Below are 102,891 nucleotides of genomic sequence, written 5' to 3'. Positions count from 1 at the left end.
TGGGAATCTCCAGTTGACTTTCTGTCTCCTCATTCCCTTCCTCCTTTGTTTCTCTAGTAGATTTAGAGGGAGATGCACATGACCAACTTGAAACAGATGACATGGATGAAGTGATCATGAAGCAGGACAAACAGGTTTGCCATCCAGCCTTAACTTCCTATCCTGATTCAGATCCTTCCTATGTTTCTCTTCCTTCTGACAGTCAGTCTTGACACTGAGCTATGATCTGATTTTGCTAGAGCAATATATGTTGTCCTTTGGTATGATGAAAGGTTATGATACTGCTGTTGTCACTGCTTTCTAAAGATACTTCGACAAGAACAAAACATGTCAATCCTACAGAAACATGGATTATACTGAGAACTCTGTGTATTGTCAGTGTTTATTATGTAAAATTATAATACTATATTATTTTGTCTGATTTTACTCCACTTTTTTTTTTTAATGTTTATGCACCTGCATGTGCATAGTTCACTGTGGGAAACAGCTTTTCTTGTCATCCTAAGCACCAATGTGTTCTGCAAGCTTGAAATAATTTGATTACTTTCTCATTTTGATAAGGCTTGTTATGGTTTATGTAAAGTAGGACTTGGACTACAGAAATCTCAGCAATGGATATGGCTGTATGGTTCTGTATAATAGTTAATTGTTGCGTTTGCTTTGCTTAATACAAAATGTGTATCAGCAAAATAAGGGATATTTGTGACTAAATGTGCTAGCACAATTAATGAAGAAGTGTTTTAAATACTTGTTGTATAATATTGAACATTCGTTGTGCCTCCAAATAAATTTTAACCAGTTATATGTATCAACAGGGATCAATCTGAACTAGACATCAACTCTTCTTAAAACAACATCTTTTCCTTTACCCTTTTGTAGCTTTTGGATGGTTTTATCGGTATGAAGGAAAATTTCCCACAATCCGCAAGGTACAAAGTGTGATAAGTGAGCTTGTTTGCTGTGCATTTGAATTTTAATTCCTCTTTTTTCTTCTCTTCCACTTTAACACATAGAAATTTAGATGCTTTTCAGATATATCTGCCTATGAATGCACTCTTTTGAACACTTAGAACTTCTGAAAACCTGCCAGCTGCAGTGAGAATTGAGTGTATACTTTGCAGAAGCTGTTCAGCACAGATCAAAAAGTCCTCAAAATAATAAATAAATCCATAAATAATAAAAGTTTTTGAAGATGCAAAAATTCAATGGAAGTCATGTGTGCCATTTCCAGTTAAACTTGTGCAGATCTCCCATTGAGAGTGCTGAAGGCAAAAGGCTTGTGTAAATCACAGAGAGAGGAGAAATACCGGAAAATCTTTAAGTATGATGGAATACTTCTTAAATCTGTAGAGTCACATCTAAGACATTACTGCAATTCCAAGTAGTACTTTATTCCTGCTATTGCTTTGTTCTCTTTATTTCTTTCAATATATCTTAGTTATATCATAGGTTTCTGTGTTGTTTGTTTCTTATGATGGCTGATAGCAATTTACTGGGGTAGGACAAACTGTCGAAGAGGGCTCATAGATCTCTCTCCAAAGAACTCAGAATTTCTGAGAAGGACAGAGGAAGTATTTGAATCATCATTTATGACTGTTTTTTTAACCTTCTAGGAGGGTAAGAAAGGTTTTGATCTTAATAAAGAATAAGAAAATGTCAGTGTATTCTGATGCCATTGCTGGTGACTGTAAATCATCTTCGATCTGAAACACATAAAATCCAGTATGGTTAGGATCATCTGACAAAGATAAATACATTATGAAAATTCAGCCTCTTCACACAAATAGAGGATTTTTGCTATGGCTGCTGACCGAGATAATTTACAGAGTCTCCAAATACCTTCTCATATATTAATAAAGATTCAGCTCAGTTCTTGTTGAACTCTGCTACACAATGTGGACTAAAACTTGAAAGTACCTTAACCTTTTACTTTTAGAAATACTTCTAAATATTCAAACGGTAAATTTTCTTCCTACTGAAAATTGCAAATGGATTTCCTGCGTGTGCACTAAAAACAAAATTTCACTCTGTACTTAAAATATCTTTAATAGGAAATTAACTGAATCCATGGGGAAAAAGGACAGAAGAGATGACTCGTCTTGTTGTATCTGAAAGCAATAAATGCAGCTAAGATTGTCTCTGATGTTGATATTTTGAAACTCTTTGGCATGCATACTGCTTAGCGTGCCTTTAGGTTTAGTAATTTTTCAAATGTTGATAGCTGGTGGGTTGACTACCACCTTCCAGATACATTAAGTGCTATCTATGAAATGTAGTATCTTCTAATTTATTAGAGGATAAAATTTTATCAAAAATTGTAACTAAACTAACTAGCCCTGCATAATACATGCCAACAGAATGTTATTAAAACATGAGAAGCTAGATGTTTGACTTAAGGTTGTTTTGTGGTTTTCTTTTTTATCTCTAAAAATGGTTGGGTTTCCAACAGTAGCTACACTTAACTGCAGAGCAGTAGTCAGCTTACCACTGAACTCATCCAACAGGATCGTGGGCTAAAAGACTATGAAGAAATCTTGCCCTTTGGTTGCATTGTGCATTCAACATTTTAGAATTATTATGTACAGTATTATTTCACACAAAAGCTGATTTTTGCTGCTGGTGGTAGGGACTGGTCTTCACAATCTGGAATTCTTTCCCGAGAGCAGTTTAGTTCCTCTGTTGATCTAAACCTCTCCTTTAAAGATGCTCATTTGTATTAAGGCATGCAATGGTGTGTTTACGATGTATGAAGTATGAAGCATTTCTTTTTGTTTTTTTAAGCAGAATGTTCGCATCTATGTGTACACGAGTGTCTGAAAGCAGTCAGTCTCCTACTGATGTAAAAAAAAAATTGAGATAATAACTAACCAAACTAACTAAAGAGAACTAATCAAAACTGTTTGACTATTTGAAGTTTTGTAATGGACCTATCGGCTCTACAGTTGTAGCTTTGCAGAGAAGTAAGCTGAACTCTCAAATCTTCTATACGCTGAACTCTCAAATCTTCTCTAAGCTAAATGGCTGTGTACAGGCAGTCCAAAAGAGGTTGAATTTCTAGCAAATTGCTGAGGAAATGCAGTTAAAAATTATGCCTGAAAGACTGATTCCACACTTGCACTACACTTCAGTTTTCAAGGCAGGCACTCATGTACTGAGCTTGAAGTTTGCCATATTTTTAGTTTATGTAAAAATCTAGCTTGAATATAATAATAATTCCCAGAAAGGAAAGGAGAGAAAGAAGTCAAAAAGTGACAGTTTTTGTGAACAGAAGAAGAATAAAAAGGAAATGGAATTTGAGCAAAGACTTGCCAAAGAGAAAGAAGGAATGCTGGAGAAAGAAAAACAACTGAAAATAAATCGTCTTGTGCAGGAGGTATGTTGCATTCTTCTATCAGGTGAAAAATTACATTGGAGAAAAATGAGGTGAATTTTCAGTGGAATTATCTGAATTGGGCACTTATTTAATTGTCAAAGATAACGAAGTTTAAAAATGAATTACATTTCACTACAAACCTCTGTTTCCAAATTCGATTGTTGCTACCGTCAATTTTTGTTCAAATGAGGCAAAAACTGCATTTCTAGCGTCCACATTTAGTGGTGAGTTTAATGGAAGACAGCAGAATAGGAAGTCATTCTCAAAAGCACAGCAAGTTGTAAAACTAATCTAAATGGCATATCCTAAGTTTGAAGCCTTTGTACTGTAACTATATCTCCAATCTTTTTTTTAATACACTGGTGATATGCTTAAGGTATCTGAAACAGAACGTGAAGATCTGGAAGAATCAGAAAAAGTGCAGCACTGGGTGGAAAGACTTTGTCAGACACGGTTAGAACAGATTTCCTCTGTGGAAAATGAATCTCCTGAGGTAAAATGCTAGTTTTTCTATATGCTGCACGATCTCAAAATTACTCACCGGTTTTCTCCTAACAACAGCAGCTTTTACCAGTTGTAATAGAGGAAAAAAAACTGTCTTGTTCTTTCCTTCTCAGCCTTCATCCTAATAAAGGAAAAAGGAAAGAAGAGGAAAACTGTCAGCAGTTGGTGAATGGCAATGTAAATCTGATGGTTAGACTAGATGATCTTAGAGGTCTTTTCCAACTTTAATGACTCTATGATTCTATAGCATTTGATGTTTCCATAGTTCATAGAGATGATGTCATCTGTTACAGGTCAGTGCTAATGTTTCTGGTTTGTACATTTCAGTATGCTACTGCTACAAAATAACTTAATTGGTTCATGAGCACCCTTTGGGATAGGTAGAACATGCTGCCAATAAAATTTACTAAGTGAGAGTAGAATATCCAGCTGTATTTTTTTTTTTAATATTCTACACAAATAATAACATCACTAATCATTTCTTTAATGCCTGCTTGAATCGTAATCACAATTCAAGTACTAATTGCAACTAAGTGACATTAAGAGACTGACAAAAGAAAAAACCTCCCAAATAATCAGATCCTTTATTTTAAGTAGTCCTCTCAGATGAAGAAAAGTTGCAGAGAGTGATTGTGCCTTAGCTACGTGCCTCTCTGTGTGGAGAGAGGCTTTCCCACCATCCTGCTGTGTGGCTTTCTTCCAAGCACAGCTGCTTTCAGGAGGAACACTGCAATCTACTGAATTCCCCTGGGACTCCAAGCAATTGTAACCACACAACCACAAAGGGACCCTTGGGGAACCCTCTGAGTCAAATTTTCTACGGGTCAATATGCAGCACCTCTGAAAAAAACAGCTGGTCTTCTATTCTTCCTACTCATAGGTTTGGATCCACTTTGTTCTTTAGTGTAGGTCTCCAGAATGGTGGAATGATTACGCTAAGTTTTTCTTCGGCTTTCTACCGGATTTTTGTCCCTCTTTTTGGAAAGTAAAGTTGGCACATTATGGGCTAAAGTCACCGTTGCAGAGCTCTACTCTCATTTGAGACAAATATTCTGTATTTGCGCTACCAATTCTTCTACATTACATATAATTAGCCTATTGTAGAACTTCTACAGAACTACTCAAGCAGTTACACTCATATAATATGTAAAGATAGAATGCTTCTGAGGAATAGATGCAGCTGAACTGTATTCAGGTACTACAGGCCTGAACTCCTGCTTGGGTACAAGAGCAACCAACATCTATTTTACTTGGGAAGAAATGTGTGTGTTTTTTTAGTACCAAAAAGTGATTATGCCACATGAGATCTCAACGTCAACAGAAATCCATTTGGGGAAAATGGTGTCAGATTAGGCTAAGATGCATGCGTCTGTAGAACAGCTTATCTCTCTTTAATATTTCCTAAGTTGCATCTATCAACTGGAGTTTCTTACCTACTTAAATCATACCACTGATCAATGTCTAAACGAAACGTTAGTAACTGTAACAGTACATATGCAGTCTTTCTTTATACTTGTAAATGCTTTCTCTTAAGTTTCTGGGAGGTGAGTGGCTTATTCTGTTCAAATTGTGGAATTTGCAAGTCATGTGTTGATCAATAGAAATTATAAAGTCCAGAGCTTCCTGAAGACTTGGATTTCATGGAACCCAAAGCTGTTTTGTTTTGATAGCTGTTTGCTTTTACTTCCCCCTTCATCAATCATTATGATCTGCTGCAAATTGTTTTCTCCTCCTTTTTTTTTTTTTTTTTTTTTTTTTTAAATGTCGAAACTTCAGGGATGCCTTAAGTTGCTTTTCTTTGATATGTAAAAAAGCTTCCATAGAAACACTTCATGGATATTCTGTGTGCAAGAATCCAGGAGTTTTCAGAGCAGGAGCAGTTTGATTGGGTGGTGGTGCAGGATTTGCCGTTGATTTCATTAGAGCTGTTGCGGATATTAACTAGTAAGGCAGATTTTTGTTTTCTCATGCATAGTTGGCAAGTGGACGTCCTGCCGCTTCTTCCTCTGCCACATCAGTGAGGCGGTTTGCTGGTGGCTTACAGCTTCATACCACAGATCTTGATGATATAAACTTAGATGAAGTTGAGAAACATGTGGCACCACTTCCACCACCACCACCACCTCTCACTGTTACTCCGGTATCATCAGCTCATCCACTTCCTGTATTGAATGTTCCACTATCCAAAGGTCCAGTCCTAACAGTATCACCAGCTTCCCAGGTGACCTCATTATCTGTTTGGATGCACGTGCCTCTACCATTCCCCTGCTTAGCCTCCCTCCCTGGTTCCATTACCCACTTCATCTATTGGATCAGCCAGTCTACTATTATTTGTAACATTAAAATAAATGAAGTGTTTCTGTCGTTTGATAGTCCGTGAATGCAGTCCAGAGGTTGTTTCATTATTTATTCTTGAAATTTAAGCCTAGAGGGCTTTGCTCTCTCCTTCCTGCATGTGTTGCAGACCCATCACGTGCAAATATGTTGGGCAGAATGTAATAGTTAAAAAGATATTTGGATGTGTTTAAAAAAGAAAATGTCAGGCAGCAGATTTAATTCAAGTTTGAGAAAAAATATCTGTGTAGTGAAAATCACTGCTCTGAAAGTCTTTAAAATTTTATCAGGTTTGTTTGTTAGCTGCAAAGATTGGAAGAAGAGAATTAGCTTGAAATCAGAAGACCCAACTTTTAAAACCTCAACACAGCATAAATTATCAGTAAAGCAATTTTAAATGAACAAGAGTTGGTGATCTTTCTGTAAATCAGGTTTGCTGACTTTTTACTGACACAAAAGAGCTAGAGATTTCTTCTTCAGAATATTCCAACTTTATTACAATCTCAGTCTAAAAGAGGATCACGTATGTAAGAAATCTTGTGCCAGATCTCATTCTAGGAGAGAAATGGCAGCTGCTGCATTGCACTTTTCTCTTGCACTGTGATGGGATTTGTGTACTCCAATTTGTGTACCAAAATATTATTGTTTCTTTCAAAGCAAAAGAGGGTCCTGTATTATCACGTCTTTCCTACGTGTTGTTTTTCCTGCATGGATTTATCGATTGCACTATTGTGTGTGTTGTTTGCTTGGTTTTTTTTTCTTGCATTTTTACTTGGAAATACTAGATTTCTGCTTTTGCGTGATTTTGGTTAAAGTGAGAAAGGATATGCAAGTTTATCACTTCTTGGGGGAAACCGGCAGATTATGTGAATAATTGCCTTAATGCAAACTACATATATTTCATCATTATCTTCTTACAGTGCTTCCTCTTACGTGGGTTACAAGTTTGAAGTGCCAAGAATATGCTAGATCCATTGAAATGGAGATGTCGCACGTTCTTATGGATAACAAAGATCCCTTGTTGTCCACAAATAAGTGCGTGTGCATCTAATGCTAAGGGTCTGATTTTTAAAGGTAACACAGGAGCTTCTAAACTGGATCTAACCTCAAACTCACATATTCCAATATGTGTTTCTGGTAATTATTCACTGCCAGATGTCTTTGAGCAAAAGGTCAGTAATTAAAGAAAAACACGGCTGGCAAGAACAACAAAAATTACCTAGCCTTCAGTAATGGTAGGCTAGTTCTCACTGAATATAATTAGCTGTGTATACAAGGAAACAACTAAGCTCTTAATAAACTACTAATACTGAACTAGAGCTGCTTTGTTTATAAGCAGTATTATCAGTAACCTAGTATTGCTAATGGGGCATCAGACATGATAGTAAAATCAGAAGGTGGACAGCTTCTCCTTGCCTCTTCTTAAAAAATGCTGCAAGTAAAACAAAAACATTTTGTTTGATTTCAATAATGAAACATCTTGCATTTATGCCAACCAAAGCAAAAATTAAGGAAGACTTCGTGTTGTCCACCAAGAATATTTTTCTCATTTTATTCAAAACTGTAAATCTTTTCTTTGGTGCTATTTTTCCCCCAAGATCATTGTATTTCAAATTCAGCTCTTAACAAATACCTGACAAAAAGAACGAAGTTTCCTGTCAAGTATGTTCTTGGCAACTAGCTGTTAAAACACCTCATATAAAAGGATCTCTTTTATAAGATTATTAGCAACTGTATATTTTTACCTGAACCCAGTACTAAGTCTGCTACTGTTTAGGTTGTAAGAAACACCTCCCACGTTGGCAAAGTGTCTGCCGTGTCAAGCAGTCCGCTGGTATGTCATGTGTTGTTAATAATGAATGTAGTTTTATGAGTTTCCCATGTAATGGTAACGTAAAGGAAAGGTTAAGGGTCTCACTCTGCATGGCTGATTTATTTTAAATTTGGCACTTGCAGTCATATGTCTGTATCCTGTTACAAGATACCTAATGCCAGGTAGTGACTTGTAATGATCTGAAGACTTCATATTTCAAACCTTCAACCATATACAGTCAAAGTTTGTGTGTTCCATGCAAAGTCTCTACACTGCTGACCACGTGAGAGTGCTTTTCTGCTAAGACAAAGAGCTGGGACTGAGCTGTATGTTAAACATCATGACTACATGCTACAAAGTGAGCTCTTTTTTTCTTTTTCATGAGAACAACTGCATTTATTTCATCAGTGTTTGCATTGATTTTAATTTAGGATGACCGGATGTCAGGTTTCCCCATTCTGAGGCACTCTCCATGTTGCGCAACTCCAGGAGAAATTATTCAGTTCCAGTGTGACTTTAACAAAGTTAATCTGTAAACTTTCTCTCTCTTCTGAAACCAGAAAGTAATAATATATTTTATGGAGTGGAAGCAACATTAATTGAGGGATGTCTACATGAATTGAGGGACTTTCAAAGAACTGGTTCCAAAAATTCTTAAATAAATAAATAAAACAATTTACTGGAAGCAATTCAAATAATTTTAGAAGATACAGCATGTACCATGTGAATAATATCTGGAATAGGCCATGTTTCTGATGAGAAACATTGACAAGACTGTCCTGAGAGATGCTGGGGTTAAGTCAAACTAAACCCACAGGGCTCAGTTTTGAACTTTTTACTTGAGCACAGCTACACTTGACGTCAGTAGGAGTTTTGACTGAGTAAAAAGTGTGGAATCAGTCACATAGCTAGTACATGCTGCATGATTAAATTTCAAATGCTTCTAGACATCTGTACTTTGTAGAGTAGTTAGCATAGCTAATCTTTGTTCTTGACTCTGAGTTATCTTGAAGTTATTTATGTGGAAAGGTAATCACTACAGTCCTATTGAATTTCATCTTGTGTAAATCCATTTAGCCACCAGTTGGTTAAAATTTCATTTTAAGTTCTCTATCTTCTTGCATTCGATTTTAGCATTTTTTCTGTGGTTTCTCATTCAGTTCATTGCTTTAATGGGATGAATGCCAAAAGCAGAGATGAGATTATTTTCCATAATCTTGCTGGTGAAGCCAAAAGTTAAGGGAAAAAGTTGTAGTTGGTATTTAAAAGAAATTGTGCTTTCATTTGTTAACTTTGACAGTATCTCATTTAAAATATTTGTGTAAGACTTTTGCTCTATTAGTATCATTAAATTCATTGCCATAAACTATGTTGGAGTATTTGGTGAAATTATGGTTTATAATAAATTATGCTGTAAATTGTAATTATCTTAAATTAACCCCATAGCAATTTGCTCCAAGTCCACCTACCCAACGACATCCAGGGGTACCAATAATCTCTAAACCAGTCATGCTTCATCCTGACCCAAACCTTATGGTCAGGCCAACTATCAAATCAGAGGCCCTGGTAAGCCTTTTAATGCTTTTATTCTCTTGTGAATGTTACAGTACTGTGGGATTTGTTGTTGATTTCTTCTCAAAGAAGCAGTGCTTGTCTCATTTTCTGCTAAGTAAAAGTCATATAGACTTTCAAGTAATCGCTAATGGTAAGTACAAAAGGATATTTTTCCAGTTGTTCATAATCTAAGAGTCACATTAATGGCAGTTTTTGCACTAGTGTGTAGAATTACAGAGCAATATAGACCTTAATCTCTAGGAGAGTGTGCAGATGTTATTGTTTCACTTGTTCGTGCATTGATTTGCATTTTCATAATTCATGGGTCCTTTTAATAGAAATGAAATAGTAAAAAGCTTATTATACTGCTTTTTTTTTCTTCTGTAAATAGTCATAAATATACTTGAAATGTATCTCTGCATCTCATTCTTTTGTTGGCAGAGAGAAAACAATGTTGGTATCTTAGATATCAATAAATGGATGGTGCAAAGTCTATTCACAGTTAGGTACTTTTTTATTTTACCAATATCTGTTTCAAATATAAATGAAGAAGAAAACCTGAAGATAAATATTATTGACCAAACATATAGCATCTTCAAGAACTGTTTTATGAGGGAAGATGAGCTATGGCTTTCTGAAAAGAAGGAAATACTGTTATGGCAAGTGGTAACTCCCACACATCAGCCCAGAAATTTCATCTAAGATAACTGATGGAGAAATCAGTAGTTACAACGTTATTATTGAGGATAATTTTGGCTTGTTTTGTTACCATTGGTGTTATGTGTCAATTATATGTATGTGTGTAGATGTGTGCATATATATGTACACAGTTACAAGAGGAGGGCTGTATATTGTAGTGTGAGCTTTTCATGTAGCGCAAAACATCACATTTGCATTCCATTCATTTAATTAAAAGCTTATGCTATATCTGACAATAAATGATATGCACAGCATTCGTAGCTGTATTTTGTGACAATGGGATGGATTTTTCTGTTACTTTCTTCCACAATTGTTCCTCTATTTCCCCAATTAAGTTTGAAAAGATTCAAATGCTATCAAATCAGCTCTTCTATAGACATATTTGCTGTGAAACTTCTCTATTATAAATAGATTGAAATGAAAAATTAAAGCAGGTTTTGTAAGTTCCTCAAGATGAGGCAGATGGATGAGCTTGAAAAAAAGATAAAAATCATTCTAGCATAGTTATTTCCTTCAGTTGTATGCAAGGAACTTCCATTTTAGTTATGTTTAGAAATTTATAACATTTATGTGCATTTTGACATTCTGTAGAGGAGGATTAAAAAGCGTAAAAGGCATAATCTACAGTTAATACAATCAAAAGTTGAAAAATAAATATCTGATATAGAAATATTAAGTAGTATGAAAATTTGGTAATACCCTTGTGTGTGATGAGAAGGTCTTGATACAAAATGGAAATATTGCTTTGTTTATTGTCACTGTGTACAGTTAGTGTGACAAACTGGCAATAAGATTCATTCTCATAGGGAAATTTCTTACCATTTGTTATGCATCTATGCACACTGTCCAGACCACAAGAGTACTAAAATGTTTTAGATATCAATAATCCTGATTCCTCAACTGCCTTACATGAGTTGGAAGATCACAGTTTCATTGAGAGTAATATTCTAATAGGACTTTGAGAAAAACATCTGTCTGTGAATTGTTTTTGCAGACCAGTTACCTCTTTGCTCTATTTATATCTTAATGCTATAAGAGTTATTCATCCTGGCTGCATTTGAAGCCACAGTAGTAGTATGTAGAATAAGACTTGCACGGACTCTGTCTTATATGTTGTGAATAGAATGCATGCATATATATTTTATATATTTTATGTATTTTTTAATATATGTAATGTTTGCATATATAGTGTGTGTGTGTGTATGTATCTATACATATATGTGTTTGCAAGAATGGGTAAAACTTTCCAAATCTCCTGTTATCCAGGAGCTTTGATGACTGTTGTTACTTAAATCTTTATAGTAACTGAATTCAGGCTAGGATTTCCAGGTTTCTTAATATTTCATGAAAATGAAATTATTTTCACTTATAAAGTGACGGATGGAAATTAAATGTTGAATGTGGCCTTGAATGCATAGAGCTCTCTGGATCAAAATCAGTTTCAAATGTGTGGCTCCATAGTGCTGGAGTGAATTAAAATACACTCACGGCAAGGCTAGTTAAGTTTTGGTTCAGAGAACAGGGGAGGATGGCTATGATTCAGTGGTAAGGTTTTCAGAGGGGCAAAACCAACATGGATACTAGTCTTCTCTCCCAGCTATCACAAACATCTGTTTGTGTGTTAGAAGGCCTTGATGCAATTGTGAATGTTTTCTCTCCTGAGCTCCACTGTGGTTTGATATGGAGTTTCGGAAAGGAACGGTTAATATTTAAGCTTTTCTTGCAAGATGTGAAGCTTGATTCTGCAGGACTGCAGCTAAAGTGTATCAGATGTAGCAGCAATAAGACATAGTCAGAAATTTCAGTTGTTAACCATAGTTACAACGAGATCATCTGAACAGAAAAAATTATTCCTTGTTGTTAAGTGGCTGGGAAGGGGCTCGACAGTTTTGGGATATGGAAACGTGCACTACCTACATAGTTCCTTTATGATTTGATATCATTTTGCTATGTGTATTCTCTCACTTGCAGTTGTGTAGGGAACATGTACTAAAAAATGCAAGTATGATTCAGTCCCAAGAAGAGCAAAAAAACATTGAGTTCATGTTATCAGGTGATATTTGTCTACAGCAAGGAGTTAATACTTGGTTTGGCCGTGTTCTTTCTTTTGCAGCCACAAGAGATGTTTAAAAGGATGGTGGTTTACAATTCATCATTTAGATCTAACAAAAAACAAGTAAAATAACATTTTCCATGTTTTGTGTGGTACTTCTTTTGACTGGTTGCAGATTTTAAGCCCTCTTTTCTAATCCTGTTGCTCAGTTTCTAAAACAGAGGACTTAAGGCAGCACTAGTGCATGAAAAGTGCTAGCCTTGGTAAGATTGCAGAGTGTGCATGTGGCTCCTGTAGCCTAGACAGGAGCTTCAGGTTGAACCATCTTCTAGCTACTTACATAACACAATATTTAAGACTGTTGAACACTGATAAATGTCCTGAGATTGGGTGGTTTTTTAAAAATATATTCCTACAGCTGTTTGGTTTTTTTTCCTCTTTCAGCTTCCAGTTACAATGCTTTCAGTAATAAAATATTTTCTTAGTTAAACAAATGAATCTATTATCATGACGTAGTTGTTGGTAGGAAATCAGAGGCACTGATGGTGGAAAGCACCTATTCATATAGCATTATATATATAATATATATGTAATGTATACATATTTTGTAGGACTTTCTACCATATTAATGTATTTATTGCCTTCCTCTGTGCAGCTTTAAATAACCATAGTGCTAAAACTTCCATCTCCCCCTCTTTGGTTGACTGCTCTGTTTTAATAGATTGTGCTGTCAAGTGAACTTTGTGCTTAAGTTCTCTGTTGCTGCTAAAGGTGCCATTTTCTATCCAAAACAGCTTTACTAGTGCAAGCTAAGTTATGTGCATTATCACATTATATGGAAGTGTTAAGGCAAAGTTGTAAGCTCACAGGGTGAACCTTTGGTAAACCATGAAGATCAATCATGACTTTTTCCTTCTTTTGTTTAGTTTTAGTCTTTCTTGATATTCAACATGGGTCAATTAATACGTAGAATCATTACATGGGCACCTTTTCCAGATAAGTGAAATTGTAATGCAGAAGAAGGAAAATAAAAATGATCTTTTTTGAGAACTTCAAGGTTAACCATTATGTATCCTTATGAAAATGATGAATTAGAGCTGTCTCATAGGTGCAGTCAAGTTAATATGTGAAATGCTAGCAAAATGTCAAATATTTAAGATTTTAATTACTCCACTGAAAAACTCCCCCCAGACAAGATATGTCCACCATACATATGCTAACTTAATAAGATCTTTCAAGTGTCCATTTGAGAAGATGAATTTCGATGAACAGACCCACTGAGGATTCAGGTGACTTCAGATGGCATGAGCTGAAGGCTTAGTCAGAATGGAAAACTGGATTCAACTGAGATAGCAAATCAAACTTGAAGACTATTATTAGTATGTTTTAATTCTTCTCTTCTCCTTATGTCAATCAGAGCATACCATTGGCTTATGTGCTTTTAGAAAAAAATTATTTTTCCATTCAAAGCAGCAGCATCAACTTTCATCTAGAAGTCCAGACAGTTGTTTCAGTGTAGACAAACATTTTAATCTTCTGTATTCTACAGATATTTATTCCTTTGAATGTTCTTGTAATTGACAATATTGTCAGGGATGTTCATAACTTTCCCCTGTAATGTGTGGGAGGTAGAAACAGCCCAGTGGTTTCCAGTTAGTATTGCTTGGTGCATTAGCCCTTGCTTGCATACTGTGTGCACTGCCTACACTGTAAATTTATGACACTTGTTCAGAGGATGTGTTCATTTTATCATGGCTGTATTTGTACATTTGTTGAATCCAGATCACGTAATTTCTTCATTTGTAGGTTTTTTTGTTGTGAAGTTTTAGTTTTTGTCCTGCTTAAAAGTGGCTTTCCCAGGAAAATTTTCTTCAAGGGCAGCATATGTTTTCTGTGAGGATGACTTGGGACAAAGAGTTCAATGACTTGCTTTACATTACCTAATGAATTAGTGACCTGGCTGAGTTTGGAGTCCTTTCCTCTAAGTTGTTTGCTCCAAGACCATAGATGTCTACTTCAACAATTGTACCAGAGATCTCTACAAATTCAGCTATTCAATCTATTAGTTGTTTAGCTAACTATCATTGTAAAACGTCTCTCCCAGTTTAGAAAAAGTGTTTGTAATACTAATATGCTTTCTAAAATCATGAACGATTGTGGTTTTTTTTTTCCCCACAAGATGAAATTCTGTCCTCATTGAAGCCTGTGATCAAACTGCAAATATTTAGTTTATCAAAAGTAGCAGTTCATAAGTGCAGCGCAACCAATTCTTACTTAAATACTAAGATGTGGACTCTCAATTCTCTGCAAAACTGCATACAAACAAATTTGGTTTTTGTCCTTTGTTTGCTGATGGTGTGCAACCAACTCCCTGAAATGCTGTGAAGAGGAGGAACAAAGGAGTTTGAGTCTGGTCTTACAACTTAGAGTTCATGGAGCAGAGCTGGTGATGTGCAAATCACAATGTCACTTCTGTCAGTGTAAAACAGTGCCCAACGTGATGACAGTCCCAAGAAAGGTTACTTAGAAGAACATGGCAGAACATATTCTCCTGTGATAAATATGTTCAGCTCCATCAGGTGTAGAAAGGAACCAGTAAGAGTAGTAAACAGGTCCTCAAAATTGTTCCATAGTGTGGCCAGTTCTAACTGCTGACTTACTGTAAGGTTTTAAAATCTCTTCTGTCAGGACAGACTATTTGCTACCTTTCTGTGCTTTTCTCCATTTACAGTCTTTTTTCTTATCTTACAGAATTATGTTTTCTCATTAATAGCTAAAATGGAGTTTGTGTGCTTAATGTGAGGCTCATGCACATGTTTCTGTAACTGTCTTATTTTATTCACAGGGCTTCCAGAAATATGTGGAAGACTTTGATCCACATTCAATGGTAAGGAGAGAATTCATACATCTTTTTTTAATATAATATACACTGGAAAAATACAAACATCCTTGTTTATGAGGCCTAGGAGGGGTAATGGCTGGCTTGCTGGACCTTGTCTGTTTCTTCTAGACCTTATGAAAGGAAGATTTCTTACTGGAAAAAAACACTAGCGAGTGTTCTGCTCTTCCTTTAAGACTATTCTAGAGGAGGCAAAAGACCCTTTTCACCAGTCAACTACATAGATCAGCTTGTTTTATGTTGCTGAGATGGAAATAACTAACCATGTATTTTTACAGTTTACTCCAGAGCAGATTGTGGGAAAAGACGTACGCCTCTTACGCATTAGAAAGGTAAATACTACCTCACTGATTGATACTTAAAGAGTTCATATAAGCGAGGTATGTTTACAGGAAAGAATGAAAGATTAAGCAAAAATTCACAGCTTCTTCTGTACTAAAACTCTTGTTTAATAGGAAGGATCATTAGACCTTGCAGTTGAGGGAGGAATTGATTCTCCTGTTGGAAAGATAGTTGTATCTGCAATCTATGAGGGTGGTGCTGCAGACAAACATGGTGAGTAACAATGGGGAATTTGAGCATTGCTTCAAAGTGGTTTCTTGCACTGGCTGATTTCTTAGCTGACTTCAGAGCTATAGCTGTTACTGAGAAGCTCACTTAGACTGTCCAAGGCAACCTATTCTGTCTCTGCTCTAAGTGCAGCACAAAGAGAGGTTCATGGTTTGAGAAGTGTTGATAAGCTGATAAATGCATAAATTTTAAAAACTGTCTTTAAGAAATGGTCACTCTTGCTGTGTTTTTATCATGGTAAAAACTGTAATAACATGGACCAAAAATGTAGATCTGTTCTCTTCAAGGATTCCCCTTTTTCTAGTTGTATATCAAAAATCACTTATTCTGTTCATTAAAGAAAGTCAAATTTGGTCTTCATTATTTCACACTTCTCAAACAAGTACATTTGTAATTACATTAATGTGCAAAGCAGATACTAGCTAATAGCTGTAGTACATTGTTTAGCTTTGTTCTTAACGTTACTTCCAATGGTAATTTGTTTTGTAAAATGTGTCTTTACTCCCAAAATCCATCTAAAGGCCTTCTGACAGCTTAGCTCTGAAAGCCATGAGAACATGCATACCTGGAAGGTATGCTCCTGTGGGTTGGTCTCTCGCATCCTAACCTTGAGAACCATGTTGATGAACAGGTAGATAGACAGGAGATCTCCTTAGATTGCTTACTATGACTTTGTCCCAGCCATAAACATGTTCAAATCACTTTTTCTCTGAAAAGCTCTCAGCCCCTTAAGTCTCTTTTTCAGGTGCTCTGTTTTTCTTTGACTCGTCACTGTTGTTGACCTCTTTATAGCTGAGGCTGACCCCTTACTATATATTTTTCCCCTCCTCAAACCCAGTCCCAACTAGCTGACTAGATCAGCAAACCAAAATAAGTTCAAAGAACTAGAGATGACACACACTTTTGGAAAGGAATGGGAGTCCTGTAAAACCTTGACAAACACCACTTAAACATCCAGGTTTTTAAGTAATGCTGCTCTTAATAATGGTAGCAGACTACAATCAACCACAATTTACAAGGAGTATGGATATATTGCCCAGATAGGCAAACTGTTACTACAAAAAATCGTCCTAAACTTGTTGACTAATTCCTTTTGTTTTTGCCTGTAGATAATGCACGTGTGTTCAATCAATGAATATACAAATGATACAGTACATCTGAGAGCTTGGCTTATGTAGCTATTACACTAGAGCAGAAAAGAGGACCACTCACCCTATCCTGAGCTCACACAAGAAACTCCACTGGAGCAGATCTCCAGAAAAGATACTTCCCTACTGGTAGTCAGTTCTTAAAGGGGTCAAGGAGAGGTGCAGCCAGGCTCCACCTTCCAGCAGCACAGGTGAATTGCCTTCACTTGTGCTCCTGTGGCTGACTCATTGCTTGCCTCAGGTGATCAATTGGAGGTTCAGGCTGTGATTCAGCAGTCCCCATACAGTGTGTCAACTTTCAGTGTTGGCTCTCACATCTAGTTAATAATAATCATCATACTCAGTACTGCATAAATACCCAACATCTGTCACAGATGTTATTTTGATAACGTGTATGTATGCTGTGTTCGTCTGTCACCAGGAGGCATAGTGAAAGGGGATGAAATACTGGCTGTAAATGGCAAGATAGTAATTGACTGCAGGCTGGCAGAAGCACAAGCAACTCTGGCAAATGCTTGGAATATGGGTGGGGTAAGTATGTGGGAATACTTTTCCGTTCTACCTGTAACTCTGTGTATTGTGTATTTTTCTTTCACAATGTTGTCACAGCAGTAGAAGTAAAGTTGAAAATGTCAAAAGTACCAGTATGCCATATCACCAGAGTGAGTTGAAATCTGTGGATGATATTGGTATACAACAACTCTGAAAGTCTTGCCTGTAATTTACTCCAAAAATTTATGACAGCCACACATCAAATTTGTGCTTAAACACATTACATTCTGAGTGACTGTAATACTTTTATCTGTGGAATCTCTCTTTAATATTGAAAATTGTTTGGAAGCTGATCTGAACTTTGATAATAGCTTATCTAATCTTTGATTTCTAAATGTGCAAATAGCTACAGGGCACTTTGGCTACAGTACTGAACTGTATTAATTGGTAAAATGACCAAACATAGTATGATACTTAGAATGATTTTTTTTCTTTTTGAAAGCTTATTGCAAGACCAGTAAATTTTTTCTTTAATTTTAGGATAAAAATCAAACAGCTCTATCTTGAAACTGTATTTTAGAGGACCAGGCATCTCCTTAGGTTCCCTTTTCCCTGTGGCTTTCCAGGAATAGATTGTCTTTCTGATCATCTGTCTGATATTTCATGGTTGCCCATTAACCACCTCTAAGATGAATGTTTAGCAGCACACATTTCCTGTTCATTTCTGTTGCAGGATTGGATTGACTTAGTCATTGCAGTGTCACCTCCAAAGGAATATGATGATGAAATGTAAGTGCATAAGCTTTCTTTTTGTGGGGATTAAAAGACTAGTAACAACAGTATGCTTTTTATGGGACAGATAGTGCTTAATGTATTCATTTACTGTGAACTATATAACCTTTTGCATCACATGGTTGCTAATTTGTTAGTTACAAGTAGCTATCAGCAGTGGTTCTCAGAGTTCTCAAAATGTTGAATCTCAAATTTGGGTGTACATGACTACACTCTTATGCTTTTGGTTTAGAGTTGAAGGAATTTGGGGTGAGAAATTGCTGATCTCAAATCTGGATCACTTACTATAATGCAATGGATCATAGTTTGGAATCTGGATAAACAAATGTCCATAAGCATTCCTCATTGCAGTGAGATGTTTGATTCTGTGGTGTGGGCTTTTGTTTTTTTTCCTTTGGTGTTTTTTTCAGCCTTCATTTTATATTAGATCACAGTTACTATCTCTAACGGTGGGGTTGGTTTCAAAAACGGTTGGTTTTTTTCATTGTTTTTGTCATTGCTTTGCTTTGGTTTGATGATTTTTTGTTTGTTTGTTTTGATAGTCAGTGCAGGTATGAAACAAGAATCCACGACGTAGTGTGACGCAGTTATCAAATCGATATAACTTGTTTTATATTGGACAAAGTTTAAAAAGCAAAACTAAGGTTTTGTTGCTTGATTAAAGCAACGATTAAAACAATTCCAAGATATCATTGCCACTAAATAAAATGGTGGAGGAAAGATTTATGGGCACTGTTAGCCCCAAATCTTGTTCTGTGTAGAATACCAGTTATTGCTTTCTGTAAATCAGTGTAGTTTTACTGACTAACACCAACTGAAAACTGCTGTAAAATTGTTTGATGTTTAATAACTGTCATTATTTTTCTGTTGTTTTCATATTTTGTATATTTAGCCCTACTATCCCCACCTCAGCAGTCAGTCCCAACACACACAGAAAGGTTTTTGAAGGCAGTGCACCTGTGTACAGACAAGGGTATCTCCTGCAGCTGTAGCCACTGCAGTGTTCCCTCATGGTGAATAGCCAGACCCGGGTTAACATGACTGTCCATTTTGGGGCCGCGTTATATTTCAAGCATGTGCCTGCTTGCGCATTGCATGCTACGCTCCATTTTGTTTCTGCCACGCTGGAGTGTTCTTTGGGCTTTTGCCATGCCTATCCTACTAAAGAAAAAGAGTATTTGTAATGTCCTCTGGAGATCCTCCACAGAATTGGTTCATCATCTGCCAGACTATAAAATAAATAGGCTCTGCCTAAATGATTAGTATTAATCTAATGTTTTTTTCCTCATCTGTGGACCACTGCTGTGGCTTTGTGAATTCATAACTATATAAGTATTTCTTTGTTAAGGCTTGTCCAAAGAACAAGTTTTCTTTTGTATTTTTCAGCAGTGTGCTTCTGAACAACTGGTCAGAACTGTGTGGTTTTCACTGAATCTTACCTTTGTTGATTTGTCCCAAAATTACCCATGCTTTACAGGCTCAGTATACTATGAATGTTTTCTCTCTACTGTAATAGTTGTAAGTAGAGTCATAGATGTCTGGAAAACCAGAGTAAGGTTTCTTGTTGCATGTGGTATTTGTTTTATCAATTGCTACAATGCAAATAAAAGTTGGCCAACTGAAATCTAGTTACACAATTTTGTTCTTACTGCACTTCAGCTAACAGTATCTGTTTCTTTTTTTTTTTTTTCTGAAGGACCTTTTTTTAAAGAAGACTACCCAAGAGAAATTTGGTCTTTTCCCTGAATAAACCTGCTGCTTTGGAATTTCATAGAAAATCAAAAGTCACATGAAATATGTTTTGATTTTAAAGAAACATGAACAATTGGAATCTGCAGATTGAACTTCATATTCCTTGGGTTATATGATTAATTTCAAGTAATTCTTCAGACATACAGCAAAAAAATTGTTTAAGTTGCACGTAGAAGGGCTGCCAGTGAACACAGCTTTATCTGTGAGAACTCAAAATACATATTTTTCTTTATTTTTAGAAGACAAATATCAAAAATTATTTTGCAGTTTTCTTGGAAATAGACACTAAAATGACAGATGAAGATAGATCACAGATGTCTTTTCCCACATGAAACGTTTGTGGTTACACATCCACAGGGTAGTTTGGGTGCAAGAAGGACTATATTTTTACTCTCTATATAGTGATTTTCCACAGGGGTTTGGGATGTATATGGGTAATTTCTGTTCTCAGTGATATCCTTGCAGTGTACATTTCTGTAGCTTGGTTGTGAGTTGTTTTGATTGTGAAAATCCTGCCTGTGGAAGAGTCTCTATACTAGCTATACCAGCAGTGCTAGTGTTATTTGGAATAATTTTGGTGATGCTTGTATGATATAAAGAATACTCTACCAGCAAAATAAATATCAAGCAGGTAGTCCAGCAACATCACTGTGTGCAGTCAGTTATGCTAATGTATATTTCTATTGGTCCATAACAGAATTAGGAACATTTGGGTCTGAATCACAGTCTTGTTGTGTACTTTGTGCTCAGTAAATCTACACACAACTAACTTGTGTAGTCAGAAAGCATACAAGTTCATTGTTGGTGATGGTCTTCTGCTTAAGAAATTGTCTCCAGACCTCAGAATCTATATTTGCCTGACTATAAGGAAGTCTGATTACAGTTGTAGACTTAGTCATTTCTTTATATTGTCAGTGTGTCCCCTTGGAAATGCAGTTGTCTTTCTTCTTTCCTTGTATTTGCCAGTTTGTATATGGTTGCTCATATTGTGTGTAGATTTTTCTTACCTGGACTAGTAAGATCTGAAGTTCATAGTTCTTTGGCTTATCACTCTGAAGTCTTGCTTCTTCAGCATTTGAAAGCCCTCCTTTCTGTAACACATGAAAGTAACAATTACATTTCTGAGAACTCTGTGCTTATATAGAGATAAATAATTTTGTTGGCTTCATTTTATTTGCAGTATTGTTCCAGTATGCCAATTAGTTTGTCAGGCAGGGTACACATGTTAAACTTTTAAAAGTTTTAATTCTGTAATTCTCATAACTAATCCAGAAATAAAATTGCATATGCCAAATGGAAAAGAAGTGTTGCTTCCTCTTTGTGAATTTGTACATTGTATTAATAGCTAATCTGCTGAAGTGTATAGATTTCAGTTGTTGTTTAATAACAAATGTATTTGCATCAAAATGCCAGCCTCGTAAATTTCAAAAGAGAACTCACTCTGCACAGGAATGAATTGTCATTAGTCTGAGCTGCAGTAACATTTTATAGATTTTTTTTTTTTTATGGGCAGATCTGCTCACTTGGTAGTTGGCATGCTGCTAAATGCAGCTGCTCCCTTATATTTCCCTTGCTACATCTTTGGATGTGTCCACCCAGAGCTGTAGACTTCAGAAACAAAAAACTAACCCAAATGCATTACAATTAGCACTAGAGGAGAAATTCAAGCAGGATGTATTCCTCCTGCTCTGGTTCCTGCCTGCCTATGTTCTGTGACCATCTGCACACTATGACAATGCAAATGAGTGATGCTATAAGATGTTCTCTTAGGAGATGCTCTAATGTTATTAGCAGCAAATAGAACCACAGTAAGGCACCAGTAGTGAACTTCAGCTTGCAACCAATGTTTGGTTGTACTAATCATTGTCTTGGAACATAAGAAATATAACACAGAAACCTTAGAGACCAGAAGTGTTTTCACTGATGCTTTTCCAGAGAGTAAAGGAGCACAGAAAACTGAGCTGAGAAATCTGAAATCTGTGGGAGGACCAACAGTTGAGTTGTAGCACAAAACTGTCTTACTTTTCCCAGTCTACCCATTGACTTTCTTGCTTGGATACAGCTTAAAATGCATGAGAGGCAGCTAAGGAAACAATTACTGCTCATTACTTCATATATACCTAAGTAAATGTTACTGTGTGCATTCACTCTCTGTTGAGATGACAATGTAAGGAGTTTTTTGTGTTGTTGTTTGTTTTTTTGGTTTTTTGATTTTTAATGAAAAAGGCTATTATTTCTGAAATCTTACTTAAGCCTTCAGTCAGGTAGATTTTTGCTTTATTAATGGCTTTCATTGCTTTGGGACTAGATCACATCTTTCATTTGCCAGCAAGCTCAAAGAGTTGGACAAAGCAATACAGTTTTTAAAACAACTTCCCTTTTTGGTTCCTTTGATGGGTATTACCAGCATGTCCCAGACAGAACAGCTGCCCATTTGAGTGGCCACTGCACTGTTTCTTGGTGGCTGTAACAGTGCCCATGCCTCACTCCTGTTTGATCAAACCAGCTGTGAAAAGGTAACAGTAGAGTAAAATGGGGCTTTCTCTTTTATTCAGCCAATGCTTTGTTTCCTTTGGGAGTATGGAAACTCTGATCTGATGCACAAAGCAGGAAGAGCTCCAAGTGTTTCACTGATGGAAGCACATATGCTTCAAACTGCTTTTAACACAACGTGGTTTGTTTTTTTTTTTCATTCACTGTAATCTTGGAGAGAACATGTTTAGTTTCTCAGAACTGTTTGTTTGGTTAAGATGGCTAAGACCCACTGTCTCTATGGGATAATTACTCAGAGGAAGAGGTTTCTCAGAGCTGTTAATAGTCTTTCTTATTCTCTCAGGAATTTTTTGGCCGTATCAGTCACAGCGTCGACTTCAGAGTACCCTGACAGTTGCTGAACTGGAGGAAGAATTGCATTAGTCTTCTCTTTCACATCTGCTCTGTGAGCCTGTGCGTGCCTGTATGCAGGAAACAGAAAATGAATCCTTATGGATTCATGACCAGAATCATGACACTCACTACAGAGTAGGAAATGTCACTGCTTAATATTCATGGACGCTAGCATAGGAAATCTTTGATCTGTTTATTGCTGGCATTCTGCCACTCTAAGAAATTCCAATTAGCTATTATTTATCATATAACCATAAAACATCCAAGTACATTTTAAAGATTTTAAAAAAAAACAACCTATATGCATATACAAATTTATATGCTTGAGGGTGCATACCAACAGTATACTTTCTAACCAATTTCAATAGCACACGTAACAAATAATCTCAGCACTTTGCAGATGTGATCTTTAATCTCTGAATATAAATAATCTAAACAGTCTTTTGCACTAAAAACAGATCTGACAACCATAGTTCAATGTCAAAGTGTGTATATGTGGTTGAAAAGAGCTTTGTATGCAGTAGCTGTTACATGCTTGCTGTATTTTGACCTTGAATTGATAAAACAGGCTCAGAGTCAGAGTAGCTGTTGTGGAACTCTTAGTCATCTTTCAACCCCAGGAACTGTATTGATGTGAGCAACCACTAGAATGAAGTTTTAAGGAATTAATTTCTATCAGGTACATTGCAGCCTGGCAGCTCTGAGTCTCAGTGGCTGGAGTATTCAACTCCAACTGCGTGTCTATATGAAAAAAAATGTGGCATCTGATGTATACATGATGTATTTCTGACCCTTTTCATTTTCTCAGATAATCTTTAGAAGTTATTCCTTCCCCTGACCACAACTGCCCACTTTCCTGGCTTAACCTCCTTTTATCTTTTCTCACCATTTCACTTCTAGATGACAGTAGATCTCATTATACTTCAATAGTGATAGCCGTTTTGTTTATGTGGTGCTTGAAAGAAAGTTTGAGAGACTGAGATATTCCCAACAAATCGAGTACAGATAGAAATCAGAAAACTTCTTTTGAGGTCTGGGAATATTCTAAACAATAGGGAAGGGAGAGGAAAAGATTGTTTAGGGAAAGCTTCCTCCTATCCTTTCAGAAGTTGCTATTTTCTGACATGATTCTGTCCCCTTTCCCCTAAGCAGTCCTGGATGCTTTAGCAAGAGGGGGACTGGTATTATGTATTGATGCTGGCAAACAGCTTGAGGTTTTTAACCATTACTGCCACCCAGCAGAGAAAACGTAAATAAGAACAGATAGAAAATGTTCTTTAGTAACACTGGGCACAAAATTAAGCTTTGATCCAACTCTCCTGCTGAGTATTTTCTTGACAGTATGAAATAACTTCTGAGGGTTATCCTTTCAAACTGAATTTTCAAGTAGCAGTCTCTTTTTGTTACCTTTATTTCCTAGTATAAACATCAAAATTTTCAGAGGAGAGTGAACAAGGAATATTGTCTAATCAGCAACAATTCCATCAGCAAGGGAGATCAGAGAAAGAAAGAGGAAGAAAGATGTGGGTTTCCATTTTCATTGTTCACAAAGAATTGTGTTTAAGTGGATTCCTAAGTGTGAACCGTCATGCAGGTAAGACAGAAGGAGCTGCGTGCTGTTTCTACTGAAAATCAGACAGCACTAGGATTGATAATAGGAATATTAGGATTCGCATAATAGGAGTTGAGAACTGAAGAGCTCCTCAAGGTGGGTGAGATTGTTCCAGTTCAGAGCAATCACTTATAATTGACATCAAACTGTTCATACAGATGTTGTAGTTGGTTAAAAGAAACTGAAGTAATTGAGGTGTTCTGTTTATTGTTTTCACGAGTCCAAGTAGTTTTTTCCTTCACGTAGGTTGTAGTGGAAATGCTGTCATGGCCTGAAGCAGTAATTGATCACCTGGTAGGAAGGCAGGGCCAACCAGGGAGCTCAGGTGTATGCAAAGTACTTCAGGGACCAGAAGAGGTGAAGCCAGGATCTGCCCTTTCCCAGACCTCACATAAGGATTGGCAGTGGAGGTGAGGGCATCTCTTGCTAGTGATCACTCTGTACCTGAGGCCTTCCAAAGGTCAGTAGCTCTTTTCCTTCATTTCTGCTCCGCAGCTGCTGCACTTGGGCTCGTTCTCATTTGCTGCAGCCAAAGACTTTGCCACTGTGCTATTACTGCGGTACTTTCTGTCTCATTATAGCATTACACAGGGGAAGGCAGCTTCCCCATCACACAGCTCATACCTTGGGTATGTGTACATTTTCTATTTTCAAAGAAATTGTAAGTAAGTCAGCGTGCTTTAGACTGATCCTAACTGAAAATTATTAAGGTATAAATGAAGTCCAGAATGAGAGAAGGGCTGTTGCAACAAACGTATTTGTCATCCAAAGTATGTTTCAGCAGTGATTTCAGGATTAACAGGTGGGTACAGATAATCTGTAATATTTGTCTTATTCAAGGATTTGATTGCAAGATTAAAATGGGTTGAGCATATTTTGTGGTTGGACTGTTGGCAGTGCAAAGCTGTCTCAGTGTATTAAGTTGCTTAATGTACTTGTAACTATTAAACCTGTATTACTGCACTGTTGCAGTAAAGCTTTAATTTTTTTTCTAATTAACAATCCTGTACCTCTCACCAAACAAAAAAAAGTGATATACTTTCTAAATCACAGAATTAACTGTGCTGCCTTTACTAATGGTGTATCTAAACCCAGGTGCAAGTGAGCAGATATGTCTGAAGTATACCTAACTCATTATTGATGTATTCTCTTAATCACAGAGCAATGACTCAGTGTAGTGAGCTGTGTTGTCAACGTAGCAGATGAAGGCAAAGTTTATATCTAATTCTAGCACGATCCATTTCTCATCTTCTCGTATCTGTAGTCTTCATGGCTCCAAAATAGAGGCAAATAGGGAAATGGCCAGTGCTCTTTGTGACATGCTGATATCCCATCTGATAGAATAGGAAGTTTTGCATCTGTTAAAGAATCCCTGGCCAGTTTGAGGATTGGGAACTTCCTGTTCTGGCCAGTTACATTGAGTTTGTACTGAGGATTCATCCCTGCCACGTGTGAGAACTGGTTGAATATGGTTGTTCTCATTTTCCTCACTGCACTGCTGTTATCCTGTATGTGAAAACATAGACTGCAGATGATTGCACATGAAAACTTTGGTGGCTGAACACCAGTGCATGACATCAACTTTCGCATTTGGACTGACAAAAAGAAGACATGCTGAAATTTTCCATTAACTTTTACACTGCCCTTCTTATCATGGAAAACAAATATAACTAACAGAAAACATTCTGAGACAGGCTATTTATAATCATGAGAAAAATAAATAATTGGAAATAGTAAGAATAGAGTCTGAGAATCATGCCCTATATAGGTGATATAAAACCCAAAACAACATTCGTTCATGTTACTTGTGAATTCCAGTTATGGCCTCAGTATGATTTTAGCTTTATCAATCACAATTGTGTGCAATTTTGAAGCTCTTTTACTGTTTTAGCACACTGTAAATTAACCTTGGTTACAGTGAGAGCCAGGGCTGTTTTCTTCACTAAAGCTATAGAGTGAAACAGTGGAACGTATAATTGCTGTGGAAAGAAAACATTTATCAACATCGAGGGAGTATATTCTCTTAAGAGATACATAATACAGAACGTAAGCATTGTGTCAGCAAAAATTTAATACGTGTGCTGAAGGAGATAATTACTTTTGAAGGAACAGTGATTGTTATTTTCACAGCTAGAGTCAGAAAAAACAGATTTTCCAACTTGTTTTTTAAAGCTAACAATAGCTCATACTTTCCTGAGAGCAGTTCTTCTAGAGAAATCGGCAGTCGCTTTACGTCCTGTAGTGCACTGAATACCTAGAGTTGTTTACAACTCTATTTGTATGATAATGGTGCACATTTATTGCATCTTAAACAGCCTCCCATCTTTGTATCTTTTTTTTTTTTTCCCTCAAGAGATTTCACAGAGGAAACAATTGTGCATAAGAATAGGATTAGCTGTAGTATTTTATTTTAAATGCTGCTGGAAATGAATCTTTCTCTTTCAGCACTTTCTATGCCAGGGTACATTTTAGAGGGATGCTGTAGCTGTACAAAGCCCTTCTCTTATTCATTCGAAAAAAACAAACAAACAAAAACTTGCAGCTTTTAAATGCAGTGCATAATACATTAATGCTAACCTGTGGCCACAAAAATGATCCAAGGGATGGAACATTTCCCGTATGAGGACATGCTGAGAGCTGGGTCTGTTCAGCCTGAAGAAGAAAAGGCTCTGGGGAGATCTGACAGTGGCCTTTCAGTATCTAAAGGGGGTCTATAGGAAAGAAGGGGACAAACTCTTTAGGAGGATCTGTTGTGATGAGACAAGGGGAAATGGTTTCAAGCTGAAAGAGGGGAGATTTATACTGGATATAAAGAAAACGTTGTTAACAATTAGGGTAATGAAGTACTGGAATCAGGTTGCCCAGACAGGTGGCGGATGCCCTGCTCCTAGAGACACTGAAGATCAGGCTGGACAGTGTTCTGAGCACCTGATGTAGCTGTTGGTTCCCTGTTCTTTGCAGGAGAGTTGGACTAGATGGCCTTCAAGGGTCCCTTCCAACTCAGTTCTGTGAATATCCACAACTTGTGCCCACCCCTTGATTCAGTCACTTAAGGAATTCTGAATTGTAAGAGTGCATTAAGAATTGAAAGTATCCTAACAGGATCATTCCATAAGTCTTTTCTTACTCCTAGCATGTTACTACGACATTAGCCTAAACAGCTGAGGTTTCTGATGCTGCCGAGGAACTGTACCCCCTGACTCCCAAGGACAAGCTGTTGATGGATCATGAACAAATAGCCTCACCCCTCTGATGGAAGCCAGTTTTCAGTCTACAAAAATAACTGTCATTGGCTGGTCTTAATGTGGGCCGAACCGGCCCGTAAATCGTTGACATACATGTTGGGTTGTTGCTTTTCCTCATCTCACTTTTGAGCTAAGAGTAGCTGTCATTTATAAATCACAGGCATGAGCTTTGTGTTGCCATGAGATTGCTAGATTGGTAAATGTTCCCTGGTCTTGTTCAGCTGTAGCATCAGGAAGAGGCCCAATTTTCCTGTGGCACTGATCCTGCATGTGAGCCTGCTGCACAGTTCCTCACGTCCCAGCTGGACCTAACAGCAGTACGACTGCACTTCTGACTCCTTGTTTGCTTTGTAGAGCTGTCTACATTGTTGCTTTAACTTATTGGTGACTCCTATTAGTGGAAGATTCCTGCCATTATTCTTTGCCCTGGTCCTCAAGTGGTTCCACCCTCCTTTTTTTTTTAATATGTTGAGCTGGTTTTAGCAGCAGTTGAAATGGAAGTCTGCAACAAAGCTGCTGTTTGATCCTCTGATGAACTGATCTTCATCTCTCAGGAACTTTAGGGGCCACAGCGCATATCTGTCAGATGGCACGTTGGTTTCTTGTCAAACAAGGACAAATTCTTGGTGCTGACTAATTTTTTTTCCAGTTCAGTGGCTGACTGCTTCACAGAATTGGTGGGAGTTAAATTAAAAAAAAAAAAAAAAAAAAGTTATTTTTTTTCATAGAAAAACATCAAATCCCAGGTGGGGAGGGGAAATTGTTATTGAATGAAAACTGCCACTTATTTCATTCCCTCAAAGTAAATAAATAAATTAAAAATCACCCAACACGTATTTAGAATTTTTCCTCTTTTTTTTTTTTTTTTTTAAAAAAAAAAAGTGATGGAATGTGACTCAAATTTGCAAACAGTTTTAGCTCTCTTGATGCTGCATTTTTTGCCCTATTTTAGTTTTGTCAGTGCTCACTGATTTGTGAGTTTGATATTCAGCTTCTCACCATTTTTGTGGACAACACTAACATTAAATGTTATTTTCCTGTTACTGAGAGCAAAGAGTAGTGCCAACTTGCATTAGCTGGGGGAAGTGTTGAAGCAATCTTAATTTCTTCTTTGACAGAAACCACTTGATTCCACAACAGACTGAGAACACAAATATTCCCTGCCCAGAGTGGTGAACCTCTGGCTGATGTGAAGGCTGAGGCTGTGCACTATTTGGTGTGAGGACACAAGACTTCTTACCACCAGACAGCAGAGTTGCACACTACATGCCAAGCTTCCAAAACAATGGATACCAACACTGTGCTTTCTAAGAGATAATAAGCTTCTGCTTAAAATTTTCATGGAAAAAAAACCAGGTCTCATTAGCTTAGGAATTAAATTATAAACTAGTAAGTAAATTAATTTTCATTACTTTTTGTATTGTTTAATTCCCTTGAGCTTCTGAAAATCCCAAACGTAGCCTGCATGTGGGCTGAACTCAAGAGGAAAGCTTTCTGAAATAGGACTTGTAGGCCTTTGACAATTAGTTGGTGATAGGATGACTCACAGCAGAGAATAAACAGCCTTGGCTATGGAGGATCAAGCTTTTCTATGCATACTTATGATTTTTTTTTTTTTTTAAAGCAAATCCAAAATGTGGTGTGTTGCTGTTCTTTTAAGCGCTTAAATAAATACCATATTGAGGTCTACTCAGGGTGAATGGAAGAAGTGATTGTAGGGCAAAAAAAATCATTACATTGCAACAGCAGCTTTTCCAGTTTTTTATACATATGTCAAATAGTGCCACAGGACTTACATACTCTAAATCCAAGTCTGAATTGATAGCTCAAAACTAACTGCGTAAGTTTTACTTGCTGGTTAAATCTAAAATAACCTGGGCCAATTCCCAGGTGGTGGATAAACATAACAACTAATGGTAACTGTACTGTGCTTAATCAGAAAACAGTGTTCTATTCTGAAAAGTAAAGATGATAAAATGAAGCTGTCTCTAAAAGTTTTTAACATAAGCAATTCAAACTTCAGTTTTCAACCCAGTTCCTGTTTTTTGAGGACTTCCTAAAGAGACGGATGACTTCTAGCCCTGCTGTCTTTCAGAAATTAACACTGATTATATGTTTATTTGTTTGTGCACCTGATTCTTGTAGTATAAACAGGCCAAAAAGATCTTTTAGATATGAGTCTATATATAACCCGAGAATCACAAAGGCACTTTGAGTAACTAAATAACTAACATGACATTTTACAACAAGTAACTAAAATAACATTTACTAAAGAATACCACACTAGAGCCAGCAGGTGAGCTGTTATTGGCATGTGTTACTTCACAGCACTGTTCTCCCAAGGATAAACACAACGCTTGTACTTCAAGTACTGCACAAGGAGTACTCCAGACATTAACCATCTAAGTGCTGGAAAATAAGGTACAGTGTGGAAATTCTAAGCTTACATTTGTTTACTAAGATGGTTAGGAGTGAATAGGAAGTTGCCTGAGTCCTGATTTTTCAAAAATGACAGCTGATTTAAGGCACCTCATGCTTTTATCAACTCAAGTATTTTCAAGTAGTTTCAAGCTAACTGAAATGGAGGTAACTGATTACTTTAAAAAAAAACAAAAAACAAAAAAACCTTACAGGAAGAATCAGAGCGGTAGGTGGAATAAAGAAGGAGGCAGGTAAGAAGCAAACCTTTAAGAGAAAATGCTGGCTGCTCTTCTGGGATGAGAAGTGGATGCCTTAAGAGAGAAAATGATGAGCATGACAGTAACTTCTCTGCCCAGAGGGAGCAAAATGCAAAATACTGTCACCTAGGGAAAGCACTGCACCATTAGAGAATTCTTTTAATTGCTGTGAAGAACTCTCATGCAGAAGGGCAGTGGAGCATCAGGTGTAGGCTTTGGTCATGCTAGTAAGGGAATTATCCTGCAACCCTTCTGCTGGCTCACTGTTTTGTCAGGTCTCACCAAATGCTTAAGTATTTCCTTGACACTTCAAAGCACAGTGAGTGAAGAGGAGAATAAGCCTTTTCCCAGATTTTAAGTGTGGTACTGCCAAGTCAGCTCCACTCTGACTAGATTACACTAGGAAGCTGATTTTCAGTTGAGGAGTTTGTTTGAAGCAATTACAGCTGCTTAAATGTTCTGCTGGCAAACATGCTTCATAAAACAACTTAACGATACAGGTCATGTTTTATTAAGTAGCTAAAGCCACAAGAGGTCAGAAGAGTATATAAGAGCTTGCGTGCATCATCCTACAATAACGTGGCATGGCTTCCTTGGCAGCAGGTAAAGGAGAATGCCACTCTGTGCAGATCAGGTGGGCAAAATATGCAGTTTTAACATTCTTGCCATGGTAAAAAAAAAAAAAAAAAAAAAAAAAAAAAAAACATACATGTATATCTATGTTTTTTTTCTAGTGTGGTTTTAGTGATATTACAAGTGAGTGCAGAAGAGTGCCCGTTCATTAATTAAATTAGAATGTTGTCACATGCTTAAACATATGCTGTTCTAAAACACTCATGAGTGTTTGCCTACTGTTTGACAGTCATTGGCCAACAAAGCTTGGGCTTTGTTTCCATTCTAAGATGGATCTACTTACTCGGAAGTTCTTTCTTCATTTTTCATGAGGACTGGCAATTAAAAATTAATAAGTTCTATTTAGAGAAAACAGCCATTTCTGTGATTGTCTGCACAGTACTGTTGTGCTGCTTACGCTATTTTTAATAGTTGTACCGTAGGCTATTTTTACAACGATATTTAATTTGCTATGTAAGATCAATGAATCTATGTAAGATCTTCAATTCAATTTGCTGTGTAAGATCTTCAATGAATAACAGAATGGAGTTATTTATTCCACAAGAATAAAATATCAGTTTTCTCTTGTTATGATTTTCTGCATTTTCCCCTCTCAACTTTTTACATGTGTTTGTGAAAGACATAAGACATCATCCTATTCATGTAAATTTCTTTTCCTCTCTATTTCTAAGAGCAGAATTTAATAGCAAGCAAAAGGGATAGATCAGTACATCTTGTATAGCAAATTCTGAATCACAGTAAGGATTAGGGTGCTGTATTAGATTCTTCTGATCAAGATTTCTTCTTGATTCTTGGTCCTATTAAGGCCTTCAAAATACACAGGAAAGTAAAACTTGCCTGTCCCATGCCTCAGCTTCTGTGCCTAATTTTTAATACAGGTTCAGAACTTACAAAACAAAACAAGCTTTTTGATCTGTGTTTCCAGGTGCATAAGAAAATTAAAGCCTGTGCAGTGATCTGAAATTGCAAAGCACGGTTTTTAATGAGACCACAAAGAAGCTGTCATTTGAGCAAAAAGCCCAAATTCGGCACTCTTCTTTGTCTTCATTGTTGTTACAGTGAAGACAACATTATGGTACTGCTATTGGACGTTGAAGTTCTTTAGTTTGTGTGCACATGTGAGTTTGTTGCTAAGAATCTTCAGTTTACCAATTTCAGTTTACTGGAAGATTTTCAGTTTGGGTTGTTGTTGTTGCTTTTCCCCAGTGTTTCCTAAGTAGTCAGCTGTAAGCCAATACCCCTCCTCATTTCATCCACCACCTTTCCACTCAGACTGCTAGCACAGCGCTGACTCACCTATAGCTCTTTGATTAGTGCCTATCTGTTCAAGGACCTGAATTTGAGATACACTGGATATATACCGGCATGTACCTGTTGCATTAATTACATATCTGTCACATCTGAAAATCATTGAAAAGATACATTTCAAATTCCAATCTGTAGTGTCTCCTCATGATTTATAATTCAAGAAATACTTTTTAGAAATACTGCTCTTGATACCATGTAGTAAAGAAAGATCAAGTTTCAGAGGCAATGCAGAGGCTGGATATCTGAGCACAGTTCCTGGATTCCTGTGGAGACTTTACCAAACTGTTCCATTTCTGTGCTCACTTCTCCAGGCACAAAGTGAAGATACTGTTGATTCATCCCTCCAACTCTAACCCTACAATTTTAGCCTAGAGTGTAAACTGTTAAGTCATTGCTACTATTTGTTTCTCTGTAATACAGAGCTCCTGCATTGCTTGAGGCCTTAGGACACTCTAAAGTACATGATTTTAAAATTATTTTTATGTTTAAAATCCACATGCTGTTTTGTTTATTCAATAATTATTAGTATAACAGAGATAAGCTTAACCAGAAGCTAAGATGAATGCTGGGTTCCATCCAAAACTTAAAATAATTCTAGTCTTCCTGGTGTGGGAGCAATTCTAACATTTGTTAATACAAACACAGGGGATTTGGCTTTTAATTATTACTATTAACCACACTGCTGTGGCCCCCAAAGAACATACATAAGAAATAATATGCCATATGCAGAAAGTTCTTTTTTTTTTTTTTTCCTCCTGTCTAATGGCAAGATCAATAAAAGCAGTGTGATGAACAAAGAGTAATTTTCAGTAATTACAGGACTTTTCAGTAATTACAGTAATTTCAGGACTGTCTGTCCTGTAAGTCAGATGCTCTTTTCCTGTTTTGTGGAGCATTCATAGTTCATCATTAAATAAAAGACAAGGAAACATTCCCTAAACACAAATGTTTGCATTTGGGGTCATTTCCCTAAGAGCACAGTGCTGATGTTGAGCCAGCTGATACCCTTGCAATTTGAAGAGTTACACCTGGATCTGCAGATATTGTTTGTAGGATGTGGCAGTATTAGTTACTTGGCTGAGCAACTGGTAAGTGTGACTTGGGAGCAAGAGGAGCTTGGAGATAAGGCTTTTTTTTGGCTAAGAATCTCAGCAGAGAGTATTTCACAGCTCATGCTGTGAGAGATGCTGGATCTCAAGCTGTGACTCAACCTGTGCTTGGAAACATAAATAAACCAGGTACAAACTTCTGATCACAGAATGACAGAATTGCAGGGGCTAGAAGGGACCTCTAGAGATCAAGTCCAACTCCCCTGCAAAGCAGTCTCCCTATAGCAGGCTATGTAGGTAGGTGTCCAGGCAGGTCTTGAATATCTCCAGAGGAGGAGAATCCACAACCTCCCTGGGCAGCCTGTTCCAGTGCTCTGTCACCCTCACTGTGAAGAAGTGGCACTGGGGTGCCCAGAACTGGATACAGTTCTCTGGGTGAGGCCTGACCAGGAAAGGGAGGATCGCTTCCCTTGACCTGCTGGCTGTGCTCCATTTAATGCACCCCAGGATCCCATTGGCTTTCCTGGCCATCAGGGCACACTACTTGCTCATCACCAACCTGTCATCCACCAGAACCCCCAGGTCCTTCTCTGCAGAGCTCCTCTCTGCCAGGTTATGTCCCAACCTGTACTGATACTTGTGGTTATTCCTTCCCAGTGCAAGACTCTATGCTTGCTTTCAGCTAAACTTCATCTGGTTTCTTACTGCCAGCTCTCCAGCCTGTTCAGTCTCACTGAATGGCAGCACAGCCTTCAGCTGTGTCCACCACTCTTCTCAGATTTATATCATCACTGTATTTGCTGAGGGTGTACACTATCACCTCATCAAGGTTATCAGTGAAGATATTAAGCAAGACCAGACCCAGCCCTGACCCCTGGGGAACACCACTGGTCATGGGTCTCCAACGGGACTCTGCACTGCTATTCACCACCCTCTAAGCTCAGCCAGTTCTCAACTCACCTCACCATCCACTCGTTTATCCCGCGCTTTCTCAGCTTCGTTATGAGGATGTCGTGGGAGACGGTATCAAGAGCCTTGCTGAAGTCAAGGTAGATGACACCCACTGCTCTCCCCTTATCTACCCAGCTGCTGAAGCCATCACAGAAGGCTACGAGGCTGGTCGAGCATGATTTTCCCTTAGTGAATCATGCTGACTGTTCCTGATGACCTTCTCTTCACTTGCTTGGAGCTAGCGCCTAGAACAAGCCGTTCCATTGCCTTTCAAGGGACGGAGGTGAAGCTGACTGGCCTGCAGTTTCCCACATAATAGTTTCTGGTGCACGGCACGTTTTTATTGTCAGTATTTGATTAGTTTTTGTTGAGCTTTGGTTCAGCTGAGCCTAACTTCTCAAGACACGTGGGAAAGCTCAAGCCAGATAAGGTCAAACCTGAATTTACTTCTTGTGGCCCGCGGTCACCGCTCACGCAGCGCCTTTACACAGCGCTCTCCCGCTGAGGACAGCGTGCCGCGCGATGCCCCGTTTCCCGCCCAAACAGCCCCCGGCCGTGAGGCGGAGCCGCCGCGACACTACGCGGCATGTCGGCTCCCTCAGCCGGCGCGGAACCCTGATGGCCGTCAACGGCGACAGCACACCGAAACGGGGCGGTCTCCGAGGCGGGGTGAGCGGCGGGGCGGGGCCGCGAGGGCGGCGAGGGGCGGTCGGCGGCCGTCCGCAGGTGCGGGGTGAGCCGCAGCCGCGCAGCCCGCGCCGGCCCCGCCTGGATGTGCCCGGAGGCGGAGGCTGCGCTGGGCTGCGCGCTGGGTCCCGTCATGGCCCTGGCGTTCTGCGGCGACGAGGGCAACTCCACCGCTTACAACGTGGACCACGGCGTGCTCAACAACGGCTGCTTCGTGGACGCGCTCAACGTGGTGCCGCACGTCTTCTTGCTCTTCATCACCTTCCCCATTCTCTTCATCGGTGAGCGCCTCCTCGACCCCTCCCGCCCCGTGCCCGTCTCGCCTCGTCCTCCCCGGCTCCCCTTCCCGCCCGGCTGTGCCCCGCTCCCCGCCGCGGGATGCCCCGGCCTCTCTGTGCCGCCGACCGCGGTTTGTGCCCGGGACACGGGGTAGGGCGGAGCGGCTGTGAAGCGCTGCCGCAAACCTGGCAAGATAGCGTCGTGCGATCGGGTAAACCCGCTGCCGGCCTGTGCGGCAGCCCTGTGGCTAACAGCCCTATCAGCTCTGATAACCACGGGGGAGGGCTGCCCTAACTTGCCGTGTCCGCAGTGGCTATCATCTGATGACCTGAAACTGGGGCTGCCGGTAGGTGGCCCAGTCGCTTAACGCACGGCTCCGCCGCTGCTTCTGAGCACCTGCAGGCCGGGCCGGATGGGGTCCTGGGCGGCCCGAACTGGTGGGAGGCAGCCCTTCCCGTGGTGGGGGGGTGGAACCGGATGATTTCTATGGCCCCTTCCGACACAAGCCGTTCTATGAGTTTATGATGTGCTAAAATGTTTGGAAAATATTTAATTTGCGCGGTAAGCTGCCGACAGTATGGGAATTCTAGGCTGCATCCTGTCTGCTTCATTTGCTTCATCCTGTGTGAAGATGAAGAAACAAGAACGCAGTTCTGAAAGGATTCGAGTGTGTGCATGTTTAACATCATGGTTCTGTTTGTTTTAGTACACTTTGTTTCTTACATATAATTCCTGCATGCGGAAAAGTACATATGTCAATTTTGTAAAGAAAACTCTTTTCCTATTCAGGATGGGGAAGTCAGAGCTCCAAAGTCCATATCCATCACAGCACATGGCTTCATTTTCCTGGCCACAATCTCCGCTGGATTCTAACTTTTATCCTTCTGTTTGTGCTGGTGTGTGAAATTGCGGAGGGCATAGTGTCTGATGGGTGAGTGTATGTCTCCATTCTCCTGATAGCATTGAGCGTTTCCAAATAATTTCAGGGTGTTTCCCCCCTGTTTAAATTCTTGTATTCCCTATATTCTATTCCTTGTGATTATAAAAGTGAAATCTGTATTTTTGATGATTAACCTACCGACCTTGTATCAGAAATCCCACAGACCTTGCCAAGTATGCACACACAGAATTGACCTTAATCGTTTTTAGTTCAGCTTAATGACAGTATCTTTCCAAAGAATAATCAGAGATAAATCCTAATGATTCAAGCAGATGGTGACATTTTCCTGATGTGTTTTATGTCCAAGGATCCAGTCCCACAGTCTTTGCTCAGGCTGAACTTCTATGAGCGCAGTAGATCACAACACTTCCCCCCCAGACTCAGTCCTGCTTACCATAATAAAAGGAGCAGGTCTGTTGGAGGTCATCATCTCACCCGATAGAGTTGCTTTTGAGGTTCCAGAAGGTACAGTACATCTGTTGCCTTAGCAGAACATCTCACATTGTTTTGATGAAAAAGATTTGTTTTCCCCAAATTTAAATCTGTTAGAGCCTTCGTTTGATTTGATTGGTACTGCTTGTGGCTCGATTGTATTCCTCCCCAGTTGAGTTAGGTGTTATAGAGGGGAAAAGGCTATTATATGAACATCTATTCCGTGTTTCCTTTAATCCATCACTTGTTACTCAAGTGAGGAAAATCTTTCAACAGTTAGCTGAAGGGGAAAATTACTTCAAGTAAAACAAGTGATACAGGAAAATGATTTATTGTGAAAAAAGGTAAAGGCCTGTACTGGTCACTGTGATCATCATCTTCTAAAGAAAGGTCTGATTTTCATAAACAGCATGAATTTCCATCCTGAGGGTTATGAGGTTGAAGTTGCTCGTTAAATAGAAGTTTATCCATTTACATAACTAATGTCCATTCACCATGTGAGACACAGTGCAGAATTCTGCTGTAAAAGCTGATACCATTATTATTGTAACTTCTCTTCAATATATATAAATAGGATTATTATTTTTTTTCAGAGCCAGGTTTTTGATGTGTTTTTTGAGAGTCTTTTTCAAGCTTATCAGGATGTGGGAGGCTCAAAGCAACATCTCCTGCCTTGAGTTTTCTGTTTTATTTTATTCTTAAAGATAATGGGAGAGTATGATCACTTGCTACTTAAATTGGCTCAGAATGCTGCTGTTCAGTAATAAGTGTCAATTGACAGGAATTTAAGCTCTTAGCTATCCTGAGGGAGTGCCAGCCCACAATTGTGCCTCCCAAGCTGTGAGCAGGCTAGTGAGCATGCCGGTCTATAAAAACAGATTTTAAGATTCACCAGCTTTCTGAGACCAAAATGTACCATATTGCTAAGTCCTTGTGACAGTGATTGGTTGCTAAAGGCTTTGGCAGTGGGAGACAGAGAAACTGTACCTCTTGACTGTATAAGAAACATTATTGCTTTTGTGAAAGAAGGAATAGAGGGGAAAATGGCAAGTAGGAGGAAAGAGGTGGGGGGGAATGATTGTATTTCTCTTTATACAAACTGACAAAGCTGGCTGAGAATTCCCATATTCCCAAAGGCTGTGTTTTCCAGAATACTGTCCACTCCTACGTGAAGCAAAGTGTCGAGACTTTTGCTTTATAGGACAAAACTTAGAGGCATATGATTCTGTGGTAGATTTTGTTTGATGAATGGTAAGTACTGAAAACAGTGCACTGTGTAAGTAAGTTCTGTTCTGTCATGCTGTTTTCTTCTCTGAAACTGGAGAAGGAAAATCAAGCATTTTCACGGAATGTTTCTATAGGAAATCTTAAGCGGTGCTGTCACTTGGTGTTCTCTACATTATTTGATGGACAGCTCCCAAACTAGTTTAGCTTAAATTAACTTTTCTCATTTTGGAACTGAGCTGCTTATTCTAATTTAAACAGTGTTCCCGCTAACTTCAGTAGGAAATAAGAGTGTGCACATTTCATTTTCAGTGTGGGGGAAGAGTTTGAAATCCGACTGTGCGATTTAAATCCCATTGAAAATTGGATAACTTTGCATCTATAAACCATCTTAGAAAGTCCTACCTCCAAACTGTGTACAAAACAGAATTCATAAATTTAAAAGGCAGCATTTAAATAGCTGAGATTGATTCTAATTGGTTTTTGTTTGTTTGTATTTTTTAGGGTTTCAGAATCCCGCCACTTACACCTGTACATGCCGGCTGGGATGGCGTTCTTGGCAGCCATCACGTCTGTTGTCTATTACCATAACATTGAAACATCCAATTTTCCAAAGTTATTAATCGGTACGTTTCTCGACTTGAGAAGCTTGCAAGTGTGACTGCTGGTGCTGTGCACCTGCTCCTTCTGTGATCTGTCACTGCATTCTCAGCTTGAGTGAAGACACACCTATACTCTGGTCTGCTGGTTGCCATTACCAGTCTCAGTTCTGGAGAGCAGTTTTCCTGAAATGGCTCATTGTTTTCAGTGCTTTTGAATTACAGTTATATTCTGTATGGTGTGTTTCCAGGGATCCATTGGGCTGAATGCTTCTTTAAGAGAAACTAGATTTGTGGGAAAAGTAGCACACGTTAGAAATCAAACTCTAAAAGCTTTCAGTATCCCTCTGCTTGTCGGCATGTTATGTTTAATCATGATACAAAATTGAAGCTGTCTTCCTGTCTGTGATCTCTTGAAATATGTGAGGAGTCAGGAGAAATGAATGATGCCAGTGACTTTGATGTATTTCTTTCTTTGCTGGTTCTTTCTTCTCCTTCCTAAAACATCCTTTCTAAATTGCTTTAAGTCAGGGCATTTTCCATTGGGGACATATAAGAACTGCCTCGTATTTCCTGCAAGACTGTAAATAAGCTGTAGCTAACTGTAGGAAATGTTACTGCTGACAATCACAGTTGGTGATAGGTTCTGAACAGTTGGAGTAGATTGCAGTCTGTGGAAGAATACGTGTTTAGCCTCCTGTCACCTCATTCGATTCACTTTCAGCTCATTTTCTGTTTTAATGGATCCTTAGGCTTTCTCATTTTGTCATGGCTGTGAATCTGCATTCTGTTGTAATTCCTGTCAAGTGGTAAAAAGTCAGCAACAGTTTGATTTGAGAAAGCTTTTCAGCACCAACAGACTGCATGTTGCAATATGCAGGCATCTTTTTCTGCAGGAGTCTATCTCTCACTAACGAAGTCACTCCTTTTTGAAAGGTCTAATTTAGGTGATAAAGAATAAAACAACTACAAGCAAATAAGAAACTAAATGAGGGTTTCTATCTAGGCATGGCAGCCTTCGTGGTTTCTTACTTGGGACTGCTTTTCTTCTTGCACTCTTCTCTTAAGCAGGATCTTTTCTATCTTTATGACTAGGTGGGGTTATACAGTCACATTTTTGGCAAGTTGGCATGCCTACTTTTAATGTCTTCTCCTAGCTCTACATGTTATGTTTTAGGAGAGCATGGCCCATGTGTTACAATCACCCCTAGAAAGCAAGCTTTCATTGCTATTGAGTTGTTTTTTGTTAGTTTGTTTTCAGATGTTCAATAGAGGTTTTGATAATTTAGTATTGTTCCCATGTTCTTGCTGTTAGATCACTAAGAGTAGCGCAAGCATGGATCCAATAGTTACCCTTTATTTGTATAATCCTTTCCTTGTAAAGATTTCTCTCACGATAATTTTGTTTGGTATTTTGAGTACTGGTGTTGGATGAGCTCTGGACAATGTTTGAATGATAAACAAATATGTCAGTGAATGTCAGCAACTTAAATAAGTGCAATTAGTAACTATGGTGCTAAACTTAATCATAAGAAATTTTCGTTTTGCAAGAATTTCCAAGGAATTTAGGAAATCTAATCTTAATGCTAACTCTTAGGAAAAAAAAAAAAAATTAAACTACATTCTATTCTAATTAGTTAACCTAATTTGAATCCCAATCCAGAGTCTTCATAAGCTGAGTCCCAGATCTTTGTTCCGAGTATTTTTTGTTTTTCTCTTCATTGTCATATTTTTGTGAGAATGCCAAAAAAACATTTTTAAGTTTTAATTATGTTTTTTTTAGTTGTACAAATTTTTTATTATTTAACCTTAAGAGTCGTTGTCTTTCAGTGTTAATTGCAACTGCTGTGTATTGAGAGCTGAGACTAGGCAATGATATCTTTCTGCAAACTAGCTCAGTGTATGGAGCTGAATATAGCTATAATTAAATCTGTCAACTCACTAGAGTGCAGTGCATGCATGAAGCAGCTTTCTCTTAGAACCTAAAAAAAATAAGGTAAATGGAAGCAATGAGGAAGAATTTATATTAATCATAATTATGGTTGAGTGTACAAGAAGAGAGACCAAAAAAGGGTTCTTCTTTACTAAGATGTTGCAAAGGAGATGTCATACTCTACACACACAGAGAAGTGAAATTCCACCTAATTTGAAGGTGTCACCTGCCTCAGCTGGAGGATCAGTGCCTGCAGTTGCACTTGGTAGCAGTATAAAACAGCAGGCTAACTGGAAACAGCATAGAGCAAAGGCTCTTTGGCTAAAGAGCCTCATTTAGAACTTACCACATTCAGTGGGAAAGCTCTCTTTTATGCAGAAACCCTTACAGGTCTGTCCATTCATTTTGAACAGATACAATTTTCCAATCCTGTCAAAGGGAGCTTTTGTTGTTTGTTTTGAAAGCTTTTTCACTCTATACAGTAAACAAATCAAATCCATTTGTTGTTGTACATAAGCAAGCAAGGGATGAATATCCTGTCAACTCGGGGAATTAGCACATTCTCTTGGGGTATTTCAGAACAAGGGTTGCAAATTCCTGTACAGATCCTGCCTCTCAGCTCTATGCCCAGGCTTCAGGCTACTTTAAAGTAGTCATTCTTTTTTTTCTTCTATAGTACAAGTTGTCAAGGTTTAGTGTTTTTGTTCTCTGAAGCTAACGATTGAGTCCAGGGTCCCAGAGTATCCAAACTGTTGGAGTGCTTTGATGTTACCTGAGCCTGTTTTTCTGTGTATGATCTTGACCTGTAATTATATTGCATCAAACATCGCTTTTCCAGTCCCACACTGATAACGTATGGCTCTCGGAATAATGCTGATTTTGGGACTTTTTGCGTAGTGTTGCAGAATAGATGCAAAACAGTTGTACAGTTTAGCAGGACACATTTTAAAATTCTCATACAGAAAATCTGCTAGCTTTCTTGACCCCAGAAATAAAACATTTGGGGAAAATTATGAAATAACAGGACTTATTATGCTGAATGAGGTAGTAGTATGAGGACACGTGACTTTTCTTTTAATTTAATAAGGATTTCTGCTCTTCTTTCTGTTTTACCAATCATAATTATAGGACTGCCTCCTTATTCTTGACACTAATCTAGTTTTCTAGTTTAAATATCTTGTACCTTAGCATCATTGTTCATTCGCTCGCATCAGCAAGCTGCTGATGGCTCTCCACATTTGTAAGCTGGACTTACAGTTGCTGATGCCTTAGAGCACTTTCTCTAGTGTTGCAACAAGACACTGAGAAAGCAAATACATGTCTTTCTTGTCATTTAGAGCACATCCCAGCTGTTGTGCCATGGCACAACGTAACAGCAAAAAAAACAAAAACCATGTAGAATATCATAACCCTATAAATTGTTTCCTTTAGGGTTGGGATCAGCAACTGGTTTATTGTGTAGTAAATAACATGGAATGCATTTCTAAAATCACCAGGGCTTACTGCAGGGATTACACTTATCAGTAGCACAAGCACTTCTAGACAAGAAGTTCAGGAGAGCTCTAGAACCTAGAGTACTGTGTTCAGCTCTGGGGCCCTCAGCATAAGAATGGCATGGAGCTCTTAGAGCAGGTCCAGAGGAGGACCATGAAGATGCTCAGAGCATGTGAAGATAGGCTGAGAGAGTTGGGGAAGTGAAGGCTCCAGGGAGCTTTTAGCAGCCTTCCTGTACCCAAAAAGCTCCTACAGGAAAGGTGGAGAGAACTCTATCAGGGAGTGCAGGGACTAGGTGGTGTTTTGTTTTTGTTTTTGTTTTTTTTTTTTTAGACTCAAAATGTAGTTTAGATTAGATGTTAGGAAGAAATTCTGGGAGTGATGAATCACTGGAATAGCCTAGAGAATTACTGGTGTCCCATCCCTGGAGGTTCAAGGCCAGGTTGGATGGACCCTTGGGCAGATTGATCTAGCAGATGTTCCTCCTTATGACAGGAGGCTTGGAACTTGGTGATCTTTAAGGTCCCTTCCATCCTAGGCCATTCCATGTACTCTGAAAAGTTAAAATTATATTTTATGAAGGTCTGAACATTCTCATGAATGTATGTCTGTTATAAATTACATATATGGAATTTGTGTTGTACAATAAGGGTGAAGAGCAGCAGCAGTTTGGAGAAAATACTTTTATGTTCCTACATACACTCCAGAGATTTGCAGGGTTAATGAGGTCAGTTTTCTTTCAAACCAAAGTTGTAGCAGCCTTGCAGCATTAACACAATTTGAAAAGCATCATTTATAGCCACCTTCTCTTTGAGGAAGCTTCTTCCCTTGAGCTCATAGTGTGGCTGCATTCTTACAACAGATAGAAATTTCCTTCATAAGATTTGACTTTGTAAAGCTTTCCAAGGATCACCAGATATAATGTGAAAGGAATTTGGATCAAACATTATCTTAACATTTTTGTGTCTGCAAAATTGAACGAGGATTCTGTTTTGACATGAGGATGTCCACTCTGGTTTTATACATTGTTGCATTCTTTTTGAATGAGTATTTAATAAGTAAGTACTGCCTTTGTGTATTTTCGCAATTACGCAGCTGATTAATTTTATTTTCTTCCCTACAGCTTTGTTGTTCTACTGGACTTTAGCTTTCATAACTAAAACCATCAAATTTGTAAAGTTCTGTGATAATGGAGTTGGATTTTCTCAGCTTCGATTTTGCCTCACAGGACTGCTGGTTGTTCTATATGGAATGCTACTGGCTGTAGAAATAAATGTAATCAGAGTGAGGGTAAGTTGAGTGTTGTAAGCCTCCTGTCCTTTTTTTTTTTCCCATGTTGCCAGGTGCTTAGTATGAAACACATTTGTAACTGAGAGAGAGAAAATCCAGTGATAAATAGAAATATATTCGAGAGCTAAACAGGAACCCAGTTTTATTCAGTCATAGCTTAAAAATGCCAGAATCAACTGTAGATAAATTTCACCTGTTTAAGTGTATATTACAAATTCACAATTTCAATTATCAAAAACAAATATTTCTAATACAAGAAAAGACTGGGTGAAAATAATTGTCTACTCTAAGAGGTCGTATTAGACGCACAATTAACATCTTTCATTTTGCAGGAGATAATTTCAGTAGCTGATTAATTGAGGCAAATAAAATTGCTATATAGCCTCCCAGGTGTGTGCATTTCTTTGTGTCTCCAGTCATAATCCAATCATAATCCAAAAAAGAGGTGGTTTTGGAACCTGCTGGGTAGATAATTGCCAAAGTTCTTGCCTTCAGCTGTCTCTCACCTAACTGTATGTGCAAATTAAACTTACTCTCAGGAGGGAAGAGAACTTCTTCCATGTAAATGCTCTTGCTGCTTCCTTCACCCTAATATATGTTTTATTTCTAGTAATACTATAAGCAACATGAGATGTACATATGTGTCATATATATTTTTTTTCTTCATGTAATAAAACTGCATTTTAAATGAGATTTGGTCATTGTGGAATTATAAGCCACAAAGAGGAATAAAAATGGTCACTGTCTACTGTCATTTTTAATTTTTTTTTTTTTTAAATTTGGATTTAATTATTAAGGGATGTCACTGGTGCATAAAAATTAACCAGCAGCATGGATTTTTTTACTGCCTGTTGTGTCTATGCCAAAGTTTGGAGAGACAGGCTTATTGTTACAGCTGCTGAAGGAAAGGATTGGGTTGAATGGAGAGTCAGCAACTGCTGGGAGCACTTTCAGGGACAGGGGCATCCACAACCCCTCTGGGCAGCCTGTGCCAGCACCTCAGCACTCTCTCCTTAGAAAAAACAACCAATCAAACAACAACAAAACCCACTTCCCTGACATCCAACTTAAATCTCTCCTCCTTTGGTTTAATACCATTCCCCCTATCACTATCTACCCTTATATAAAGCTGATCTCCCTTATGTTTACAAACTCCTGTTAAATATTGGAAGGTGAGGTCTCCATGCAGTTTTCTCTTTTCCAGGCTGGACAAGCCCAGTTCCTTCAGCCCATCTTCGTAGGAGAGGTGCTCCAGCTTTAGGATAACGTGAATTATTTCTTCAGCTATGGCTGGAGAAAGTATACCAGTGAAGCATATCCAGAAATCCTACTAGTACTGTAATTTACATACAGAGATAGTAGAAGTGGAGTGAAGTGTGTGACTGAGAACTTCTAAGAGGTGTATTTTTAAGAGATGTTTCATTTTTGAAAAAAAAAACAGCATCTGAAAAAGTTTTATCTTGACAATAGGAAATAATTAGGAATTTTCCCTTATTCTTAGGAGTTTTCATTTACTTTTTCAGCATTTAAGCCAGTGAAAGCATTTATTAGTGCCATATGCACTGTAGTACAGTGGTTTTCTGGACTCAGGGCAGCTCAGGTCCCTGTGTGTTTTGAGCTAGCTAAAAGTGAGGCACTGTGGTAAAGAAGATGAACCACTACTGCACTGTTGTGTTTTTCTTCAAGTATACAAGTTTGTACCTCGTAAAGAAAATGATGCTGAATGTTTAAGGTAATATATTTCTGGGCTAGATGCCTCCAATATTCCCATGGTGCTGGAGGTACCTGGATTGCTATGTTGTTTGAATTTGAATGCCTAAATTCCGTGAGTACTTTGGAGAATGTAAGCCTTTGATTCCCTGATGATCTGCTGTGTCCTTATCTCTTATATATTTGTTGTAGACTTGTATTTTCTATATGAGTGTGATTCTTTTGGGGGATTTTTTTGAATTTCAGAGATATGTTTTCTTCAAAACTCCTAAAGAAGTTAAACCTCCTGAGGATCTCCAGGACCTTGGTGTTCGATTCCTACAGCCGTTTGTGAACCTGTTATCCAAAGGAACATATTGGTGGATGAACACATTCATCAAGACTGCCCATAAAAAGCCAATAGACTTGAAAACCATAGGCAAGCTTCCCATTGCCATGAGAGCTCTGACCAATTACATTCTCCTTAATGAGGCTTTTGAAGCACAGAAGGTATGTGAAGCATAGAATTGTCAGTCAACTTTCTCACTGTTTACATTTTTCACTGCTTTTTATGCTATGACTGTGATAGAAAACTGTGTGAACAGTCATATTAATGAAGTATCGATTAATATAGGTTTCTCTATACAGAAATGTCACTCAGTTTTAGCTTGAACAGATAAAATTTCTCTAAAAAAGTATGCAGATCAAACATATTACTAGTTAAATGCATGTAAAATCCATATGGCCTCTATTACAATGCAGAAAGTAGTTAGTGACTGTACTCTCTAAAACACCATTAGCATTATTCCTAATAAAACCTTGAAGCCATTCAATAACAGAGTCAATATTAATGAGGTCTTATAGCACTGTTCTATGATGTTGTTTGAGCTACGGTTTGTCCATAAGAGAATTTAGGGCCAAAACTACCTTAGCTCAGATTCTGCTTGGCTCCCTACTGGGAACCAAGTGTATTCAGAAATGTCTTCTGCAGCCTTTTTAGAAGAGTGTAAACTTTTCATTCTCTGTGTTCACAGGAAAACAAAACCTGTCAGTTCCCTCTGTTGTTTTCCTACTCTTCTGGCAAGACACAAACATCACTTACTTGATACCTGTTAAGGACAGGAAAGAAATAATAGCTTTTTTTTCTTGTGAAGTGGAGAAGAGTACAAGTTCAGGCTTTGTAGAAGGAGTAATTGTGATTTCTGTGCTTTTCTAGTTCAAGGATTGCAGCTGATTGTCAATAAATTAAAGCAGGGGGAAAATACTGTATTGTACATGAATACAATTATATAACCTTAGATTTTCTTTTCGTATTCTGGACAGAACAAAAGGCCATCTTCTCCACAGGGATCCGGGTCAATTTGGCGTGCTCTCTGCTGTGCTTTTGGGAGACCCTTACTTCTCAGTAGCACATTCCGTATTCTGGCTGACTTGCTTGGCTTCGCTGGTCCCCTCTGCATCTCTGGGATTGTTCACAATGTTGGAAAAGGAAATAACACCATTCGCCCACAGGTACTGTCTGTACTGGATCTGGCCAGGACGGGGTTAACTTTCCCCACAGCAGCCCATGTAGTGCTGTGCTTTGCACTTGTAGCTAGGACAGCATTCATAATGTACCAGTGATTATTCCTGAGCAACTCTGGCACAGCATCAAGTGTAATAGTTCTCTCATTTTACTTCCACACAGCTTTTCCATTTTTTTTCCCCCTTGTGTTAAAATGCTCCTTATCTCAACCCATGAACCTTTTTTTCAAGGTATTTTCTTTTCTGTTCTTTTGAGGAGGGAGAGTGAGAGCAGTGTGGTGAAGATCAGCTGTCTATGTGTGAAACCATCGCACTGTAAAAATGTCATAAGAACAGGAATAAAAAAAGTAGTGCTAAAACTGTATATTATTGATTCCTTGTGAAGAGAGTGACTGCAATGTATTTCTGAATACTAGAAGTGTTTGCTAGTATGTATGTAATGGCTACTTACATTTATACCTGGGTGGTGAACATAAATGTGTTACCTACACATTTCATCAGGCTTGCATTTGGGAAGATAATCTCATTCAGGATAATGGTGAAACATTCAGAATCTTGCTCATACTGTCAGTATTTTTGGTACAGTTGTTACAGAGATTGAACCAACTGTGATTAAGTGCTTTTGGAAAGGCAAAAGGATGTTTTTATTTCCAAATGGCTTTTCATTTCCAAAATTAAGAGATGTCTAGGAGGATTAAAGTGCGCCTTTAACATCATGATAAAATACCAAATGGTATAGGTGTGAGAAAGGGTCTCTGCTAATGGCTCTGGAAGTATTTGTTTTGAAAGATCAATTGAAGCAAAGTTTTTAAAGATGCTATTTAATTGAATGATCCCCAAGAAGAAACTTCTTGATTTATAAATATTAAAAAAAAAAACGAAAAATATCAGGAAGTGTTTTTTCAGAAGGTAGGGTTACTTGGTCCTCATTTTTGAGAAATAACACTTTTTTTTTTTCAGCTCCTTTATTGTTTGGTAAAAGATTGATTTCTGAAATCTATTGACAGTGCTGGAAATACAGTCATTCACTCAAGTAGGCTTTGGATTAGATCCATTGTAAATATTGAAATACATTGAATGCTTTTCAGAAAAAAAAAGCCTTAAGCAGATATGAATTATTTATACATGTTGCAATCTTTGTCCTAATATTTGGAGAGTTTTATATACCAAATAGATTCAGTGAAAACCAGTCAAAGCAGGAAATTAAAAAACTAAGGCTATAGAGGGTATGTTGTGGCAAAGTGCTATGGAAGCTTTTAAGGTGCTTCTTGATAATTTGTTTGGAACACTTAAACGTCTCAGCTGAAATTATACCAAATATCTACAGGCTATCCTGTTTAATTTTCCTACTGAAATGCCAGCTAGTACTCCCCTGTTAAAATGCTTGTCTGGTAGATAGGCTGCTATTGGAGTGTCATCCAGCTTTGATATTTTCACCATGTCTGGCTAAGTGTGGCCTCGTGGTTGTAATGTATACCACTGGGGGATCACATAGCAGCAGTGTTCACTGATGGTGATAGTCCGTGAGTGACCATTAGGAGTTCATTTTACCTTTGATTAAAAGGCTCCACCAAGGCTTTTTCTTCTGTTTCAGCCTGATTTATAATGTGGTTTTTCTGGTAAGAGCCGAATGACTTTTCTGACTGAAAACTGCTTTCTCTGAATTAGATGAACTACCTTTTTAAAATGTACTAGGGTTTTCTATTTGAGCTGTTTGTAAATAGGCTGGTGTGTTCAGGGAAATCTCTTACATATATATATGCACATTGCTAGTCAGCTGATCCTAGTCTGGAAAATCTACACCTGCTCTACAGCTAGGGATATTATGTCTTTACTTGTAAAAAATCAGAAAAGAGAACCATGCCTTTTAAATTATTTGCTCCTGAGAGCTTCATAGGTGTAGGAAACAAACCATTTAAAACAACGTGTTATGAAAGTAAAGCTACTGGGAATAATTGCTTGTTTCTGATGTGCTGCTGCATTTGATGGATTTGGAGAGAATTTCCATGCAGTTGGACAGAATCAGACAAGCAAAGTAAGATGTGAGTGCAGTGGGGAGCATCTACTAAGCCATCACTTATCCTGATTTTTCTTCACTTGACGTAGTGTAGACTGGGGGGTATTGCAGCAAACTTGTATCTTTCAAACAGAGGTTCTGTCTTGGAAACTGAAGGCAGAGAGATAAATCTTAAGGTACATTTGCTCTGTCCTTCAGGTCCTTTGTGACAAATGAAAACTGCCACAGAGCTGGAGCTCTGAGATCACGTGGGTGTCACGGGTGGTATTTAGTTTGTGCTACAGTTAGCCACGACAGCATCTTAAATTCTGTCACATTCTTCATGTTTATTTATAACTCCAGTATCAATATTTATGGCCACCCCTGGAACGTTCCTGTGACACGAATTGGTCGGAGTGTTAAGCACTTCACACCAAAGAAGAGACTGTCAGAACAATAACCTTTATGTTTTGATGTTAGTGTCTTTTGTTTTGCAGCATTAGGATTGGTATTTGTACTGTGAGGAGTACCTGTTGACATAATAAATTGAAATGATACATAAACCTACAGAATCATTATTTAAAAAGAAGGCATAGGAGTCAGTGTAAGAAAAGGCCCAATATTGACATTTAAGACTATTTTAGTCAAGGGGCTGTAAATATTTGGAACAGTGGCCTTTTGCTTGGCCTTCCTCCGGGCTGTGCCTGCTAGAACTTTAGAAATTATGTTATCCTGAAGTTATCAGGCAGGTGGGATACTGAATATCTCCAGAACCATTTTGTTTTAGAACAAATCACCTAATTAGTTCTATCTATTAGTTTCTCAAAGTTATTTGCCATACATTGAAAAGGTTCAGTAGTTGTTCAGTTATTTATTTATACTTCCCAGAGGCTTTGTGAGTGTGCTTAGACAGTTATTGTAGTTTAGTTACACGGGTGCTCAGTGATTGTAAACCGTCACAGCCTGATGGTGCACGTGAAACTGTGCATATCTTGGTGAATAATGTCTCTGTGTGTGATGTTGAGATTTATATATATATGTGATATGTGTGTGTGTGTATGTGTACATCCTCCTTTCCTCTCAATTTGTATGCTAGAATGAAAAACGAGAACTTTAATTTCCCTTTTCCTCCCTGCTTACCTATTATCTGATGTTTTAATGTGAATCAACATTAAGTCAAAATGTCTTTGCTAGGAAAGTATGATTTGACAAAATGTATTCATGTAAAAAAAAATTTTTTTAATGAAAAAGTAGTATTAGCTGCAGTAATTAGCAGTATATGTAGGTCAGCATTAAAATTGTACTGCCTTTTTCACTGCCTTTGGTATGATACACTGTAATCTGCAAGCTTTGTGGCTGTGATAACACTAACATGATAGCAGAGAGAAAGGGATGTCTTTGACAGTTGTAATCTTTCAGTATTGCAAACATGTATGTTGTTATGTTGGATATGACTTTCACCCTGGGTGAGCCTGTGTTCAATTAAAAGGTAATTATCAAGAAGAACTGCTAAAATTATAGCTGGTCTGTGAAAGGGCAGCTCAGAGGAAATATTGTCACAGTTACAAGTTAAGATATGCTTGAGGACGTTTACATAACAAATGTAAATGATGCTGGGTTTATCCCAAATGTGTCTTTTTTTCTTTCTTCACCCAAACTGATGACTTAGGCAGTTATATTCTACTTTGAGAATGCGTGCAGTGAGCAGGAAACAGCAGGTGGCTCTTGGTCAGTTAAGTACTAGGTACAGTTTGTCCACCTTACATGTGCCTTATGCTTAGGAGCATAGATATTAAAAAGTGTGAAAATAAATTGGAAACATGTAATTGGCCATGGACTTGGCCACTTTATCAATTGCTCTTTTCCACTGTTAATGCTTTACAGATAACACAGGAGAAGACTTAGTTACACTTAAAATTTTCCAGATGTGGTACGTTTTCTAAAAGTGGTACATTTCCAGCTAAATATTAAGTCCTAGGTTGTCTTATTTTTTAAAATTACAGCATGAAGAGCTTATGTTCACTGTTTCATCTTGCAGGAGTCAAAGGCAAGTTAATCTGACACGAAAGGCTGAACTTGTAAGGCTATCAGTAATCTGGAAGAGTTCGCTCTTCCTTCACCACAGACCTTTTATAGTGTATAATGCTGCTATTGCCTGTTTGAATTACTGTAGAAGTGGCGGTCATTTATGGCTTAAAATCTATTTAAGTCACAAATAAATCCATAATTAAAAGTCTGTATCTGAACATAACTATTGGCATGTACTGTAATTGCTCAGAAAGTTTTACATCTGATACAAATTGAAGGAAAAAAGCACATCCAGCAATTGCCTGTGTTTTCTTTGAATTGGAAGATTCCGTGTGTTTGAATGCTTTCTTGGAAGGCTTTTCTGAGTGCTGATGCCTTATTTTTAGTTCAATGTTCCCATTCAAAACTGGTTGAAGACAAAGCACCTGGCTGAGCTGGAAATAAATTATTGAATTTATTCCCTGTTTTCAACTATGGAATTTGATGCTGAAGGAAATTTTCCATTTGTAAGGTATTGCACTGTACGCTTGCTTAAAAGAATATGGCCATGAAGAAGCCTCCTCACATGAATAAGGAGCATTTGAGTCAACAATGACTTACTGAAATGGAATCGTAATTACTAGCTTTGTGTCCAAGCCTTTGTTAGAAACTTAGTAGCAAATTTTGTAACAAATAAAACTATCTAGTCACATCTGTGCTGCATGGTGACAAAATGTCCTTTGACTGGTGTCTACTTTGGCTAGTGTTCGAAGAGTCAACCACAGTTCATTTTTAAGTGATCAGATGTTTATGGAGAATGACTCCTTGGTGTCAATAGATGATCTCCTGGACATCCCATGAGATGGTTAAGCTGTTGTGTGTGTGGATCAGGCTAGTTTCCTCTCTTGAGAAGGAATGGTGGAAGGCACTGTGTCAGGAAGCTGGGTGTGTTCTTATGTGTCTGACAGAGTAATGCAAAGGATCTTTTCAAAAGCTATTTTGTTCATTAACTGGTTTACTTATTGCAAAGGCAAACGTAGTTTTCTTTGCTTTTAAGACTATAAATTACCATAGTGGTGTCAAGGGGATAGATGGTGTGCTTGTTACATAATGGCAGGAACCATCATGGCTGTTCTAAGATGGAATAGAAAGAGATGGAAAAAGTGTCCTAGAGCTCTTCTTCTTCAGACAAACGAAGTGACTTGTTGCGTTGCCATAGCTATAAGGCCTCACCCCTCCTTTCATATTTCTTGTTGACCCTGCACTCTTTTCCCCCTTTGATTTAATTCTGGTACACATCACCCCATTCTTGACCCATAAGATAAAAAGGAAGCTAGCAGGTTATTTTTCCTGTGCTGCTTTTCTTGTTAGTGATTCACAGAATCACAGAATCACAGATAGTGATTCGAATTGGCTCAGCGAAGGATCCCATAAGATCCCAGAGTAGCACACAGTAAGCTACAGAAACATGCAGCTTGGAGCAGCCTTGGTGCAATTAAAGGCAGAGAGATGTGTACTCCTCTTTCAGCTGGCTCAATGTGATCTTGCAAAACCACAACTTTAAAACTAGATTTAGCCTCTGTATTAATTTTTCAGGTGGGATTTTTATAGAGAGTTAACTGCGAGACACAAATCAGATGTATTAGTCAATGAGTGTTTATGAAATGTGGTTTATGAAGTGTTACAGCAGTCTTAAAAGCTTTAACAGCACATAAACCATCTAGATTAGAAATGTGCTCAGAGAGGAGTACAGCAGAAATGGAAATGATGAGGAAGCCTGCTGGGAGGAAATAGAAGAAGGCAGCTTCCTTCTTCTGCCTTTGATGGCAGCGTAAGCCAACGATCAATGTTTTGAAGGAACCAAGAGGAGGAAGAGGAAGGAAGAGACATTCTAGTTTCAGGGGGTTCTCAAAATGAGGCTGACTCTGAACTAGTTGTGGCACTGAGCGTGTCGAATAAATGCACTGTTTTCCCAGTGGATTGCAGACATGCTTCAAAATGCACTTCAGTGACCTCACAAACATCCTAGGAGATAGTGACCACAAATAAAATAAATAAGTTAGTGCTGAACAAGCCTGTTAAATACCACAAACTGACATAACGTGTGTATTTCCAGGAGTTGGAAGGATGTGTTTTACAGCAAATGGAGAAGGTCAGTTTGGCGTTTGGTAACCTTAGATGTCAAAGTAGGGTGGCAAGTTTTTCTGAAGGGTGTTAACTAGTCCTTTCTGACAGTGGGCATTGCATTTCTTTAGCAAACGATGATACTGAGTTTCTCAAAACATCCTAGAATTTTGGAAGGATATCAGAAATCCTATGAATGTCACTTTGCATTTAAATAGAACTTACTGAGCTGGCAAATTGTATGACTGTCTCCTTGAACTGTTAAATGGTGAGGTTTCAGGTCAGGTTGTAAGCACTTCCAAAGTAATAAACAATGGTTATCTGCTTGTTAATTAAGCAAAACTGATGAGTAAATTGCAATTGCACCTGATTTCTAATTTTTTAATTTTTTTTTTTTTTTTAGACTAAAATTCTTGGTGTTTTCTTCATTTCATCTCAAGAGTTCCTGTCCAATGCATATGTTTTGGCTGTACTCCTGTTTTTTGCCCTACTGTTGCAAAGGACATTTCTCCAAGCATCATACTATGTTGCTATTGAAACGGGAATCAACTTGAGAGGTGCAATACAGGTAGCCAATGTATCATGTGGCTTGTTTTCATGCAATCACATATATATTTGTAAATATATATTATATCTGTAGTAGTTCAGGTCAGGTAAGGCAACTGAACGAATGCTCTCCCGAAGTAAATTGAACATAGCCATTGCTGTTAGATTGCTTTAATTTCAACCGAGATTCTACTTTTATTCTATATGATATTTTTCATACCCATTTATTATATTTGGTAGTGTACATATAAATATACTTTGGACACAAAGATAGATTGTATTTACAATGCCTGGAGTAGCGTGGGCCGTGCCATCAAACTACTAGGTGCTGTGAAGTCTGTAATTACTGAACTTCAGATCAGTAAAATGGAGGCCTTGTAATATGGTGTAACTGTGAACAGTCAGTCAAAGTTGTATATAGTGTACAAAAATCTGTGCCTGAAAGATGAGTAAGTGGGAGAGTTAGGAGTTATGTTACAGTGTGATGCTTCCAATTGCACTGGCTGATATCTGTCCTTTGACATCTTGAAAGCCAACCCTATAAGTTACAGTGTTTATCCACTGAACTTCATAGACCCTCAGAGAGTCTTGATATAGGTGGATGCTTTCAGTAGCAGCATAATTATTTAATCCTCTTTTGATCGTGCACTTGGAAGCAGTTGTCAGCTGCCAGACTTCTGGATTACACCTATTGGTTTTCTCTTACTAGAGTGTGGTAGAAAATACCTGAAGAAATAAAAACTTAACTTAAAGCGTACAAGGCACAAAACATATCAAGCAGAGGCAGGATAACTGACTGAAAAATATGCAGACTGCAGTGACTAGAAAATAGTAAAAGGGGAATTGCAAGAAAATAATGTTCCATTCCCATCAGTGTTGTTTAAGAAAATCTTCATTCTGTGCACTCAGATATTACACAGAAGCTCAAATAATGCCAACAGTCATACCATTCAGGCTGGAAGAAGTTTGGACATCATTTGAAGCAGCATAATTAATGTTAATGGCACTTTCCCAGCTGTTATTTAATGATAAATTCTTTTTTCTGTAATTTTTGAGTTTCTTTAGAGCTTTTGTCTCTTTGTTCCCCTGTATGGATCTACACCTGTTCCACATGCCCAGTATGACTTCATGCTTCATGTGGATAGTTGGCACTCGATCAGAAGACATTTTCTGAGTCAACGTGCCACCTATCAGTAAAATTTCATGACTTTTAAGCACAATTATGCAGCCTTTTAGCTAACAAGCTGGTAAAAGTGCCCTTTCATTATTGTGTTATGTGGTTCATTTTGTTTGTTTGTTTATTCATGGTGCCTGGTTCTATACTAAGGTAACTCATTCAGTGTAGAATCAGACCTTACATTATTTGCCTGTGAATTAGTGTTTGCTATGGGACTAGGCTTTCTAGCCAAAATATAAGAATATTCTCAGCTCTGAACCTGGAATATAGTTTCATTCTATAATGATCCCCAGGGGTGCGAAAAGGGAGTACTTAGACAACAGTTAGGTACCTAATTGTTCACTGTGCTTCCTGTGGGCAAGCAATAGGATAAATTTTTAATCATAACACAAAAGGCAAAACTTAACCTGTTTACATTCAAGTTCCTGAGGATTTTGGTTCCTTGACATGCTGGATGGTGCCTGTGTTTTAATTTGAATTAGTAATCTTATTTTATATCTTTATGCTAACAGTATTTCATCTATCTTCCAGACAAAAATATACAATAAGATCATGCAGCTTTCAACTTCTAACATGTCTATGGGGGAGATGACTGCAGGCCAGATCTGTAATTTGGTTGCCATAGACACAAACCAGCTGATGTGGTTCTTTTTCCTCTGCCCTAACCTTTGGGCTATGCCAGTACAGGTGAGCATGTTTTTTGGTTATTAATGTACATAGATTTATAATGATTGTTTGCTTTTGAATTTGAAATTGAAGCTTGAAAAAAGTCTTCAAGCTATTAATATCCATAGATGTCATAGATACCATAATCCATATCTATGAGAGGACTGTAGGTATTTAAGATTTTATTAGGATCTTCATCTTGTCTGCTGCCAAGTATGTTGTGCATTTGTAACAAGGATTTATAATGTGCAGTAGCTTATATTATTCCTATTCTGTTGTTCATTATGTCTGAGGAGTTAACTGAAGTATATTGCAATCATTTACCTTCTGAATCCCAGCAGAAGAGGCAAGAACAAGAAGCAGCAGTTGAAGCAAGGCTTGAAGATGCTTATTACTTGAAAGAAGCCCTCACTAGATTTGATCAGACCCTGGGAGCAAAAGGAGCCCCCTGTAAAGGCTTTTTCCCCTTCCATTTTATAAGCACTTGTGTTTGATTCCACTGGGATTATTTTAAAAAATCCTGTGTTTTCACATCTTTGGTTTATTGGCAGAGACAGTTTATAGTACTAATGAAATGATAACTTGTCTCTTTAAAAACTGGCCACAAAGAAATTTCTGCTTATAAGTGCTTGCTATCTTCAGTAATACAGTCACTAGACCAAGGATTTCTTTGATTTTTTTAAAAGTAATCAGAGGTATCACCAAGTTCATGGTGTATATCTCTGGCAGATAAGAGCTTTGGGATTCTGATGAAAGGTAAGCAAAGCATTTCATGACAGAATTGTTAAAAAAATATGATTGTTACCTTCTCAGGATTACTGATGAGAGCTTTCCCAGCTGACAGATACTGTCCTCTGCCAAATCAAGTGTTACCACTTACTGCTTACTGTCAGCCTTGTAGTGTGTGTATGACAAGACTAGAAGCACTTGCATTAACATTTACAGATTTCAGTACTTTTCAGATACTTCTATCCATGTACTTCTATTGAGAATATATTTTTGTTCCACACATGATAAATAATATAGTCCTAGGGGAAAGCCTTTTTAGTATAAAAGAGAAAATTGAACTGAGGTCATGTTTAATCAATTGAAAACATAAATTTTATTGCAAAGATTCACCCTTTCAGTGGCCAAGTTAGAGAAGAATAAGTCGAGCTAACAACTCCCTCTGGATCCAGTAGCTAGAGAAGCTTTCCCCTTGTTTGTGAGAAGCTGAGCTTCTGTTTCTAGAATTAGTGTGTCCCATAGTGACTGGAGTCCCAACCAGTGATGGGGTGGCAGTAAATCAAGACATCACTCTTCCATGTAGACTTTGTATTTTTGAGCATCTATTGACCGTATGCTATTCAGTGCTTTCTTGTAATTTGAGTGCCTAGTTGTCTGCCTATGAGAATCAGTTGGGAATTAATATCTTGATCCCTGAAGACAATTCATGTTCTGGAGGGGAGCTCTTCCAGGACTATGGTATGCAGGTCCTTGCATGTGTTTGTTGGTTTCATACCCTCATGAAATCCCTGACTACACTTGGAAGCAGATTACTTGCTCACACTGTGACTCATTTTAAGATTTGCATTTAGTTTGTCTGCAGATAGGCATCAAAAGATGACTAAGAAAAACTGATTTATTCTCTGTGCACCTTGAATTGTTGTTCATTTGTTGAAGTGTTGATACAGGAGTGGGTGAAGTATGTATGCTGTTCTTCTTCATGGAAGCACCCATTTGACATGAATATATATGGGAAATGATCAGCTTGTGACTGCTGAACTCTGGAATGATGGAAAATTGTGTTTCCATGTGGGTTATATGAGTATGCAAATATTGTAGGAGTCATAGATAATGGTTTATGGAAATTTCCAAGTTATTATTTTTAATTAAAGGCAATGATGTACTCAGTTAAATTTCTATTACTGTGTCTTGTGATCTGACTAATTTATTAGCTATTACTATATTTTATGTAATAGAGTGTCAGTGCTTTAGATCATTCAGGAGTCAGACATTAGAATAGTGGTAATTAATGTGAGCAGCTTGTGCATCTCTTTCCAGAGAACAAGACTCTGGCTTGCGCTCCAAATCCTTATTTATCCAAAGACAATTTTTTTTCCCTAACCTTTTAACAGTTTTTTTTTATCTGAATTGGGGATTCTGACTAATATGCCTATGATGTTACTTTTTTGGGTACTCCTCAGCAATAATGTCATAAACACTGAAGGCAGTTATCATTTAAAATATATCAGTTGCATTTTAATGGTATTGCATTTTAGTTTCTATAGTAAGCAAAGAATTATGAGAATTCTACAGAGAAGGAAGGTGTTGTAGATTGGTGGGTTCCAATCATATTGGAAAAGGCAGATTCTTCCCTGGGTGTAAAAAGGCTTAAATGTCGAAGAAAGATGCTGTGTCATCTGGTCTGCTGAGAATATTTTGTAGGAAATGTAGTAAAGAAGGGAAGTAGCTTGATGTTTTACTTACAAGCATCTTAAAATAACTTTTGTATTTTATTTAAATATCTTAATGTTCTTATTTTTAAGTAAAAATGTTTTAGGTAGCTGTGGAAGTTGTTATAAAGGATATACAAATCTGCACATCATTTTTTACTGTTCATCACGGAGGATCCATGAAAAGTTAAACTATGTAGCTAGCTGGAGTTTTCTAGTTGTTTTGCAGTGTGAGATTAAAGTCAGAGAATCCACAAGCTGGGGAGAACTGCTCTAGGCATATTTGATCCTTTGACAGAATATTTGACTGATGAAACCGTGACAGTGATGCAGAATGTAGGATGTTTGGGGGCAGGACTGGCTGCAGTGCTGGTGGCTTGAGTGTGCTGCCTGTTCATCCAGTGATTGGTTTTTGTGGAACGTACCCCAACTAAAGTCAACCCAAGCCTTTCACTCATTTTCTTCTCTTCCCAACAGATAATTGTAGGAGTTCTTCTCCTCTACTACCTTCTAGGAATCAGTGCCTTAATTGGAGCAGCAGTAATCATAGTACTTGCGCCTGTTCAGTACTTTGTAGCAACAAAACTCTCACAGGCCCAGAGAAGCACATTGGTAAGTGTCCTCACACTGGCATATGATATTAATATCACCACTGATCTTTATGCACTGGCCTGTGTTTAGAATTACAAAGCAGATGCTGTGAAATTAACCAAAAGCTGATTCTCAAGCACTGTGCAATGTTCAAGAATATGAAATGCAAGAACATGAAAAAAGCAGTAAAGATGCAATTTGTCTTTAGGTTTGTATTTTTCAACCAGTACATCTTTCCTTAACAGGAAAAAGTTAAGATTTTTCTGCCTTGCAAATACAAGTGATCAGTGATCACTGTCTGAAATGACCTTGTGCAGCAGATGATGTCCAAATAAATAAATCATACAGGCTAATCTGTCCAAGAAAGTAGGAAAGCTGTGTTCAACCTCAGGATGAAATGGATGTGGAAATCTATGGATGTAGCTTATTTAACACCTGAGGGCTATCTCCCGCAGCATGTTCCTCAGCTGGGGAATTTTGAGATCTGCTTAGTCATGAGTTGTGTCTTGGTTCCTATCTTGCCTGAATTGCTTGTATCACTGCTGAGAAATTTGTCTTGTCCACCTTATTCAGAACATTTTCCCCATGTTTGATAACTGTTGCAATGCCAGGGAGGCCTTATGAACCTGTAATGATGCTGGACAGCAGGATGTAGTTGTTGAGATCTCTTCTGAAACAAATCATGTGTTATGAGAAACTTGTGTGCCTTCCTGTGAGGAATGTAATGCATCAACAGTATACACTTTCTAGTAATGTAGACAGCATTCATCCCTGTATCATCCAAGCAGAGAGTCAGCATCAGAAGTTCCTGCAGATGGGAAAAGAGTATGTTGTGCTTGGATTGTCTGTACTGTGCAGTGAAGTGCAGCACAAAGATCATTGAGCCTGCCTGAAAGCTGGAAGCAGAGTAACTACAGTGCACTGTAGTGCCAAAGCCAAGCAGCCCTGCTCAGAATCAGGGCTCCCTACAGAAACACAGCTTCTTGCTAATACAGCCTGGCTGCTTTGAAGCCTGGCACCATTGTTTCCACTTCATGCTGATTTGGCAGTGCAGCGTGCCCAGTTGTAGCTTGTCTGCTTGTTCTGATCTCCTCTGTACACATTCAGAGTGCCTGTTGAAAACCCAGCCAGTGTGCTTGTCAGATGAAGTCATGAGAGGGTACAAGTGATCAGAAAGCTTTCAGAAGAGTAAAATTTTCAGAACAAGGTATGTGAACTAGGGGTATAAGCCAATTGACTTCTCCTTCAAACTCTCACCTTTGGAAGGTGAGATTCCTAATCTTTGCAAAGAACAGCAGAACATCCAAATAAACATTGTGTCCATAGATATAGCAAATAGTAGAGAATGCTTGAGTGATTACAAGAGGCTGCATACGATTTTTGTGGTCCTTATGTTTAAGGGCCAGGTGCTTTAATTATGCTCTCGAAGTAAACGTGTGTGCCAATGTTGCAGGAGTACTCCAATGAGAGACTGAAGAAAACAAATGAGATGCTCCGAGGCATTAAGCTCCTTAAACTCTATGCTTGGGAACACATCTTTCACAGCAGTGTGGAGGAAACCAGACAAAAAGAAATGACTAGCCTCAAGTCTTTTGCCCTTTATACCTCTATATCTAGTAAGTCTTTTTCATTCTTTATCCACTACTCAGCTAAAGGACAACTGCATTATTAGCTGTTAACGAGTTTGCCGTTTCTCTGTTGAGATCATTTTTGGTTGCTTTAGGCCCTGATCCCATACTCCTCACTTTCTATTTAGTCAGACGTTCCACTTCTTTAAGTAGAGTTTTGCTTGTACAGGAAATAAGCCTAAAATAGAGAGTCAAATCAAAGCTTCATAGCATTAGCTATTCTAAAGAGCTTTTAAGGGAGAAGCATTTCAGAGGCTAGCTCAAGCCAGTACTATTCTTTCCTATAATATAACATTCAGATAGAAGCCTTTGTTGATGTTTATCTTTTTTTTTTTCCCTCCTGCACAATCCAGTGATAGAAAATGCCTTTGCTTTGAAGCTCTAGCAGGCAGTCAAGTCATGCTGAAGAACATTATTTATATAATCTGTGAGATGTTAATGAATTGGAAACTTGAGCAGGAAGTATTCAAAGGCTACAAGCTACCTGTACTAATACCTTCTAGACTAATAAAGGGGAACCAATTACTTGGGAAAATAACTTCCAGTCTAATTACTGTCATTTGCTTACATTTGCCCAAAAGAGGCGCAGTTGTCTGACTTCTCTGCCAAGTGATCATGTGAGTAAGAGGGCAAGATCTTGATCTCACTGAATTCTGCTGATATTGAGATTTTCATTGACATACAAGACCAGATTTTCTCTCTGGGGATCCTGAGCTCTCTGTGCTTGTAGGAGTGTTGTGTTGAAATGCTTCTGTTGCATTTCAACATAAAGCATGAATGGATGGTTATTACTACGCTGCTAACCCATATTCCTGACCCATCTAAAAAAGACTCCTGTACACAAATGTTATTGGTTTGCTTCTCCCTCTTCATCTGTTAAATAAACTGTAAATGCTATGATGTATGAGTAGTTACAGTAAGAGAATCCAGGGCACTGAGACAAACGCTGTTACAGGAAAGGGGAGGACAGGTTCGTTATTTACCTTTTAGTAACTCAAGGCCCATCTGAAATCAAAGCTCTACCATGCTTGGATACTACTAGAACGTCTGTCAGTCTGCTGAGGATATTCATAATCAAAGTAGGAAGCCTGACAAAGCCAGTGTCATTATGCCTAACCAAATGGCATAATCCACCTAGTTCCACTTTCTGTAGCATTTGTATGGAAGCGTGAGGTCTTGTGCAGGTTCCCATCTGAAGTAGGCAGCCTCCATGGCAGCCCCAGTGGCATGACCTGCACAGTCTCTCCTGGAACTCCCTTCCTTGCACTGTAAAGCACTCAGGCTGCTTCCCAGACCTCATAACCTGCTCGGTCTTCCTGCTGGTGTCCCATGCCTGAACTGTATGTGAGCGGAGTGCGCTTTAAAATCCATAGATTGTTCATCTCATCTAGATTGCACTGCTGGGTTCTGTGTAACTGAAGAGATTAGTTTTGTGGTAACTGGAGAAATAAACTGAAGGTATTTAGAAGAATTCTGTGCGTGGATAATTGTCTTTTTTCCCTATTTCAAACATGGAAAAAATCATTATAAAACAGCTAGTAGTATTTTAACATTTACCTTGTCTGAATGGAAATTGTCTAAACATTTCTACATGTTTTCCTTCACAGTCTTTATGAATGCAGCAATACCAATTGCAGCTGTGCTTATAGTAAGTATAGACTTCTCTAAGTAATGTTAATTGCAAACACATTTTCAAGTGTCGATGTTGAGATGAGGAAGAGGGGAAAAGATGCAAACCTGACACATTTGCATTTCCACTGGGAGAGAATGGAAGATGTTCACTTTACGTCTGTGTCCAGAGGCAACAAGGAGTAAGCAGCACTGTTCCAAACTATTAAGAGGATATAAATAATGGTTCTTAAATAAGAGAGAGTAAACAGAATGCTTGTGGAATTTGAAGTCTTTGTGCTTTTTCCTTCTTTATGACTAAATACTGATGATAATGTCTATATCTTTGTAGACATTTGTGGTCCATGCTCATCTGACAAGAAAGGCTGACTTCTCTCCATCTGTGGCATTTGCCTCCCTCTCCCTGTTTCACATTCTCGTGTCTCCACTGTTCCTGCTCTCCAGTGTGGTTAGATCGACTGTCAAAGCATTAGTAAGGTGAGAACCATAAAATGAATACCTTTGCTTCCTCTTCTTGGACTACAGCTCATTTTGCAATTGTAATTTTAGAAATAACACTGATTATTTATCAGTGATCACTCTAAGTTGCTTCCTTACCTTGTGCCTTGCATAATGCCCTCGGCTGTAGCATGCAGGCCAAGTTCTTCACTGGTACAATTGTCACAAACAATGTTTTGTGGTCTGCCATTACTAATTTATTGTGTAAAATGTATTGTGTAAAATGAGCTGTGATGATACCACATGTGACATACATGTGGTCACAAGAAAGGAGGTGAAAACTTACTGAGAGTGTGGTTCTGTCAACCACCCGATTGATTCCTCCTACATGAAGCATGTAGAAGATGATCACAGGAAAGCATGTGTTTCAGTGTGTGTCATTTGGGCTTTGCTCTCCCAACCACCTCTGCATGTTGGCCTGTTATTAGAGAGTTGCACTTAAAACAAGCAAACAAAACCAAAGCATAACACTGTGGACATAAAAGTGGCAATATTAGGTGTGGGAGTAAGCAAATGACAGAACATCTGCTCTAGAGGGGATGAATTTTAACTCTGTTATGAACGCATTAGCTTTAGCATTCAACACCTGAAATAATAACCACTACTTGAGTCTTTTTCTCAGTAAAACGTGTTTACTAGTTTTCCATTGATTATCAGCAGCTTGGTGTTTGAAACAACAACAAAAGTCCCAACTCCTGATACTTATCATATTCAGTGAAGGACACTTTGGGCCTGTTACTTTGTTACACTCCTTCGTGATCTCAAATACAGCTGTCTAAAATCTTGCCTGAAGTATTGGACAGATACTGGATACCAGCTCTAGCTTAATGGTCTTTGTGCCGCTTTGGAGATGGAAAGGAGACTACAGCAGGAACGTGAGATTGCCCTCACTGTTTAAAAATTCCCTGACTGTGCAAAGTCACAGCTGTCTCCACTCTCTGAACAAGTGTGAAATCTGAGAGCGTCAGCATCTGGCCTGAAATATTTTGCAGGCACAGTGGTAGCCCCTTGAGCTGTGGCGAATTGTCATGCTAGGAGTGCAGCCAGCTAAGTATCTAGGGACTCATGCTGGTAATGGTCATTTATTTGGATTTGTGGATGGATTTTTTTTTTTGTCATTGAGTTCTGTGCCTGGTAATGCCACAAATCAGTGCTAAAATGATTAGTGTCAGCAAGTAGCAACCGCTAGCCAAGTTCATGAGTGATTCTTTAGTTATCTTTTTCCTGGCAGGCTATTGCCCTGCCATTTACAGTGCAGGCAGGAGTCCCCAGTTAAAATTGTGCAGCAAAGTAGACAGGAAGCCTGTTTTCCTGGCTGTCTTTGTCTTAGTGGTACACTTAGTGCTACAGAGTGCATTGCTCACCAGTGCTACTGGTGCTGTTCTGCATTCCCCAACAGTCAGTGCAGTTCATTGGAAGCAAATGCCAGATATTTTCAGCCCATACAAACACATGCTTACTTAAATACCTTGGTAAAACAGATGCTAGAGAGCTGTGTCTGTACTAATTGAGCACAAGTAAAGTCTACTTGCTGTAACTGTGTCTTGCCATTACACCTTGCTGCCAATAAGTAGCTGATCAATAAGATTTGATAAGGGTAATTAACTTCACAAAGCTATTACTTAGCTTTCATTAGGCTCAGATATTCTAATTGTGTTTAGCAAGTGTACAAAACAGCTCGTCCTGCAGTGGCAGAAAGGAATTGGCTGAGTGATGCAGAAAATGATCCAGGAATGGAACAAGCCTGTGAAATGATATTAAGAAATGTGTTACTGGCTTTGAATCTTGGGCATTTTGCAGTCACTGCTTTGTTAATATTGGCTAGAATCTCTAATGCCAGATGCTCTTAAAGATAAGAATCTCCACAAATGAACTTGCAGATGTGTCATGTGACAAAAAGATAGTGGCCTAATTGCAAAACAGCATCTTGGATTGTGGTTGACATCCGGGAGAACGGTGTGATTCACAGCAGTAGCAGAAGAGATTTAAAGCTTATGTTCCACATAAGGATACTGCAAAATTCCCAACTCAGGGGGCCGAGGTGTTTGCTCCTGGGTGAGAGAGGAAACCACTGTAAGGTCTTTAAATTTTAAACAGCCAATTCATTTATTTCTTACATGTGAAGTCTTCAAGGACCAAGGAAAACGGTGTAGAGTTTTCTATCAGAAAAGGTCAAGTAGTGAGAGTGGCATTATGTATCTCACTGAGTTTAATATGAAACTGCTTTTTTAGTCAGCTGTGCAAATAACTGTGTTTTAATCAATATCTCGAGCGTGGAGCTTAAAAATAAGATTCCCAGTGGAGAGATATTGGAGTTCTGGTGAAATTGCTGTGTCAGCTGGAGCTCTGCAGAGAGCACAATTTCTTTGTTTTTATTCTTCATGAGTGTACAGTGGTGAGACACTCTGAAGTAGCAGTTGGTGCTTCTAAGATTTGCTCACAGCTGTTTGTCACTGCATGTCCTCAGTGATTGTCTTAGAGGCAGTAATACCAGATTTAAGAAAAACGTTAGGCAGGTTGCTTGTAGAGAGAAGTCTTGGTGATTAGAGCACAGCAAACTTGATATAAAACCGATGAGCAGGGAGCACCAACAAAACTATCAAATAGCTTAATAAAGATGTGGTCTTGTTTGGGTTCGTGATGCAAGGATATGAGGATATGTTTTCTGTCTTTTCTTCCTCCCTTCTTTGTCGTGAAGAGGATAAGCAGAGGCCTTTTGTATGTGCTCTTTTCAATTTCAGAGCAATTACTCAGATGTCAATGTATGCCTGTAAAGAGTTCACCTGCTGCTGAGTCCCAGTTCCATTTGGTGGTGGTAGGTGGTGGCTAGACCATCGTTTTGGTCCGTTTAAGAACATTTAAAGTGTTCTGTTTAACATCTTGTTCACTGAAAAAAGGGGCCCAGGCCATTCCTAGCCCTGTGTAAATATCTAGAGACAGGCTTATCACCTCTTCCTTTGAAGTAATAGGCCTTTACATTTAAGAAACTGTGGTCTAGCATCAGGCCTGAATTACTTATTATTCTTTTATTATTCCTTTTGTCCCATCCCAATTAGTTCCTCTTCCTCTCTTAAATCTCTTAGGCTGTAATACCTGTTGTACCCAAATCCACCCACTGTATCTCTCAGTACTCAGATAGCTGCAGTTATCCAAGTGAGCAGGTTGATAGATAACCTATAGCACAACTTCTTCACTGGGCACTTCCCAGCTGGGCACAATCCCTGCTTGCAGGACACGTGCTGACTGTAGAGGCAGCCAGACTTAGGTGATCTCATAAAGCCTTTGTCCATGCACTGTTTTGGCACCATCAGAGTATCCTATGAGGCTCCTAGAAGACACTTTCTTCCTTATGAAGAAAGAATCCCCAGTAGATGAATGCAAAATAAATGCTCATTTTGTATATATATATTAGATCTGCATACCAACAGGTCAGCACATCTCACTGTACAATAGTACGATTAGTCTAAGGGAAAGTATTAAAATCAGTTATTTCAGTTGTTCTCTGTAGATGTATTTTAAGAATTTAGGGCCTTCTTGTACATTACAAATTTGGATTGTTAACAAACTTATTTCCAGCCCCTTTACCATTAAGCTCAGAGTTCAATCTGTGTAGGTTTAGAAATTCAATTTTCTTGTTTTATAAGAAGGTTAGACATAAATGTTACAGAGTCAGGCAAAGAGATCAAAATGATGTCATGATCTGTTAAATGCCATAATAAAGGCACACAGTCTCTTAAATAATTAAATGTTAAACTGCTTGGGAAAAGTTGGTGTGTTACTCTATATCTCACCTACTGAACGCTCTTCTCCTTTTTCACGTTACCTTGTGCTATGCAGATTTCATGATTCTTAGTGCTTGTTTGGAAGAGCTGTCTGTGCACTGCTTTGGTTATACAGCTAACAAATCCTACATCAGTACATGGCTTCAAAACCAGCTACTGTTGGGGCTAGTCTCCATCACAACAAGTACCTGAAAAAATCTTGTGTAACCTCTCTGATGGCATCAGAAATTGAAAGGCCCGAGAAGCCTTTGCAGAAACCACTAGAAAGTCACAGCTCTTATAAAACAATCAAGCACATTTTCTCAGCTTTGGTGCAGTAATGTCTCACTGAATGTTTTCGTAGGCCTGTAACAAGGTGAAAACAAACCACACAACAGACAGTGATTGAAGTACAAGAAGGGATGCTCGTTGCAGTGGACAAAAGTGTTGTATTGAACCAGAGTTCAAGCTGTAATTCTGTTTTTCCTTTCAGTGTGCAGAAACTGAGTGAATTCCTGTCAAGTGATGAGATTGAAGAACATGATAAATGTCCAGAGCTAAGAAGTGCAGATGCTCAGAGCAAATATCAGGCAGTGGTGAGTAATAATGTTTAATTGCAGGTGAAATGACTAGAGTCACTTTTACCCAGAGTAACTTTTTTGCTTTTCTATCTCCTACTGGTTATTACTGTGATTATAAAAACTTGTTTCAGCACCCTCTAAAGTATAGGTGGCAACACTTGCTGGTGCTTAGGATGCTTTGCTGGTGCTGCCACCAATTACTGTTATTTCTGCCTTTCTGTTTTTTCACAGCCACTCAAAGTGGTGAACCGCAAGAGGCCTGCCAGGGAGGAGTGGAACAATTACACCTCTCACACGAGAAGACCAATCAACATCACAGAACCGGATGATTTTTGTGTAAAGGTGATATGAAGGTCGCTGTAATAACACTGTTACTATAGCACATGAACAGGCGCTTTTGTATTCCAGTAAGAGCTTCAAATTCAAGATCCAGTAATTGATCTGAAGCTGTCAGATGCTTGTACTCGTACCAAAGATCACCCTCCACCTTTCTTTTTTATGCCTTTTGATTTTAACCATTGCCTACTGACCTTTACATTGTGATTGTGTACATCCTTCTGAATTTCACTCAGCAAATTTCTGTTTGTGATATTGAACGTCCTCTTTTCATTACAAGAATTTCTCACTTCTTTGAAGGCAAATTGAAGTTGCTCATACCAGTGCTCTTGATCAGCTATAGAAATGACCAGAATTAAGAAAAATCCTGATGGTTGTTACAGTGTTGATACTGTTTATTTAAGAAGTTGGCTATTACATTTGCATTTCTGTCACAAGACAATGAGTAATTTTGGTTTAGTGGGACCAAGTATAATAATTGTTCAGTGCTTTCAGGGTTTTCTGGAGGCTGTCGACATCCTGCTTTAGTGCGGAAGCTTGGGGGGTGGGGAGAGAGGATAATTAGATCAGATCAGCCTGGACTGATGACAAAAGAGTGGGACAGAGCAGTAGGCTCTGTGAGGAGCAATTTTAAGATCTTGTATGGAAGGTGAGGATCCATAATCTTTGGCTCCATCTGCTGTCATCGTTGTCACAGGCTGTACTGGGGTCAAGGAACTTCTGCAGCAAGTGCTTTCTGCAGCTCGTGCTCTAGAAAGGGCATTTTTTTGAGAGAGGACTCTCTGCCTGTTTTTGTTAATCTAGAGGGAGGAGCACTGTATTTTCTTTTGCTCATTTTTCAGGTTGTTTCCCAAGATGATACAGCCGTCAAGGTTTTCTCTCCAGCAAAAATAAAATTTGAGGGTAGGGTAGAAGTGTCCCATTTCACTCTTTTCCTGAATCAAAAATGTTGTACCTTACATTGCTGGAAGGCTCTGAGACCTTCAGTGCTTCTGAAAAGTTAGAGAAGAGAATCCTGTAGAAGTACAGAGCTGAAAATTGTCTCCTCTTTCCTGTTTTTCACAGTATCAGGTGGAAATCTCCAGCTAGAGTCCTGAACAGATTTGTTTCTTTTTATCTTTTTAAATGAAAATGTTGTTTATATCTAACAAAGCCTAGATTATCTGAGAATCGTATCAGAAATATAAAGGAAACAACATCAGAAATGTAAAGGCAGCAACATTTAATTTCTGAGCACAGTTCTGCAGGTCTCCTCAGAATTTGGAATGCATAATTGCAGAATATGCTGCAGTGTGTCTAGGCTGACATTCAGTGCTCTGCAGAGAGCAAACCATGACCCTTTATGAAGCTTAGTCATGTTGGAATCATTTCACTTATTTTGTGTGCTCATCTTGCAAATAACAAAACAAACCCTAATAAGAAACTTTGTTATTCCCCTGGGAATTTTCCACAATTATCTTACTATTGTGCTTGCTTGAATTCAGAGATTGTAGCACAAGAGAATGCAAGCCTTTAGAAAATCAGTCACTTGAAAATGTTTCAAATGTTTCCTGTGTTGAGAAAAAGCTAACTCTGTTCTGATACTCAGTGTGATGAAACCAATGGACGTGTCTCTTCGCTGAAAAAAGAAGTCAGTCCTAAAGCTGGTTTTCTCTTTCTTATTTTGCTCTGTCTTGGTATAGATTACAAATGGGTTCTTCACTTGGACACCTGAAGGTCCTCCAGCATTGTCCAACATTGATATCCGAATCCCTCAAGGTACAAAATGACATCAAGTATACAGAGTAAGGTGGTATTCCATGAGCATTTGGAAAATCTGAAGCTTTATATGCTGCCTTCTCTTGCAGGTCAGCTAACAATGATTGTAGGACAAGTTGGCTGTGGTAAGTCATCTCTCTTGTTGGCCATACTTGGTGAGATGCAGAAGATCTCTGGCAACGTATCCTGGAGCAGGTAGTGCTATTTAAAAAATTGAACCTGAGTTGAATAGTAATGCACAAAAAGACCGACATCTGTCCCAGGAATCTGTGGAGTCAAGGATTTTGTAGGTGTACAGTCCAGAGGAAAAACCTTGCCCTAATGGCAGGTGAGCACTTCAGAGAAAGCCCCTAGCTAGGATGAATCGTCATAGAATCATCATTATAGAATGGTTTGGGTCAGAAGGGATCTTTAAGGTCATCTGCTTCCAATCCACTGCTGTCGACAGGGATACCTCTGTCTAGATCAGGTTGCTCAAAGCCCTGTCCAGCCTGGCCATCTCTATCCACCATGAAATAGGTGGGCATTGTGCAGTCCAGCAGTGTTAGCAACATCATACTTTTCAATTAGAAGTGATCAGCTGAAATGTGCTGCTACAGAATGGCGTTTCTGCTTTGAGGCCCTGAGCCTGGGACCTTGAACAGCGCTGTGAAGAGATAACAGCTCACCAGATGTCTTGGGCTGTGCTTTTAGGTGTGTGCTCCAGTGTAGCACAGGTTCAGTGCATGAGAAACTCAGAATGTTTTTATAAGTGGCAGTGACCTCAGGATAGTCCCCAGTTGCATCCTGCTAATGCATTGCTTGATCTGATGAGAGGAAGATAGTCATGGCCTTCATTCCCAGCACAGCAGCTGTGCTCCAAAGCCAGATACAGTCTGTCCTGGGCTGTACTTCTGACTTTAGCCTTGACCGTGAAAGGAGGAAACAATGCTACAGTCCAATGGCTGTGCTGCCGGAGCTTGATCTTAACCCTTGCACTCAATGACAGATTGCATCATGTATTGCAACCCCTAAGTGTATTTTTTGATAATTGGTGCCATCTCTAGTTCATAATCTGACCAATGTGTGTGAACACTTTTGGCTTGTTTATATGAGGCTGTTTACTAGATTTGCTAGTTACACAGACTTCGCTTTGCCTTTAGGGATGCAATTATTTGTAGGTAAACATTGACAAACTGCTGAGAGATCTGCAGTTTATAGCTAACCTGCTGTTACTTGTAGGTAAAGCTTGATGAATTGCGGGAGAATCTAAAGAAAATTTTATTTTCAGCTGAACAGGAACGATTCTGTTGGAACTGAGTTGCAATACAACCCCAAGTCACTCTGATTGACAGAAGGCTATTGTTACTTAATGGTTTCTGTGCTGATTCTGTGAACTTGTTCTCACAAATTCCTGGAGTGTTTGTAAAGACATTATTTATATCTAGCCTTTGTGCTTATGCCAGTCACACTGCTCAGAACTACCAAATCCCTTGGTAGTACAAGGGGGGAAGGTTCCCTGTTTTATAGCTGTGGAAAATGAAACAGAGGAAGGGTGACCCTTTTGGCTTGTGAGGGTGTCAAGAACGGGAGCTGAAGTTGCAGAATATCCTTTAATGCAAATTTTGCTAAACAGAGAATCAGAGTATAGCTAGGAAAAGCCATATTGAGTGAACTAATTACGTTTCAGCATGGCTGCAATTTTTTGTGTATGAGATTACATGAGTAAGAAGAGTAATTTGATTGTCTGATACTAAACTAAAGCAGATGACATGATGGTTCTGACTAGACTGTGTTTTTAAATAGCACTTGTTATGAAGTACATACTTCTAAACAGCATAAAGGTCAGAATCTGTTTTCATACCTTTTATATGTGTCAAAGTATCACAAGGTAAAATTCAGTTGTTATCACATTAGCTTGGCCGTCTGCCCAACAAGCACAACGGGGCGTGCAGCTGAAAGAATCTTAGCACCGTAACTGCTGGCAACACTGGCACAGATTATTTTTTCAAGTCACCTTTCAGAGCTGCTGTCATGTGCAGTGGTAGAATCAGATTGATGGATGTAGTTGGTATAGGCTGTGCACCTGTGTGCTCCCTTAATTGGATAAGAAAACATTAATGCCTGAGCAGGCGTGTGCCATATCATCATAGATGCAAGGAGAGTGATTTTATCAAGTAACCACTGGGCTGTGTAGCCTTAGAGGAAGCAACAGTGTGTCACCAAAATCATTAAGATCCTTGTTACAGTTCTTTCATTGGGCTGAAACAAACACTTAGCTTCAGTCATTCATGTTACAGAACGGTCCTGCATTATTTCACTCCAAATTTCTGTCTCCTTCCTTTCCTCCAAGGTTGCAGCTATGGATGTGAAGGATATACCCTGCTGACATGTCACTCGGTGCCCAGGAAATCTGGGTGCTGTTCCTGGCCTTTCCCTTGGTCTAATGGATAACCTTGTACAAATCTTTTTCCCTCCTCTGAGATTCCACGCTCTGTTGATAAAACAGGATTAATAGTATATCAACTTTATTTGCTTCCTATAAAATGGTTTATTTCAAAACCTTCAAATGTAATAACCTGTTACTGGAATAGGAATCAGCTAATCAGACGTGAGCATTGGCTCATTTTGTATTTTATTTTGTTATTTGTATTGCATTGCATGCCAGGAATATCCAACTCATTACTGCCCATTTTCCAAAGCAGGCTGAGAACATGTGTGGCATGAATATATTATAGTGTGGTCAGAGACTGTAAAAATAGAGAAGACATGATTACATTCTGAACAGATGGCAAATAGTATTGATTTGACTGGTTATTGAGTAAAAAATAGTGTACCCCATGCTGATTTCTTCTGGGCAATATCTCACTTTAAGAAGTACCATTCCAATTCCAGGGAGCAGTCTGCAGTGTCTTTTTGGAAAAAGTAACATCAGAAGATGGAACTAAATGAGAAATAATGAGCACAGTGTTACATGATTTGTTCCTAAACAAGACATCTATACTCTCATGTGAGTCTTATAATGTGAGGGAGCTCATGGCTTCATTAAGGTTGTTTGCAGTGGATTTCTTCCTGCTGTACTCAATATGGAGCTGTCTCTTTGTTTTCGTCAAATGACAGCACAGATGTGATTTTGATGGCTAAAAAGTACATTGATTTTTATAAACATGTTTTTGTTGGAACTTTCAGAAATGTCCAGACACTTAATTTCATTTTATGTAACTTTGTACAGTGCTAGCTGTCTCTCAGATTCTACAGTAGACTGAATTCAGGTACAGTCATTTTTTACTACGTATTCATTTTTCTAAATGTTTTTCAAGCCAGCCTCTTAAACTGCAGGTATAGTTCTCCTTCCTGCACACTTACAATCAAGTAAGGTTAGCCTGAAGTTTCCTTTAAAGCATGAAGAGCTCTGTTCCTCCTTGATTTTGTTCCTGTCGTCGAACACAGATTTTTCATATTTTTTTCAGTGGAAGTGATTTTGCCTTCAGTAGTAAATGTGGTTGATCATTCAGTCAGACAGCCCTGCCCTTTCCGTGAGCATCTTTGCACATGCTCAGAAATCACAAAACACAAAGCAGTTCATCCCTCAGACCTGCCCACGGTTGTTTCTGCAGAGGCATCCCCGAGGATAGGGCAGCTGCAGAGTGCAGCACAGTGCAAGTCATCTGCAGGTGGGATTTTGTTTTCATGCTGGCCTCCAAAGGTGCATTTCCTGTCATGGAAAAATACAACATCACAAATTATCTGTTTGTTTTCCCTAAAAATGTAGTCTACTTAATGGATCTCTGTTCTCATCACACTACAGCTTCTCAGCTCTGGTGGCACCTCCAGGAAAGAATCAAGGTGAACTCACTTGTTGAGTCAAATTAAATGTTTGTAAGGAAAGAAAAGGTGCCAATTTTTTGGACTGCTGAAATCAAGTCAGTTTCTGCAGAAGGAACAGATGTTGCACTGCAGCTCTGTGATAAATACTGTTTGCAGTGTGTGCACTAAATGGAATTTAATAGCTTTCCTTTCTGGGGCAGATTGCTTTTGCTTACTTAAGTAAACAATTTTGCTTTCTGTTTGTGATGCAGCTGCACTTCTGACAGCGAGATGGGGGAAGATATCAGGTATGGTCTCACATACGCGTGTTGCTCTTCTGACTGAGTTCATCACAGCAGGAGGAACCAAAGATTTCTAAAATCCCACTTCAGATTCTCTGAGTCGGGATTCTAAAACTCATTGAAACTTTCATTGCTTTACAATGCAGTTTTTTAAACCACCAATATGACTCATGAAAATAGGAGTTGGGTTTCCTTTATGAAAATGTTTCCATTTTCTGAAAATCACATCCTAACTTTTCTGCATGTTTTCGAAAATCTCACTCTTGGTAATCAGGTAATTTCCTAATGCTGCACTTGAGAATATAGTATCAAGTGTTGTTTTAAAGGTTTTATTTATTAAAGCAAATTCTCCTCTTTACCCTTCTCTTCATTGTTTGCATCCTGTCCTGAGTTCATTTTCACACTAGCATTCCTCAGACACACACAAAAAGGGAAGTGTGAGAAGCTGCAGATCAGTCCATCTGTTGGCAAGGGATACTTGGGTGGAAATTATTTCTACCTGATTGATACAGCTTAGCTTATATTTTGGGAATGCTTAGCAACTCATTAGAGAGCAAATTCTTTTGATGTTTTTCTGTCATTTTCACATGGTGCAGCAACCTAAATCTCATGGCTAAAGGGTACTTGGAAATCTTGTAGCTCTTTCTGAATAAGAGAAACAACAATTTTTGGGATGAATAAAAGTGAAACCATTTGAACCCATTAGAGTACGAAAGAAATATGATCAGAATTAGACATTCACAGGTTTGAAACTGTTGAAGAGGTACAACCAAATAAGGTAACACACAAAGCTGTGTAAGTAAGTACATTAAAACTGTATGTATTGTGTAAGTACATTAAAAAAGCCATGAAAGGTTATATGAAGCAATTGCCTACTTTATCATAGATTCTGCAAGTCCCTGCCGTGTTGGCTATAAGCTGTAGGAATGCGTGTAGTGGCTTTGTTGCACTGGCATCTCATAGAATGCTTCTGGTGCTCTCAGAACAGAGGTGGGTTGTGGTTTTTTTGAGCTAAAATTGTGTGAGATCTTGAGCATTTGCTCACAGGTGTTGAAATACTTTGTGCAGTGTTGTTTAACACTTGTCAAAACTGGAGCTTTAACCATACCAGCTTTAGGTCTATACGACTCTAGCATAGTTAAGAGAGTAGTTAAATTGTTGTGTTTTTAGTTACAACGTAGGGATAGCACCCTAAGGCATTTTTGGATTGTCTAAAGTTATTGAATTGAAAATAATAATAACAATCTATCTGTTTCCTGCAGCCCAGAGAAAGAATCTCCTATTGAAATGGAATTCAGGTACAGCACTTTAAAAGCTTAATGGTCATAGTCTTCAGAAGTGATTGCTGTTAATGAACTGTTCTTCTTCAGAAGCCAAACATGTCTGTATGCAACCACCACACTACTAGCAGTGACCTCACCATTCAGTAATGGCAAAAGCATTTGTTCCTTAATAATCAGGGCGTTCAGCATGAAAACGTTCCACATCCTAGCATCAGGCTGAAAATAATGGAAGCATATTTTTTTCTTTATGTAGATGCAACAATAATATAGGAACAGGGCATGTTTTGCTCGTGTCTGGAGAATGCTCAGTTTTGAGTTAGTGCTAGAAATTCCTGAACTGTGCAAAATAACCGTGATGAAATTGTAGTCATCAATCCAATGCACACACAAAAAATCTTCTACTGTGTAGTATTTCCTCTTGCATTATAATTCAATTTAACTTCTATTATAACTGCATTTTTGTTTCCTTTAAAAATCACCATCATTTTAAAGTTGTTGATGCTTGCTAGAGCACTGAGGTTCTTGCATGAATGTCCAATAACTAATCTTATTTGCAGTTCTGAGCCTACTGGACTTAGCAAGATGATGTGTGAGGGTAGATAGATAAGTAGCTTCAGACAGTCCTGACAGTGTTGTCTCTCTGTTGCTAAATTAACAAAGAGAGTTGATCTCGTGAAAAAAGTCCTCTCCAGGGTGACCAGGGAGGGTTTCCCTGATTATTCTAAGGTTGGGTTTTGCTGTTTGCATCCTTGTGATCGTTAAGAGGCTATGCTCAGTATATCATGTGTTATCAGAGGAGAAATATTACACTCCAGTGATGAAAATATGATTGTTTATGCAGTCCTGTGAGGTAGGAGGCAATTAATTCCACCTACAAAAATAAATTCCTTCTAAGTTTTTGTCTGCTAAGCCATTTGTTGGCCGGCCATAAGTCTTCCAAGCATGAAATGTTAGGTAGAATCAAGGCAGCTTTTCAGAGAAAAAACCTTGCACACTGCATTTCAGAATATTTTGTTCTCTGAATTCGTGCCTCTGTTTATCTCACAGTTTCAGTTCTTTTTACTGTGTGCTCACTGTGACAAGCTCTGAAGACACGCTGTACATTCCTTGTACAAACTCCCTTCTCATGTAAAAAGCATGATGTGCCTTTCTGCCTTGATGTGTCATCCCAGTGTAGTTTGCATTTCAGATTATATTAGGCAGATTTACTGAATTCCTAAATTGTAATGAATTTTGCCCAGTTCTGTGCTTGTTCCCCAGTCCCTTGCAGTGCAATCAGTAGCCTAACAGCAGAATCTTAGCCAGAATATGAGTGGTGTATGCAGGCATTGTGATGGCTCTCAGCATGGAGTGAGTGTGACTGAGTGTACCTCTGAAGGAAAGAGAACTGCCTAGAAAACTTCTTAGACCTTTTTCCTCAAAACTTCAATATTCATTTTTCAAAGATAAAATAGAAATATCTTTTTGATTGTTTTGAGAGTTAATAGCAGGAAAGACACAACACAATTTGAAGCAATAAAAAGAGGGGAAGGGAATAGACGTTCATCTTGGAATGCTCAGAGCAATTTTGTCTCAATCACGGAGTTGAGCACTGCATACTAATTGAAAAAATACTTTCCCTCCTGAGTCAGAAATTAGTGCTTTCTGAATTAGATTTTGAGGGTTTGGGCTGAGCTGCACAGGGGTTTGTGTGTATGTGTGTGTGTGTGTTCATCTGTGTTTCATTTTCCAGTAAGAGAATTCACAGAACAAAATTAAATTTTAATGAGCAATCAGATTTTTGAACTGGGAAGCATGCTACCAAGGTAGCACAACTGTGTTCTTTCAGATCATCAGTGAAAATTGGATCTTGTAATGACGCCTAAGCAAGCTTGGGGAAAGGCTAAAAAATGAGCAGGGCAAGTGACATTACCTCCTGATAGGAATTATCAAAAATTATAAAGCAGGTTTTTTTTCCTCCACCTTGTGGTTCGAGTTGCATTCAGGTCTAAGTGGAACGAGGCTGTCTAGCAGACAAAGGCTGTGCAGGGTGAGAGGTCAGAGCTTTCTGTTGGATTAGCTGATATCGCTGGGAGGAAAACAAATACACTTTCAGGCATGTGATCCTTCCTTTGGCCCTTTTCTGGAGAAACAATGATGTGCCCATGAGTTTGTCTGTTTTTCCAGCAGTATCAGGTGTTCTAATAAAGCATCGTGCCTTTCTCCCAGCTCTGCCATCTGAGCCCTCAGAGCGCAGGTAGCCACAGAAACACTGTCAGCAGGCAGATACATTTTAAGTCGTAGTAATAATAACACAGATTAAAGAAAATCTGCATCAAGAGATCTCGTTTGCCATCTTCTGAAAAGCATTCTTTTTTGTGGCATGATGGGGGCAATTCCACAAGCAGAGATTTAGCAACTAGTTTTTGTCTGTGTCCTTGTTTTTGTCTTCACAGAGGCAAATAAATAGAAAAATGTTAACCATGGAATCCTTATGACTCAATTTCTCTTTTGATAGCGAGGAAAATAAATGTGTTCGGGGGAGAATTGCCTTTGCTTAAGTGTGGAGTTGTTATATTTTTTTAATACATTTTTTAATACATTAGAAACATCTCATTGGAACACCTCTCCTGAAATGTGCTGCCTAACTGGTATCATCTGCTACACATTTTTAATTAATCTCTCCAGACAGAGCTGGGATTCTGTCTTTTGTAATTTTCATCCTGTCACCTGCACTGCTCAGGCTGAAGGAGTTAGCTTCTGCAAAACACTCTCACAGCAGAAAATGAGGGAGCAAACTGACATTCAAGAGAACCAGCTCTCAAGTTAGGTGATCAGTTGCAGTGTTCTGTTGGAAATTGTCCTAAAGAGCAAAAAGGAAAGGCAGCATTTTTTGAGATTTGTTACTGGTCTCTACACAAAAATAAAAAAGGTTTCCAATAATCCCTACTGCACTGGTAAGCTGGAAACTCCTGTTCTGTTTTTCCAGGAAAAGAGGATCAGTAGCATATGCATCACAGAAGCCTTGGCTGCTCAACGCCACAGTGGAAGAGAATATCACATTTGAAAGCTCTTTCAACAAACAGAGGTAATAGGGTTCAGCCCTGTTGTGTGCTTTCTTCTTTTAGCTAAACTGTGGTGCTGCGTACTTCTACACCTTCTGCACTGACACACTGGCCCCATCCCACTCCAGTAACAAACAGTTCACCTGTCTGAACATGACAGAAGGCACTGAGTCCTGGACAGCCAGCTTGGACCATGATTTTCCTGAAGGACACGAGACAGAGTTCCTTCTCACTTGGCCTGGAGTGTAGAACTGCTTTGGTTTCCAAGGGCTGCATCTGTGCAGCATGCAGTACTTTCTCTTTATCCCTAATTGGCAAGTTTAATTGCCTTGATCAGTGGTAGGTTGTGAGCAGGGGTAATGTCTGTTAAGATTTCTGTATTTGGTATGCTGTGAAGGATTAATGGGCTGCCTTTTTATTCTGTGTAAATGACCACAAAGCATTCTAAGAGACTTGCAAGTTACTGTGGGTATTCCATGATGTTCCCCCTTCTCCCCACCCTAGAATAAGTAGATAGCCGCTCATTCACATCCTGCGTGCGTTTTCTTTGTTTTTACCATCCTTGGGTATTAAAACAAGAAACAAAGCTTCTGGTTAGAAATGCATCTAAATGCCAAACAGTAATGATATAGTATAGAAGAAGCTATTCTTCTTTTGCCTGGTTTTAGCTATTCAGTATTTGTATTTGGGAAGATTCTTTTTCTTAGCTGAAATGGTATTTGCTTGCCTGCAGTTGAAAGAGATCCCATTAGAACAATTAGTGGCTAACAAATACATTTTCCACCGTGTGATTTTTCCAGCTGGTTAACTTTGTTCCTCTTCAGGTAGGAAATGTGCTTCTGTAGCAGTATCTGTGTGGATTTTGCATTACCTTTTTTGTTCCCACAGGTACAAAGCAGTAATTGATGCTTGTTCCCTCCAGCCTGATATTGACATTCTCCCTCACGGAGACCAAACCCAGATTGGAGAGAGGGTCAGTAAACAGCTACAGGCTTCTATTTTTGTTTTAGATATGTAGAGGTTTTTTATTATTTTCTTATGTCCTTAAAATCTTACCAGTTATTTGACGAGAAAGGTCATCTTTTGGTAAGTGTACATTTGAGTCATTAGTCTGAAAGCTGGTTGCTTGGTAAACAAAGAGGCACTGTCATTTATGTGAGGTGCCATGATTTAAATGTGCTGCTATCAAAGTGTTTGACTAATTCTGCTGACAGCACATATTTTGCTTTATTTGGGGGTAATCTAAAAATAAGTGCCAATTCCATCAACAGTACACCCAGACACATAGTGACACTTGCACTCACACAGCAACAACAAGGACACGTTTCCATGCCTAATCGCCGCACTGACTGCCATGTTAATTTGCAGAGCATTAGTTCATTGTGTAGCTAAATGAATGTAGAACAGAAAGAGAAAAGTAGAGGGATGGGATGAAGTGGCAGGGAGGAGGAGCAGACCTTCTGGTAGCAGAGCTGGCTTGTGAGAGCTTACGGTGTTGGTAAAACTGCAGCTGGATTGCAGGAGCTACTGATTGCAGCAGTTGTGATATAGAGCTTGATGGAACTAACGCGGTGTTACACAGGTACAGGTGTAAAATGCAGATAGGATGTAGCAGACTTCAGATGCCAATTTAGACTCACCTGCAGAACATCCACGTGCTGCCTGCACCATTGTGCTGCCATCAGCCATTAAACATTTCTCACTCCTGATCCATATAGAGCTCAGATGGCCTTCTCAGGCTTCTCCAACAGTCAGCATACTGTGTTCCCAGCTCCCCTGCAGGCCTACAGTTTTGAAACATCTCTGAGTTTTTGTCCAGATAATCAAATCAAAATATAAATATTCAGCTGATGTTCTTCTAATTGATGTTATTTTTCCTGCTTATCTCCAGGGTATTAATTTGTCTGGAGGGCAGCGCCAGCGTATCAGTGTGGCAAGGGCACTGTACCAGCAGACAAATGTTGTGTTCCTGGTGAGTAGATGCCATTATGTTTATGCTGCAATCAGAAGCCCAAGATGTAAACATTTACAGTGTTTCATGGGAGGCACACAGAACATTGTGCTCCACTAAGCTAAGCTAAACGTGCGCTGTTTATTTTGTATCTGTTGTCAGCTAGCCTGCAGGTATGGAGTGTTTTGTAAATGCTGTGGACAGACAGATACTAGGATACAAATTGAAAGGCTGTTGCTTACCCTCTCTCTGTTGAAGTTTATTTTGAGTCTTGTATTTATCCAGAAATCTGTACCCAGAAATTTGGTGGTCTCAGCAATATTTATAACATTCCTAAGCTGTCTCAGGCATAAAACGAATGTTGTTGTGTCAAAGGTGTTTCCTTTCTGCAACAAACTAAGCTGTCTTCCCACCCTGAACTGCTCTTTGTGTATCCTGCCCAAATTTCAGCAGATGTACTGTGGAAAAGAGTGGGAGCAGGCTCTAAAAGCCCAGTAGGTTAAGTGAAAAAAAAAATTATAGATGATGATACAGATTAGCTTATTCCTAAATTAATTGCTTGTAATGGGTTTTTTTAATAAGGTGAAGTTAGCATAGGCCATAAATCATCTGATGAGGATCATCAAACAGATCAGTACTTTTCCTTTTGTGATGCTTTGTTAATAAAATTTCATTATAAGAATTTAAAAAATAATTTAAAAAAATCATAAGAGGGAGAGTATGGGAAATAAAACTGTTCTATTTGTCACTGTCTCTGGAGCAGTTTAGATAACATATGCCATCAGTACACACTGCTTCATTGTCTTGAGTCGTACAGAAATCACAAACTGCAATTACCAAGGCTGTGAAGTGCATCTTTTAAGAAGTGCAGTTTCCAGAAGGCCTCGGGAAATCTGGCCTTTGCACAGCTGATGTTACTGTATGTCTGAGTACTCACTGTAAAGACAACAACAGACTGCCTGCAGCTCTGATGGGAACTTTCAGAAGACTTCTCCTTTGAACAGTTTTGATCTTCTCATGACCTCTTTTGATTGTCTGTATTGATCTAACTGCTTTTACCAGTAATAACATGCACCAGTTTCCTTAAAACAACTCACAAGCTGGCCTTTTCTTCCTCATGACAGGATGATCCATTTTCTGCACTGGATATTCACCTAAGTGACCATCTCATGCAAGAAGGAATCCTGAAAATGCTACGAGAAGACAAGCGTACAGTTGTGCTGGTGACCCACAAACTGCAGTACTTGCCCCATGCTGACTGGGTAAGAAAACTCATTTTATATATATATATGTATATATATTTTAGGAGGCAAGGAAGTGGCACAAATATGTCTTCTACGAAGAAGACTCTCACTTCGTCTTTCTACCAAGTGGTAGTTTAGTGAGAAGAGTCACAATTAAGGTCTTGCAGAAGTTAGACAGTGAGTCTGGAGTGTGTGATTTTGGAATTCCTGTTGTAGAACACCTTAACAGGTCTGATTTTCCTAGAGCTGATACTTGATAATCTCATGAAAATGGGCTGTGTCTAACATGCAAGCATCTCAACCCATTTCTAACATTGTAAAATTTTGTTCTCAGAACAGCAAAATGTTGGAGTGACATATTTGCCTCTGTCTGTGATGTTACCAGGAACTTGTTTGTGGTATCACAGAAAAAGGTGTTTTTTATGATGTTTTTGGTTGTTGAGACGTGTGGAAATGCAAGGAAAAATGGCATTTCCTTAGGTTTGATAGCAGTAGATAGCACATCAAAAACTTCTTCCCATTGTGTGATGATGGAATTTTAAGAAATAGGCATTATTCAGTTCTGTTTCTTTGCTGCATCTTGAAGTTTACAGGAAAAAAAATGAAAGCGTGCTTCCTGTAGCAGTTTGCAGTTACAAATGATAAAGGTAAAACAGACCATGTAGGATAAGGAGATTTATTTTGTTGGAATTCTTTTAGTTTCTTTGCTCACCATTGCACTTCTCCTGCAGTTACATAGCCACAAAACCTTGCCCAAGATTGATTACTGCAGTGCTGCCTCCCAGCAGGAATTCTCAGTCATTTGCTGCTTGCATGGACTATAGAAGCAGTTATTTTGTGTCTCAAGCAATAATCATATTTTGGCTACTTTCTGTGATTCATATTGGCCTGCTGTAAAGCTGCAGACAGCCATTAATCTTGCTCTGGTCATATGTTTAGTGGGAAGCATTTATCCTCTACTGTGTCTGCTGTGACCTTGGCTCTTGGCTGTACATCTTTAAGAGTTAACACTGTTCTCAGTGCAGTTCTGCTTTTGCTGCTGGTGTCTCTGAGTACAGGAATTTTGTCCTCTTCCTCTCCATCTGAAGTCTGCCTTAGCTTTTTAATGTGCACAGCTATGGTCCTGTATCCAGTATCATCTTTCTCATTTTATTTTCCAAACGTCAGACTCGTTTCTAGGTGTCTCTGTTTTATGAGTTTATCAGTGAGAAGGTTTTTATTACCTTCTAAGTAGGTTTCAGTAATGTTTCATGAAATAGACTTTCAAATACTCTGTAGGACAGGAAGGGTTTGTATTAGTTAAGTTTATTAATAATTACTATTTGTTAAGAGAGAGTTGAGAATTTTTACCAAAGCAAAGGTCTCAATAAGCCTCAGCAAGTTTTATACAGTGCAGTGCAGATAAAATATTTTATTTTGGTTTAGTTTAAGGAATTTTAAATAGAAATATCTGAAACGTGTGATGGCCTTCCTATATGTGCATAGCAAAACCCTTGTAAGAATTTAGAGTCCCATCTGTTTCAGGACTTTGTGAATAAATCGACCACAAAAAGACCCATTTGCTTTTTTTTATTATTACTTTTCCTGTGGTGTAAAAATTCTCACTAATAAATGAAATGCGTTTCCTATTTATTTCCATCTAAATTTCTCAGTTTCTAGGGAGAAAATAAACACCGCATTAACCATCTTCTAATGATGTCATGTGAGTTTACAACCCACACGCCTCATTTTCCAATTCTCCTTGTCAGATACCAAGTTAAGGGAGCTGCATTATGTGTACAATGTGGTTTCGCTGATACAAACCCGGAAACCTCACTCTTCAGACTTTGTCTTGTAGACATAAGTTTTTTTTACACCGTTTATGCTTTTAAAAGCTTTAGGGATTCAAAATCCCGAGCTTTTCCTTATCAGGCCCATGGTATCAAACAGACGGTGGAGCCAGTATGCTCATACCTAATTGCCTGAATGAGGGCAACACACGCTGCGCAGTGTGCTGCTAAAAGCCTTTTCCTTTTAGGAAGCAAGAGAACTCTAACATCTTATCTTGCTAATGACTTGTATTTAGACAGCAGTGCTTTCTACTGTCTGCTGAAGAGGACCCCATTCTTTTTTCCTACTTAACAGCAGCCTTCCTTTTGGAAAGTGTGAGATGGAGGAAGCTCTGTATTTTTCAGCCTCTCAAGTAGAAGAGATGAAGTTGAGAGGTGACTAGACTGATTTTAAAAGACAAATTTGTTCATAGAAATATTCTTTTGAAAAATTCTGACCAAAACCAGAGTACCCTTAAAACAAAGAGAGATGTATGTGACCTCCCAACTTTTGTTTCTGACTTCTTAGATAATAGCGATGAAAGATGGCTACATCCAGAGAGAAGGAACACTCAAGGACATACAGAAATCTGAGACTGAGCTTTTCGAACACTGGAAGACACTAATGAATCGACAGGACCAGGAGCTGGAGAAGGTTTTTGTTGGGTCCTGTCTGAGGAATACTAAACTGGGCCACGTAATGGGAACAGCATTGTTTAGGCACAGTGCTGACAGCTGTTTGTGTAGGATGTACTTGAATTTACTAATTTCATTAGGTGACGTTTTTTCACATTTGCACGTAAGAGATTCTCCAAATCACTTTTTCTGTTTAATACTACGGCACAAATGGACAAGATGTTAGTGTTATTTCTTATTAATTTAGAACTATCTGTCCAAGTTGAGAGCCCACGACAGAGAGCTGGGATTGACAAACTGCAGTGAATGTCAGTTATATAATGGATGCCCTTGGTTTTATGCAGCAGTGGCACATCAGTCCTTTGTAACTGCATGATGGAAGATTCTCGCTTCCTTTATTTTTCATTGATGTTCTGATTGAAAACAAATTTCCTCACAGTTATTCATGATGAATTCTGTGGTTGAAAGCACGCCAACCATTCCTTTTTAGGAGACTACAATTGAAACTAAAACTGTTCTGGAAAGAACAAATCTCCGGAGGACTATGTATTCCCGTGAAGCACTGTTGAAAGATGATGAAGAAGATGAAGGTAAAAGGGCACCCTTTATGCCCAGCACCACTACACTGCTGTTTTACAGTTTAACTATATTGCAATGAGTTAACAACTTTCAAACCAGCAGGAGAGTCCTTAGTTTTCAGGTAGGTCGTGGTTTCTAAGAGTGCTGTTTCCATTGAGTTTATCTCTGGATTAATGTTTTCAAACCATCAGAAGTCATAGCATCTGTCAAACTTTTGAGGGATTTTTAATATACTTAAAATAATTCGATAGTGAGAGATGAATTAATTTTGACTAATTCATGTTGGATGAGCTTCAAACCTGTCAACAGCTGAGCACACTTGTTTAAGGTTTTACATAGGAAAAAAATCACTTCCTTTTTTAAATCAAGCCAGCACTTCCAAGTTGCCAAATGTGGCTGAAGACATTGAACAGCTAGTACTGTGCTTAGTGCATCTTCTCAGCACATATTATTATAACTTTAGCAAGGTAATACGTGCTTACCTGAGCGAATAATTTCACCTGAAAGCCTTTTTGCTGTATGATAACTTGTATTTTGAAGTTGCCACTTGCCAATTCCTGTGAAAGGTGCATAAGAGGAAGTCAGTGTGACTGTACTCTTTTTCTCTATTTATTTTTTTGGACATTGCAGAAGAAGCAACAGAAAGCGACGATGAAGACAACCTGTCATCTGTGCTACATCAGAGAGCGAAGATGCCTTGGAGAGCATGTGGGAAGTACCTCAGTGCAGCAGGGATACTCCTCCTGCCACTGCTGGTTCTGTCCCAGCTGCTGAAGCACACGGTGATGGTGGCCATTGACTACTGCCTGGCGCGCTGGACTTCAGATGCCATTTCTGAGAAGATGGAGGTTGAGCTGAAAAACTGCTCTCACTGTGAGGTACGAGATACCTTGCACAGCCCCTCCTCAGGTGTAAGCAGTGCTGAACTCCCACACTCAGCCTCTGCTCCAAGATTTGGATGCAGTGTGCTGTGTTCCTAATAATGGAGCCATTCCAGAGCATTTTGGACATTAATGCATTTTCGGGCACACAACACAATAAAGCTAACAATTAAGTTGTGTGCATTGTTGTTCTCCTGTTGCTGGACTGATTACGTTTTCATCATCTAGCTGATATCCCTACTCTTTGGTCTCTAAAGTGATTTTGATATTACTGTACTTCTTTGTTTTTCCCATATGATAGAATTCTCACTACAGTAGGGCATTCGGATTCTGTAATATATGAGGAACCCTGATTTTTATGATCACTACCCTGTTTTCCTTGTTCTACAGATAAATTTCACATGGAGCTGACCTCAGGGTTACCTAGCAGGGTTCTCTGTGTGTACAAAGTTGTAACAGAGGGATTTTGTTAGAACTGAGATTGCTTTCTTCGTGGGAATTGAGTGCCTCTAAATAATCCCACACAGATGTTTGGGAGGTTCATGTTTGATTTCACTGGGATCATTTTTTCTTCTCTGAAAGTTTTCTGCTCTAAAAGCTTTATTGATGATGGATTTTAATATGAAATTAATATTTAAAAATAATAGCCTATTCTATTCTATTCTATTCTATTCTATTCTATTCTATTCTATTCTATTCTATTCTATTCTATTCTATTCTATTCTATTCTATTCTATTCTATTCTAATCTCACTCAAAGGATAGGCCCAGTCACCAGAGCCATAGCAAATGCTTTGAAGATGTTGTTTTTTTTCTTGAGATAATTTTGAAAATCTTATCAATCAGTTCTTTTTGTAGTGTTCTATCATTGTAAATTTTGAATTTCTCTTGCTTTCCTGCAACCAGTCACTTCTCCAAAGGATAAAAAAACTTGGGCTTAACGTGAAATCACTGGAAATTTAATTTTGGGAAAATCTGGGGAAGAAAGAAGGATTTACTCCTTACGTTTTTTCAGTCCTGCATTTGTTTTCATTGGTTTTTAAGTTTAATTTACAGTGAATAATGTGCTGCTCTTTCTTTGTTTCTTAGGTTTTCAACCACTCTCCATATTCAAAAATTTTCAGCATTCTCTGCTGCCTTGGGATTGTGTTATGTCTTGTCACATCCATAGCAGTGGAGTGGACTGGCTTGAAAGTCACCAAAAAGCTGCACGCTTCTTTATTGAATAAGATTATTTTGGCACCAATGAGGTATTCCTCTGATTGTGATACAAATTATTGTCATCATTCTGTATTCCTTACTTCAAGGCAGTCTCCTTTTTCTATAAAGTGGTCGTGATTCACGTTTTATAATGCATCACTGAAGGTCACCAAGTATCAAACTACTGAGCAAACTTTGATAAATGGTACCCAACCTCCTCAAGTTCGTGGACGGTGGTCAAGTGCCTCTCCTGTCTGACTGTGGCTGCAGATATTTACTTCCCAGCATCTTTTATTTCTCTTTGCTGTTTTAATGAAGGAGAAAGCACAATAATTGGAGATGCGTGGTGCAGTTCATGCAGAGTGCGTGTCATAATCTTAATCATGGAAGTATTTACTGTCAGCAGTGATTGTGCAAGCCCATGAAAGTCAGGGAGCCTGGATGAGTGTCATCACAGGCATCAGTGGAGCACACTGGGATTGCACAGATAGCAGGAAAGGCCTTTGTCCTTTGTGCGTTTAATTTCCAGTGCTGCCACATTACAGTTGCAGCTTTATTCAAACCTGCAAGTGTTGAACATTTGGAAGAATTCTTATTTTAGTGTTAACCATATTTAGCTCAGAAGTCATGAGGAAAGGATAAATATTGAAAATGTCATTAAAAAAAAAAAACAAACACTTTTTTTTTTTTCCCCCACAAGACAGAATTAAGACTTTAGATTCAACATAAGCTAGGGGACAGTTAACAACTACACAGCAATAACAAAGTTTGTATGTTGGATGGGCAAGTGTAAAGGAAAGGACTTTGTGATGCATTATGCCAGCAGTTGTTCTTATTATGCATTTTTATTCTCAGGAAAAAGTCAAAACTTGGGATTGAGCTTTGCTTGCATTTTTCATAAACTGAAGAGTTTAAAATTGCAAACATGAAAACAAATGTAATCATGTGATTTACACAGGTTGGGCAGTAAAGGCAGCTGAGGAGACGTTTGTTGTTGTTGGGGATGGTCAAGATTGCTGTTCTATTGGGGAAGCTGTGCTTATGGGGAAACATGAGAAACTTTGCCATGTTTGTTGATTTACTGCCTTGTGTTTGTAGCACAGCGCATAGCTTATGAAAGACAGAAAAGCAATTAAGAACTAGTTTAGTATGGGTGGTATGATTCTCCCATTCATTGCCTCATTTCAGGTTTTTTGAAACAACACCTCTGGGAAGTATATTAAACAGATTTTCAGCTGATTGCAACACCATCGACCAGGTACTCAATAAATACATTTGAGCTCCCATGATACTTTATTTTTTCAGTCTGAAAAATTGCATTCTCTTATTTAGGTGAAATTTGCAGGTGATCTCTAATGTTGAATATTACATCACTTTGCTTCACAGCTTTCTGGATTCCAAATGAATTCCTCAGCTTTAAATGCACATTGGAAAAACATTTATTTAATTAAGATATCCTGCAGTCATAAAAAGCTTTGCTTATTTTTTTTTCCATCTTATAGAAAAGGGAAGAGAAAGTAGATCAATATCAATATCCTTAAACTAAGAGCACCCACTCATTTAAAAAGTAGGTAAACCTGCTCCTTTCAGATATGCGAACAAATGAATTGAGAAAAAGGCAAATGCTGTTGCTTGAAATATTAATGACTGAAATTCAGATTTGCATGTTTATTCCAGGCTGCAATGCTTTCCCAAAATCCAGCGGTAGATTCAAAAGCAGACCTGTCTGTTTAATGTTTCAAAGCTTCGATTTTATATATTTATTTGTTTGTAACTGTGGGAGTCTTATATGCTATTCATTTATTTCTCTGATTCTGTGTACTTCTTTATGTACCCAGCATATTCCTGCCACCCTGGAGTGTTTGAGTCGCTCCACCTTGCTGTGTGTATCTGCTCTGGCCGTGATTTCGTACGTCACACCAATGTTTCTCATTGCCCTGGTTCCCCTTGCAATCATGTGTTACTTCATCCAGAAATACTTCCGAGTCGCATCACGGTGAGAATATAGACCTGTGTCATTCTGGCTATTGAAACATCTTTTGCAGTGCATGATGGCAGAATTGCAAAGGGCCTTTATTTTTGTCAAAGGCATTGTCTTATCTGAAGGTGAGCAAAATCCAATCTGGTAAAATTTGATGTTCTACATGTGCATTTTGGCTCAGCTCTTTGAACCAAACCTGGGAGGCAGAAGCAGGTCTTTGTCCAGGATGAAAGTTTCTCTCAGTTCACATGACATGAGGGAGAGCTCATCGCAGCCTTCCAGTATTTAAAGGGAGTTTATAAACATAAGGGAAATCAACTTTTTACATGGGTAGATATTGATAGGACAAGGAGAAATGGTTTTAAACTGAAGGAGGGGAGATTGAGGTTGGATGTCAAGGGGAAGTTTGATACTGACACAGGCTGCCCAGAGAGGTTTGTGGATGCCCAATACCTTGAGGTGTTTAAGGCCAGGGTTTTGGGTTTCCAACCCAAGCCATTCTGTGATTCTATGAAAAAGAAAAGAAAGATGAATCAAAACAAAAAAATAAAAACCAACAGCTTCTGTCCTCCCCAGGGGTTGCATGTTGGACATGTCCAAAAAATGTGGGGACAGAACAGAGAAGCTGATGTTTCACCTGCCTGTCCAATTGAAAGCAGAAGTCCATAGAGCCAGGCAGAGAGGCTGTAGAATGGAGCATTGCCTTGCTGGTACTGCCCTTTATTCCTGGTGGTTCCTGCACGTGGAAACATTCTCACTTGTTCTGAGTGTCTTTGAGCATTCAGCAAGTTAAAAACGTTAGCCACATCTGTGATTTTCTTCTCCTACAATTGTGCTGCTTCCCTTGTGGTGGTGCTCAACAAGCATTTGCAGAAGCACTTCATTTTTCCTTTTGTGTATGCATTGATCAAGAAGGACTCTTTGCAAGCAATTCTTAGTTCCTCTTGGAAGGACATGAGTCTAAATAGAATTTCACCCAATGTGTACTTCCACTGTCTTGATGACTAAACATGAAATTGAGAACTGCAAGTTCTCATTTACAGGGTCTGTGTATTGTTAGCTCAGTGTGAAGTTGTGCTGTCCTCTGGGGGTGGGGAGAGAACAAAGACGAAGTTGCATTTTGCCTTCTGCTTAACTGGAACTCCTACTTGCAGTATCTCATTAAATTCATATTCAGCATTGAGCCACAATTATGTTTAAATGAATAAAATATTGAATATAAGAATTAGTAACAGGAGAGAAGCGAGGGAAGGCAGTGAAGGGGAAAGATCTATCCAGAAGTCCAGCACTGTGTGTACTCAGATTTAAAGAGAAAAGTCCTCCTGGGAACTTCATTCTCTGCTTAGAGAGCTGCAGTGCTGCGTTGCAGCCCACCTGAATGCTATGTGTGTCATTATTGTGCTAATATTCCCAGGAGAATAACTGGACAACAGAACTGACTTTTTACAAAATTATTTTCATAACCCTCTGTAGGGACCTTCAGCAGCTGGATGACAGCACTCAGCTCCCATTACTTTCCCATTTTTCAGAGACTGTTGAAGGCCTGACCACCATCCGAGCCTTCAGGTATGGTTTTTAAGAAAACATTTCTTACCTCTCTTTTGAGCTTGAGCGTCCTTCTTTGGTTCTGTTCTGCAAGTGTGCAGGTGCAAGTATTTGTCATTTGAATCACCCAGAAATCCATGGTCCCCAAAGCACTGTTAAGGGAAAGTAAAACACCGAGGACTAAATATTTTGCATGTGAAGGAGCTGCTATAGAAAACCAGGCTAATGTACCTTCTGCTTGTACTAACCCTGCACACAATCGCACGCAACCTGAAAAAAACTTTGTGGGTAAATGTGATTTAAGGAGCTAAATTGGCTTGCAATTACCGCAGCGTGTGTTGTGGCAGGCTGTGTATTTGGACAGTTTCCATGGAACAACGAATGTGCAGCAACATGTTATGCCAGGATAATCTGTGTATGGGCCGATGTCCTGCTAAGATAAACTGTGCACGCTGGTAATTTCAGAAGCTACAAGTTGTAGTTCAGGTTGCTAGCTGAAAACGTGGTTGTTCAGGTTGGTTTTGAAAATATGCAACTTGGAGATACAGTCTTTATCATCTGTTCTGATGCATTTTTCTGCCAAGGTGAGCTCACAGGAGCAGCCTAGGAACACCTGATGACGTGCCTGAGCTGTGTATCTGTTACAAAATGGCAGTCGCTGATACTCACAGAGTTCCAATGAAGCTACTGCGGCGCTCACCAGCTGCTTTCTCTCTGCATTGGTGCTATTCCTGGCTTTTCCCAGTTGATTCAAATGCAGTCGAATGTCTTCCACGCCCATCTCATCTAGATATCTACACATTTTGCCAGTTAATTATCGCTGTTACTGTTCTCTCTTTGAAACTGCTTATTCTTCTTAACCTGCAGATTTAATTTTATAATACAATTAATGCAAAAATTAGACTGTTTTTAAGCAATTCTAAATAGGATATAAACAGCAGAATGTAGGAACTACCAGGACAAAATCGTGTTTCTTTTTGGCTGAAGATAGCCTCCTAAAGAGAGGTAGAACAGCATAATATTTTCAAATTACTATTATTAGATATTTATTTTAAGTGCCTGCAGTGTTCTGTAGTTTGTAGCTATGTCTGCGTTCACTTTTAAGGAAATTCAATTTCTCTTTTAATTCTTGCTTTTCTCATTTACCTACATAATCTTTTACATTATCAAGGGGATCTTTAGAGTATTATGACTGTATATTTTCAGTTGTTGACGCAGTAAATTCTATTGAATACCATCTGGCTAATGCTCTCAGCCAGTTGGACCATTCCCTCTTGGTCCTTCCTGTCACCTTGAGATGAATTCCCCCTTTAAAGAATTTTTTTCTGTGCTCTTTTTTTTTCTTGTACCCTGCACTAACGATGCATCTGTGACCCAAGCAGCTATGTGCTCTGTGAGTCCTGTACTCCATCTGCCTGCCAGCCTCCCGCATCAGCTGCTAACCTGCCTATTTATAGGCCTGCGAAGCTTCTCGGCTGCCTAACATATTAGTGGGAGTGCAGTTCAGACTTGCTTGCTTGAGTGGCCCTAAAAATAACGCTAACTCAGGAATCTAGTCATCTAGTCAGGTGCCAGTTGTTCCTTAGTTGCTCTCCATCCTGTACTTACTGAGAATGCATAGGGAAAGAAACACACAAAAATCCAGAGGGAGATCAGAGAGACAGCTACTGCTGCAGCTATAAATACACCTTCAGCAGATGCCATGGACTGATTTATAGCTTGCAAGCGTGTCTGGCACCTCAAATAGCATTGGTGCTAAGTAATCAATAAATTGTAAACGTGAAGGTTTCTGCAAAGACAGGGCTGTACTCAGAGAAACTGGAGAAGCTAGGGATACCTTCTGTGGACAGATTCTGGTATTTCTGCAGTGCCCCACTGACAACAGTAACTTTGTCTGCACCACTGCTCCACATGCGTACTTGTGGCTGACTCATGATGCCCACTTCATATCTACATCATGTTTTGCCTTGTGGTACGGAGGTACCAAAGTTAAATAGGGGGGGTTCTAGAAGCAGCACGGCCGTCTCCCAGTGGTAGAGCTCTGAGGGCAGTGTGTCCTGTGGACAGGCAGGGCCCTCCAGCTGCAACATGGTGTGACGTGAGTGCTTGCTTGCTTTCAGGAGTGACCTTTCTACACTGTCCAAACACACCAATACATGTGGAGCCAGCCCACGCCCTTAGCAGCCATTTTCCATTGCATACAACCAACACGTCCGTTATGTCTGGACACACGGCTATACTATGTGAACTGTTACTTCATTTGCACAGAATCATGCTTTTTTGTCTGAAAAGCATGAACCATTTACATTGGAACTTTATTACACTGTACTCAAAGTAACGGTTTGGATATCCTGCAGCAGACAAATTTGAAACGTACTTCATAATTAAGCAAAACATATCATTCCTTCATACCAGTGTACCAGGAGCTGAGTTTATAAATAAGCAGTGCTTGTTACAAGCATCATATTGAAGGATGTAAGTAGGGCAAAGTTTATAAGACGGTCGGCTTACATATGCATAATCTTCAGGCCTACAAACCTCTGTTACTACCCTGAAAAAGACTTTTGTGATACCTTTCCTTCATTATTAGATATAATTACTGACACCTTTATTAAGATCACATTAAGTTATACCTGTGCAAATAAATATGCCCAGCTAAAAGAGGTGACTGGTGGACTTGCGTACTGTCCAAGACCCCATCTAAATATGTGTAGCCAGCAGTCATCACCTTTCTTATCGGTTGTGTTCAAGGCAGAATTCATTCATGCAGCTTTTGTTATGAGTGGGTGCAGATCCACCATCAGAAGCTGTAAACAGACCTGTTTGCAATTGCTCTTAGTTTGTGTTCTCTGGCTAGTTCATTTCTGAAGGTAAAAAATTTGGTTCTTTCCACTGTGCTGCAATTTTGTTGGCTTTTTGTTTTCTGAAGTGCTCCATTCATTAGCAATAAGGATAAACATGTAATTAACACTGGAGCTTCCATGACCAGAGGACTTTAAGTTTATGCTTTAAACATGGAAGTGTCTGTAGGTACTACAGCAATGTGAGCTGAAGTTTTAAAATTTAATCTGAGAAGAAGAACTGCATTCTACGTGCGCTCATACTTCTTTTCACAAGCACATGCATGGCCTATTTCTGTTTCGTTTTTCATTTCAGGTTTGTCTTTCTCACAGTTGCCATGTAATAAAATAATTAGAAAATACCCCACATTACAGAAGTCGTGCACGGAGTTCTACCAGTGCAATAGAACCCGTTTACTCCTGAAGTTACAAATGCAGTATACATATGTCAAATACAAATCTGTGCATGATGTTCCTGAACTACGGACTTAAACTTGTGAGTCAGGCTCTCCATGAACACAAACCACTCTAAATTAATTTTGCTTTCTGTTTTACCAAGACTCAAGGCCTGACTGTTTTCTGATTGGTTTTGATTGCTGTTGTTTTTGCTTTTTTTTAAGGTATGAAGCTAAATTTCGGCAGAAGCTTCTTGAATACACAGATTCCAACAACATTGCTTCCCTTTTCCTTACAGCTGCTAATCGCTGGCTGGAAGTCCGCATGGCAAGTACTTTTATGTTTAGTTTTTCTCTTGTATACACAGTGAATTGATTTCACTTTATTCCAAGCAACCTAAGAAAATGTCCAACTGTTTTGCAGCCACATTTGAGTTTTGATGCTGTACCCTTACCTCTATGTGTATCTGTAATGAACACATGCCCTCCCATCCAGAAGTCTGAACAGAGTGTGAATTTTTCCTGTAACCTGTTGCTATTTCTCCAAGACTGGAATAATTATTGAAGATTGCACTGGCTCCTTTGTGTACAGAAGAGTATCAAGAGATCTGGTCTGACAGTGTTGCCAGCTAGAATGCCTTTGAGAAACTGTCAGTCACTGCTAGCAGGCCTTTGCCTTGTTGCTCTACAGGAACATTTCAGTATCTTTGAAACTCTTAATAAGCAGAACGATGTAGGCAAGTTTCTGCTTGGTTTGGGTCCTCTGAAGAGTGCCAGAGATACTCAAGTGCTCATTTCCTTAGAATTCTCCAACAAAGTGGCCTGGCATTAAAAAAAAAAAAAAACAACATTAAAAATAAATCATTGAAAAGTAAATCAAGGAGTTTTGTGTTGTGAATGACAGGATGCAGTACTGCCATTAATGGTTCACAAAGCATAGAAGAATGCAAAGTACACATATAGAATAACAACTTCTCTCCTACAGAGGTCATTTTCTAGTCTGTTACATAATTTTAATCAAAGACTTCTCTGTGAGAAGTTGAATCACAGTTTTAATTAAAGCAGCAAAAGCCATCCTGGAGAGACACAATCTAATAGTTGCATTCTGTCCAAGAACAGCTTGTTTGAACAAATGTGATGGTTGCACCCAGAAGAGACTACAGTGCTTCCCAGCTGTCTCTCATTAGAGAGGATCTGCTCTCAAAGGATCATGTGGGCATTTCTCTCACCTACCTCAAGTTTTTTTGGCCATCTCCATCGTATGTTTAACATACCTGTATTGACTTTTCTAGAAGATAGGAGTGTTGGTACAACTCCAGTCTACAAAAGCATTTCCAAACAATACATCTATGCTAACAGCAATACAAATAGGTTCTCAGGCAAGGTCTGTATAAAGTTATGGGGTGTTTTCTGCCTATATGTTGAACTGTGCAATGGGTTTGTGTTTTGCTATGCAGTTATGAGAACGTTGTCATCATTGGTAGACTTGTAGTGATGGAGCTTATTCATGTTCCTTCAGGAGTACATTGGAGCATGTGTGGTACTCATAGCAGCTGTCACTTCTATTACCAGTTGCCTGTATAGTAAACTCTCTTCAGGACTTGTAGGCTTGGGACTAACCTATGCTCTTATGGTAAGAAACTTAGGACCCTTCTTGTCTCTCCCAAACATGTTTTTATAATTCTTCAGGGCACAGAGATGAACAGGAAGATTGAAGGTGTCTAAACATCTCTCCGTGGGTACTGTAACATCACTGAAACCATGTGTTAACTTCAATGCACATTCAGAGGTTGACATATTTGAGTATATACTTTTTCATTTTCTAGATAAAATACTCACTGAAACAGTAGTTCAAATATGTCAATAAAAATACGGCCAGGCTGCATTACTTTTGGTATTATTTTCCATTGTGAAGAATAATGTTTCAGTGCATCAGTTGTAATTATGTCCCAGTACATCGTTCTGGACTGTCAAACAGTTTTATTTAGCAAGATGATGTTTTTTCACCTGTCTTTGCTTTTTCTCTTTCTCTACTCGTATCCATAGTACCAAAGTCTCTGTGCACTGCAGTTAGGAAGTTTAAGCCAAAGTCATTGTCACCCTATTGATGTGTACCATTCTGTTTGTCCACCACTTCAGCTCGTCAAGGCTGAACAGTTGTTGCTTTGGAGAAATATAAGCTGCATGCTGGTCAAATGATGCCAACTACTAAAAATCTGGAATTTAGGAGTTTATTTGCTTTACATCAGGTGTCTAACTATCTGAATTGGATGGTTCGTAACCTGGCTGACATGGAGATCCAGCTGGGTGCAGTGAAAAGAATCCATGGCCTTCTCAAAACAGAAGCTGAAAATTACGAAGGGCTTCTTTGTAAGTGCAGTTTTGTGCAGCATGCAGAAAGAGCTTGCTGAAATTTTAATGATTTTGCAGTGTATTACCATGAATAACTTAGTAAATCACTTAATGAGCTGATGAATTTATCATAGAAGGGTTGTTGGTTTATTTTTTCCTTCCCTTGTGTTTCTGGTGTAGCGTCCTCACAGATTCCTCAGAACTGGCCAGACAGAGGCGAGATCCAAATCCAGAACCTTAGTGTCCGATATGACAGCAACCTAAAGCCAGTGCTAAAGCATGTCAATGCTCACATTTCTCCAGGACAAAAGGTAAGTAAATGCAGTGAGTTTGAAAATAGGTTTAGAGTAGTACACCATAGAAACCGTAGCTCTGGAAGGAGTTTCATTTCCTTTCATTCATTTCATTTCCGCTGTTCATTTTAAGGACAGAATAACAGATATATTCTTTTTTCTGTGAAGGAATGTAGTGCACTGGGAAGAAATCTGCTGCGTGTCTTAGCTTTTAGAAGTGAGACATTATAGTGAGAAAGACATAAAGACATTATAGTGAGAAGTCAGAACTACACACCACATGTCAGTATCCCAGTGCCCTGCTCTCAGCACGCAGTGACAAAAGAAGTGACAGTGACCCCCTGCTACGTTGACCTACTTTCCATCATTCCCATGTTGCTCCCCTGCCCTTATTCTCATCATTTCTCTATCGCTTGGCTGCATCTCTTTGCTCTCTTTTTTTTTTTTTTCCTCCTGAATTCTGTTTGCCTGCGTCCTTCCTGCTCAGCAAAGCCACCTCTGGATTCTGTCCTTTGCTGGCAGCACTGGCCAGCTCCTTTCCATCACTCTCCAATGGTTCCTGTACACAGGACTGGCCTTGATTTATAACTAAACGCTCAGACCTGTAAAGACAAAGAGACAGCTTAGAGACTCTCTTGTAAACAGTTCAGTCTGATGGAACTGTTCAGTGGATTGGAATAGCATCTCCATCCAGTCATCTTAAGTGTCAAACACACTGCTCATTTGCACTCAGCTGATGTTCATCTTCTTTCTGTGTCACAGATTGGGATCTGCGGCCGAACAGGCAGTGGAAAATCTTCCTTTTCTCTTGCATTTTTCAGAATGGTTGACACTTTTGAGGGTAAGATTACACTTTTTCTATATCCGTCAAGCTTAGCTTCTGGAGATACATTGATATCCCTTTCTTGAATAGCAGCAGCTTTGAAGTGCAGTTTTGGAATCTGTGGGATATACTATCTGGCCACCTTTGAGTAAATGTGTTGTCATCTGCCATTTAACAGTTGTGCCGTTGACGAGTTGGATCAATAAAAATTCTCAGTCTCTGTAACAGAAGAAGTCCAAGAATGACAGAGGGTGACAGTGCTGTTAATTCCCAACAGTAGGAGCAAAGGATAGAATGAGAAAATGTTCAAGTTCCACCAAGGATCTGCACACAAGGCATAATAAATAGGACTCACTGGGTCTGGAAGACTTGTCTGCAGTCAGGCCTGCTGCCCTGGAATTTCCTGCCATACTTCTTTTGGTGTTCACTACAGCCACCCGCACACAGAGTGCCTTCATGTGCATCTTAAAAACGATGTCCACAGGGCAAAGCCAGACAGTTGTAGCTGGGGATAAAATTTCCAAGTGCTCAATAGTGATTTGGCTTCCTGAAACGACTGTTCCCCTCTGTAACTAGTCACTGGTTTGAGGTAACCTCTTACCTTGTTGTTTGCTATGTGTTTGTGCTGGTCAAGCAGATAAGTAACATTTCTAATCATTCCTTAAAATTTACTTCACATTCTTTATGGCTGAGGCTTAGTGTTAAGAGAACTGTGCTTGTTGCTTAATCAGAACTTGTTTTGTTATTGAATGAAGGGATATGTGACTCCAGGTTTGTTCCTGCTGCAGTGTACTGCAACGGAAGGTGAGCCATGTCATTGTCAGTGGCTGTGTGGCATGACCAGCAGTCTAGCAGACTGTCATTTTTCTTTTGAATAGGAAGGATTATCATTGATGGCATAGATATCGCTAAGCTCCCCTTACAGACGTTGAGATCCAGGCTGTCAATCATTCTCCAAGATCCTATTTTATTCAGCGGAACAATCCGGTAAGCATTAAGCACCAGCAATAAAAAACCAGTCACTGTGTGCATTATCCCAGCGACTTGTACAAAACTGCTGATAGCAAGCTGTTTGATTTGGGTCTCCTTTTGGAGGATCACTGGCTTTTTTTTGGTGCTTTTATCCACCCCTGCCAGAGTGCACTTCCTCACTGCCTGTGCCTGCTTAGTGTGCTGTCAGCATGAGGCATGCAGTGCCTGGAAAGAAGAGAAAGTAATTATTTATTCCTTTAGGATTGAGTTTAGTGCGTTGATCCATAACTATACAGCATGCAGTGCCTGGAAAGAAGAGAAAGTAATTATTTATTCCTTTAGGATTGAGTTTAGTGCGTTGATCCATAACTATACAGCCATTCTTGAAATCCTCCTCCATGTTTTTGTATCTGCCTGCCTTATAAAATGATAAGAAGAAAATGCAGGTTTAATGCAGAGAAAGGGGAAGCAATAGAACAATATGACAAGTACTGTAGGACTTGTGGGGTTTTGTATCCCGGAGCCTCTATCCTCTGTTGCTCCTCTAGCCAGCCATTCTTTTATCTATATGATCAAACAGCATTTTGGGCTCTTCTTTCTTTCCTCTTCTTTCTTCTTTGAGTTGATAATGCAGTAGAAACAATGAGCAAAAAGCTCTAGTTTCCAAAAACTGCCCCTTCGTATGTCTGAGACATTTGCATTAGAAAGGAACAGTACAGTCCTCAGTGCAGAGTTGCAGCACCTGCAGCTGTAGTTTCTGCATGAAAAGTCATTGGAGTTGAATGGAAATGATACAGGCTTCTGAGTTTGCTGACTTGAGACTAACAAGGGTCCCAGGATTATCTCCTGAACTGGCTGAAATACAGCATGATTCCTTCGTGGCAGAAGACAGAGTGACTGTATCCCTTTGTTTTAATCGTTCAGCTCTTCAGAAATACATTTAGGTCAGCACTGGCTGCTCACAGCACATACGGTAGCAGTAAAAAGTAAAACCAAAAAAAGTACACATGGCACTGAATCATTTATTTCTGGTTATTGCTCTGTATACAAATATGATCCAAGAGTCACATTTGTGGCTATCATTTTTGGGCCACAGCAAACTGCAATAATATTCATCCGTTCATAAATCCATGATTTATTCAGTTGTGGTAAAGACTCACGTTTCATAATTCAGTGTGAAGCTCGATTGTTGTTTAGCATTTCCGTAGCAGTAAGGACCAAAAGGACATACTGAATCTAAAAGGAGGAATGGTAGAATTTTTGCATTCAAAAAAAAATAAAAAATGAAAAAGCCTGATTATATTCAACATTTCTTTCCTCAGAGCTTTTTGTATTAAAACATAATGATTTCTTGACTTAGTTCAGAATAAAGTAAATTTTGCAAGGGGAGATACCTGCAAAACAGGACATTCTTTCCCATTCTGGTGAATTGGAGAAGTGGCATTTTGTTCTTAATCCCAGCAGTGTAAGTACAGACCAAGTCTGCTTAATTCGGAGGATTTATACCAATCAGAGATATGAATTAGGCCCAGATCTCCAGCATGATTCCAATTATTTGCAGGTTTGTTTCTAAGCACACTGAAAGAAACACATTGTAGAAGTTGATGCTGACTGATATTCTCGAATTGCACATAACTGTAGGTTTAACTTGGACCCTGAGAAGAAGTGCACTGACAGCATGCTGTGGGAAGCGTTGGAAATAGCTCAGCTCAAGCATGTGGTGAAGGCACTGCCTGGAGGCCTAGGTAATGAGACCTCCTGCTGGAGAATACTGCTTTTTCTGTTCCCAACCTTTCTGTTTCACATTTTACTATTTATAAGGAAGGCAGTTGCTGAAGAAAAAGCTTTTTAGGTTTATGCAAAGTGGAAAAAAATGGTTTCCTGCAGGCAGGGGTGCTAGATCCATCTAACTTTGGTGGTGGATGCCCAACCCTGGAGACACTCAAGGCCAGGACGGATGGGGCTGTGAGTGCCTGATGGAGCTGGAGGTGTCCCTAAGTTATAAAGCCTTAGAGTGGAAAAAAAGGATGGAGGCCACTTGGACAGGGATGCAGTGCTCTGGGTTGCACATGGCCAAGAGAAATTTACTCTTAAACATGGTTGGCTACTTTAATATCTAATAAAGAATACGTTGAGTTACAGTGAGTCAGAAGTTATGGTTGTTTGAAACAATATATAAGCAGATAAAACTGGGTCAGCATCAGAAAATATTGGAAAATTTTGACAGTGAGATATCTGCCCTGCTCTGACCTGTGCCTCTCATAAACACACCTACGTCCACAGCATAGAAGTGATGTTTTTGCTGTGTCCTTTCCAGACGCTATTGTCACAGAAGGGGGTGAAAACTTCAGCCAGGGCCAAAGGCAGCTGTTCTGCTTAGCGAGGGCTTTCGTGCGGAAGACCAGCATCTTCATCATGGATGAAGCCACAGCATCTATTGACATGGCAACTGTGAGTCTGAAGTGTTTCCAGTTCCTTGTTTTCATTGAAGTGGGTGACAGCTGTTACATGAAAAGAAAAATGGGGAAGATGATACTATCTATGCTGTAACTAACTTACACCATATTTACTGTGGACTTATTTAGTTCTGCATTATTGGTAACTCATCTAACGTGCTTTTAAATCCTTTTACTAAGAATTGAAAAGTTATTGCAACATTGTTTGCATTAGGAAAGTGAAGTGTGTTGTTTTCATTGGCAGTTTGATTTCCTAAAGCAAACAAAGCTTTGGAAGGTCAGCTGCAGTCGTCAGTGGAGGGTAAGTTGGTGAGCAGAGAAATTTCCCCAACATGGTGGACAGGACGAGTCAGGAGGTTAGAAGTCTTGAAAACAAGGTTGAAGAAATAAGGACAAACAAAAGACATACTGGATGATTGCATGAATTGCCAGAAATTGTTGGACAGATGTTAAACCACACAGCAATAGCACACTGAGTGGATGTTAGCCAAATGGAACAGTACATTCTTAAGATTCTTCCTTGGTTATAAGCTTCAGTGTTCTTCATAATGACAGTATTCTATAAGTGAAGAATATAATGAAAGTGGGTTATTGCAGCAGTCAGAATTTTTAGTTCTCTAAAATGTGAGTGGGGTAAGTGTTAGTAAGGTTGGAATTACACCATACAATTGAAACACGTTTTGAATTTTGAACACAGTTAATTCCTTGGGATATGTGTGTAGTGAAAAATTAATAGCAAATAAAGGTATCCATTCTAGTGACATCTGTAAGCAGAGTTTGGTACACGACAGTGTGTTTCCTAAATAGTAATGGATGAGTACTTGCTGAGTGAGAACTATGCACTCTCAAACTATCACAGATTCTTCTTCACTGCATACCAGGTACAGTCCCATGCTTCTCCCTGCACCTCATGGTGTTAGATGTCCCCAGTGTGCTGGGACATTCCTGGGCTTCCAGCAGGGTGAAGAACATACCATAGAGGGGCCAGTGTGCAGGCAACCAGGCAGCACCCTGAATTTGTCCTCAATTTCCTTCTCTATGAGGTTGAATTTGGGTAGCAGGCCTTTCTTTGGAAGCCAGAGCACAGCCCGTTTGTGGACAGCGCGACGGCACTGATGGCAGTGAGGGCAGCAGCAGCAAACGGGGCCACCTGGGGGCCAGGCTCTGACCAAAGTTCTGCCGTGGAGTTCATTTCTCATTTCTGCTGCAAAGGATCAATAAAACCATGGAATGATCGGTGGTTATTTAAACTTTCCTAGTATCTGTGTGCCTGTTTGTGTAACTTCTGCTCTTTGAAAAGCAGCAAACGTTTTCCTTTTTGTAGGAGAACATACTCCAGAAGGTGGTCATGACTGCGTTTGCTGATCGTACTGTGGTTACAATAGCAGTAAGTAGTCTCTGCTACCATTCTGATCCAAACAAGAATTAGAAATGCTGCATTTCTTCATTTTTGTCAGTGTTAAGAAATCTGTTAATTTGGCCACTACTCTTTCGTTTTTAAATGAAGTGCTTAACCATCTAAACAGCTTTCTTATTTAAATACATACAAACAGCTTCTTAACCACATTGCTCAGTGCTAGGCCTGATTGCCTGTGAAGACAATTCAGCGTGTGGTCTGTTTCCTGTTACATATCTTAGGCTAATTTCAAATGTAACGTGACATTGGCTGTTGTGAAATATGAGTTTTCTCAAGGCACAATAATCATTTAACTAAGGAAGAGGAAAATTACTTGATTATTTCTGCCACTGGAGGGATCAATTTTGTTTCAGTATTTAAACAAGTGAAAGAGAATTTTACTGACTTATAAAAATAAACCTTCCATCCCTGCTTAATGTGATCGAATTTAGGTTTGCATACTCCTGAAGCGATTGTACAAAGCTCTCAAGTATCTATAAATAAGATTGTTTATTGACCTGAATCAAAGCAGCTGGCTTGACAAATATGTCAGAACTACACATCTCTTTTAGTCCTCTATTTTCTAAAAATACATGTATTGCAGAGAGGTGAAATAAAGTAAATTTGCTTCTTTACATTTAAAAATAAAGCCCGATTCAAGAAATGTATGCTCAAGAATCTTACAGCATCTTTTTCTTTTCACTTAGCAGATGTATCACAGAAAACCTGATTTGTCTCATGGTATTATGCAATTATAAGAAAAGCAAATGAATAAGAAGCATAAAACCTGATTTCTCTCCATGAAAATACTGAGCGGTGCTGCACTGGAATGTGAGATTTCATTCCCTCCCCTGTCTGCAGATTGGATTAATGTCGCGCAAAGACTGCAGCAGGCATGAGATGTGTAGATGCTATCGGTGATTATTTTATGGAGCACCTGGCTAGGAAGGCAAAGAAGGAAGCATAAGTCCTGTTTTGACATGAAGGGTGCCCAGAATCTGATTGAAAACCTTATGGCTGAAGAGTGACTGTGTAAAGGGTACTGTAGAGTTCTGAGGTAAAACAGCCCTGCAGGATTAATGCAAGCCAAAACTGCAGTGCAGTTACATTCAACACTAAAAAGTGGAATTCCATAAAAATGGAGAAAAATTAATGGAGAAAGGGTAGAGGAACAAAAAAGAAAAAACTGAGAAGCAAAGAATTTGATTGAGATAGTGAAAATTACTGAACAGTATGAGTTAAAACAATCCCAAGGCCAGTGCATACTATTTTATTAGGAATAGCTCAAATAAGGGAGAAGCAGAAGGTACGGTTACAAATGTGACCACTTGCTGTTATAAAAGTTGAACCCGCAGCCAAACGATAAAAACAGAAATGATGTGAAAATAAATAAGGGAGGCTAACAAAACAGAAAGAGAGAGATTGAGAGCAATGTCAAGAAGGCTTTGATAGTAGAAGCAGTACAGGGTTGGGAGAACACTGGAGAGCAGTGCCACACACACTTGCCCCATTCCCATGTTCCTAACTGCCTTCTTGTGGCAACACTCAGTGACAGGACCCTGGGCTAGGGATGTCCTTAAGCTCAACCCGTAGAACCTTTCACACTCAAGTACCTGTATACAAGTGAAGTACTTGAGTATTTGTATGGCTCTTTGTCTTCATATTTGTCTGCTGTGTTTGCATGGTAAATCAGGATGAAAAGCAGGACTACGTGGTCTTAAACTCGATAGGAAGATTAATTTCTGGAAGGCTGTCATATACAGGAATAGATTTGGTGGGTACCCTGAACTGGCATGTTGTTTATTTGTTTTCAGCACCGCGTGCACACGATCCTGAATGCGGATTTGGTCATTGTGATGAAGAGAGGGCTTATTTTGGAGTATGACAAACCCGAGGTTCTGCTGGAACAAGAAGACAGTGTATTTGCTTCTTTTGTACAAGCAGATAAGTAATTTAAAAAAATGAAGCATTTTAAAGTACACTTGTATTATTCATTTTCTAACAATGTAAAATACCTATAAATGTAAAAATGTAAATACTATTTCATAATAAATCCAAACTTTTCCTTTTATAATAAAATGAGCAGTGTCTCCACCTGAAAGCATTAATAAATTATCCATGTACCTTTCTTTTTTGTATACAACTATTCTTTTTTATTTTGCTACCAAAGAATCATGAAGTATTGTTGACCAAACCTGCACAGATGAAATATGACAAGATACAACATCAAACAGAAGCGTGGCCAGCATGGAGCTTTTGTGTAACTCTTAAATCTCTCTTGTCATTTTGTTACTGTGTGATTTTATATGCATTGTAGCCCCACCATAGATAATGCTTATTATTGACTAAATGCAGAAGGAAAAAATAATATACCAAAGGTATTTCTGGAAAGCATATTTGCTCTTTTAATGATACGACTATGTAAAACTTTAATATCTAAATATAAAATCCATAAAACATTTCATTGCGGTTCTTTGATACTACTTGTGTCTCTTGGTCTCTCCCTTAATGTCTTTAAAAAATTAATTACAATTTGATTTCTTTAGGTTTTCCTAGGCTGCCTTGCACTTACCCCTATTGAATTATATTATACTGATTCCCAAGGGCCAGACTCCCTCCCAAATAGCGAGGAAGCTAAGAGGAGGGAGGCTGTGATGAAGTATCAGTATTTAATGCACACCGTTTCCAGATACAGCAGTTAATCTCTAAATTATCCCTCCAGAGATGGTAAACAAAAAGCATTAAACCTTTCAGTGTAGCTCAGAGCCCTGGGGACTTGACTCATTCTCTGCTCCTTTCACATACTTCGCCCACCGATACTGTTTCTGGATTCCCTGTGATCCTTACCTATAAATTATGTACACTTAAGAAAACTTGTAATCACTGAAATTATTGTGGCTTAACTGGACAGCTGCTCCTGCCCTGTCACCTGACTGTAACATTCGTTCTAGCAGTT

The 102,891-nt window shown here is 38.9% G+C and overlaps 3 protein-coding genes across 12 annotated transcripts in view; all 3 read left to right on the top strand.

Moving 5' to 3' along the window:
* Positions 1–21,284, top strand: part of LOC122157616 (harmonin-like) — a 44,636-nt gene extending 23,352 nt beyond the window's left edge. For 2 of the 5 annotated variants that reach the window (XM_042813474.1, XM_042813476.1), the window contains 7 exons: positions 58–134; positions 15,176–15,217; positions 15,508–15,561; positions 15,685–15,784; positions 17,369–17,478; positions 18,173–18,228; positions 19,928–21,284. In XM_042813474.1, coding sequence (XP_042669408.1) covers positions 58–134; positions 15,176–15,217; positions 15,508–15,561; positions 15,685–15,784; positions 17,369–17,478; positions 18,173–18,228; positions 19,928–19,940 — 452 coding nt within the window. In that variant the 3' untranslated portion in view covers positions 19,941–21,284. Of the gene's footprint in view, positions 1–57; positions 135–879; positions 930–2,051; positions 2,128–2,784; positions 5,494–15,175; positions 15,218–15,507; positions 15,562–15,684; positions 15,785–17,368; positions 17,479–18,172; positions 18,229–19,927 lie in introns of those variants that run through there. The other 3 variants (XM_042813475.1, XM_042813478.1, XM_042813479.1) reach the window with 3 other exon arrangements.
* LOC122157617 (harmonin-like) lies at positions 3,287–15,169 on the top strand. 2 transcript variants are annotated; one of them, XM_042813480.1, is made up of 6 exons: positions 3,287–3,373; positions 3,750–3,866; positions 5,853–6,098; positions 7,989–8,045; positions 9,471–9,590; positions 12,391–15,169. In XM_042813480.1, the coding sequence occupies exons 1-6, from the start codon at positions 3,287–3,289 to the stop codon at positions 12,460–12,462; spliced, it is 699 nt and encodes a 232-aa protein (XP_042669414.1). In that variant the 3' UTR covers positions 12,463–15,169. The 2 variants fall into 2 exon arrangements, 1 of the variants encoding a protein (XP_042669414.1); XR_006167973.1 differs by having other exon boundaries at positions 5,853–9,053; positions 9,471–12,476.
* Positions 21,285–35,144: 13,860 nt separating the features above from the next.
* Positions 35,145–102,399, top strand: ABCC8 (ATP binding cassette subfamily C member 8). Of its 5 annotated transcripts, XM_042813203.1 has the most exons (39): positions 35,149–35,313; positions 36,101–36,242; positions 38,412–38,533; positions 43,057–43,223; positions 45,180–45,422; positions 46,236–46,424; positions 52,967–53,131; positions 54,818–54,973; positions 57,865–57,999; positions 59,432–59,594; positions 61,214–61,254; positions 61,567–61,712; positions 65,988–66,090; positions 66,307–66,417; positions 68,094–68,169; positions 68,259–68,364; positions 72,228–72,263; positions 73,520–73,555; positions 76,509–76,607; positions 77,473–77,557; positions 78,476–78,556; positions 79,660–79,797; positions 82,117–82,242; positions 82,714–82,813; positions 83,433–83,680; positions 84,772–84,932; positions 86,071–86,140; positions 86,721–86,878; positions 88,337–88,429; positions 91,869–91,971; positions 93,163–93,276; positions 93,893–94,013; positions 94,176–94,306; positions 95,051–95,129; positions 95,990–96,098; positions 97,725–97,828; positions 98,401–98,534; positions 99,864–99,926; positions 101,750–102,399. In XM_042813203.1, exons 1-39 carry the CDS (start codon positions 35,166–35,168, stop codon positions 101,885–101,887), a joined length of 4,740 nt encoding a protein of 1,579 aa, XP_042669137.1. In that variant the 5' UTR covers positions 35,149–35,165; the 3' UTR covers positions 101,888–102,399. The 5 variants fall into 5 exon arrangements, with proteins under 5 accessions (XP_042669141.1, XP_042669140.1, XP_042669139.1 ...); XM_042813204.1 differs by lacking the exon at positions 93,163–93,276; XM_042813205.1 differs by lacking the exons at positions 97,725–97,828; positions 98,401–98,534; positions 99,864–99,926; positions 101,750–102,399 and having other exon boundaries at positions 35,146–35,313; positions 95,290–96,082.
* The last annotated feature ends 492 nt before the right edge of the window (positions 102,400–102,891 follow it).

This window comes from Centrocercus urophasianus, unplaced genomic scaffold (genome assembly GCF_019232065.1).
Source record: "Centrocercus urophasianus isolate 14NV4802_14NV808 unplaced genomic scaffold, USGS_Curo_1.0 seq_14, whole genome shotgun sequence".
NCBI lineage: Eukaryota > Metazoa > Chordata > Aves > Galliformes > Phasianidae > Centrocercus > Centrocercus urophasianus.
This window is presented reverse-complemented; position numbering and strand designations above follow the sequence as displayed.

Bases quoted from the DNA above. Each gene is read 5' to 3' on its own strand.
- LOC122157617 (XM_042813480.1), top strand. From the start codon at position 3,287: ATGGAATTTGAGCAAAGACTTGCCAAAGAGAAAGAAGGAATGCTGGAG. The intron at 3,374-3,749 runs GTATGTTGCATT...GATATGCTTAAG, and splicing joins TAAATCGTCTTGTGCAGGAG to GTATCTGAAACAGAACGTGA. The intron at 3,867-5,852 runs GTAAAATGCTAG...TCTCATGCATAG, and splicing joins TGGAAAATGAATCTCCTGAG to TTGGCAAGTGGACGTCCTGC.
- ABCC8 (XM_042813203.1), top strand. From the start codon at position 35,166: ATGGCCCTGGCGTTCTGCGGCGACGAGGGCAACTCCACCGCTTACAAC. The intron at 73,556-76,508 runs GTACAGCACTTT...CTGTTTTTCCAG, and splicing joins CCTATTGAAATGGAATTCAG to GAAAAGAGGATCAGTAGCAT. The intron at 84,933-86,070 runs GTATTCCTCTGA...GCCTCATTTCAG, and splicing joins ATTATTTTGGCACCAATGAG to GTTTTTTGAAACAACACCTC.